The 133,112-nt window shown below is 44.0% G+C and overlaps 4 protein-coding genes and 1 long non-coding RNA gene across 9 annotated transcripts in view; 2 read left to right on the top strand and 3 right to left on the bottom strand.

The window, feature by feature from the left end:
- The first annotated feature begins 29,113 nt into the window (after positions 1-29,113).
- Positions 29,114-36,472, top strand: LOC119450361 (60S ribosomal protein L7). 2 transcript variants are annotated; one of them, XM_037713793.2, is made up of 6 exons: positions 29,114-29,139; positions 29,364-29,484; positions 29,571-29,737; positions 30,925-31,062; positions 35,078-35,187; positions 36,229-36,472. In XM_037713793.2, the coding sequence occupies exons 1-6, from the start codon at positions 29,129-29,131 to the stop codon at positions 36,435-36,437; spliced, it is 756 nt and encodes a 251-aa protein (XP_037569721.1). In that variant the 5' UTR covers positions 29,114-29,128; the 3' UTR covers positions 36,438-36,472. The 2 variants fall into 2 exon arrangements, with proteins under 2 accessions (XP_037569721.1, XP_037569720.1); XM_037713792.2 differs by lacking the exon at positions 29,114-29,139 and adding an exon at positions 29,187-29,215.
- A 9,133-nt stretch (positions 36,473-45,605) lies between these two features.
- LOC119450359 (transcription termination factor 3, mitochondrial) lies at positions 45,606-59,195 on the bottom strand. The gene is made up of 5 exons (XM_037713791.2): positions 58,911-59,195; positions 57,861-58,392; positions 52,790-53,023; positions 49,015-49,105; positions 45,606-46,242 (listed from the first exon to the last, which is right to left on the bottom strand). The coding sequence occupies exons 1-5, from the start codon at positions 59,036-59,038 to the stop codon at positions 45,965-45,967; spliced, it is 1,263 nt and encodes a 420-aa protein (XP_037569719.1). The 5' UTR covers positions 59,039-59,195; the 3' UTR covers positions 45,606-45,964.
- Positions 59,196-59,340: 145 nt separating this feature from the next.
- LOC119450358 (phosphatidylserine synthase) lies at positions 59,341-87,649 on the top strand. 3 transcript variants are annotated; one of them, XM_049665821.1, is made up of 14 exons: positions 59,341-59,822; positions 62,609-62,731; positions 65,256-65,347; positions 67,337-67,381; positions 68,402-68,523; positions 69,995-70,153; positions 71,886-72,037; positions 73,177-73,236; positions 75,947-76,028; positions 76,152-76,264; positions 77,471-77,536; positions 80,417-80,516; positions 83,138-83,197; positions 84,407-87,649. In XM_049665821.1, exons 1-14 carry the CDS (start codon positions 59,653-59,655, stop codon positions 84,575-84,577), a joined length of 1,515 nt encoding a protein of 504 aa, XP_049521778.1. In that variant the 5' UTR covers positions 59,341-59,652; the 3' UTR covers positions 84,578-87,649. The 3 variants fall into 3 exon arrangements, with proteins under 3 accessions (XP_049521778.1, XP_037569716.1, XP_037569717.1); XM_037713788.2 differs by having other exon boundaries at positions 62,582-62,731; XM_037713789.2 differs by lacking the exon at positions 62,609-62,731.
- Positions 87,650-90,154: 2,505 nt separating this feature from the next.
- On the bottom strand, positions 90,155-90,505 carry LOC119448745 (gastrula zinc finger protein XlCGF7.1). The gene has a single exon (XM_037711968.1). It carries the CDS (start codon positions 90,503-90,505, stop codon positions 90,155-90,157), a length of 351 nt encoding a protein of 116 aa, XP_037567896.1.
- A 34,322-nt stretch (positions 90,506-124,827) lies between these two features.
- LOC119450356 (uncharacterized) overlaps positions 124,828-133,112 on the bottom strand; it is a 15,657-nt gene continuing 7,372 nt past the window's right edge. For both annotated transcript variants that reach the window (XR_005191373.2, XR_007466415.1), the window contains one exon: positions 124,828-130,011. This is a non-coding gene — a long non-coding RNA (uncharacterized LOC119450356). The remainder of the gene's footprint in view (positions 130,012-133,112) is intronic.

The following is a 133,112-nucleotide window of genomic DNA, read 5'->3' as shown; positions in this document are numbered from 1 at the left end:
CGCAAAGCCGCATGCCACATTTTCGTTACATTTTAGTTCAGAGCCACTCCGCATGGTGTCGACACGGACGCTGTGGTAGTAAAGCCCCTATATTTATAAAAGTAGCGCCATCCACTTCCCTCCTCCTCCGTTCCACTATCGCGCTCGGCGCGACCAGCGCGATCGAGGCGCGATATCGACAGTGGCGCCGCCTGCGTCGGGCCTGCCGTGGCAGACGACAGCTAACGTGCTACCAGAGGAAATCCGAGGAAAACTTCGATCGCGCCCTGCGGAGACGTTTTTGAGGCGCGATTTTGCTTCGTCAGTCAGTAACTGGTCTTAATAATGCCGTTTTGGAAGTAGCAACGCGACGATGCGAGACGGCGCAAATATCAAGTGTGCAGCAAGCGTTTGCGCACGCCGGATGGTAAACAAAAAACATGTGGTTGATCCCTCTTATATAGGAATCGGTATAGAACACGAAAGTGAAACGTGTCTTCACAGAAGTAGTGTAATGTTTATTGCACATTGATATATAATGTCTATTGGTGTTTTGTGGCTAAAGCGCCCTTAGGCGTTGATGCACCCACGCTGACGCCTGGTGGCACGTCTCCTCCATCACGACTACCAACGTCGATGACCATGAGCAACCGTCGTGCATATGGAAGCTGCACTACGCTGCACACGCTAGCACAACGCGAAAGACGAAGCACGTAACTGACACACTAATACAACGCGCAAGACAAAGCACGTAACTGAATCGTCACCGAGTCAAATCAGCGCGTACAGCGCGTCGTAATTGCAGCCTCCGCGATCAACTTCAGAAACATTTTCAGAGCTAATTGCGGAGGCCACGCTCCGCTGTGCTGAGTACGGTGAACGCCACCTAGATGGCGTTGGTAGTGCTTCTTGATGCCAGCGTCCCTTCGAATGCTGGCATCGAGGCGTCGTAGTGCTGAGACCACCGAAGCGTTCACTGTCGGTGCGCGTAAAGGCCCGACCACATTCGGCGTTTTCCCGGCGTTTCCTGGCGTTTCGTCACCCGGCGCCGCTCAGCGTCGACGCTGAGGGAGGCGCCAAGCCGAAACGTTGTACTCAAGGCACACCAGAAATCTCGGCGCCGGCGCCGCCGCCGGAAGCGGCTCGATGAACGCCGACGTGGCGCCGACCAATCAGCGCGTGGCCGCGGCCGCGCTGCTGGCAACTTTTGCAAGCGACTTCCACAGCAACCATTTCGCTTGCGTGCCACCATGTGGCGCCAGTGTCTCGTCGGCGAGGTGGCGCCGTCTGAGAAAGCAGCCGCTCGTACCTTCGAGCGCGCTGCCGTGAATGTTTTTGTGTGTGTGTGCCGCAGAACTATAAACAGGGCTTAAAAACCTTAATCGGGAACCTTACTCATAGTTCACTTGAATGACATTGCACACTGCTTCTGGTTAAATCTGTCTGGTCACATTGTGCGACGCTGGACTGGCGCTGTTTGCGTGCGTCTCATGTGGCTGGGTGACCTCTCCGGCGCCGTTAATGCAACGACGCCGAGAGAGGTGACCTCTCCGGCGCCGTTAATGCAACGACGCCGAGAGACGCAACGGCAGGAAACGCCGGTGAAAACGCTGAATGTGGGCCGGGCTTTAGTGTCATAATGCAGTACTTCTCTTTTCTGCTCGTAGGCGGCGGCACCGCCCCGAGCAAGAGCGCGGGTACACGGAGGAGTGTTAGATATATAAGGCGCGTCTGTGTAGCTCTCTGCAAATGCGTTTGTGGCGCAATGGGTTAAACGCTCGGCGATCTATTGTCGCGGACCGAGAGGTCGTGGGTTCGATTTCCAAATTTTGCATGTTTGTGGAACTTTTTCTTCTGGTTTCTTTCTTTGTATTATGTTCTATGACGTATTTCCGTGACGGAAATACGTCAGTGAAGTCTTGGTGGACCCCGGCATGTAGCAGGCTACGTATCTGCGTAATAGGGCGTCCCAGCTAACCTTGGCCCCAAGCTGTTGTAAGAAATAAAGGAGATTAAAAAAATACGGTGCAAGATACGATCGTAAGATCTTGACTTCTGACGGCCGAACACCGCAAGTCTTTAATCGTATCTTGCACTGTGATTGTTTTGTAATCCTTCTTTTTTCTTTGAACAGTTTGGCTAACGTTAGCTGGTACACACGGTACGTACGTGAAGATAATGCGGCAGCGATAACACTGATCCGTAATTAACCTGGAGCCTAACAAATAACTTGAAAGCAAATAGCACCGCACGACGAACGCGGACAAGGAAAATGTCAAACGTTGCGTTAACGGGTAAAAAAGACGGCAGCGTGGATATAGGGATCGCAAGAGTGTACATGACATTCGTCTGAGATTAAGAGGATACAACTGGAGCCAGCGACTAATCATGTAATACGTAGGAGAATTAACCAGTGGTCTACGATCGAGTTAGGAAATTGGCAACCAAGAAGGGGGGCACATGCAGTCGACAGCGGCAGAGATGTTGGTGATGAGATTAGGAAAATCCGCGGGATTAGCTTGGGTTCAGTCCAAAAGCAGAACAGACCCGGGCAAATTGAGACTCTGGAATAGGCAGGCCTCTGTACACTGCAGCGGACTTAATTAGGCCGGCGATGAAGGGCACGTCACGCTCTCTATCTCTCTTCATTTTTTATTTTAATTTTTTTTATATATAACAATAGAACACGATCGAGGGCTCCGGGAAGGTCTCGATGACGCTGTTGTGTACAAGATCAAAAATCAATCTCGAATGTGTACAGGAAGCCACCGAGAAGTACGTCTGCCCGTTGTCATGGTTACGTATCGGTCTTTGAACAGTTATATACATTAGCGACCCCAGCAGAGCACCGCACAACCGTTGCACCAACAGGGTATACGATAATACTAATTAATTATGTGCTTACAGTATAAACAGCTATAGATCAATCGTGTGCAATTGATCGCGAACAAGGCTCCCGTTAGGGACACGTTTCGTCTTAAGTTTACTGCGCTTTAGGTAGGTGCTCCTCTTCGCGTCTTTTGGACAACGCGCAATTTCGCGCCAAGGCGGGTTGCCGTCCTAGTTTATATTTCTGAACAAATATACATACTTTTTCAAAGTCCTAAACTTATTTCGTTATTTTCGTGTTACAAGGACTGGGCCTGCTCAGTATGCCAAGAACAGAGGAGGCAATCGAAGCAGCGCTCGGGACGCCTGTGTGGTAAGCGTAAATACGAATGTCCAGTCACTACACGGAAAGCAACCGTGTAATTGAGACGACCGCCGCCTTGTCAAAAACGAGAACGCATAAACGTCAACATTGCAGGCAGGAGATTATACATACACCAACACTGGCTTCAGCAAACACACAACGGTAGGGAAGAGTATTGCTGACTGTAGTTCTGCAACAACGTTCACTTGGGGCAATCAAATGTTTTACATTCACGATTTACTTCGTTCTATTATAGCGTAATTTCCAGCGCCTATATAAATGGCGACCATTTTGATTACACATGTCACTAAATCCACACAGATAACAGTCGATCCACAAGGTCATCTGAAGCCAGAAGGACGCGATAGCACTAGATTTCCTCTTTGTAAGGTTATTTGTTCTTTTGGCCTCCTTTATGGCCTCCAAGTTCTTACAGGTTCTTCTTGCATGCGCAAAACCCGTCGAACCCGACGACAAATCCCGTGCGCTTATAACAGCTTCGGCACGAGAGTCTTATTATTGTCAGTCTCCCCCGCCATTGATATATCGATTATCACGCTCGCCTTCTTCCAAACCTTAGCAAACAGATAATTAATGCGCCAGTCGAGTTCGCCGGAACGTATTTAAGATATATGGACGGGGTGAAAAATATAGCCTCGGGGAGGTCGGACTTGGCGCCTGAACGAATCGTTTCAGCGTTCTCTCGATGCGAACGCGCGCGCAGCTGTTCGATATCGTATATATAGGTCGGCCCATACACTCCGACAACTTTTGATCCGACGAGGAAGCAAACAAAATGACGGCGAAAACAACAAACAATTCCGAAGTTAATTTCAGTCGGGGCGGGAATGAAATCGGATAATCGATGCTGAAGAAAGCTCGACGAAATTGAGCTCCCTATAGATCGAGGTGATCGGAGTGGTCGGCGGGCTACTGGAAAAGAAGTCGCCTCACAAAAAGATATTCTATATACGCACGTGCTCCGGCAAAATATATAGACTTATGAAAAGAATTCCGATCGCTGTTCGTGCGCTATCAGTATACGTGGTCACATATCACCTACAAACTTAAATCGATAAGCTTTGCGCCTTAACCGGTTTCTTAGAGTTCTATACATCGACTATAATTTTCGGACGATCGAACCAATTAGTCGCAAAGCCGTCCCGTAAATCGTGTCCCTATATAGATACATGTATATACAGGGATCAGAAAATTATGAAAATGTGCGAAGACGGAGAGGACGCCATTGGATACTGTCTATGCGCGCTTATATACCCGCGATCCTCATTCACAAAGGAAGGGGTCGTACATACTGAGGGAGGCGACCAAATTAAGCGCGACGCTCAGGATCGAATCCTCCAACAAGAAAGATCGGGCCTGTGGCGACGAACGAATCGTTAGAAGGGAGGAAGGGGAGAGGGGGCAGAGTTGTGGGGACGAGAAAGGAAGCTTCTGCGTGCGTGTCTTTTTTTTTTTTTTTTTCTCTCTTCTGGAGCGAATTTTGTCAAGACGAAAAGAAATCGAGCGAGGAGTCGCCTCTCGATTCGGGTCTCAAAAATTAGGACGGCGTGCGCACGAAACAGAAGAGAGGTCATTATTAAATCTTTGGGGACAATTTATCGCCTGCATCTCGCCGGTAAGGGAAACCGAGTCGAGTGTATTATTTCTTTCTTTCTTTCTTTCTTTCTTTCTTTCTTTCTTTCTTTCTTTCTTTCTTTCTTTCTTTCTTTCTTTCTTTCTTTCTTTCTTTCTTTCTTTCTCTTTCTTTCTTTGGGAAACAGCTAGAGTATCGTTAGACGAGAGCTGTAAATGGAACGGAGGAAATGGGGAGTAATGGGCGAGGGACTATAGAGGCGCCAGGAGAACAAATTAGGTTACGCCCAGTTAGCTTTGTAGGGCGACGCTCTCACAAGAGATAGCGGGAATAGCTATAGGTCAATATATACAACCGACTTTTGATACATTCAGTGAGAAGAGTGGTCTATGAAGCTTAATGTTCAAGCTAAACCAGTGAAGCTTTAAGCTTCAACCAGTGAAGCTTAAAGGTCAAGCTAAGACGAGTGCGGAAATGTGGTAAGAAGCAAATTTCCGAAGCCGCTATAAATTGCTCCAACGTCTCTTTGGTGAAAAATGAAGGCAAAGTGGAAGGACGCATGTGGTTGTCATTAAGACCCTGGTCTTGCTTTGCGCTTCCTTCTTTTAACAGGGATGACGGCGGTATACTTTATTGACCGAGAAATCAATGAAAAGCAGTGGGCGAGAAGAATCAGGTGGAACCGAGGGGCTCGACACTTAGTAACAATCGTACGACAATGAGTGATGCCAAGGAAAGCATAGATGAAATGACTGTTTCTCTTCTTTTTATTCCGTACTGTGGACTCAATGCCCGAGCAGGGTGGGCAATACGGATGAAAATAAAACAGCGATACACAACAAAGTAAACAGCAATGTACAATAATATTGTCTCGGAGCCTGATCATCTTCTCCAGTAAAACAATTCTATTCACTTACCCTCCTTGAAAAAAAAGAAAAGAAAAAAAAAATGTCACAGTTTCGCCCTAAGGGCGAAGCAATGAATGCGATAGCAACACAGCAATGTCATACGAAGTAAGGTGAGCGGCTTTGGTAGCAATATGAATTGTAGTAAACATGAGCTGATTAACTAAGCAGGTGTGCTGCGGCGTAAGTAGACCGACATGACGAGAGACTCGATGACCACGAGAAGGCGCGTGTGAAACGGTGCTGTTGATGAGAAGCGCTTCCCGTGGGCAGCGCGTGCGAAGGGACACACCTGTAGCGCTGCACTGCCGATCCGGGCAGCATTGCATGTGTAGCGTGCGTTGGAAAATGTGGCCCGACTATTACTAACTGAATGAACAAGCGTGGTGTGAGCGCGCACAAACAAACACGAATAGATCACACTGAATGACTGCAGGCAACGACTGTCAAAACGCTGGCAGCAAGCATACGCCGCAGCGGGCGAAGGTACGTGCGGTCTATCGCTTCAACGGAAACTGAGCGGCGAATGCACGGCGCATAAAGGTCAGAGCCGTGTGGAGATAAGAGACGGTGCGGACAAGCGACGAGCGCGGTTGTTGGCAGAGTAGAAGTGCGCCCCCCCCCCCCCACTCCCTCCGGCGCTGGCTTCCTGCTTCCTTGCTTGCGCGTGGGAGATGAGTGCGTTCGCTCTCCGTGATAGCGCGCGTCCCCGCACGCTTCCGCTCGGGCATACGGCGCGCGGCGAAGATTTTATCTATAGGGAACCTCACGGCGACGGCGACGGCAGAAATCTGGTTGAAGTGTCCATATAATTGCTATCGCAATAAAAACTTCATACGATCAGAGCTTGCTAAATAAATATGACAAAACGTAAATTGAAATGTCGAAATTATGAATGAGGGTTAATTTCGCGATAAGCTTCAGATTCTTAATAAAGGAAAAATGGAGGTGAAAGTGAAAAAAATTAGGCGCAGCTTCACACTAGTGGTACGAAGACTGGGCAAACAGCGAAGCTGCCGACCCCACCGAGCTTTATCTCGGTTCGGCCAAGCTTTTTGCGAGGCTATAATATGCTTCGAGACTCGGCCACGTTTTGCGCAAGATCACCCCGGAATCGTAGACAGCCCAAGGAGCAACGAACACTCGGTCATTAAAGTATCTGGACGCTTCTGGACGCTCAAACGCTCTTGCTCGGTTTCGCGGACTCGTAACTCCGGATCTTCTGCGAATCACCGACGTTTCGCCGCCGCTTCGGCGGCGCGATACTTGGGACCGGACCGAAGTCGTCTCACTCGCTCTCGAGTAGCGGCGCAGTGGCTTTCGCGCCGCGCTTTCTCTGCTTCGGGAGTGCGCTCTTCTTCGGCCGCCCCATCTTCGCGGCGATGTGCTCGGCGCGCTGACGGCGGGGCTTTGGTGTCGCCGCGGCGGCGACGCGGAGCTATATATCCCGTGGGTCGGCGCAGTGGACGTCGCGGCTTAGCTCGGTGTCTGCCACTCCGGACGGCGCGGTGACGTCATGACTCGGGAAAGCTAAGGCGAAGCGATGCATCGCGCGCGGTGACGTCACGGCTCACGCAGCTGTGGCGAGGCTGGGGCGAAGCGTTGCTAGGCGGCGCATGTTGACGTCCTCGCCAGGCGGAGGCGTACACTCGACGGACCATACTCGAGCTTAAACAGCTTCGCTAGTTCATAGGAGTATGTGCCATTGCGTTTAGACTCTTTCTGCACTACCTCCAGGATCGGCCCACAGTTTTTGTTCGCACTACGCGGCCTAACCAAGAGCTTAAACAGCTCCGCTTTAAAACAGCGTGCCGTCGGGGGGAACCGAACCTACAACCTCTGCATGACGCGATGCGATGCGCTGCTCTGTACGCCGACGGAGCTACAGCGACAGCTTGGGAGTGTTATCGAGCGCCACTCACAAACATGGCGGAGGATGTGGTACACACGTCCTTTGAACGCCGCCGGTAAGTTTCTCTCTTCTCTCTGTTGTTTGACTACACCAGAGTAACAAGAACTGGCAACAAGGTTGTGGCGCCGGCGCTCAAGAGCGATCGTCGTCCTCTAAAGCCGAGTTCGCGAAAGAGCTGTCGGCATACACTGTAAGGTATACACTGTAAGGTATACGAATCCGCGCCGCGTCGGTGTGTAAACAAACTCGAGGGGCTCGGGAAAAAGTCCGACTGCAGGGAAGCGTCAGATGTCGAGGAACCGAAGCCGCGCGACGCGGGTTTGGTCAGCGCTTTTGATGCACATCGCGGGCGCTCTGGCGAACGTTCGCCGCAAAGGACGCTGGCACCGACACAGCAGAATGGCATTATATTCTGTAATAATGCGATTAGCATTCCTTGCCAACATTGGGAACTTTGCGTATCTATCTATCTATCTATCTATCTATCTATCTATCTATCTATCTATCTATCTATCTATCTATCTATCTATCTATCTATCTATCTATCTATCTATCTATCTACTTACGACGACCCAGTGACCCGAGTTGTATTATAGATTGGGTTGGGCCACTGAATGAGGTCATGGTCGTATAATGCCGTCGTGGTCGTTCGATGATCGCCATTCCAGCTTCTTCATGCCATCGTCACCATTTCCGAAACGTCATTAAATAATGACGTCATGGCAAAGTGTGCCGATCCCGCGGAGACAGTTTGTCGCATATAGACGAAACAATGGAACTCTGACAGATGACAAACAAAGGCGTTTTCAGCAATACGCTGTGTCGGTATACAGTGCTCGAACACTAGTCGCATTATTGTCAACAGTCATCGCACGATGTGTTCTGCCGGAATGTTTCGCATAAGCTTGCAGTCGCTATCCTTCTTTACACTGTCACCGCTGACTCAGAGTGCCCGAGGTAATTCTAATCGCATTAAAACAGAAATGCCGCTGCTATATACAGTGCAACCAAGTGCATGCAGTTTGTTGCGAATAGCCTAACTACACGCGAAGGCCACGCGATGGGTGTGGTTCTGTCTATACAGACACATACGTACTAACGGTCGTGGAGCACGAACGAGGTCGAGGGTGCGGTTTTGCTCGGCTTCCGGGTTCCGACGGGTCAAGAATGCAAGAAAACGACCGTTGCGCGCGCGGTAAGCGACTACGGCGCAAGAATCACGGTGTGGCCGCACTTGGTCTGGCCCATATATAATATTCCGGCAGCATCTTTAACTGGGCCACTCGTTATCACCATTATCGGCTTAATTAGGCCCACTGCGAGTGGCGCTGTGTTCGCCCACGAATCTCCCGCTTACACCTGTCGATCCCACGTCAACCAAACCACAACTATACAAATTCGCCAACTCATCCAATTCCCGTCCACCCAGGACTGCGTTTCACGTCTATTGACCCTCGTACTGCTGCTATTCGACAGACCATGCACTTCCTAACTGTTCTGCCTATCACATAATCCGAAGCCGGCTCCACTTGCCTAAATCACAGGACATAATTAAAACCGATCAAATAAATTGTCTTATCATATATTTTTTTTTTCGTTGCAAGGAGCGACGGGCGCTTGGATGCTCCCTGTGTTACACGGGGAAGAACGACGATTCGAGAAGCGCAACGTTTTCTCACCGGCTACGCTCGAATCGTTATACGGCTCGCGAGCTCCGGCGCATGTAAGACAATCCAATAATTAAAACGAAAGACCGCGCCATTCTTTAAACTTGTTTTCTTTCTAATGCGGCGCACGCTTTTATTCTTCAATTTCACCCCTGCTAACATCATCATCATCGTCGTCGGCGGCGGCGGCGGCGGCGGCGGCGGCGGCGGCGGCGGCGGCGGCGGCAGCAGCAGCAGCAGCAGCAGCAGCAGCAGCAGCAGCAGCAGCAGCAGCAGCAGCAGCAGCAGCCTATATTTATGTCCACTGCAGGACGAAGGCCTCTCCCTGCGATCTCCAATTACCGCTGTCTTGCGCGCAATCCGATTCCAACTTGCGCCTGTAAATTTCCCAACTTCATCACCCCACCTAGTTTTCTGCCGTCCTCGACTGCGCTTCCCTTCTCTTGGTATCCATTCTGTAACTCTAGTGGTCCACCTGTTATTAAATGCGAAGCATTTCTTAGCGAAAGTTTGCCACTTTGACAGTATCTATCTAGCCGCCTACGTCTTGGTGCTCTCATGGTCGTTTCGTTAACTTGGTAGGTACCCAAATTGGCCTAGTATGACAAGAGTGTATGACGAACATAAATGATAAGTCATGACATTGTGATGAAGAAGACGTGCAACATGTTCTGCAGATGATGCACACCACCAACAGTAGCAGCATCGTGATCGCTCCGAAAAAGACGACGCCGAAGTTACCGCTAAGAGCGCTGCCCGACGTAATTAACTGTTTAGCCGCCCGTTCTGTGCCAGTATATCCGAAGGACCTACATCTACACCTGCACCAATAAACCTCATTTCAATTGGTGGTCATTTCAACATGAATATCATGACATGTGTGTCATGTAGGTCATGGAACAGCCGCCTACGCCGGTGCTCTCATTGTCGTTTCGTTAACTTGGTATTAACTAGAATGGGTTCGAACACGGGTACTAAGTGAAGGAAATACTAAAGGATGATGGGAGAAGTCATAGTCATGAGCATGACTCAGCAAAAGTGACAATGACTCATCTAAAATGATTAACATTGAAAAACCACTGGAACGGGTTCGGACGTGGGTACTAAGTGAATGAAACACTAAAGGATGATGGTGGAAGTCATAGTCAAGAGCATGACTGAGCAAAAATGACAATGACCCAGCGAAAAAAGATTAACACTCAAAGACCACTGAAATGGGTTCAGACGTGGGTACTAAGTGAAGGAAACACTAAAGAATTATGGGAATTAAGTCATATTCATGAGCATGACTCATCAAAAATGACGACTCAGCGAAAATGATTAACAAAAAAAAAACGCTGGAATGGGTTCGAACATACATGATAGGTCATGACATGCGTGTCATGTAGGTCATGAAACAGCCGCCTACGCCTCGGTGCTGCAATTGTCGTTTCGTTAACTTGGTAGGCTCCCCAAACACTGCTTCGCATAACATATAGATTCCCACAGGGGGTGGGATCTGCCGGATTTTTTCATCCTACGCATTACATGGCCTGCCGAGCTCCATTTTTAACTCTTCATGTCAATTAATGTGGCGGTAGCGTGGAGCACGAGGTAGAACCCCGGGCCTCTAATCTGAAGGTCGTAAGTTCGAATCCTCCTCCAGTCCACTGTATTTCCAGGCATGGAGTGCGTAGAAAAAAAGAAAAAAAAAAGAATTGCCAAGAGCTAGTGGTGCTATACTAGTCCATGTGCAACCAAATTAGGAAGGCCCCCTATGCTTCAACAAAGTCACTCCCTCATCATAACAGGAATCGGCCTCCCTGGTGCAGTATTCGGCCACTGCCTCCCTCGTGACCCCTGCTATACACATATGTAAAACGAAAGGCGGCATGTTCCTATAGGCCTACAAAAGCCAGACGTTGCGGACTCCTTAAGCTGACAATAAGTAGGCTTCACACAGTATCTCTCTTTCTCTGTTTCAAGCGAAAGACAAGATAAAACGAAGATATGAAGGCTGAGGGAAGTGATATCGTTCGCGTTTTCGAGGGAGCGCTAGAAAAAAAAAATCGAGTTCTGGGTCGAGTTCCGCGGAGGAACGGGATGTGGCTAAGCATTTGCAACACCGCTCGTCGCGGAAAAAATACGACGTACTTCATGCCACGCATGCAGCCGTCATTCTTTCGCCATTGGGGAAACAAGAACTCTCGAAAAACTGGAGACGTAAGAAAAGAAAGCACAGACACACACACACACACACACACACAAAAGAAAGGAGGAAAGGAACTGTGAAAACTGCGAAGAGTGCGACACGAATCAGGCTCCGCGTCGAAAGAACGACTGCGTGACCTTCAGAGCAGAGAGGAAAACAAGAAAGATGGAACCGGAAAGAAAGAAAAGAAGCAAAGACTGAAAGGGAGATGAGAGGAAAGAAATAAAACAAAGAAATAACGGAGAGTCCACGGCTGCAATTTAATAAAGCGGGCGGCGAACGAGCGCGAAAGCGCGGAAGAGGGAAGCGCGCTCGCATCGAGCCAACGGCGTCGGAAGCAATTTGGTGGGTCCCCCCGTCGCCACGTTAGCGCGCGGCCCGGCAGCGAGTTCGCTGCGCGCAACACGCGAGCTCGCTCGCTCCCCTGCCGGGGGATATACGCGATAGGCGGTCGCGCCGCCGTCGTCGTCCCCTGGTGTCCGAGCGAAGCGCGAGCGTCGTCGTCCCTCGGGCGCTCGTGGACCATCTGCAGCACGGTGCTGTCGCCGTCCGCGAGAAACTAATGAACCGAGCGACGCGCGGAGATAGAGCGGACAACGAGCGCGACGACGCAGGGAGGATAGGGACGAGTCCGTGAGAAACGTTGTCGTCACCTTGTAGATTATTTAGTTCCGGAGCACGCGGAAGCACCGCCATCTTTCGCACCCCCCCCCCTCTTATTTTGTTACAATAATATTTCGAACTCCTGTTAAGCTTAATTAACGATTTCGCACGCATTACTAAGCGTCATTAGGGCACGGAATAGGGTCGGGTTGGGAGAGGAGGTGTCCAATATAGGCGGAGTGCCCGCCGGGGCATGTTTGTCCTGCGGATGTTCTCCGTGGATGGACACTGCCAGTTGGCACCACCTCCAATAACTTTCCGGTCTGCGCATCACATGACGCACGTGACTCCATCTATAGGAATAGACGATACGCGAAATTCTGTGAGCGGGCTTTCCCACGCATCTAACTCACCCTAACCAGGGTGGCCATCCACCAGCATATCGATCCTGACAATAGAACGTTTTGAAAGCGCGAGGGACAGAGGGAGACAGGTATATATGCATGGTTGCCTATAGGCTGCCTCATGTGCGAAGCGCCTGACGCCACCTACGATTCCAGCCCGCCATCCACCATATTGGTTATGGCAAAAGAGATGCATGAAGCGCCTTGCGTATTTTGCATATCATCTGGAATTAGTCCGACAGCCTACACAATCTCCCGGGTCACCGGCGAAATATTTGGCAAGTTTATCTATCTTTTTCCTGTTTTTTAAAAGCGTAGTCTGCAAATAAGTGTCATGCCACATGACAGTTATTAACAGCGGGGCAAGAAAGGTATACCATTGTCAACTAAAGCCTCCTATATGTACTCTCCACGCGTTCTCAACGCCAGGTCATCCAACAAGACCGACGATGAATTCGTCACCAGAGTACACACAACTGTCGTCAAAATTTCTCGTCCGCGGGAAAGGACGCATCTCCGAGCGGCAGAGCTATATATAGCGAAGCAGTTGATCACCGAGCCAGTGAAGCGTGCGCCTCCAAAGTTAACAAGCGCCGATCGAGGACCACACGCGACACAGCTCACTGACACGCCTATGACTCGGTCGGTTAACTATAGAACATCGGAGAGAGATAGAGAAATTGGTCGGGCTATACATCCTGTCACGCGCGTATGAGATATGGGCGCACATCTCCCTCGTGCAGCGACGCATCTCCGGCATCCGCCGCCACCACGTATGTACGTGTCTCGTTTGTGTGTATACGACCTCCCCCCACACACACACATCAGCGCAGACCCGCCTATAGATATATACTAAAGGAGGGCCGGAATCGTGCAGGTGCCGTGCTTTGGGCGTGCGAAATGGCCTCTCGATATCCGCTGCCACACAGCGCCGCCGCGATCGTCGCCGCGTTCATTTGCGAACGTGCGGTATAGCCGGGGGCCCCAGTCGTTTCTCCTTGCCTTACATCCTCGAAGCACACGTATTGCTCGTTTATCTTCACCGCCTGACTGCACGCCGCCAACCTGCGATGTAGAAACGCGCGTGTCATGCACGTATACTAACACGAACGCGTTGGCATTCCATTTTCACCCATGGCGAGCACTGCAGCCTGTATAGCTCAAAAACGATATGACCAAGAAACACCGCGTCCCAGTTAGAGAAGCGGTGTACGCCCTTTCTTGCAGTTGGTCCACCGCGGTCGTGGGGTTTCGTATTTATACCTCACCCGCCGATGCACGAGAAGGCTTTAAACAACGAGCTTGGTGGCATGTGCCATCGGCCCATTTTAAAGTGGATCATCATCGTCGTCGTCGTCGTCGTCGTCCTCATCATCAGTTTACCACCATCCATGGCCTCACGCATATGGCAAGCTGCATGCCGCCCTTCATGACGGTGATGTCGCCAAATCATTTTTCTTACGCTCTGTGAAGCAGCCCCGCACTCTGAATTGAAGCCACGGTTGAAGGAGTCCGTGACGTACAGCTCGGCGAAAGAGGCGTTATCGTCGCATATACATCTGCGCACTCATGCCTTATGCGCTCATGAAATATTGTTGTATAAATATACGTTCCCTGAGAGAAACTTGAGGGAAATGTAGCTTCCCCGAACAGAAGTAAAGATTTGTTTCTGCCCGCTGAGCAAGCTTTATTATTCCGCGTCCTAGGCAGAAGTGAGGCAACAAATTTGCCACATGAGTTTGGACGGACGTGATTCCCTATATATATATATATATATATATACAATGCGATGCAAATACACAATTGTATATAGAACGGGACACCACTATAGATGCAATCAGATGCTGTCTATTAAATTATGGGGTTTTACGTGCCAAAACCACGATCTGATTATGAGGCACGCCGTAGTGGGGGACCCGAAAATTTGGACCACCTGGGGTTACTTTAACGTGCACCTAAATCTAAGTACACAGGTGTCTTCGTCAGATGCTGTCTCAGGCGCACGAAGGTTGCACAGATCGCGACCGGAACTGAAGAATAACGTATTTGCTGTATAGATTCTATGCCACCAAATGCGAAAACTCCCCCGAAACCGCCACCTGGATGTACAGTTATCAGGCTCGCTTTAGCACAAAGGTCGCGAGCCAGCCATCCGCAAAGCATCGTATCATATACAGATACTGCCATAAAGCAAGCGAATGAAGGCGAGAGATTTGATGCCGATACAGCTATATAATATAGGAACAAGAGGAGCACGTCATGCGCGGAGCTGCGCATGGAGCCCTGGCTGACACAAGCGTTCGCACCTAATCTACAGAGCTGGCGACCATCCAAGCGGATATTCCTCTCGGTGAGGCAGAACGTGCAGTGGATCGAGCGCGGGCGCCCGTTCCGATCAAGAACCCCGCACGCGTATACTTGACGATCGATGATCTCACGTGACACATCCGCGGCAGCCAATTATAACGATGCTATACTGAGAGCTTCGGATGATGCGAGAGAATCATCCAAAGTCTGGGACCGGCTTCGTTCGTCGCATATATAATGTATATATACACAAGTCGGTATACACGCGCTTCGTACTCCCGTAAAGAACATGCACACCTCTTCGAAGACGCCTACATATAGCCCAAACACGAGCGACTGCCTAATGTGAGCGTCTATAGCTTAGGTCACGTTAGACGAATTTAAGGCAGCAGCTTCACAGCGACACAGACGTTCTTATAAAACAGAAGTGTAAAAAAGAAAGCAACGTTGTGTGGCTGTTCAACCGCGGCGTCGTGGCAAAATTCGCGCGACAACTGCGAGTTTGTCCAGTTGGCCAGAGAGCTGAGCCGAGCCATGGCAAGAGTGAAAGGATAAGAGTAAAGTACACCGTACACGCACGTGTCAAAGTTCACCTAAAGGTTTCACGATGGAATTAACTCCATCGTTATGGCATTTATCTGTGTTCACGTGATTGTTTATGAGCGAGTCTTACTTCTTTTTTTTTTTTTTTTTTCACATTTCTGGCTACCTATACGCACTGCGTATCTATATGATGTGCGGGTTGACACTTCGAGGACAACAAAATAACTATATAGCAGAAGCTACAAGGACCGTGCCTCGCGTACGACAGAATAGAAAGTGATATGTATCGTAACGCGGATTAGACAGCAAACTCGAGTAGTCGCGAGTGTATTATATATAGATAAGAAGGGGGTGAACTGTAGTGTCGGACAGGTCACCTGATGCGCAGAGCAAATAACTAGCGGCCCATTACAGAGTTAGAAAAGGGTGCCAAGAAGGGCCACGCAGTCGAGGACGGCAGAGAATCAGGTGATGTAATGAGATTAATAAATTTACAAGCATAGGACGGAGTCGTGCAGCTGGCGCAAGACAAGAAGAGTTATAACTGAAGATCGCGGCGAGAAGCCCTCGTCCTGCGATGAACATAAGTATGATGGTAGTGACGTAGATAAAGGTCCGTGAAAAGTTAAAGCCAAAGGCGCATTAAACGTTCTGCTTTTTGTTTTTTCGTTTGGTAAATGCGCATAGTATATACATAAGCACGTATCGACTTATCGGGTCAGTACTGCATATCGCGCAGGATGAACAAGATTCCCGGTTTTTGTTCACCGTTCGCGATTCCTGTAGCGTTCACTTTCGGCATGTAAACTTCGCGTGCGTGTGTCAAGGTCGTCGAGCAGCGCGTGTATATGCACACCATGTAAACCCAAACTCTTTCGATTTCACATGGAAGTGTCGATCGGCGAATGCGACGCTCCGGTCAGGCCGATAATGTTTTTCAGTGGGCAAACAGGAACCACAAAGAGCTGTTCTAAAATTGCTCTCCCAAGTGCTCGTGCTTTAGACGTCACAACCGACATTCGCGCGAGGCCTTGCGAGAATACACTCACAGCACTTCTTGGATGCTCCTGCTATGCCAACTTACAAAACATCCCAACTTTTACACGATATTACGCGTTCGGCTATTTGACATGCATGCGACAGCAGATTCTTCATGCACGATCTTCACGCCCCACATATTCTGGCCATTATCGCGCCGGGTCTTCTCGGCCTCGCTATATTGTCAGCCTTATCTACATATCCCGGAATCGCCAATGATAAATTATGTATCTGCGATGCAACACACGTCAGTATATCGCAAGTGGGACAGGAAAAGCGCACCTTAACTTCAGGGGTGAAATCGTGTACTTGGGATCTTGCGATATATCTGATATGGCTTCCGATCAGATCCAGCATGGCGGACAGGCTGATTGCGACAACGATTGTGCGCTAAACATTTAATACAACAAATGCGATGCGGAGCACTGATCCGTCGTAAATCCGAAAACAACGACCCATTGTTGACGTAAAAGAATAATTAAAATATCAACTGTGGAAGCTGCAACTGTAATGTTAAACAGCGGGAAGCCGACACCGATCGCCAACGTCCTCGGGCATTACGTATATACGAGCTCCGTCTTTGTAAACAAAGTGGCGTGGCGACCCGCATACAGTGCATACAGGCAATTAAACGCCAGACGAATTCATCGCTACTACAACTACACCATATATATTCACCGCATTGCTAATTATTCTTCGCGAAGTAATACTCGCCCACAACTACTCATCTCGTATTACTAGAAAACTCGCGTCGTAAAGGTTATCTTAAGTTTAGTTAACGTGATTAACGCCGCTGCATCTTCATGAGGTCGCGCTCTGCAGCTCGTCGTAAAAGGACGCGAATCTCGTGACCGTGACGTCCCCAGCAAGGAGCTGACAAGCCATGCATTGAAACGGCAGCGGCGGAAAGACGGAAAGAAACGCTTAGTGCGCTCACGTTTCCCTCACCGCGTGCCCTGCAGTTGAAACATCGGCCCACTAACGTCATCACGTCACGGCTTCGAGCACCCACGGCCCTTTTGTATGCACAGAGGCTCTGGTGGCGGGTGGGCTTGTAGGTCAACAAACGTCTGAACCATTCAAACAAAGAATAGAAGGTCAAATAACACCACAAGGCAATCAGTGTGCTCTTGTTTTTCGTTTCCTTTCTTTCTTTCACCCGCCACGGTGGCTACGGCGTCCTGCTGTTGAGCACAAGGTCGCGGGTTCAATTACCAACCGCTCCATTCCATTACCGCATTCCGATGGTGATGGAATGCGAAAACATTCGTGTACCGTGCTCTGGGTCCACGTTACAGAGCCCCAAGTGATAAAAAATTACTCCAGGCCTCCATATATAGCGTCCCTCATAACACCACTATGCAGCTTCCATGGACCTTAAATCCCACATGTTTCTTCTTATGCGTTGGCTTAGGCCTTCATAGATAAGCTGCTATTCTTGGACTCTTCTCCGTAAATATTTTGTCTTACTTTTTTTTTTTCTCTTAATCGCATGTCGAATATGGCGCGTTTGGAATCAGCACCACCATAACGCAAGGCCAGCGAGCTCGGAGCTGCAACATAACAGAAGACGGTCGACTGACGTTTCAATTGCCAAGCATTGTGTTACGAACGTACGAATCCCATAAGCCAGGCTGGCTCGCTTCGTGGCCGCGTCCCCGCGTTCATTTGAGTGACGTCACGACGCAGGGTCAGAACACTTCGTACTATACGTGGGGATTGTTATACTTTAGTACACTTAGCAGTGCGTACGGAGAAGCACTCGTCTACGAACAACACCGTATACGCCTCCGCGTACGGATGCACGCACTATTTCAGTCGCGGAAGCATCCGTCAAAAGGCGCAGCGCGGGCCTTCCTAGTACTACTACTACTACCGCGCAGTCGCAAACGCGCGCCATCGACGACCCGTGCCTTTCCGCGTGGTTACACAGTGCACAATGCTCGTGCACGCACACATCACCGACATAAAGGCTTAGTCAACACATAGACCCGCCGGCAAACAAACGAAGCGCCGGAGGCGAGAAGACGGAGATAAAAGACTAGAGACAGACACTGGCTTCCGCAAAGCGCGATCCGCGCGCTCCCTTTGTGTTGGAGGCGCCACGGGAATACCCCTTCCTGGATGCAACCGCGATGAAACAGGAAGACACGCGGAGTGGACTCTGAACACAATTAACGAGCGCAGGTTTGCGCGAAAGCACCGAATATATAGTTATACAAACACGTTGTTTGTGTCGTACTGCCCTATATACGAGCTCGCCTAGCCCTCTCCGAGAAGGGACCGAATCTATAGACAAACGGACCGTACGTATACACAGCGACGTCCGATGCAGACAGAAATGTTATATAACCTCCTTGAATACAAAGTGACGGAACGCATACTGCAGTGTAGTGCGACAGTCGCATATAGTGCGACACAAAAGACCAGCAGAATAAGGTCTCAACAGGTCGCAGCCAGCGCATAAACGTGCCCCCTGCACCGCGTGTGCTCCTCTGCTATACGAAACTACACAAAACCGCGCCACGCATGCACACACACGTGACAGTCTCATACTCTTTGCAGCAATGAGTCAATTACCGTGACAAGCAGATAAAGAGGGGTAGCGTTGCCGTTTTCCAGGGGTAAAATGGGGGGGTGGGGGGGGGGGGGGCAAAAATAATTCGCGTGGCAGCCATACTAACCGTGCATTGAGGCACAAATCAATCAATATCTGTAATTTTATTTACGCATGGTCCATTCCTTTGCACAACAAGAATCTCAATGAAACATTGTGATTTGCAAAATTGCCATCTCCTTGAAGCTGCCAATGGACTCGAACGGCTCTCAGAGGCCACGAATGTACTTTATTTTCGGTCGGATCCGCTTATCCCGCCACTTTTGCACGGGCTTCGTCTTTAGTCTGGCGTTTGCGGAACGCTCATCGGGCCCACGTCATTTCCTCATAACTCCCGTACGAACTCTTGTCTTCAACTTGGGCCTTCAATTACTCCATCTTTGGCCCAATTACATTACGCAAATTAGAATTGACCTGCGTCCTTAAAAATGTGGAAATCATATCACCAGGTCTTCGACTCCCTCCACGCAACATCTTATCTATACCGATCTCTTCCCGTTCAACCACTCAAAGTTGGCGAAATAAGCATGACGTTGTATTGTTACGCACGTTGCTTATACAAACGCGGTTTCGCAGGCGCAAGTGCTTATCACACTATATATTTATCCCTAAATTCGCATCAACCGTGTTCACGTCATAAGGATCATATTGCGCACTAAACCCCGCGAGGCCGTTCGAAGTCCCAACTGATCGCAACACGGCTTGCACCATAGCCTGAAAACGGACGCATGCATTCTGCCGTACACAAAGGAATTGCCATGCTGCCACGTGGGACCAGGCGCGGGTGAATCGAAGAGTCGTTGCTCCCGGCGAGCAAGCCTACATATACGGCTCTAGCGCGCTCTTTTTTTGCGCACGATATCTCCGCTCGAATCGATCGATTCTTTGCCGCCGCTGTTCTGGCGCCAACAAACGTGAGGTTCCTCTCCTGTGCAAAGCCAATTCATCGCAGACAAGAAGGAAACCGAAGCGGTGGGCCACCGAACTCTCTTCTCTCCACGCGTCTTCTCTCAATCTTCCATCTCACGCCATATCCGCGCAAACACACTCACGGGAAGTCCGATTCGACGAAAAGTAAATTGCCGATTCGGGCAAAGTTCCCTTTGTGACATTCTGCTAGTCGGACCAATGGCACCTAACCACCTCGCGGATCCACCAACAACTCATTTGTCTAATACAACTCGTTTGTATAATGCATACCATCTCTATCGCCATTTCTTTAATTCGAACAAGCTTCTTTTAGGAGTTCTAGAATAGCGAAATTGTAGAATCGGATATTCCAGAAAAGCGACCTTCTGTATAATATCGAATATTTCTCATTTCTAAACAAAGTGAAGAATAAAGTTTGTGCGCAGTCCGTTGGAAAGAAGAAGGAGAAGCGAATTTGCGTTATCAGCAACTGAATGACTGGTCAACTGAGAAGCGTGTGAATGAGGAAACAACTGGAAGGTGGTGATTATGTGATATATATCGTGCACCGGCCTAGGTGAAAATGAAAACAATGAAACAAAGGAACAGTAAGCGTCACCGGATGCACATAGTACACAGAGCGTTCTGCTAAGCGAATGAGCTAAACGCAATATCCCCGTAAATCGTCTTAAAGGAATCTAAACCTGCTGATATTTACCAAATAATTAATTTACTTTGCTTAAATCGAGACGAACAAACTCCTATAGGCGGCCTAAGGCGAGATATGCTTGTTTAACAACCACGGGAACTATTCTGCAGAAGTGAATGTGATCTCCTCCCCGCATTGTAAAATAATTTAAACCCTTAAAAGTGAATAAGGGTGTAAATCGGTCTATATAACCCGCATTATTACACCCTTTTTCAGCGTAAAGCTGTGAGTTAAAAGACCGATTTACACCCTTATGCACGCTTAAGGGTGTAAATTATTTTACAGTGTGCGTTCACTCGGAAACTGGATCGTCTGTGCAACACTAACCGCGACCCACCTGCTGCATGCATCATGTATAGGAAGGAAATAAACTAGGAGGGAGCATTATTACATCACGAAGCCAGCGCGCCTCCGTGGAGCCATTCCCTTCGCTTTCTCCCTCGCAGTATCGGCCCAACACGTGACCTCTGAGACTCGGTGCACTGGACGGGGATGTTTGGTTCCTGCTAGTGTTTCAACCGATGCGCACTCGTTCGGCTGCCCTGCCGGGCCTCTGCCTGCAGAACGGGAGCACCATAACCTATCACGCGATCTGTGGTGACGGTCACGGGTTGAACCGACTCGTTTGCATGGCTTCAATCGTGTTGCTTCCCTTCCTCGATGTCCTTCCCCACACACACTGAGCCCGATCTCGTTCGTTGCTGATTGGCCGACGTAATCTGTAGCTTTCGCTGCACTATAGGCGGAGTCGTGCATTAGTGTATATGTGAATCGCACGCATACACTGCTTTAGAGCGGTGCTCGAGATTTTTGGAGGCAGTGCTGTAAGTTAGCGGACGCTACAGCGCCTGCCTAAGCATGGGTCCGAGTCCTGCACGTGCGCCGTGCTATTCACTCTTGTGGGAACGCAAAGCGACTTTCAAAAGCTCTATAATCACAGATTCTATGGCAGTTGTAGTAAGTAGAAGATTTTAAAGGCGAGAAAGAGAGAGAGAGAGATAAACAAACTACAACTTTGTGCAGTGACCCACCGCAGTGACTCAGCGACTATGGCGTTCTGCTGTTGAGGACAAGATCGCGGCGGCCTCATTCCGATGAGGGCTGAATGCAAAAGCGATCTTGTACGTAACTTTGGGCACCACGTCGTCAAAGAGCACCACTTTATCAAAATTAATTCGGAGCCCTCCACTACGGCGTGCATCCCCTGGTGTCGTTTCGGTACGTTAAAACCCGTGGTTAATTAAAAATAATAATAAATAAATAAATTAAAAAATTAACAATTTGCAGTGCTCCCAGTTCTCTTAAGATGACATCCGCAAAAGTGCGAACCATATACGCCTGTAACAGCGTTATAATGACCGTCTATACCGTGGCATGCAGTGAAGCAGGCGTGCAGACTCAACCATCTCGAGTCTACGCCAAAAACGGTGCTTGCGCAGCCGCCACCACTACCGGCACGGCAGCAGCAAGCGAACAAAAACCGCGTTCGTCTATTGTGTACGTCCGCGACTGTCTGCCCTGTCGCGCTCTAACAAAAGGGAAGCCGGCGCAGTCATGCACTGGCCGGCTACGTCAACGCCACAAGTGAGGCGAAGGGAACTGCTGCACACAAAGGGGGCGCAATGCAGCGGTGACAGCGCGGGATAATACGCAAACTCTCGCCACTCCGAGGTGCTCCATATAGCACGCGCATGTACGCATGCAAACGTATAAGTCAACGCCCGAGAAACAAGAACGCGTCGTGCGTGTACTACATGTACAGGTATATACTGCAACACACGACCAGCGCGCGATGCGCTGACAGAGAAAGGAAACTGTCGTCGGAACCCGCGCAAACCGGCTGCAGAATGAGGGAGTCGCGCAGTATATCAGTGGGTGAGCCCCGCATATATAGCATGCATATACGGCGGACAAAAACCGCACCGCTTTCGAAGCGTCTATACGCGTGGGGTCGTATATATATACGTAACCGCTTACACGGCGACCAGGAAATGACAGCGAGTGTATTACGAACAACAAGCAATGCCTTTATCAAGAATGCAAACACGGCGATCGCATGCAGATTCTTCGATCCGCGTCGTCCGCGTCGAGGAAACGTGAAGAACCACGCGATCAGCTGACGCGTGTGTCACACACACACACACACACACACACACACACACACACACACACACACACACACACACACACACACACACACACACACACACACACACACATATATATATATATATATATATATATATATATATATATATATATATATATATACGGTCACATGTCGAAGCCTACGCCGATCAAATCAGAAATCGGGACGCGTCCATGCCCCGCAAGCAGCAGCGCCCTTGTTGCGAACGGCGCGGTTTTTTGTCTTCCTCGATCGCGCGCCTCATTTAGAAACATCGACCTCAGGCGCGCCTCGCGGAGAACCAACCGTTCGCGAGTGTCCATGCGCCTGTCCAGTTGTAAACATTGCCGGTTGAGCTCAACGCCTGACCAGTATTGTTTGCAACACTGTGCGAGAGAGAGAGAGAAATGAGCAGAAACCATCGGAGGAGGATGATCAACGTCAAGCGATAGCTTCCAGGAATAGATTGGTTGGCTCTACACTGGCGTCGCGAGGGTGCTGTGACGTATGTGGAGGCGTCGGAGAGTGTACATCACCACGCGACGAGACGAGCGACACGCGCTGATGTACCTGCAACTATATAGGTAATGGACCTTCAGATATACGTGTGGCCAGCTGACGTTACGTCAAGAATTGCGCGTGCTGCAATTTTACTAATTCATTCATTATCTTGCGTTTACGTGCCAGCTAGTACGCCAGCATACAGCTAGTACGCCAGCGGGCCTCCTCCTCTGTCGTGCTCGACAGAGGAGGCCCTGTGAAGGACGTGTACGAAGCCAGTTCTGCGTTCTCTTTCGCCGCCCTAAGCGGGCATGCAGGTGGCCGGAAAAGCATACAGCGGGAGATGACACCGTGAGTGCGGCCGTATAACTGCTATCGCAATAAAGAAAGAACCGGCTAAGATTAGCTATAAGATGACGGCGTGCCCTATAGCATATAGTCCGAAGTTCATTGAACGTGACGCGCCACGACCGGAGGTTCTTCAGTGGCTGCGCACTTTCTGCTGCGGAGCACGAAGTCGCAGGTTCGACTACCCGCCGATAGAGCCAGAGAACTGTGCAATTTATATCCTCCGATTTCTTTCAGCATAACATGCACGATGAGCTATAGTCAAGGCGGCGCGACGTCTCAAAGCACGCGGCGATCGTCTCCATATAGTATGTATGTATATATGCTAAAATAGCATGCTATTTTAACGTTTACTTTACGCATCAGCTTAGCGTTAACGCCGCAATTGAGACAGTTATATTTACAGGACCCGCCACGAGAAGCAGAAACACGAATCAACACACGAATAACACAGAGGGAAGTGAGAGAGAGAACTTGACAGAGAGAGAGAGTCCATCTTATACACGCTATGAAAAGTTTGCACCCTTTCCCTTCGTTAATGCTGTGCGCCCGGTACTTTCAGTTATGACAGAATTCGGACCTTAGGGTTGTTCCTGGGCCCGTTAAATAAAATAATAATAATAATAATAATAATAATAATAATAATAATAATAATAATAATAATAATAATAATAATAATAATAATAATAATAATAATAATAAATTCTGAGGTCTTACGTGCCAGCACCACGATCTGATTTTGAAGGACACGGTATAGTGGGGGTGGGGTCTCCGGATTAAATTTGATCTCCTGGTGTTCCTTAACGTGCACCCAACTCACGGTACATAGGCGTTATCGCATTCCCCCCCCCCCCCCCCCCTCTTATCGAAATGCGACCGCCGTTGGTGGATTTGATCCGGAGCGCAACTCCACGGCCATTAAGCCCCCACGACACGTAAAATAACTATAACTTATCGGCTTATTCTTATTCGGATCACCGCAAAACGGCCTCGCCCAACGACTTTGCAAGCGTACGACATCATGATCGCCGCCGTCGCCTGCCCACCCACCCATGCGCTACGACTAAGTGGTTCGCTACGAGAAAAGGTTGGCGCTACCTTCTGCAGCCGTTGAGGGAGCACGGCTCAGCGCCAATGCGCTCCGCGCGCGCGGACAGAAGAGGGGAAATGACGGTATACATACCCCCCGTATAGCCCCGCTCCCATTAGCCAGCGCGCTCCTCAGCGCGCGAGCCGCAAGTCAGCCTTGACACGAGCGCCCTTTCTTCCTCCCCGAAGAAAATACTTAAAAAAAAAAAAAAAAAAAAAAAAAAAAAAAAACGTTACGCCGCGTACGACGACCCTTCGGCGCTGGTCTCCCCACTTCATTTGAGCCACTTCGGCGGGTGGGCGGGCAGGCAGGCCGCCGCTATACGGGTGTCGAAACACACCCAGGCTTCATTATTGTCGACTGGCGCGACGACGCGGCGCGCGCTGCTGTTGCTCTGCGAACACCCGTTATACACTACGGTGTCATTGTACTTCCTTCGGTCGAACGACATCTTCTCAACGATGGCTGGACCGTGCACTGCGTTGCCGTTGAGTTTCCTACAAATGGTTTGAAGATCAAACGCACGTGCTGGAATCTAGATGCGCAGCGAAGCGTCAGTGAAGCGGTTAGTTATTTAACACTGACACGTTATTTCCGACTCTTCGTAATCTGCGTCAAACGAAAGGTCCTGTGGACCTCGAAATCACAGAAAAAAAAAAAAAAAAAGAATACATGGCATGTTTCCGAGAGCCTCGAATAATTTATTACAATAGCTGTTCTACGAACCACGGCCCGATGGAGCAAGGGCCCATCGAGAGGGCTGGAGCGACGCGAGTGCCAGAACTATATACAGTCCACCGTACCAAAACGCCGCGGATCATGGAATGGAGGAAGCAGAGGAGCTTGGCTTGCCGAGCCTAGCGGAATCACGTGACGCTCCCTCCTAGTACTTTTACCTCCATGTTGCGGATGTCCTGCTCCCAAGTGACCACCTGTGTCATGACCGTCACGGCACATACGCATCTTATCGTAAACTAAACCGAAACTTCCCATATTTTCTTATTTCCTGGCATTTCGAGGTGCGGGACCTTCATATACAGAAAAATAATAATGGGAAGAATAAATCATACTGAAAAGTCGAAAATGTCGTGTCGGTACTCCTTTAGACGGTGTAGAACTAAATGCAATGCGTATAATTGTGTTTATTTGCATCCTATGCAACGTGCAGTCTAATTAGAGAAAAGAGGGTTAGAATACTTGACATTTCGAATGCAAATACAATATTTCGATTTCGTATCAAACTGTTCGTTCCGTGATTTCGATATTGGATTTCATCGGATATTCTACTGAGGCCGAATGCGCAGGGCTACTACTACCATTCAGCCATAGAAAAGGGCCGATGCCAACCTGAAAGTGTGACCATTCTGCTAATTTGCAAGTCGTGCAATTTAAGTAACCTGCGAATAACAATATAGCATGTTGAAAAAAACTAAAAAAGACGAATGTAAAAATCGGCCCTCTGGCTGCTTTCTTTCTTTTTTTTTTCCATGTTTCGAGAAGCAAGAAAATATTTTGTAATTATTTTTCGAATATCCATATTTAATTTAAAGAAAAAGCGAGAAAAAGGAGGCTCGGTCGGGTCGAACAGTCAAGACAGCAAACGCCACACGCTCTAGATGCAACAAGAAATGAAGAGTAAACAATTGAAGTAAAGATAATCGGTAGAAACACCTATTCATATGTGATAACGTTAATGAGACCAGCCGACGAAGATAAATATTCGCAAATAGCCACGCAATTCGAATTAAATTATAGCTACAGTATCGATTTCACAATAGCGCGAGGATTAGTCGCTTCAACATAACAGAGCGGTTAGTACTGCATATATTGCCGGCTGCAGTACTCTCGGGCCCCTCTTATCCACAGGCGACAAGCATATGGACGATGACTCGGATTTGAGGTTGAAACGCAAGACTGCTTGCAACAACAGCATGTGAGCGAAAACCATCGAGCATCTGAAAACTATGCGCGATGAGCAGACTCCGGGAAATGTTGTTGCGACTATAGCACTGTATAGTGTATATTGCACTCATGCGCTTGACCTGGTTCCTTATTCTATGGCTTAACTCGGTGGCGCCAAGACCACAATCAACGGGATCTTAAGTCATTGCATGTTTGCAGATGATGGGCACATGAACGGTGCGCAGCATAAGCTGGTTGCCACATTGCGCTGGCCATAATTTCCATGACACCAGCGGTCGTGTTTGACTGCGTGCTGAACAACGCGGTATCAAGCAAGGGAAATTCAACAGAGCAGCATCGGACCAACATGGGCAGGAAAATGACAAAACCGGATACAATTCAGAAAGAGAAAATGCGACGTTGTGCTACAGTTTGTGCGGAGTTAAAAAACAGGTGCTTCAGGCGAAAAAAGGGAGGAACAAATTAATGTGCGCCGTGAAGAGCTATACACAAATAAAGACGCGCGTGCGCATGGCGTAATTTAACAAGCGGAATCCTTATGTGTAACGCAACATGCATTAAATCGTACTTATAGTTGTATGAGGTGTGACGGTAAATGAGAAACTAGAAATATGTTCGGTTTGCGTTGATACCTGACCCTTATTCACAACGGGGAAGACTTTCGACTCGTTGCGACAGTTTTATGTAAGTATATATATATGTTTCTCTGACGACACTGTGGCACGTTTGCCACCACCATCACAGTTTTTGGTAACAAAAAATTAATATGAGCGACTGTTTTAGCTTCACAGAACAGGAAAGAACAAATGCACGCTTCATATATAGTATAATCAGCACATGTGTGCACTTATAAAGCCTGAGTCAAACAGTTTGACACAAAACTCTCGTTTTCCTATAGTTATAAAAAAAAATGCAGCACGCAGTTTTGAGTAGCAATTGTTACCGTTAAGAAAACGAGAAATAAAACACGGATGCGGAAAACGAAAGTTTTCATCGCAAAAAAGTGCATCTCAAAAAGCATGCTTGCTGGCCAAAGCGCGTGTACTTCGCCCGACAGAAAGCTTCGCCGCAACGCTCACCGATCAGCGGAGGAAGACATCATCCCCGATGAAACCGAAACACACCGGCCCTGGCTCAACGGAGCAGCGGCGGCGGGGCGTCATATTTATCGCGCCCAAGTCGCAGCACCAGCAAGGGCACGACACCACACAAGGGGCAAGATGGCTCGCGACACTTTGGAATGACACTTCGTTGTCTTTTTCCTCACTTTCGTTTTCGCCGCCTCAGTGCGCGATGCTCGGGTGTCCTGCCTCAGAACTCCACTGACCGCGATGCCCGTCAAACGACGCGACGCCGACGCAGAGATCAGACAGAAGCGAGGGAGAGCGCGCGAGGACGCTAAATTCAGTCATGCGATGGCAACTGGCGTCAACGTCCGGTCATAAAATTAAGCACCGACATCGCCTGGACCCCGCGCAGGACCCACCTATCTCATTAGGCTTACGGTAACGCCGACCCGCGCATAGGAACAGCGTCGATGGAGAAAGTGTGTATACAAGCGTAATCGTACTTACTGCCAGGACAGGCCAATGCCGTGCAGCCGGTCTCGGAACGATCTCTGACGTGTCGGTCCCGACGAAGACATGGTTGTCGCAACTCCGTCGCAGGTCCCCAGAGAATGTTTCTTTTCCGGATGCCTATCCGTCGAGTCGCTGACGACGATGCACGGAGATCAGTCGCTGCAGCGCCATAGTTTTGAGCGGAGGCGCCGCTGTTACCACCATAATATTTCGCCGGTGACTTGCGACGTCGGCGATCAAGCGTACCCACTCGGGCAGGTGCCTCGTCGCTGTATCGGCTGCTCCGATTCGGGGGCGAAGCCGTCAAGGTCGCGTCGTCGCTGCGCCGACGCACGCAGCATGGAAAGCGGCGGGCGAGGAGCTCTGGCGGCGCCGCGCCGAGGCCGAGCTCGACGACTCTCTCCGAGGCAAGGCGCTCGATGCACGCCAAAATACTACCGATGCGCCTCTTTCTTTCTTTCTTTTTTTTTTTTTTTTTTTTTACGTGAGTCGCGAACTCCAGGGACGAGCTCAGGTGTGCGCAACGCCGCGCAACGCACCGTTATTAAAAGTCCGCACTGCGCGAACGGGCGATGGAGAGTAACGGAAGAGAGGCGCCAGATAGCGGTCAGCACTGCTGCTGCGCTAAACCGAATGTTTACAATCGCACACCTCCAGCAACAGCCGCGCTGCTCTCAATCGCCACCTAAATCGCCATGTTTTGTGACAGTTATGACGTCATTGACACTGGGGCGCCATCTCTCCACATAAAAACGTACCACAGCTTTTATTATTACTATATTTGTTTTTGTGGCGGTTACGGCCTTAGACATAGCTTTCGAGACGTCCTACCAGGAACAATGAAAGCAACCCTGGCGCCGTGTTTTAAATCTCGGAAGCCATAGTTCTGGAGTTTTCGCTTAACTTTGCTTCTTTCAATGACCACTGGGGCGCTCGAGTTCCCATCGGCACCATTGATCCCCGGATGTGTTCTTTTCCAAGGTAGCCATGGCGCCGACGTAAGTACCACCGTTTCTACTTGGAAAATCTGTCTACATCGTGCTCAAATCTTGTTTTAATGATGTCATCCGCACAGTACGTGAACCCAAAGATTTGTTGAAACAATTTTTATGTTTATTTATTTCCTCAGTTGTACAAAATTCTTTTAAAAACTTCACTCTGAAACAGTGTCGTCGGCCATGCATTGAGCGATCTGTGCAACGCGTGTGTTTTGTCTGTGCAGCACGACCGCCAAACCTGAAAAACAGAAGCTTCCGGAGGTCCCGGAGACCCTTCTCAAGCGCCGCAAGCAGCGTGCCATCTCGAAAGTTAAACAGCTCGAAAATGCTATCAAGCAGAGGAAGGTAAGAGGCCGCGTCATGTATCTACTTATACCGCATCATGTGAGCTGTCGTGGCTTTGACATTCACTTGCGTGTTTTCTTCTACAGACTAAGCGTGCCAAGCGCCTCGAAATTTTCAAGCGGGCTGAGCAGTACGTGAAGGAGTACAGGAGACAGGAGCGCGACACCATTCGACTGAAGCGCGTGGCTAGGAACAAGGGCAACTTCTATGTTCCGGCGGAGCCTAAACTTGCTGTCGTCATCCGTATCAGGGGGTAAGGACACCAAAATGAAAACCTTCGTGCCCTCTATTTAAACTGTGTCGCCTGTTTACTAGGATCCCTGACGTTTTCTGTGACAGACTGAACAGTATATCGCGTGTGTTGCTTCAGTGGCACGAAATTAAGGTGACGATGGTTTGAGCGCACATTGCACAAATGCGTTTTTTTCTTTTAACCTAAGTACTAAATGTCGTGCTCGTCTTGGTCTCAAAGCAGAAAGCAGCAATCACTGTTGTCATCGTTTCTTGTCGCTGTTGGAGCGGCATGGAATTCGTACTTCCCTATGCACATTAAATGCAAATAGGGTAGTGTATCGTGAGAACATGCGGCTGAAAATGACTTCTGCATACGAGGCATAGGCATGTACGTTACGAGCGACATCAACTTCTCAGCTGTGAACTTGCATCGAAAGTAGTTAACGCCTATTACAAATTTCTGTAATGGAAGCATTGCTGCAGGTCGCTTGGTTGGATATTTCAGGCAGACAAATGATAGTGGTTTTATTGCTGTAGCTGAAGAGAAGGAATGGGGCCCATAAGCATTCATTGTGTGATAGCTTCACTTTAGACATGTGAACCCAAGCTTAACCTGCAGCTTAGGCAGCATGTGTTAATGTGGGAAGAAAGATCAGAGCTATGTCTCGGCGTTTGGCCAGAGCTGTGCCGAGACGGGCAGTCTCAAAATCTTGCGAAGGTGGAACTATCTCTAAGTAATCACCCGAGAATGTAACCCTTTCAGTGTCGTGTTTTTTAGGAGTTGATACACCCCAAGTGGTATATAAGACATGGTTTATTTTAAATAAGGTGTGCAGAAATGGAAAAAAAAATTACATGTATATATAATAGCAAATGCGCTCTTGTGTGGTCCTCACATTCCTATCTGACTAAAGGAATGTCAAAAGAAACATGGAGAGACAGAAATGTGGAAACGTACCAGTGTGTCAGCGACACCGAAAGGGATCAGCAATCTGCAGAGCTTGAAGAATGACTACTTGCATTGCTTGTGAAATGCCTGCACAAAATTAATTTGCCAGACTGCAGTCTAATGTCACCACTGTAGGAACACGTAAGCTGACTGGTGGATGAGACCTTAGGCCCCTATCTGTGATGTCAAGATGTGATTTATAGGGATTAGGTCTGTGAAGAGTTCACACCCATCAACTTTGGCCCATGTGTGTGCAGTGTCAACGGTGTGAGCCCCAAGCCTAGGAAAGTGCTGCAGCTGTTGCGCTTGCGTCAGATCAACAATGCCACCTTCGTCAAGCTCAACAAAGCCACCCTCAACATGCTGAGGATTGCTGAGCCTTACATCGCCTGGGGGTGAGTGTTTGCAGCTTGTTCAGTCCAGTCCTTTTCCATCGTTTCTGTAGGCTTCTGTTTGTTTGGACGTCTTCACAAAGGCGAGGTGCAACTTCTTAACCTGAAAAACAGTCATACTTTTCGAGCAATGCAGAGGGGAGAAATGCATGCGTCTGGTGTTTCTTAGAAATGGTTTCCAAAATTATGCTGAAGTCTCCTTGAAATTTGGAATGATCAGACATTTGCCTTCTCAGTGCTAAGATGACGCCGGAATGTGACAGCTTCTGTTGTGAAGTGCTTGTGACATTATACTTGTCAATGCTAGTGAGCAGGGGTTGTCAAATGTCTCTTGTTTTGTGGACTTGTTCAGTTGTGTTGTAGCTGCTTCAGTTGCAGACTGTTCCCTGCCATGCATTATGTTAATTTTGTGTAGTGCAAGCTTGTCTGGCTGTATAATCGTATTATTTTCACACTTGTAGACACATCTATCGGCTTGAGTTTCTAGGTGAGAGTACACCATGCTAAATGCTAGTGTTCGAATTGTATGTCTTGAAATGAGCATAGATATCGGCACGCCACTGCATCAGTCTCTAGTAAGTGCAGGTTGTGACTAATGCGTCTGTAGACAGTGTAATACCCCTGTCACACGGGCGCCCGCAAACTCCTTTTAACTCCATCGTCTTTACGTCAAGGAAGTTGCACTCAGTGTCAAGCCCAAACCGCATGAGAGCCATTTTGTGCGCGACGAGCAACAACTTCGAGCGACACAACGGACCGTCGCGCGAACAGATCGCTCGGTTCTAGAAAACTAGAATTCGTCACTCGTCGCCCAGAAATGCTATGAGCGACTAGCCAATAGTGCGAAGCCGGAACTGGATATACATCAGTCAAGTGCTACCGATTGTCGCACAGAACGAGCAAACGACTAGATTTTGATACGTGCAAGGATAATAACGTAGTGCAAGACCATTAGAAATATTTATGCTGCTCTTTACACTAAAAGACATCAACTTAAATTAATAAAGCAAGCATCACGCCAGTTTCGGCGAGTATTTGCTGCCCTCGTACCGGCAACACCGGGGAGACGTCGCTCAAAGTTGTCGCTCGCCTGTGGTACGACGACTTGTAGGCGACGAGAGACCGCGACAGCCATCTCCGTCGCTGTCGTGCGCAAGATCGTGTACATGCTGTTTATACTTCACACGGTCTCCCTTGAGCCAAGGAAGTTGAATGAAGATTTTGGCGAAGGGAGTTCGGCTGGACTGAGTACCTTCATTCCCAGATAGCTGCAGCTGCAAAGAAAACTGCACTACTAAAATTGTTGTAACTGGCTCACAAATTTTAGTTTTTTTTTCTCTCTCCCTCGGGTTATACGTCACGTAATGGCAGTCTTTAATTTGTTTTTAACATCAGTGCCTTTATCCTCTACACCCATGCTTCGCAATGCTGCATGGCAAGAGCGCAGTGTGGCCACCATTGCTTTCAACTTTGCTACGCTTGGAAAACAAATGCTTTGCTGTAACATAGAGCAAACTTTTTTCTCATTGTGATTTTATTAGATTACATACTGCGTTAAAGAAAACTACCTATACATTACTTCGGCAACTGTATGTGTAAGCGCAGCGGCATCGTTTCTGTCCCATGCGGCGCTCTTCAAAAGCTCGCACTGTGCTGTGTAGCGCGGCCGCAACTCCAATGCCGTACATCTCCTTTAGGGAGTTACATGCTCAATGGAGTTCGTGGGTGCCTGTGTGACAGGGGTATAACAGAACTTGGACATTTCTTTCTTCTTTTTTTTTTTTTTTTTTGGTGGGGGAGGGGAGGAGGGGGTTACATGTTAGCAGGTATGTAATAAAATGTTGAAACCTTATGCGTTAAGTTTCATTCACAGCATAGACGTGAGTTCTTGTGGTGTGCATGTTACTAGCATTAATATGTCCCACCCTCCCCGTAATGTTATGTCTTTTAAATGGTCAAGAAAATCTCAAGTTTGCTTGTAGTACTTCGTGTTTGTGAGGTTTGGGATCCCCCAACTGTGCTACACTTCTATTGTGCAATTGGTGCACTGTCCCTTAACCAGCCAGTAGCTAACAAAACTGGCTTGGTCAGAAAAATGTGCATAAATCAAATTGGCGCATGAGAACTCCCTCTGTTCCTTTCATGGACTTGGGGAAAGTCACGCATTGCCGGACATTTTTCTGCCTGCCTGTTCCAGCCTTATAAATTATCCGAGAAAGTAACGTTATAAATTGGGGGTACTACTGCATATTAAAGGGGTTGAGACACCAAATTTTGAGGCTATAAAAAGCTTGCTGTATGCAAGGACAATCAACGTGAAGTGTTGGACACAGCAAACGTCTAAAATATATTTTAATTCGCTTCCAAAGAGTGCCTAAATGCTCGTTCTCACGATTGAGGCCCATTGCCAGTGCGATGGACACCGATGTCACTGTTGGAAACGTAACGAAAGCTAGAGCGGTGTTCAACAGCACTGGACAAGTCTAGAGTGCCGTGAGCTGCATCGGCTACAAACCCAAGCTCGCTCGCCTAGTTTTTCTCAGCGCATTGGCGAACTAGCCAGGCACGTGTGTGCGAGAGCAGACGATGCAGCAGTGCATGCGTCACGGCTTTGTGGGCCCACATGACCAATCTTCCTAGACAGTGACATCACTGTCCAACTCTGTGCCCAGAAACCGAAAATCGTTCACATAAATAATGCAATATTAAATTATTTACCGAGAATATATGAATCTTTGAGTGTGTATCATGCTTCCTGGTGCAATAAGAAACATTTGAAACAGATAATGCCGAAGCCCCAAATTTGAAGTCTCAACCCCTTTAAAGCATTGTTTTGTGTTTTGACGTTTTAATTTGAGAAGGATATTAGATTCAGGTTGCAGTGTGCTTGTTTGTTGTAGTGTTTCAGCGTAGAGGAAAGGGACTAAAGATACCTGGAGGGAGTGTAACATGACAATATTGAAGCCGTAAAAGTTTTCTTAAAAGGAAGCTTTAGCTCGGGTGCTCCTGTCTAAATACTTGGAATGGAAAACGTTTTTCTTGGTAACCACTTCACCGAATTTGATGAGGTTTGCTGCATTTAAAAGAAAGATCTAGTGGCTGTAGGAAGCCATGATTTAAGCTGTGAATATTCATTTTACAATAATTTTTTGAATAGTGAAAAAAGAAAAAAAGCTTCAAGAAAACTGATTACAATTAATGGCACCTAACAGCACATCTTAAGTGGACAAAATTGATGCATTATACTATGCTCTGTAACATACCATCTAGCTTGTGAGTAGGACTGCTGCGAAATCCTTGTAAACATCGTAACAGTTTCATTTAGGCTGTAAATTTATATATCTTTGTCCACTGGAGTAAGTTTTCTGGAATTTTCGATATAACTTTTTCTCTCAAATGCAACAACCTTCATTTAAGTTGGTCCAGTGGTTGTCTCATAAAAGCATTTCTACGTTTTACATGTACTTGCATAAGGAAATCGGAGTTAGCCCTGTGCTGAAGCTTCCTCTTAAGTCACAAAAATACATGTAAATGACGGCTTATGGGGAAAAGGGCCCTCACCACGCAGTAGGCTAGTGGTGACCTTTGTCCACATAGTGCAGTGCACACACTCTTCCATGAGATTTCAGGCAATGTAAAGACGACGTTGCAGACATTGGTGTCCTCATGCGGTAGCAGTGCTTGTGAGTTGGGGCACTATGTGGTGCAAATATCTGACAAGTGAAAACAATTAGTGGTGCCTTTTCCAACCTCTCAGTGTGGTAACATCACTGAGTGATCAGAAACTAGATGGACTAAATTGTCGTAGAAGATGGTAACCTAGAATGCTTGTTTCTTCCAATGTCACCTATCAGGGTGGTGTTGCAGGTCTTTGTTCATTTAGCTGGTTATGCATATGTTGTGGTTAATGTTCATTGTATTGTGAAGGTCTTGGGACATTGGCACCATTCAAACTTTATTTCTTTATGGCCTGCCTCTGCTGTGGCATATGTGATATTCGTATGCATTCTACTCGCAGCTATCCCAACTTGAAGACAGTGCGGGAGATGATCTACAAAAGAGGGTTCGGACGCCTGGATGACCGCAGGGTGGCCTTGTCTGACAACTCTGTCATCGAGAAGCGCCTTGGTCAGTCATGATTTCTACTTTCAAGAACTCTCGTCACTGTTTTTTTTTTTTTTTTTTGCATCTTTACCATGTTTATTTTATATTTGTAATATATTTTTCCGAAGGGGGACCATGTTGTTTTTTAAGGTACATAATCAAATCATAATGCAGAGCATAAGCAGTTACCTGGCTTGCTGGGAGGCGGCGCAGTAAATATGAAAATTTTTGGCTCTTTGGTAATATTGTTTGTGTGTTACGGGGGGGGGATCTCCACAGCTGTGCTAATTGTCAATAGTTACCAATGGTTGTTGCATAGACGATATAAATGTGCCAAAGCAATGTCAAGCTGAATGCGTGATGGTGTCAAAGCAAACTGTTGCACTAAGTACCAAACTTTGTGGCTGCTCAGCCACACAGTGCAAAGCTTTCTACAAAAACTTAGGACATCCATGCTACTGAGGTTTTGTGACAAACCCCCAAGGAGGATCGTACACGGACATTGGAAAATTAGTCCAAATTATGGTGCAGTTTGACGTAGCTGTTTCATCGCTGTTTATGGCCACAGTGGCTTGATCACTTTCAGGTCACGACATGTGCCAAATTTAGGCTGCAGTGAGCATTTTCTTCACATGAACATAAGTTGAGAAAATGGCACTCTTCTGGAGTGCTGTCGTCAGAAATTGAAAGATTGGCTTCAGGAGGTGTGATTTTAATGCAGATTGCACAGCTGTCTGTTGACACAGCACCATACTTTTTCTGGCAAAAAGAAATGTGGAGCTAGGAAAGGCAGAACAAGCGTTGCACAATTAGTTATATCTGCTTTGAGTACAAGTTCATTCAGACAAGTTCCAGAAGCCTGCAACGTCGCTGTTAAAAGTGTATGTACCCAACAAGAGATGTGTGCTCTTGGCAAAATTTTTTTCAAATGTGTGCTCTTTGTCGTTCCAGTGTTGTCTGAGATTTTTAACAAATTTTAAGTTGGCAGGTATGTATGTTATGGGTAATGCTAAAGGAGAACCAAAAGAGGAAGCATGAACATTAACGCATTTGTCGTTCATGCAGGCAAGCTGGGCATCATCTGCATTGAGGACCTGATCCACGAGATCTACACAGTGGGGCCCAACTTCAAGAAGGCCAACAACTTCCTGTGGCACTTCAAGCTGAACACACCCCGTGGCGGATGGCGCAAGAAGACCAACCACTACAGCGAGGGTGGGGACTTTGGAAACAGGGAGGACCTTGTCAACCGGCTCCTCCGCAGGATGATTTAAGCCGTCTACTGCTTCGGGTAATAAAAGAAAAAAGAACTCTACAAGAATTTGTGCTAGCTTGTCTCATCACTCGTGAATGGGTGGATGCCAACAAAAATGGAGTTTTAATACTTCAGGGTCTTGTTCATCTAAGTTCCGCCGCCATTTTTGTGTTAAACATTTAACGTTGGATGCTATTGCAGATCTCTAATAGTTCCAGCATCAATATTATAGCTGTAATCGTGCTTGTTCTATTTTAGTGAAATTGTACATTGTAGATTGGTGAATGGTAGCAGCTTTCACGTTAGCGATCGCGTTCCCTGGCTTTTGCCCCCCGCTTAGCAGTTTTACTAGACAGTTTTAGCAGAGTGCCGCTTACGCTCCGCTCAGATACTGCAGAGAACTGCGTAGATTTCGCATTTGATAAGCGCGTGTTGCCGAGACCCGCTATCAACCCGGCTGCAAAACGACGAAGAGGCCAAGTAGACACGCTCCGCTCAGTCGGCGTTGTAGCGGAGCTAGGGATGCGGTCTTTATTGCGCTGGCGGTATGATCGTTGTGCGCAAGCGCAATAGCGTTCCCGCGAAGCGGTTGTGTGGTATTTGTTAGCATATGCCGGTCTGGGCGGAGCGTACAGCAAGCGCTCAGCTAAAACACTCTACTGTCTGGTTGTTTTTGTTTGAGACCTCGACATATGTATATAGGATTTTCGATGGTTTTGAACTTTGTTCCCCCAGCACAGAAGCCCGGTGCTCTTCAAAGCCAACAGCAACAAAATTTCACTTTGACTAATCACCTTTCTCTTCAATGCTCTCGTTTCAACAAAAGCCATGATCCTCACTCTTTACTGGGTGCTTTATTTCGTAATAAAGCACATTCCCATACACGGCTGCTGTTGGTCGGCTACACCGTAGTGTGCCGCAACGAGTCCACCGGCTAAGCGCACTGCAGCTACCCGAGGATAAAAGCATTTGGCTTACGTTTAGCGCATTGTAGGCACCAAAATCTGAAGTTGTGGTGTCTATGTTAACAGGGTTCGCACAGCCCCTTGAAATCCTTGATATTGACAGTATAAGTTCAAGGGCCCTTGAAGCTACTTGAATACCCGTGGGCTCCTTGTAATCCTTGAAAATCCCGTGGGATTTGTTCCGCTAGAGGAAATTAACGATGTACCTCCGCAAGTCATGCTGATATTTAAGGCCCTTTCGCTTACGAATGCCCATGAAAACAAGCTGTGTTGACTAAAGGGCAACATCAGGAAGTTTCGGTTTTAAATCTCGCAGCCCCTACGTCGTCTGGCAACAAATATGCATTGGAAATCCAATCCAATGCGAGACATATCGCTCGCTCGGCTTGCGTATAGTGCCTAGAATATACTCTAGTGTGCCGTCCACCGAGAGTCTCCAACGCGGGACGGTGGCGCGGGCCACCAGACGGCGATGCCTGTCGGCACCATGCTAAATCCTGCGGTGTTCGACTCGCGTTCGTTTGCGATGCGTTGATTGCTACGCGTCGATTGCAATGCTTAGTTCATTTCTCGCCTTGCTGCCGCTTTCGTTGCAGTCTTTTCTTATTGTGAGTGGGTTTTTTGCATCTATGTGTGCACTCGTCTGTCTAAAGAAACTTTGAACAGGTCGCGAAACCGCGATTTCCCAGAGGCGCGGAAAGAAACGGCTCATCTCATTACCCAGCGCGTCCGCAGACCCCGAACGTATTGCGGATTGGGACAAGAACATAAGAGGCAGATCGCCGGGCAAATGGGAGACTCGCGTCGTGTCTTGCCTGAAGTCTGCCCATGTCTCAGCATGGTCCGGCACAGTCTCGAAGTGCAGCGCACCAAGCGGCCGGCGGCGGCAGGCATCACACTCGGTGCTACCGCGACACCCGCTCTCGGCACACTAGTATGTCTTTTAGGTACTATAGTCGGGCCGTTTGTCGGCCTCGTGCGCGCCATTTCAGTGAAGTTTGCGTTGTGTGTTTACTTTGACAAGATGCCAGGCGGGAAGTGCAAGTTTCAGCCTGCGTGGCTGCAACATACGGACTATTGTCACTGGGTGAGACCGGAACCAAGCGATCCTTATCGAGCAATGTGCGCATTATGTCAGAAGACAGTCGACATTGCAACGATGGGGGAATCTGCCTTGAAGAGCCACCAGAAAGGCGACGAAGTTTCCGTCGAACAGCCAAAGAAAAAGAAGCGGAGATAACAGCTCTTGAAAGAGAAATTAATGCTCCTTTCCTAAGTCATGTGAGGAAATAAAATTACGCTAACACTCCTTGAATTCTGCCTTTTTGCATCCTTGAAATCCTTGAAATGTCCTTGAATTTCCAGCCAAATATTGTGTACGAACCCTGTGTTAACATCCAAAATGAAATTTGAACTGCGTGCCCCAGTGACATTCGTCATGGCGCTCTTTGGCCAAACTTGGCCCTTGCGCCAGAAAAACCTACAAATCATCATTTCGAAGGCGGAGCGTTGTGGCCCCGCCCCATTCTGCCATAGCCTTTACTGTGCAAGGCATTGAAAAAGGAATGGGAGCACAGTGGAGGCGGTGTTTCATTGCCAATAAGTCTGCTTCTGTTAAACGCATTGCTTTCGCGCCAAAGTGTTTCTGAAATAGCCTATTTTCACTTCAAACGTGTTTCTCCACTTCGATAAAAAGAGCGTTTAGTGCCCCTTTAAAAACGCATAGCGACTGCCCAAAAAACGCAAAACACGTGTGGCTAGCACACGTTGCGAAGCGTCATCTACACTGCGTGGCTCAGCCAGTGTCTGTCAAGTGGCGACTCCGCTCAATCTCGCGGCCAATATACTACTGAAGCAATCTTGGCAAAGCCAAGGAGTTGGCAATTAAATGGTCTACTTTGTTCACAGCCCTTAAACAGCACCTAAGCAGACGTGTGCACCTGGTGGTGGTCGCTATGACGCAAGTCCCAGCATGCCGCCTCCCTAGATTTTCAGTGTGCTGCCAGCGCTGCACTCTCCAAGCCATGCGTCACTTGCTTGTTCAGTTTTGCGCTGTTCGTTGTGGTCGGCCCATTCGGAAATGTGCAGTCTAAACCTTCCCAAAAATATGCACCCAGACCATTCTGAAGGAAGGAGGAAAGCCAGAGTTGAGGATTCCAAGGGCTCCATCCACAGCAGTGTACACTCATGCGGCCCTATACCATCAACACCAAGGTGTTGTGGCCACAATGGTCACCTCGAGACCTACCTCTCGTCAGTCTCGCGGTCAAGACCAACTACATTCAGGAAGCCTAAGCTACCACCAAGGCCTTGGCCATAACCTACATCAGATTCCCAAGTGGCATGTAGAGCTACGCGGCTGGTACAGTTGCTCCCACAGCACTGCGCCTCCCGAGCAAAACTCCTCCTCCTCGTACAGTCGCAATCTTGTAGACGCCTGCCCACTCAGCATCCGGGTGGAAGAATTTGCTGGCATATAGTATTTTGAGAGGTGTGCAGCATTCAGGACGAAGAGTTTGACTAATTTAGACAAAGACATGTATAAAGAATTTTCTCACGCTACTAGATGGCGAGCTGAGCACTGACCTCTTATGCAATGGTATATCCAGGGATTTGGGGTGTGCACAAGTCAAGGCTGTGCTGGCACTATTTTGACCAAAAGGTTCGGTCCCGTATAAGCTAGGGCTGCACCTCGTCAAAATTGTAAAAAAAAAAAAAAAAAAAGTGCAGCCCTTACACGAGTCTGTACGGTACATTTATTGGGGGTGCCTCAGTGAAGCAATATTATCTTGCACATTTGTGTACGAATATAAGCTTCTCAAATTGAATGAATATCAGATAACATGGTTTCTTTAACAAGTAATCAACAGTGCTTAAGAGCTGAATTTGCAAACCTTTTTATTCACACAGGTCCAACTGTACATGGGTCATCTGGCAGTTACTTTCAGCTGGATGACTACTCAGGTCGAAGCAGGTGGCAATCGCAATGAAAATCTAGCTGAGTAGCCAGTTGCATTTACATCTCCAGTCAGATCAAAGCAGCCACCCATTTTGTCAAACTGGCTACCATTTAAATACAACTGGTAAGATGGTTCCAAAGAGGTTATGTATGGTCCTATGGGTGACGAAAATGCAATTGGTTCAACACCACTCAGTGGTGAGTGGAAATTATCCAGTTGGGCCCACTGAATTGTTGCATCAGGGCTAGGTTTTTTTTTTTTTTTTAAGTAAATGCTTATAAAATCAGGCATGAATCAAAACATTGCAACTATAAGTAAATAAAATATTTGTTTTTTAAATGCAACACGTCTTGTGAAATTATAAAACGTGTATATATATATATATATATATTATATATATACTAATTGCACAATACTACTAGGTAGGAGGACCTTTCTCATTACCCAACCGAATTTGTCCAAATGACAGGAAATCATATTACGAAGACTTCGAATTAATGCAGTTCCTCACCCCGTTCGATTAAATCGACTCTTCCCTACACTACACTTCCCGGAGTGTAGGTTCTGTGGTAAATCGGGCATGCACTACCACATCCATTCAGGAGTGTGATTGTAACCCTGACCTACCTACTCCCCAACCATTCCTATGAGCTGCAGGAGACTTGTCCAATGGCGCAAACCTCATCGACCAGACCACCTTAGTCATCCGAGCAGCTTGTGCCAGGACCACCACTGGTCCTGGGCTAGAAAGCCACCCCGCAATTCGTTTGCATTATTTCGATCAATGCAGTGTCTCTCCTGTGGGTCTTCCCGCTGCTCTTCGATAAACCTTTTTGACGCAGACTTGAGCATTTACCACTGGATATGTTCCAAGGGGTATGTGCTCCAGGGCCCCCAGTTACGTGCCCTCTTTGATAACAACTTGAGTATTTGCCACTGGGTATGTGCCGCTCTTCAGTGAACCTCTTCGGCACCTGCCTGGGCCACTGTATGCACGGGCTTCGCAGAGCCGCCGCTAGATTGTGCAGCATGTCCAGAGGTAAGTGTAAATATGACAACCAGGAATCGTCAAAAAAGAAGTGAGAAACACACTCAGTAAATTGGATGCAAAGAATGAAAACGAAAAAGACCACTGCGATTTACAAGAATGGTAAGAAAGAAATTGGAAGTGAAAATCTGTACGAGAACACAAAGGGCAGTGCCTTTTGAGGCTTCATTCATTCATTCACAAAACTTTATTAGACTTGAGCTGATTGCTTAAGGACAAAAACATATTGGAGCAAATATTCGCAACAAGGTGAAGTATGCGTCTGCTGCAGCAAAACTCCGGAGACCACTTGGAACATCTTAATGAAATGTGAAGGTATTTACTTGGAGATCCAGAAGGGTCTCTTAGACCAGGCTGAGCGTACGGCAACGGCCACTGGAGTCCTGGACTAGGGACCCACCCTTCCCGCTCCCTTGCCTTTTTTTATTATTATTATTATTCAATAAAGTTTTTCATTCATTCATTCATTTACCAAGTGAGACCGGTAGGTAAGGTACACCTTCCAGAAGCACTTGGATTTAAAGTGGACGGAAGCATCAGCCTAGCAGTCGATATGCAAAAGACATTTAGATTATTGGTGGAAAGAAAGCAGGAAAGAGATTGATACGACCAGATCCGTTACAGGGATAGGTAGTGAACTGCAAAAGCTTGCGGGATCATAGTAAATAGTGAATATCCAAGCTGTTTGTGACTGTAGCCAGTAAAACCTTACAGCACTGTTATTCCCACATACTAGCAAAGGCTGGAAATGCAAATACCAGGTTGTGTTCCCAGGCTGCGGAGACGGCTCTTTTTCAGATCCAGCGGTCCATAAACTTTTGCGGTTGACTATACAAGGTATAGAAGTTCTGAGAAGAAAAAGATTAACGAGAGATGTATTCAAATATGCTAGAATGAAACACGTGTATAGTACTATACCTGATTAATTCAAGCAGGCTAGGTGACTATTTGTCGCCACTCCATTTCAAAGGGGATGCCAATAAATCAAATGTCGTGCTTTGGTGGCTAGCGAATATGATGTAATTAAGTCATCTCGTAATTAAGAATCTTCCGTAACACATTTACTTATACTTAAACATTTTCACAGATGTTGCTTTATATCTAAACTATCCGAAACAAGGCTTGTTATGTGACCCAAAATTTTGTTGCAGTTGGCTTTGCGAACCAAGAAGGTTATATACCTCCTTTGTTGAGAATGCGCAAAATTTTTGTCTCGCTTTGCTGGTTAGATAGCTGCCGACTACGTAAACATAACATGACACCTCAATTCGGCTAACATGCAACAAATCATGAATTATAACATCTTTTAATGTAGTCAATTAAAAGAAAATTCACAGTTTCGTCCCAAAGGCGAAGCAATGATAGCGATAGCAGAGTACAATCGAACCCGGATATATTGAACAGCTGTAAAATCCCCTTGAAATCCGCATGAAAATGCATAGGGCTGGGGCACGCGTATGTAGAATGGCCGTTCACCAGCACATTTGATATATCGAACGCCGCACCATGCCGAAGACCTCAAAGTCCACTTCTTCATGCACTTCGAGGTCCTTTGGCACCGGGACGTGGAGAACATAATGTGCAGTCAGTTGAACCGTGTGTGCAATCAAATGAGCCCCATCGAGCAGTTCAGCCCCATCGAGCTAGCGCCGCGTGCTACCTCGAACGTCAACATTCCTTCTTTCCAATTTTTGTGGCGTCGTCGTGTGGGATGACTGCCCATTTGCGAGTTCATTTTCCGCAAGCGATGGCCGCTGAAAGTGTTAAAAAAAAAAAAAGAATCGACTTGGACTTGGAAATGGAGTTGAAAGTGATCCAGCAATTTATTGCAGGTAAATAAAGTGTGCTTGGTTTTTTTTTTTCCCGAGTTGCATGCAGTAACTATTTAAGTTAACTTAGCGGCCCTCAGATGCACCAGTCGGTAAGCCGCCGTTTGCCTCAGGGACTATTATTTTATATCTAACTTTTTTGTAATCCCCTTCAGATTCAATATATCTGGGTTCGACTGTATTAGACTACACGAAGTAAGGCTCGTGCTTTTATCGGCTGCATAATTTGCAGTAAACATTCGCTTACTAACGAAAATGAGAAGCATAATGCCACGTGCACAGAGGCAAACATGAACAGATCTCAATTGATGACCACGAACACTCGATCGCTGTCACACGGTTGGCGTGACGAAGAGCACCGGCAACAGGGAGCGAGCGCTTAGTGCTGCGGCCTTTCGCTTCAAAGCGTCTCTGAAACTTGAGATTATGCAACCTCCAACACTAGGCATGCGGAAAAACAGCATATATGAAGCCACCAGCCATCTTGACTTACCCAGCCATAGGAGGCTATGACCCAGCCTTTGCATGTGCCGCAGATTACTTCCAAGAAAGGGCGCGTGGGCCGCGGATGGGCTGAACCGTGCGGAAAGCCATGCACGGCCACAGCCGGGTTAGAGGAGGAGGTGCGCACTCCCCCCCACACACACACACAGCGTGTGCTGAATCATGTGACCTTCAACATTTGGTGCACGGGAAGGCTTCGAGCAATCCTTGGCGCACTCTTGCACACTTTCCCTCGCACGCACAGCACCCTGGGCACAATCTCATCGCAATTGGACTTCATACGGAACATCACGGATGGTGAAAATTCCATATATATAGTTTCTATCGCAATAAATGTTCCGGCAGAGCCCCTCTGACGATGACCATAGTAGTTTTCTTAGCGAGATTTCTAAAAATTTTAATATTCACAGATTGGAAGGTATATTATGGGTAATGTTAAAGAGAACAAAAGAGTAAGCATGAAGGTTACTTATGTAACGCCTTCATCGTTTATGCAGACAAGCTGGGCATCATCGGCATTGAAGATCTGATCCATGAGATTTACACAATGTGGCCCAACTTCAAGAAGGCCAACAACTTGTTGAGGCATTTCAAGCTGAACACACCCAGCAGCAAATGGTGCAAGAAGGCCAACAATTATAGCAAGGGTGGGGATTTTGGAAACTGGGAGGACCTCGTCAACTGGCTCCTTCACCAGCTGATCCAAGACCTTCCATTGCTAAGAGTGTTGTGAGGTTTATTGACTGTAAGTGGCAAACCTAGTCGCATAAGGTGCAGTGCATCACAGCCCTAGTTAAGTGTGGGCTGCAGTACCGAGGCATCAGTCTTCTTCTCAGGAGCCAAGTGGCAGTAGTGATGCTTGGGCTATCTTTGTCATTACAAGAGTAAAAAAAGAAAAAGGAGTCCAAAGATTTGTCTGTTAGCATGTCTCATCACTTGTGAATGGGTAGATACCAGCAAAAAAAGAAGTGTAATGCTTACCGTATTCGATAACTGGCCTGCCAAATTAAGTAGCTTAGAATCTTGTTCATCAAAGTGTTGCTGTCATTTTCGCTTTAAAACTTTTAGCCTGGATGCCAATCGAAGGAAGGTCAGCCCTGGTGTACATTCTGCTTGCCAGAACAGAGATGATTTTTCAGTCTCCGTGCCCATGCTCTTTTAATGTCGTTCTTTTTTAGAGTATTATAAGCATATATATAGTATCACCCTGGAAGTGATAATATGGCCTTGAAGTGATCTTTATTATGCGGAGCGTAATATTAGTTTTTTTTTTTGGGGGGGGGGGGGGGCAACGAGACAGACGGTGAAATGGCAAGACAAACAGCAATCTAAACCTTTGGTCACCACAAAGAAAACTTCACCGAATATGGCCTCCCAACCGCAGACAGTTTTGTCTCACCGAAACGGTCTTCTCAAAAGTTTGGAAAACATTGCTCTAAAGTATCCTTCAAGGTATCCTAGAAGTCTCACAGAGAAGGTGTTTTCAGTGATAAAAATGTGCAACATTTGAGACTACAGCATTGTGTCAAAGCAGTTCCAAAAGATACAAATGTTAAATAAAATTTAGATGCATCTGGAGGCACATGAAGGTCTAGCAGCAGTGCGGCAGCTAGAGCAACTGCTGTGTTTAGCTGCACTTTCTCAGGCTCTCTTAACACATCAAGGAATATAGCTGAGCTATATTAGCAAGTTGCCTATGTACAATAGCAAAAAAAAAAAGCCACTTCTGCCATGAAAGGCAGCTTGGTCAGTGGGGGAAAAAAGCAAAAGAGGCGGTGCTGCTGCCTTGAAGTTCCCGCACCAGCTTACTGTGATGACGTGGATCAATATTGTATCGTAAAGATGGACTACACTGTATTCTAAAGGAGCCAAAGGCTGAAGTTGGGAAGTTTCAAGAACTTTTACTAAGCCACAGCTGCCGATATGCGAGTATACATAGTTTGAAATCCATGATGCCAATTGACGTACTGGCGCTGACAATATAGTGAGAAATTCGAAGTTATTTTTGCAGTATTTATTAAAATAAAAGATAATTTTTAGATTGGGATATTGGGACATAATAAATTGAGCAGACTACCTAATAAAAATCTTGGATATTTTCTTCCAGAACTAACTTTGTAGTCGAAAGGATTAAAAAAGAAATCGCATAATAAGACTCAATAATTTACATTCACTGTACTACTAGACGAGATGCCCGGTCCCTGTTTATTTTCCTTCTCTATTTTTTATCACCACACACATCACAGCGTCTTTAGAAACTCATTGTACTTGTCCACAGGTGTCTTGGCAACATTTGCACAGAACACAGCATCAGTACCGGAAACTAAGGCCTTCAGAGAAACGTAGTTGGGCTCCTTTGCATCGAACTGTGCTCGGCCTAGCTTGACGAGGAACTGGTGACGAGGCTTGTAGATGCATTCACGTGTACGCAAGATGGCCGGAAATTGCATCAGCTGGGCATGGCTCAGGCCCGCTTCTTTATGAAGGTAGGTGAAGGCACCAACAATTTTGTCACGACCTGGGGCAGTGCAGATAAATTTAAAAGGCATATTTAAATTTTCTTTGACAAGTGAGTAAAACAATTTTTTTTACCTAGGTAATGTGCAGATGCAATGGCTCAAAGGAAGACATATACATAGGTGCCATGCCTCAATGAAAAAAAGGCAACTGGCAGCTGTCCTTTAAAGGGGCCCTAGAACACTTTTCAAGTCACCATTTTTCGCTAGCGGGTAGTGTAAATTGACAGCTGGAGAGATAAATGCAATATGAATGCCAGCAATAGGGGTATGCAGTCTAAAGTTATTTAGCCAAGAAATTTCAAAATACAAGAAAAAAAAAATCCATGCCCTCAACTCAAATTTTGCGCGCTCTTCTGTCCCCATTTCTCTCACCCACTGACGTAACACCTCAATACCAATGGTAAGAGCCCGAAGCGCCTACATAACAGAAGTTCACACTCCATGGTTGCCTACATCTTTTATGTTCACATTGTGGTTACTCCAGTGTGTTGATGATGCTGGTTGAGCCTGAGACTGTGCAACATCTCTTTTCTTCCGTTGAGCTTTAGTTCAGCACATCACCACGAACAACAAAAAGGGTGCATCAACAACGATGCACCGAGATGAGAAACCTGCACCACAAGAACAACATGCAAAATGAAGCAGCGAGGCTCAACAAGGCTGCTCACGAGTGTAGAAAAGTGAGAAGAGAAGCTTTTGGGCTCAAAGGCCAGAGGTATGCCCAGAGGCAAAAGATTAGCCAGCGCCTCTACCTAGTTTTGTGGTTGTAACTTTTTTTTTACATCTTCTTCTTTCTGGGGTTTTACGTGCCAAAACCAGTTCTGATAATGAGGCACACCGTAGTGGAGGCCTCCGGATTAATTTTGACCACCTGTACAGCCATATCTGTTTGCGTCAATATAAATATTACTACAAACAAAAGTAAAATTAATTTACTACATTTTTGCTGCAATGCAGTGGTTATCTGCAACTTGGTTTTTAACCAATCACGAAGCAGCGAGATGTGACGTCGATGATGTTCAAGGTGAGCACCAGCGATGTAGTGAATTGTTTGTATGCTTAAAATATTAAATATTTTGATATTGTTGCTTTGACCTAAGCTAGAAGCATCTCCAACCATCAGTCTATGCAACCCGTAAGGCTTAAAAAGTGTCCAAGGGCCCCTTTAAGTCCTAGTATGCCAAACTGTACGTGTGTGCATTTTTGCTTAACATTACTCCAATGCATCTCATGCACGATTGTTTGTAGAAGTCTTTGGAACATGAAAGTTGTAAATACTTTCTTCATAACCTAGGTAAGCATACCAATAGGTTAACCTCTCCTGTTATCATAAATCTTTCACTATAGAACTGAAAGATGCGTTGCAGAGGACACAGACGCAAGTGTAAAAGGTGCAAGAGTTATCATAAGTTCCATTTTCCAAAAGCTGTGAGCAAGACTTGTGCACAAGGACAAGAGTGCCAGCCCTGGATTAGCCTGAATGGGTTTCAAAGCTTCCCTGTCAATCAATGGTGGCCCAAATGAGGCAGCATACAAGAAATAAAATGAACTCCTTCAGTCACTGTGTGAACAACTGTGCCCCTCAAAACAGTACATCAAGAGCAAAGGTACTGATGAAATTAATATTTAAAATGTGCTGCATGCATGTTCAAACATTTCCGATTGAACCTGTGCTGCAAGTCTGAATATCTTGTGTTTTTGTAAAACGACTTGGAAGGTAGACGGTTGGGTGTTAGCTCGCAGTTTCAGTATGTCATCGCGTGGTGGGTTCACTTCTTTCATTCTATTTTACAGTGGCTTACATCAGGCATATTTTTTATGTAGCTGAAAAGGTGCTATCCAAGTATTCTAGACTTGAAAAAGTTGATGCTCTCACATCTGATGTTACTTTAGAGGGTTCTCGCATGGAGTCTCCATTCTGTAAACTTAACAACACTCACTGAAGAATTGAAAATGCTTATTCCATTCAGCAGCTTGCACTTTTCATGATTCTGAAGATGCAAGAAATGCGGTGAAACTTAGTTTTTAATGGACAGAATTAATTGCTGCCCGAAGGAGTCCAATGTTGGATTCGTCATATTTTGCAGCAAAAGCCAATAAGAACATCAGTAGATTTCTGTCCATTCAATACAATGGGCAAAACTATACAGGTGGGCATCTATTATGAAACTTTTGAGCTCTCTACTCACGTAAATTATCAGTAATACTATATTATAACGAATACAAACATTCAGTTTTTGTTGAGCTCCTGCAGTAATAACACCAAATATGGTTCACCCACAATACTTACCCACATTTTTCTCAGAAATATATGAAGCAGGAAAGGCTGTACAGTGTGCTAAGTGCCAACCCAAAATTTTCCAGATTTTAGCCCCGCAGAGTTACAAGCGATAACCAAGCTTCCCTAGCTACACAAGATAGCTTATTTCTGCTTCATAGTCACAAGGAAAAGGAACTTAGCATAGCACTGCAATAAACTGGCACTACCGTGACTAACACGTTCAAAACAATTCTTGCTGACATCCATGTTCCATCCTGAAGCAGGCAGCAGTGAGGAGGTCACGTCACAATTACCATGGATGTGCTTTCACTATCAGTTACCTCTCCAAAATAGCAATTTCCATTAATGAGTCCGCAATATCTTGACGGTGCTATGAACTCAAAGCAACAGAAGAAAAGACCTTTACACGTATTATGCCACACAATAGGAAGATCCTAGAGCAAGGGCTAAACATTTTTTGCGTGCCACAGCAAATGAATGAACAACTCACTGGTTATGAGGAGCTTCGGGCAAACCATGATCATCTGCTTCATTTCATCCACGCTGAATCCCATCTCCTCCTTTATTGAAAAGGCATTGGTCTGCCAGACATAAGAAGAGAGATGAAAAAAAATAAGGCATGACAGCGATGAACACCAGCATTTTATCGTAGACGAAAGCTCAGCAGAAACCGTGCTCTACTGTTCCCCATGGGCACACATACGAGTGCACATATCATGACAGTATATATAAGTAAACCAGTGGTCCTAGAGATAGTGTGTTGCGCATAGGCCAGAAATGTGGGAACACAGACAACAGACTCTTTCTGTTCAGTGCCTCTTATGGTCTGCACTCGGATACTGCAAAGAACTGTGTTGATTCTGCATTTTTTATAGTGTTCCACTCAATCAGCTCGGCAGTGGAGCCGGAGATGCGTTTTGCTTTTGTCTGCCGACATAGACACCGTGCGCATGTCCACTAGCAGTGGCCATGGGCAACTTCTTAATTTACACGGGCCTAAGCAGAGGGGACAATGAACATTGAGCTATACCTCTCTAACAGACAATGCCAGCATGCATGTTCCCTTTTCGCATGCCTTCATTCGATCATAAACAACATGCAGCCCAGCTTGGAACTCTTTTTACAGATACTGTAAGGAGAAATGAGAAATGAAATGCTCTAGAAACAAAGCACCTTATGCAAGACAATCTGCTTTGCTAAACTGAAGAGTGCAGAATGTCGAGTTTAGAAGCATGGAATTGCATGGAGGGCAAACTCAGGATGCTGGAACACCTTGATGCAGTGATGGTCTGTGAGAAGTTCAAATAATTTGGAGAAAGCTCCAGTGTTGTGGGAGTGAATCAGAGCTGCTGAGGATTCATGTTTAAAACAAAGCCAAACAACCATTTAACCTAACTAAACTACCACATCATGGCAAGGCAGTTGTATATATATATATATATATATATATATATATATATATATATATATATATATATATATATATATATATATATATATACAAGTTGCTTATCTGCTAGCTTCCTACATTCCCTATGCAAGCCATGAGAAAAGAGCCTAAGGCAAAAATGCCCAAGTGTCAAACACAACAATGCCACCACCTTGAGCATCTGCTGTCCAAACACTACCCAGTTCTGTCAGAACAAGCTCCTTAATTTTTTTCTCATGTTTTCCCCATCTATTACAATAAATCAGAAATTTACAACATTTGATTTTTTTCTGAGCTCATGTATCAACTACAATTACCCTATTCAAGCACATGTGAAATGCAGAAGTGCTATCAATTGGAAACTGCTAAACCGACGAATTAAATTTGTTGAACATACGAGGGAAATATGAATTTCACCAATTGTTGGCAACAGAATTTTGATTGAGGGCCTCAAATACCTAGAATATTTGCAAGTTTGTCAAGTTGATTCATGGAACATTAATTGTTGTTCCTTTTGCGATGCTCACCCAGCTTTTGTTGCAAATGTGTGCCAGTTCTGATTTTTAAGTAGTTCCTTCTCGTCACAGATATTAAAAGCCATTTTCACTCTTACATCAGTGCACAACTAAGGGGAGATTTTTCACATATTTAGCCACACAGTGCTTGCTCTGTTTATTCCATTCTTATCACCAAGGTCACATGAACAATGTGGCAATTCTACCAATTTCTCATTTATGGGCTTCACAATTCGACATGCTTTTATTTGTATTTATTTTTAGATGATACAGTTAAACCTGCTTATAACAAACCTACATATAACGAATTCCTGGATATAATGAAGTTATTTTATTCCCCACCATTACTCCATAGAAGCACGTGTTTGAGACCTCTACGTAACGAAGTGGCAGCGGGAGACCCCCTCGAAATGACGAATTTTTCCCGCTGACAACCTAGAGATTTCGTCCCAAATTTTTTTCATTTTTGCACGAGCAGCAACCGGAAGCACCTTCTCCGTGGCGACGGAATGCGAAGAGGCTGCGTCGCGCTTGGCGCGCTCGAATTCACGGCGACTGCGAGACGAGAGCGAGCGCACGTGTGCGTGCGAGCGAGCGTGTGCGAGGCGGACCTGCATCCCTCGACACGGCGACCTTGCTGCCGCGGGTGTGTGCTTTGCCCCTCCCTTCATTCAAACCTGATCCCACCGCTTGCTGCAGCTGGCCTAGCCCGCCAAGCCAGCACTCTCCTTTTCCAGTTGATGTTGCCGAAGGAAAAAAAAAAAAAAAAAAAAACATTTTTTTTTTTCAACGCGCTGGCAGCGCCACTCTTTGGTTACTGTGCAAGTCTCTGTGCTTCACTCCACTAACTTAACACTAGGTGACACTATACGATGCTACGACGCCATTGTGTCGCTCGCTTTTCGTTTCCGACGCCTCGCGCTTTTGTGAAACGACACGCGTCCACGCATCCAGTACCTGGTGTGAGACTCCAAGGATGAGTGCTTCGATGAAGAAACATATTGACTCTTGAAGACAAAATGGCCATCTTGGACGCTGTTTCTGCTAGCTGTCTGCTAATTTTCTGTCGCAATCTATGCTTCGCCTTTCGGGCGAAACTGCGACTTTTTTGTTCATTGCAACTTTAGTGTATTGGGAGTAAATATTGAGCGATAGTTGTATTTCTGTATGAAAGCATGAGGTGCGCGGTACTGTAAAGGATTTTTTTCCCCTCTCTTTTGGTCACGGAAAACGGGTGCACATTACAATCGAGGATGCGTTAGAATCTAGTAAATACGGTAAGCGTTTCTTTTTCGAATTTTCATGACGAACCTGCATATACTAACAAAATTCTCTTTATAACGAAGTTTTTCGGGAATTTGTCAATTTCGTTATATCCAGGTTTAACTGTATTATGTATGCTCAAGGGCACATGTCCCCTCTGCTTTGCTAGCCTCATGAACCCATGATTACATTAACTGATGACATTAGAAGACATGCACCTACACAGTTGCAGCAGTTCTTCACAGACAATAGTAACTGGAAAGCTTTTGGAGAGGTCTTGCTCCTACAACTAGGCTCAACTAATCTAGCGATAATGATGAACTCTTTTTCATTCAAAGAGGCCCTGCGACACCTCTCGCCTACAGGGCTGGTTCTTGGCATTAGCTTTGCTATCCCCTTCATTTCACAGTTGCAAATGAACATGATCATGCCTGATGTAGCGCATGAGACTTTTGCAATACTCAAATATTCATGCACAACTGTGTGGCTTCTTCTGAATCCTGTCTTTTCTTTTTTTTTCATAAGTCTGATTGGGTTTGTGCTTTAGTCAGCCATTGAAACAAACCTGCCAATACTCCCTCCTTTATTCAGATGTTCCAGTGACTTCGTAATGGTGAAAGAACTGTAATTTAAAATGAATAAATATGTCAGTTAAATAAATAAATGTGTGTTTGTGTGTGTACATGTGTGCATACACATATAAAGAACTTGGAGGATTCTTTGCATCAACTGTGATTAAATCTACTAGCAATAGCAAGGTGCTGATGCCATACAAAGGCAAGGAAGAACACTTACTGCTTGCTACTTTGCCACAAGACACACAACCTCGTGAGGCTATGCTGATCCATTGGCTTAGTACTTCAGTATTACTTGCTATCACAAGTAAACAGACAAAGGTGTTGCAAAGTGTCTTAACCATCAACAACCGCAGATTTCATTTTTTTTTCTCACTTTGTGATTTAGAAACAGGGCAATATTTGGTGTTTAACTCAATTTGTAAGGCCAACTCCCATTTGCCATCTGTACACCCCAGAAAAAAAAAAAAAAGATATTCCTACCTCGATCCCAAATAACTTGCTAGTTGGCAGCTTGGGCAACCGTGTAACAATGTGGCGCACCTCGGCACCAGACAGGGATAGAACACGTTGCAGGAAGCCCAAGCGCCGGTCAATGTCCTTCACAGTGAAGGCGAGGAACCGCGGCGCATTGCTCAGAATGCGCGTCACAGCCTCTTGTGAGAAGCGCTTCGACAGCAGGTAATCGATTCGCACCTGGAGGTTCTCCAGAGGTTGCTAGGGGGTTGACAACAAGGAACAGGATTAAGAGAAAGGAGATTAGGGGGTATGAAAAATTCGGCACGTGTGCTTTTTCACATGTCTCGTTTAGCCCACACAAAATGGTGGACGTCGTTCTAGAAGTGGAACTAAAGCAGAAGCACAGGAGCTGGTGGTGCTTATTCTTCCCCTTACTATAATCCCCACAGTTTGCAAGCCTACCTTTGGCTCAATGGTGCCGTGAGCGGGAGGTTGACCACCTTGCATGCAGTGGCGTAGACAGAAATACTTTTAAAGGGGAGGGGGGGGGGGGGGAGCACGTCCCTGGTGCACCACCCCCTGGCTCCGCCACTGCTTCTGCAGGGCAACCTAATAGTGTAAAAACGCCTCCTTCCAGTTTTTTTTTTTTTTTTTTTTTTTTTGCATACAATGTAATTACTGCAGACAGTGACTGTGCCTTCTTGATCATTATAAGTTACACATGCAGAGATGATGCTAAAATTTTGTTTGTCTTATTCTTTAAACTACTGGGTTATGTTATTAACAACAATCTCTTGCAATTTAGAATCATCCAGTGCACAATAAACAATTTAATAGCTGTATTAGCAAAGGGGTTGTGGTTTCTCAAAGTGCATAGCTTGGTGTAATTAACAGCAGAGTGATGTCACTAAGTAGGCACAGGAGTTTATATAAGTCCTGCAAAACTGGCAGCTATAGAATGCATCAAGTGCAAGGATGTATGCACAAAAGTTGAAGAGCACTGGAACGTATACAGTTAAAATTTTCCACTACTGAAATTCACGTCGTGAGGCCTGCCATAGCTTTAGCAAATGCACTGTTCAGAGCTGATTATGTACTTATGGTGCCTGTCTTCTGGATACTCAAAATATTCATTTAAAGAAGCACGAATAATAATTCTTTGGCACAGTACTCAACAGCTAGGCAACAACTAGGTTCTGCTTTTTCTGAGCTTATTTCGGGGCAAAATTGGAAGGCGTTTTCCAGATTAAATTTTGTATGCAGGAAATGGACTTTATCAAAGCTTTCTCAATGAAACTTTGAATTTTTCTGTCTTGCTAGCCTTATTCGCCATTTAGCTCACCCCCACCCTTCAAAAACAGTCTATACAATATATATATATATATATATATATATATATATATATATAAAAGGGGGCAGGGGGCAATTTAATTGCAGGAATGCTTATTTAGTCATAATTTACAATAGCAGAAGGATTTATTGCCACTACAAATTTCTTTAATGCTTCAGTTTATTTAATAAGGGTTTTTGTATAGTGAAATTTCTAAATTGAATACGAATATTTGAGAAAAGCGACTGCCAAATACAGAATATTTTCTGATTTCTAAAGCAACATGAAATTTTAAGTTTGCACGTAGTCAGTTAGGTACAAAAGAATAGATATCAGGCTTATATACAATGGCGCATGCATGTAATACTATTCACACTTACATATCACAACAAGTGAGGAGCTTGTAACAGATAAACATCTGCATTTCAATTATCTGGTGCACCATGGCAATGATAGTAATGAAACAAGAAAACAGTATGCTATCAGGTCCATGTACGTGTCGCATTCACTGAAAGGATATAACTGGAATAATACACCGCCACACATTGTTTTAAAGGCATGCGAACATGGTGAGAGTGCCAAATAATAAATTGAAACAAATTCATATATTTTCTGCCTGACATTGAGCCATTCTTATTGAATGACTGGAAATTATTTGAAAATTATTGGAAATTAGAACCATTTGGAACAGTCCACACATCTGTCGTTCTGTCTCCCTCGAAACTCCAATAAGTGTTTTTGTCCCTTATACATTTGAAAGAAACGAATACTTTACAATTTTGAATAGTGAATTCTCAGATCAGATAACAGGGATTATTCTATTCATATTTGAAATTTCTAATATATGCGCACCTATATTTACCATGTTAGAATCGGTCCTTGCGGCGCAGGCTTCCATTTTGCAAAACATGACATCAACAAAGCACTTCCAACATTCACGATGGGTACAGGAAAAGCCAGTACATCCAGTGCAGTATGTGAAAGTGCAGTATGCTAGTCTGCACAGTATCCTACAGAAAACTAGAGGCTCAGCAATTTCTTCAACAGCATATGCCTGACATTCTGAAAACTCTCTTTCCAGCAAGGCACAGCAATGTCACAGTGGTAAAACGGCAGAAAGGAACGGTTCATACATGTCGAACACTGGTGGCAGTTCATGACTGTAGTCCTGGAGGTGGCGGTTGGCAACATTATTTATACCCACTGCCTTCATGTATGGGTTCACGATAAGAGCGTTGTACCACAATGACTCACTGGTGTAGTGCAAGTTATGAGAAATGTTTCACTGCGCAGCATGGCTCCACTTTCTTGCAACAGCTCCATAGTTTGGAAGCTGTTCATGACTTCACAGCGCTTCTCGTCATCTACAATGTCAAACATGCAGTTGACATTCACACAAAGGTAGTCATGGATGCGTTATTCCATTGACTTGGCATCTGCAGGCATGCATGGCAATTCATGCATGGTACATATCATGCAAAAGAGTAGACCAAACTTCTAGTTTCTTAAATATTCAGTGTGGTTCATTTGAATATTTATTTAAGAACCTCAGCTTTATGAACAGATTGTGTGTAAGAAAGCTAATGGGTCTATAATTCTTCAATTCTTTAAGGCAGACGTTAAAGAATTGAAGAACTATAGACTCATTAGCTTGCTTTCAGTATTGTATAAAATATTCACGAAGATAATTTCCAATGGTATCAGGGCAACACTCGACTTCAGCCAACCAAGAGAACATGCTGGCTTCAGGAAGGAATATTCTACGATGGATCATATCCATGTCATCAATCAGGTAATAGAGAAATCTACGGAGTACAATCAACCTCTCTATATGGCTTTCATAGATTATGAAAAAGCATTTGATTCAGTATAGATACCAGCAGTCACAGAGGCACTGCATAATCAAGGAGTACAGGAGGCATACGTGAACATCTTGGCAAATATCTACAAGGATTGCACAGCAACCTTGGTTATCCACAAGAAAAGTAGAAAGATACCTATCAAGAAAAGGGTCAGGCAAGGAGACACAATCTCTCCAATGATATTCACTGCATGCTTAGAAGAAGTATTCAAGCTCTTAGACTGGGGAAGGCTTATGAGTGAGGATCAATGGCGAATACCTCAGCAACAATGGGGATGAATTACAGCAAATGATTGAAGACCTTAACCGAGAAAGTGTAAGAGTGGGATTGAAGATTAATACACAGAAGACAAACATAATGTTCAATAGCCGGGCAAGGGAACATGAATTCAGGATCGCCAGTCTGCCTCTAGAGTCTGTAAAGGAGTATGTTTATCTAGGTCAATTACTCACAGGAGACCCTGATCATGAGAAAGAAATTTACAGAAGAATAAAATTGGGTTGGAGTGCATACGGCAGGCATTGCCAACTCCTGACTGGGAGCTTACCACTGTCGTTGAAAAGAAAAGCGTACAATCATTGCATTCTACCGGTGCTAACATATGGGGCAGAAACTTGGAGGTTAACAAAGAATCCCGAGAACAAGTTAAGGACCGCACAAAGAGCGATGGAACGAAAAATGTTAGGCCTAACGTTAAGAGACAGGAACATAGCGGTGTGGATCAGAGAAAAAATGGGGATAGCTGATATTCTAGTTGACATTAAGCGAGGAAAATGGAGCTGGGCAGGCCATGTAATGCGTAGGATGGATAACCGGTGGACCATTAGAGTTACAGAATGGATACCAAGAGAAGGGAAGCGCAGTCGAGGACGGCAGAAAACTAGGTGGGGCGATGAAGTTAGAAAATTTGCAGGTGCAGGTTGGAATCAGCTAGCGCAAGACAGGGGTAATAAATATACCCTGTCTATAGATATAATAAATAATAAATATAGACAGTGGACCAGTAGCGCACCCAGGATCTCTGCCAAGGGGGGGTTGACAGTTTGCCAATACCATCTAAATAGCACTAATTTCAATTTCTTCACGGGAAATTGTCAAAAAATGCGCTTTTTGTGAGTGTGCAGACGATTGTGCGTCTTACATCTTAGTTGCAGTACTCAAATGCGCAAAGAAAGAAAAGGGGTTAAACAAAAGAGGGGGGTTAAGTCGGCCTCAGGGGGGGGGGGGTTACAACCCCCGAAACCCCCCCCCCCCTTCGGTGCGCCACTGCAGTGGACATAAATATAGGCTGATGATGATGATGTGTATAAGGGGTTTGTTGTTCTAAAGAGCACCTTCAGCTTCTCATACTTCTTCTCTAAAGCTGTCATGGCAAGGTCGGCAATTGAGGGCCTTGATTTCAGCAAGCCCAAACCAGTACCTTTCTTGATTTTAGATTTTTCGGGCAAGTCTGAATTGCAATTTTTTTACCGGAAATTGTTTTTCGGATTTCATCGAATTAATCTAAAAAGGCAGAACCCTACTAATACCATATCTACTGCCTACAGTGCAAGAGAGAACATGAGATTTTGATTTCAGTACTCCTTTAAACACACGTTACCAGAGAATCCAACCAGAAAATGTTTGTTGGAGGCATTTGTAAATTTGAATGGCAAGGTTTCTCACCAATATTGTGCAACGCCTGGTCAGCTTTAAATCTGATGAAGTGACTGAAAAGCAGTTTAACTACACAGCAAGTCTGACGAGAGGTATGCCTTGTAAAATAGGCTTCCAGGAAATAATAACACAACTAGTAATGCTACAGCTGCCTTGAGAGGAAAAGCACTTATGCACTTGTCTACTTTGCCAACTCGGGCACACAATCTCCTAGAAAGCTGCAATGAAGGATTGGATACAATCTTACCCTGAACAGATATGGATTTTTAGTGAACCACCAACCAAGCCGCTCAGCTGGCACACCATGTGATGTGAGGAACCGAATCACTGGCTCCACATCCTTTTCAAAGTCAAGTTCGATTATCTCCTGCCCAAGGCCTTTCTTTTCCAACACTGACAAGTCAACACCAAGTTGCACAAACCGCTGCACTGTGGCGGACTTGTTGGCATATGCGGCCAGGTTGAAAGCCTTTGGAAGAGCAGGTCCCATCTCATCAAGAAACTCTGCATCAATGTTTGTTGACAGTGCATCCAACTTGGTTTCACGGGCAAGTTCATTTTGCAATGTGCTGAGGTCATCACTTTCCAGTCCAGCAATGTTGGGAACCTGAAAGACAGCAGCTCCTGGGCTCTCGTCTGTAGCAGCTTCGATTTGAGAAGGTGTTGAGTGCGCCGATGTTTCGTGCAATGAATAATAAAGCGACTTGAAGTATTCAGGGCCACCGATACTGTCAGGTGGTTCTTTCGATGCTGTGGCACCATCTTTTCTGGAGATGTGACTGAAATTGGAAAGAGGAACATTGTGTGTATGCTGCAACGGAACCTACTGAAACCTCAACAGACATTCCGAAAAAGATTTGTTATGAATGAAAAAAAAAAAAAAAAATCCATAATGCCACACTGAAATTACAGTTACTTGCGGTCAGTAACCTGCTACTTTTTCTACAAAGTTCTTGAGAGAGATTTACATTAGATCCAGCTGCGCCGATTGTGCAGGTCTTGCAAAACGTGACGCCGTACCGACCGTAACTTAGCAGTTATGACCCCCTCAATCTGCAACTCCGCACTGCCGAAACGAGAACGAGGATTACTAGTGGCTGTCATTCGGTCACAAGCTGCAAGATGCATGCTGAAGGACTCAAATTTTGAAGAAGTATTGGATAAAAGCGTGCAAAAGTGTGTGAATGTTTTTAACAACAGTGTGTGCAACTTGACGAAACAATCACGTAATGGTAACAATAATTTGAGCGGTTTGCTACACAAGTACATGTGAATGGCAACATAGAAATCTACATACGTGGAGCAAAATTTCGCAGCTCCTTCAGGGGTTTGAAAAGAGAAGAGATGCGCTCGTTTTACTACGACTCGGCGACCCCGCAGGCATCGCGAAGATGCGAGCCATGTCCGGAAGGCCGCAGACGCCATCAGTGCACTGCCTGATAACTAATATAAAAATATATATATCTATATGCTCAAACTCGCCAAGGGCGTTATGAAACGGTTATGGCGAAACAAGATCAATGCCAGTGCTCCCTTGCTCTGCTCAGCGACCGCCAAGAGGAAACCAAGGGAACCATGCTTACGCAGGGCGCCGCCATTTTTAAAAACACCAAGAACAAATTAGGTCGGTTATACATAGCGAGCATAGCGAGCGCGCCGTAGCAGAGGCTTTTGGCGCAGATTCACGGATTGCGCAAAGTTTTACGCCCACAACTGTCTGCACAATTTCGAAGAGCTCTAATGCCTTTTTTTAAGCTTGCACAGAAACAGGTTAACTTCTTGCATTTTTAAATCTCTGCGCTTCATTTTCGAACCGTCTGCGGAGTCCACCGAGAGGAGGATGCTGTACATCTCTCCTCTCCCTCCTCCAGTCTCAGGCATGGCGTGAGTCGATTCAGCGTTCACCAGTTCGTCTGATCACTTGCTGAAGGTTTTTCTTGCGTCATGGCGTGTCCAGCTGTAAACCTACGTAGTCACGGTTGAGCTGCGACTGGTTAGCCCAGCTTGGAGAAGTACTACTTCTGTGATGAACATTCACAATGGGCACATCGAAAGGTGCTGTCTCAAAGGCTAGTCAGAAGCCCGACTTCTTCGGCTCTATCAACGAGCGAACAGTGGACGATATTTCCTTGGATTTCTTCTACAAACCTCACACAATTACACTGCTAACAGTGTCTATCATTGTGCTGTTGTACTTCGCCTTCACACGGTGAGTTATTTCTTGCTGTTTTGCTCCCAGAGGAGTGCAGTTAGCGCGTTGCGTCTTTTTAATCGGCGAGCAACGTGATCGCGACTGTGCGCCTATTGCAGCAACTCCGAGCTTTTGCAGATGCTGCCAAAAAGGCATCGTTTCGCGTCTGGCTCTGTCGTTAGGCGGTGCTATTCAAGGCATCTGAGGGCAGCAACTTATGAAACGGCGCTAACCTGTATCTTCATTAAAATAATTGGAGAGCAAGAAGCTTGATATATGTTGCAGCACGAGAGCGAATAAACCGAAGAAAAAAAACGCACTGAGAGCAAAAAAACATTGTACTCTAAATTTTGTTTTTGTACGTTTAATAACGCTCATTTTACGGGGCGCGCTGCTTATCTAAAATATATTCCGTGTGCGCGCTAGTCGATCAGTTGCGCATAAAATATCAATTGATTATCAGCTACCTCCCTCCTACATGCCTTTGCCGTGCAATTAGTTCAGCGGCTGAGATCACAGTTTGCGTCGCAAGTAGAGCCCAATACCCATTCCTGTTAAAAAAAAAGAGCTAGCATATATATATATATATATATATATATATATATATATATATATATATATATATCCGGAATTAACGATAACATAAAAATGAGAAACCAGCTCGACCTTGGCGGCTATGGCGGCATTTGCATTCAAACGCTTCATTCGAGACTCCCGTAAGCAAACGGTAGTTCATGAAAAATGGTTCTGAATTTCTTCAAGAACAGAACAGTGTGCAGCAATGGGAACATAGGGGAATTGCAGAATTGCATAAGGTTTGCAGGATAATGCATTCTCGCAAAACAGCACATTTCACCCGTTAGGCAAGTTTTGTAACCAGCAAACAGTGCGGCATGCAGTAAGGTAATGAAGGGGACTCTGTGTGACTTAACGCCGTCCCACTAAGCTACTCTAATAATGTGTACCAGAGCTACAGAAAGTAATTGGGAAGCTTGCATGTTCTCACCTAAAGCAGGAATGTTGCTTGCCATTCAGACTTCTAGTTGGTTAATGTCATGAAAAAAATAATAATAATAACACTGTGTCTGCACCCAATTTCTTTTCCTGTCGGCGTGCGCTGTTTTAATGATTTTAATCACTTGTAGCTACTCGATCGTACTTAGGCATGTAAGCTACCTACACTCCATTCCTCGTATGCCATTGATCCATGCTGCAACCAATATTTTGTGCCAAAAGCATATCTTCGGCTGTCTGTTTAGCAGCGTTCAGTGTCGGTACGTACCAGAGTTGGTTCTATGGACTGCCTCTTGCAGAACAACTGCTTACCACTGATCTTGTCCTCTATCTCCAGTGATTATATCAACTATGTTCATTAGATGTGACTGTTCATTCATTCAGGTAAAACAAATTTTCATACACTTTACTTGCTCGTTGACACATTGCGCTCAAGCGTCACCTCTTGTGTGCTGCGCATTTGCACTGTGAAGCAGTCTGCTTCCCTCACATAGTGCAGAGGACATGACAAACTGCTCACTGTGCATGAAGCTCACCGAAATCCATACTGCAGCATGGCTAAAAGCTATACATACACCTTGACTCTGTGCATTTGTTGAGCATGCATCAGTCTGTGTTCCCTGAAGCAGGGGAATGCAGCAAGGAGGTCACTGTTGACTGGCATTTCTACAGCACCACATGGGCAATGCAGGAACTGTACTGGATTTGTGTTGTACAAACGTGACGGGCGCACACTGCGATGGTGCACCTTAAACAAGCACGACTAAGTTGCACTTCAGCATAAACTTATATGCAAAGGAAGTAACACATAAGAATTGTTTTTCTTGATGGGTATGTTGGCAGAGCCCACGAATGAAGAAACGAAGTGGCCTGTGCGCTGTTTTCTTACGTGTACAAAACATATAACTTGAACGAATAAGCTTTTACATGGAGTACATACTTGTTTTTCAGTGTGATAGAATGAGAAGCATGCCATTGGCTAGGGTTAAGTAGATAATGATGTGACTGGAAACGCACAGGACATGCTTCTTTCATTCATTGCAGCTACCGTATTTGCACGATTCTACCGCGCAACTGATTGTAACGTGCAGTTATATTGCCGCACAAATATCCAAAAAATATCTTGGTGCTGATTCTACTGCGCACATCAAGTAACGAAACCTGAGTCGTTGCGTACCGTGTTGAAATGATTTTATGGAACATACAAAGGCACACAAATAACACTCAGCTCAATCTTGGCGGCTAGGAGCTATCGGAGTCCGACGCACCTCCTTTTCGCTGTCTACCGACCACAAAAAGTCATCTCCAGTTCTATTTAATGCATTAGTAATGCTAGGCTTCTTGAAGGCTCGTGCAACCATAGTCTGCGGGAGGGCATTCCACACACCATGGAGCCACCTTGCAATGTCTCGGAGCGTTGATTTCTTCAGATGACCCGTTTGATGGCAGCGTGGCTAGCTACCCTGCATTGAACTTTTTTTTTTTAAAGTAAGAATCTCTTTGTTTTTGATATTGAGTAGAATTAGTTACGATTGTAATGCGCATGCAAATTTGAACTCGCCTTTTATTCAAAAAATGTGCGCGTTGGAATTGTGCAAATACGCTACTCATTGTCAAAATTCGGGGGAATTGTTTCATTGCATTTTTATACAACACACTAACACTGTATTCGTGCCCATTACATTATTTTTGAATTGAAAACTAAAGCCCTGATACTAGGCTTTCAGATGGCATGCTAATTAACGGCAATATTCAGAACTTAGTATTGTCTCCTGTGATTTACCATCCAGACTCTTGGTGGCACCATCAGTCCACTCACTGGGAGCTGAATTTGAAGCTATCTGCTTGGCGTCCAAAAACGGCTCTCCATCTCTGATGCCAGCCTCCTGTGTGCACTCAGGAGAGACCTCACTGTAGGACAGGCCTTTGCATTTTTTAGTGTCTGCAGTGCTGAGTTGTTGATTGGGACAGAGATCAGGGCCGAAAACTGATTTTACTCCGACAGCAATTAAGTGCTCGAAAATGGGCTTGCCTTGTCCGTCTGTTTCGTCTCTCCATTCCGTTAAGTTGACAACACTTAAGGACGATTTTTGCTGTTGTCAGGTCACCTCGTCAACCCCGGTTTCACCATTGCCACAAGGCGAAGAATAAGAACATCCACAACTGCCACCACTGAGATTCGAACCCGTGTTACTGGTTCATTTTGGAGTCTTGCACGCTAACCACTGGGCTGTAGTGCGGCAACGGTGCTGGGCATTTACTGCAAGATTTTGCACTCCATACAGGCTCTGAGAGTAGTGGAGCCTGTGCGTGTATTTTGGAGGCCAGAACAAGCACACTAGTGGACGAGAATGGCATGAGAAATTGTTCTTTACAAAATGGCCGTGTGTTGGCGTGCAATTTCTTGTTGTCATGCTCATGAAAACAAACAGCATCGGCGGCTCAAAGGAGACTTACGTGACGATGGTGATCAGCCTTAAACATGGCACATACCCACAAGAGAGGATGCATCAAGATTCAGGCAGTTGGTGGAAAATAATGCTGAAAGCACCGATGGGCATGAATGTCGACAAAACGTTGCAGCGATAATGCCACATAGTTTACACAGCAGCATGCAGGATTTACAACCACCAAGTGCCCGATGTAGCAGCACTGCAAATCTACGGGGAAAAAAATTGCTCAAATCTTGTAGATGGCACAGTGTCATACCACTTGTGACATCACTTGTAGTAGAAGTTCTGGCCTCAGAGTTTATTGATCCCCAGGCAGGGGGCCTTCAGAACTACTGTTGAAGCCTGAAAAGTAAGAAATCTCTAACACAACTACTTTCTCATCCCTGGCAGCTTACACGGTGATTTACACACACTCAATTTAAAAAAAAATGTGGTTAAGGAGATTTCAAGTTTGAAGTGCCATGGTGTCGATATGTCGGGCAGGTAGGTGCTTGGACATTGTCCTACTACATGATAGAAACAGATACTATGACTGTGTTCACAAGTTCTCGAAACTTACTACACTTACCGCAATGTCACCTCACCATAATAACACACAAAAGAAACTAAGATAAGCATGTGGCAACAAAGATTGTCTCAATCAAATATATTCATACAGTAAAATGTTGAACCGCCTTCAACAAAAAAATTAATTAGCATAAGCCTTTGGCCAAACAGCTGTGAACGAAAGGTTCCGTAAAGCCATTGATTTCAACTAAATAAACCTAGCCTACTTAGACATGGGAAATCTGGAAGTCCCCCTCTCTCTGTCTTTGCACGTATCTTGAATTTAAAACATGCATTTCTATGCTATAGGGAAAGGATGTTGCATACATGGCAAAGATGATAGTCGCAACTTATTTGTCTAGTTCAGACGTTTTTTTCTGTAATAAGACAAAATTTATAAATACCATATAATTGTCATGTCATTTAAACTTCCTCAAATTCTTACTTAAAATTAATACATTTTTATACAACTGCATCCTACCCTCCAGCCAACCACCGAATAACTGCTGGCTTCTTGTCCAGTCCCAGGTAGTGGGTGTGCATCATTAATTAGGGAAAAAGCAGGCAAGCAAAAGTATGATGGTGGTTTTCACACTGGGAGAATGCTGCTGTCGCAGTAAATGCGTATAGAGCTGAAGGCATTGCTGAAGTCTGTTGTCTTTTTTGTCCTTATCTTTGTCCTTATTTTTACCCAGGGCAGAATGCACCATTTATTTTATCTAAAGTATGCTCTGCTCATATGATTTGTGAGATGTACCAAGTGCTCATTTTTCCTTTTTTTTCGTCAAGCATTTGTTTGATCACACAAGCCTGTGCTGTTTCACATGCTGCATACAATTTTTTTGCTATTGCCTTTAAAACTACCTTATCGCTGCTATTCCTGCCAGTGGTATCAGTTTTTCTTACTTCAAACCTACTGGTCGAACCATTTTAATTTTTGTGGACATTGTTTCTCGTAAGGGCCAGCTCTGTGTCTGTATAGAGCATAGTGAACGAATAACAGCGCGAAAAGACAAGGACGAGAAAGTGACACACACATGCGCCTGACTTACTACTACTTTTGTTTTCGGAAGTGTACAAAATATATAACATACACATGACTACATATACAGTCATGTGTATGCTATAGAAGTAGGTGCAAGTCAGAGTATGTGCATGTCACCTTCTCATCCTTGTCTTTTCACACTGTTATTTGTCACTATGAATCAGAACCAACTAGCCCACCAGCAAACCTTAACAATGTGTACAGGAACTCTCCTCCTATTTGTACGCGGTAATACAGTTCTTGGCATACTAGCTTTTTTTTCCTCTCTTGGTGTTGTTGCAAGGATATTGTACGAAGTAATACAGTTCTTGGCATGCTAGCTTTTTTCCCCTCTTGGTGTTGTAGCAAGGAGATGTGAAATTTAACTGTTTATTTTGTCTTTGTTTTTTGCAGAGATGATGCAAATCTGGAGCAGAATATGTGGAGTGGTATCTGCTGCGTAGCATTTTTCTTCCTCATCATCAGTGTCCTCGCCTTCCCAAATGGTAAGGGTAACTGATAAACTTGGAGAGCCTTTGGAGCCACCTGAATGGGCATTGTTAATAATTTGTAAAGTTGTAAGTGGTACATTCGGACCCTTGTCCCTGAAACATAGCTCAGGCGTGGGTCACAGCATTTATTCCTCCTGTACGGATGTTCAGGGCTTTCCTGCAAGGTGCAAGCATAGAAATCAATGAAGAGGACAGATTCTTGTTGCTTCTGATCTGACGTGTTGTGATGCCATCTCTCTACACTTTGAGGAAGTTTCAAAGGAGCACAACTCCCTGGTGGCTCACCGGTGGGTCACGCCCCACCATATGGCATATGGCAAGTGACCCACGGTGGGTCACGACACACAGGACTCGAGACTTCGAAAAGTGCGGGTGCAGTGAATGTGTTAAGCCACATTGAAATACAATTCCGCAGAAGGTGATTGCATATATAGTTGATGAGTATTGCAGAATGCTATTGATTTTATTTGTGTTTATTTTTTTTTTCCATATTAAATTGTTTGCTGTCATAATAATCGATTTCACATGCTCTGTTATAAATGATGGGAAATGCACTCTGCCTCTGCTTGTCATGTAACGAGTCAGTTTGCAGCATTTTCAAATGTAATACATGCATTCTTCTTAAAAATGCATTCTCAGTCATTCATGCGTTATCTCACTGTTTGTCCTGAAGCTGTCTTCCTTTTGTGAAGGCTCATTGCAGTGTGTGTCCTTATACTTAATGAAGCCATGCTTGATAGCATGAGGGATAAAACAATTGGTATAGGTGCATGTGATATCTTCTGTGCACGCAAGTCGTGATTAGGATCATGCTTTCTTGAAGTATTATAGAAGGGAGCACTTCGTTTAACACTATTTTTCTTGGAATCTGGAGCGTCACATTTTATGTTAAGCTTCCAATGCTTGACACCTTATGCAAAAAATCATGGTGATTACGACAGGTGGCACACACTCTTTGTTAGCCCTTAAAGGCTAATTGTTTCAACTGAAACAGAGGTTGTCTGAGAATATGGCCTAAGGATAATGCATCTGCACTGATCATTGGCTGAGAGCATGAAGTGCGTGCATCAGGCATTGTGAAAACCAACAGATGCATTAACTAAACCTTCAGCTTTTCGCACACAATGTTTTGCTACCTTTATTAAAGCAATAGCTTTCTTTAGCTACTTCCCCTGGTTTTTGTGGTTTGCAGATGTTGATCTAACTTGTTAAAAGCAGGCTAGGCTGCTTTTTAAGTAATATGCTGTGTACAAGCCCAGTATAGTTGCAGCGACCTGTGTTGCTTGTGTAGTCCTAAACTCGTGATCTCTCGCAGAGTGGGGAGGATGACAGTAAATAGTGGAGGGGAAGTTCAGGTGTCGGGGAGAGTACAGAGTGAAGAAAGCGCATGCATAGAGGAGGAGGAGAGAGGAAAGAGCATGATTAATTAGTGCAGGTGATGATTTCGTGCACATAGGAGGAAGGAGGGCACCAGGCCGCATCCTTTCCACACGAAAAATGCAGCAGGGTAATAGAAAGCTATCGCTGACTTTGAAAATGATTTTTGATAGTATCTGCCGGAATTTGTTCCACTTAGGTTTTACTGCTCTTTTAGGGGCCCATAATTGCATGTCTGTTAGCACTGTTAACTGCTGTAACGGGGTGCTGTTCCCACTCTTATTATGAAAACCTCCATGAGCTTCAGGTTTGCTTGTTGAGAAAGATTTCAAGTTTGTAGATTGAAACTTTTTTGCTTTTTGCTTGGTACGTTCTGAGGCTAGGTCTGGAAGAATTTAAATTTATGTTGGTCTGTTTTACAGATGTTTATTGCACTTTTTGATACTTCAGCTGTGGGGCATAGAAATATTTTTTTCTGTCTGAGTAATTGTTTCTAGGATTCACTGCTTGGGAAGCTATACTTTATATGCTCATGCACTTTAAAGAAGTAAGTGCAATGCAAATTAAAAGACTAAATGTCCTTGCTTTTGTATTTGATTTTTACAGGTCCCTTCACTCGACCACACCCAGCTGTGTGGAGGATAGTCTTTGGTAAGCCACCTTGACTTAAAAAAAAAAAAAAAAGCCTCCATTCTTACTTTTCTGTGATAACCACCTCAATTTTGAAGGAAGACCTGCCAAGTTCACTTGCTCTTCAACACTGTTTGCAGTCTTTTTCCTTGTAGTTTGGTTAATCATGTGATGCATAGAACTAATAACCAATAATCTGTTACGAGTAGTAGCAGAATTGGTGCAATGGGAAGTGAAGTTGAATACTGCAGATGATTAAATGGAGTAATAATATTACAATCTGTTGACTGTGGATGGAGTTAGCTGGCCCAGGAGAGGGGTAAGTAAATACTTGTTAGGATAAGCCTTCTCCCTGTAGTAGGATTAATAAAGTGTGACGACGATGGCGAAGATGATGACTTCATATTTTACGCTTGATCGAGTGTCCATCCTAGCTAAATTATCAGATGTAGCTAGACAGTCACAGCACAGTCAGCAGTAATTTTTCATACTTTCCTTTTCTCTATTTCTTTAAAATGAACAACCAATTACTGCTACTACTACATGAAAGAGAAGGAATAAAAGACAGAGTGCCAATGGAGGGGGGTAGGTAATAAACATAATAGTTGTCATTGCAGGAAAAGGGAAAGTAGAAAATATTGAGATGGTAACTGCATTGTGCTGTTCAGTGCATCAAGCAAGGCCACAGATGCGAGTAGATGGCCACACTTAAAAAGAACAGTGAAGTTTTAATGCTGCTCCTAACTTGTACTTTCAATTTCTAAGGAAGAACATTATTTAAATTGTACCTTACTGCTTCCAGCATATGCCTTACATGGTGTCATATCATGTTGCATTTTTTATCTGATCTACCTCCTCCTTGCTGGATTTTGTGCTCTGTTGCAAACATCAGTGACTGTTTGGTGGGCGTGCATAACCTTGCAAATCTGAGCTGTCTTGCAAGGCTAGGCTGCTTTTTAATTAATAGTGCTGTGTACGAGCCCAGTAGAGTTGCAGCGACCTGTGTTGCTTGTGTAGTCCTAAACTCGTGATCTCTCACAGGCCTGAGTGTACTCTACCTTATGGGCCTACTGTTCCTGCTTTTCCAAAACTACACCACAATCAAGAATGTCATGTACTGGTTCTACCCAAAGCTTCAAAATTTCTCCATAGACTTGGAAAAGGTGAGACAGCACTGCCTTTGCAATTTTGATGTGCAAGCATGTTAGTGTTTGGTTATCACATTGTCAGGGAAAGTTGCATGGTGGTTGTCCAGTGCTTGATTGTTCTCGTCAAGCTTGGTTTGTTCATGGTATAAGTGCAATGCTGAAACATGAACACTTTCATTTGTTGGATAGCAGCAACCTGGTTGCAGTTCAAGCGTATTTCTTTCAACCTATTGTTTTGGTTACGGCAAATTGAGTTATATGTTTCATATTACGAACAACACTATTGCGGTACGAGTTATCCCAAAGGAGTACTAACAGAAGGTCATCATCATCTTCATCGGCCTATATTTTATGTACACTGTGGGAGGAAGGCCTCTCCCTGCGATCCCCAATTACCCCTGTCTTGCTCTAGCTGATTACATCTTGTGCCTGCAAATTTCTTCATAACCCCACCTAGTTTTCTGCCGTCCTCAACTGCACTTCCCTGCTCTTGGTACCCATTCTGTAACTCTAATGGTCCACCGGTTATCCATCCTAAGCATTACCTAACAGAAGGTAATGGGACTTTTAAAGTTCTTTTAACAGAAGCAAACAAGCATGACTATATTGTTTAATTAAACAAGACGACAGTGTGAGCAAAAAGGGCACGCAAGTTTACCGCATTCATACATTGTTTCAAGCCAATCTGCAACAAAAGACTGAAACACAGAAGTAAGAACACTAAAAAGAAGACTAGACAAAAAAGAAAGCAAAAAAAAAATGTACAAAGGACTATTTTAGCAGAACCACAATGCTTATGTTAATGGTGGAAGCAGTTACCTTGCTTGGCATTGGGCTACACAGAAGGTTACTATAGCTAATCGTAGTGACAAGTCCAACCAACAAGCTGTAGAACAATTTCAAACTTCAAGCAAAAAAAAGAAGCAAAGGGTTCTGCTCTGGTGGAACTTTATGATTTTTTAATTTCTTTTTGCTTGCACCTTGACTTACTGGGGCCCACATCATATTGTATGCAGAGGAGGCTGGCTGACAGTCCATTGTTTTAATGCGGTCAGCATTCTTTGGGAACTTCCCCAAGTTAGCGGTATGTAGATTTGTATCTAACCTCTTTCACCCTAACTTTGGTCACTGGGTATGTGCTGCTCTTCAACAAAAAGAAAATCCTTTTAAATTTCTATGATGCCAGGCAGAATTGAACCCGCGTCATATATATCCACACAATCTTGTCTGAATATATGTTCAAACACGCACCATGCGCAGCCTTTGTGGTGCCGTTGCTAGATAGCAGAGCGTGTCCACTGGAAAGCGCGAAAGAGAAGCCCGGCTGCATACACGCCTCATACATGACATGTTTCAGCGATGGCAAGTACAGTGTGTCGCTACATTGCTTAAATGCTAATTGCATTGACATTGACAGTCATCCTGAGATGGTTTCTTGCGGAATTTTTGACATCAGCCATTTTCTATGTTGTGCAATTGTGTCCAGGAGTATGGTGTGAACTGCTCAGACATCACCCTGGAGAAGTTGTGGGCCCATATGGATGTGTTTGCCTTTGGACACTTCTTTGGCTGGGCCATGAAGGCCATACTGGTGCGGCACTATGGCATATGCTGGGCAATAAGCGTCACTTGGGAGATCACGGAGGTAAGAGCTGTTGGCTGTTTTTAGCGTTGTCTTGCCTACATATTTTTGCTTGTGATATCGTATGTGAAAATACCTTCGTTATATTCGATATTCGTTTATAAGCATACAGCGCAGATATCGGTAGAAAAGGTAACCGGGATCAGATCTATGCAAAAGAAACACAACTGGGGTGCCTCTGATGGGCCAGCAAAGGGTCTGTGGATTTGATGACTCATTGGCATCTAGCCTTGCCGATACGGGGAACGGGAAAAACACTAAATTGTATACACAAGCGCTGCACCGCTGCAAATACGCAACTTTGCAATCAGTGTTATTGTGCGGGATTGGCACTTTGGCTTGGTAACTGTGGTCCAACCAAGGCTGAGCTGCTGTACTACGACTGCCAGTTTAGCCCGCACATCTGATCTGGTGCTCGATTGCTGACGAGGTCTACGAGTGCGAATGTATTGGCAGTGAGCTTCCCGTTACGGCTTGTCACTAGCCACTCTGCTGGCTGCACTTATAAGGCTGCTAGGCCGAACCAGCGCCACTTTGTTGGGATCCAGCAATCAAAGTAGTGGTTCCCTACCAGTCGATGTGGCAGCAACATTGTTTCTGTCTGCAATGTTTGCGGCATCACGCGTGTGGTTAATGCCCAAAATATTGTGCTGCATCCTAAATTCTTGTTATTGCCAGTTGTACATTGGTGTTAGGAGTAGGTTGCGGTGCCACACAAATCATGCAGGTCTGAAAAATCAGGCGTCTGAAAAATCGGTCGGTGACTGTATTTGAAAGCAGCACAACTGAGCGCTGTGTCTGTGCTCTGTCCTGTGGTTCTTTTGCTGTCTCCTGTATTTCACTGTTTAAAGCTGCTTCTTACGAGGTGTACCAACTAGCCCAAATGAACACACTGTTGAATGTTTGACATTCTTGCTACCAGAATATATATTTTTAGGTATGTGCAAACAAAGTTTGCTTCGCTATAACCGATACCATGTAGGATCCCGCATTTTTGATTTCGTTGTAGCAAGAGAATACCCCATGTAACCAATGTTTCTTGTGGCTGCTGGTAGAATGTCCTATCAGTGACATTTTAATCACAAAAAATTGTAATGATGCAAAGCCTTGTGAAGTCTTTAAAAGTAGGCCTTATGATGTAGGCATTGTTCTGATTTTAAGAGCAGCATCTTAAACTTGTCTAGAAAGTTGTGGCACATGCTTATTGTTTCTGAGCCACCGTCATGAACTTGTGGAACTTCAAGGACTATTATATAGTGATCATGACCGTGGTTGAATGCTGCCAGCAGACATTTAACAGTATGATCATCTGGGTAGCTCTGATTTACAGTAGTTCAACTAAACAGAAGTGCGCTGCGCATGTGTATGGAAATTAATTGAGGCCTTCCCAGACCATTCAGTGTATCAGAGAATTCAAAGGAAGAGTACTGCAGTTTTTTTTTTTTTTTTCCGACGTTATGGCTCTATCGGTTTGCCACCCAACTTCAGTGGGTGGCATCTGGTTTGGAGCACAAAAATGTCCATATTCTGAGATTCTGGTTCATGCTAAAGAACCCCAGACATCTGGGAACTTAGGACTGTGGGGGTCTTGTAGACCCAATGTGTAGCGTTTGGACAAAACCTCCAGGAACGTCTTCAACATTATTTGCATTTATGCTGGTTGCCTGTTGCCTTTTTTTATGGTCTCTTAATAAGAATGAGGGTGAGAAACCATTCCTTTTGTTTCTGCCAACAGATGGCTTTTGCACACCTGCTGCCGAACTTCAAGGAGTGCTGGTGGGATGCCATTGTGCTGGATGTGCTTTTGTGCAATGGTTTGGGCATCTGGTTTGGCATGCGCATCTGTGAGAAGCTTGAGATGCGCACCTACAAGTGGGAAAGCATTAAGTGAGTCGCTAAACGTGGTGCTTTCGTGCTGGTTGCTCTGCAGCTGGTATAAGCATGTCATGTCAGTTGTAAAAGGTTTGGGCTGCAACTCTGCTGTATTGAGGAATAGTGATGTATAAGGTGACCAGCCCGTAAAGCTTTTAGTTACTAAAGTTTAGAATGATACACTTATCGAAGTAAAGTTAGCTAGAAGCTTTGATTGACATGTAAGCTGCATTATATAAGTAAAAGCTAGTAGACATACTAGTATTCACTTTCACATCAGTATTTTTATTGGGCCATTTTCTACAAGTGACCTGCCAACATGTGAACTTGAAAATTCATATAAATTTCGTGGACAAGACCAGGGGAAAGAGGGGGAGGAAGAACGCATATTTTTTCAAACTTTGCCCTGAGCATGCCGTTTTGTGGAATACATTCGTACTTTATTAACAACTTGCCTTTAGATGCAGCACACAAGCAGCTGCAAAGTTCAAACTGCAGAAACTGACAAGTCACACATAGCTTTGTTTTTCAACAACTTTGCTGTTGCCGTTTTCACCCGCTTTAGCAACTGCAGTGGAGTCTCGTTGACACGATCTTCACTGGAACTGGAAAATAAAGCGTATCATCTTTAAATTGTATCATCCAACGTATTATCTAACCAAATCATATTATCCATATTGTCCCGAAAAACATATCCTGCAGAATTGTATCAACGAGATTCCACTGCATTCAGAAAAGTTTGCGCGAAGCATGTACCTCTCTGGTATATGGTGCATTGCACTACCACAAGAGGGTGGCGCAAATACCATTTCAATTTCTTTCCTGGTATGCGTTTCTTTGCAATCATGTGCCGGCCCACCTTGCAACACCTATAAACTTTTTGAAAATGGAATTGCTTTTTGTAATACTTGATGTACGTTTGTAAAATTGTAAAATGAGCCTGAATTCACGAAAAATTTGGGAGAGTTGACAGGTATGCATATTAGAACATTGGACAACTACTGGCCATGTAGCTGCCATTCGATACGCTCTGTCCATCACTCCATCATTCTCCTTTTTGCTACTGCATTTTTGCTGTTGTTTATTGAATGAGGTTATTGGAGCGATCAAATACAACTTGATGCTCAGTGTTACTTTTGTTTTTTTAATTGCAGGAACATTCAAACGACAACGGGAAAGATTCGGAGAGCGCTGCTGCAGTTTACACCTGCCAGGTTTGTAGCAACACTGTACACTTTAGATGTGTATTGCTCTTGTTTTCATGCGTGAAAGTGTGCGCACACACACAAGCAATTGATAGTAGAAAGAATGTGTTATTACTGTCAGTAATGCATGCTTCATTTATCAGATATCTAACTTTTCCTTGCTGCACTTTAGTGAAATATGTATGTTAATTGCTTCAAGAGCAACCCACTTATGTCACGTCCTCAATTTGTTATTTACTGATTTACAGTATTGTCTGTATTGTTAAGTAGAGATTGCATCATCAATTACGTGTCTACTCCTGCGTGATGCTCTCCGATCCACAGTGAATTGATACATACTGTATTGAATTGATTATAAGGCAAGAGAGCAGTTCGAGGATCAAAAAAAAAAAAAAAGTAAGCACACCAATATAAGGCAATACATATTAGCCGACGGAGTATTCAGATTCAACGGGGATTGTCTGAAAAACCGAATGACCAGTAGTTCGAAAAGCGGATTCACCAGGGGGAAAACATATCGAATTCTACAAGTGGCCAAGCTTGTGAATGCTGTGCTGAATGCACACATTTACGTGCAACCACGTCAGTCTGTATTTCAGCCATTTTCATGCCATTGCTATACACAGGAGAAAGGACGGTGAGCAGTACAGCGAATTTGCATATCCTGGCAACTTGAATAAAGTTTGATCGCTTTCCGCTACCAGAATGATTGCAGTTTTCCAATTTTTATTGCGTGGCACTTCTCGTGCTTCATCGTGGCCCAGGCCGGCACAGACAGCGAGGGCGGAGCTGGCTGTTAATTCTGAGTGACAAAAATTCATAGTCGGCCGCGGCCGAGCGAGAGCATATGATAGTTGACTTCTCCAGAAGTACGTAATTATTATACAAATTTGGAAGCAGATTTTCGCTTTCGTCAGCCTGTTTATTAAATAAACTGCGTCAATAAATATACACAGTAACAGTAGGACGAAGCGGACTGATCTAAACACCCTTCTTGATTTGTGTCAGCTTTCAACCATTAAAAGCCATTTATGAGAATCTTGTATATTATCTTGCATATATTTGACGACGTATGCAAGCCACTGGCAGCTTCGAAGCAGATGAGGAGAAGGCCTCATTTGAAAAGAGTGTTCGGGAAATATGTGACTTCGCTCTCCGCTTGCGAGCTCTCCACGCTGTGCATGACTCCAAATTTGGCTGAGATGTTCACAGCAGTGTATGCAGTGATGCTATCACTGCGCCAATTGCGCCGAACTGCGCTGAGAGGCAAACCCTGCTACATCCTGCTACATTTTAAGCAAAATATGAGAAATTTGCAACCACCCTGCGCCGAAAGGGTTGCTCGAGTTTTCGAAAATGGAACTATAGTTCTAAAGCGCCATTTCTCCGTACCATCAAAATCGGCATTGCATACATGGACCAGTGGCTGCATTAGCTTCACGGTGGATCGAGTCAAGCCTCTTCAATTAAGCCTGGATCATTATGTGAGCGATCGCACTGGCGCCGAGCCAGACCCTGCGCTCTCGCCCATATATGAATGCGAAATTATTCTACCGAGTGTGAAATTTGATTAGAAGTATCGCAGAACGGAAGTGTTCTTTTTTTTTTTTCTCTTTTATTCGAGACAATTTTCATACAAATTGGCTTGAAGAAAGAAATTTGCTTGAAGAATCAAGAAAGAAATCAAGAATCAAGAAGAAATTTGCTTGAAGAATCAAGCAAAATAAAGCTGTCTTCAAGTTGATCACACAAATTCTTAATATTAACATATATACCAAATCGTGAATAAAAACAAAAAACATATTTATTTGCCCGCTCTACTTGTACACAAAAGCTGCATTTGCCATCAGATAAACTACCTTTGCAAGCAACTATTTGTGTAAATAGCCTAGCTTTAGTTTTGTCAAAACTACCGATAGATTAACTTTAGAGGGCTTGTATAATCTGTGAGAACAGTGCAAAAAAAAATTAAAAATCGCCAATTCTGTTTGGGGAGGTAGAGAAGGAAGGTACACCTGTTGCATTAGGCTGTGCTGTATTATCAACATACCTTCTTTCGTCTTAAAAGTGCTCCGTCTTAAAGGTTACCCGCCGCGGTGGCTCAGTCAGCTAAGGTGTTGCGCTGCTGAGCACGAGATCGCGGGATCGAATCCCGGCCGCGGCGGCCGCATTTCAATGGAGGCGAAATGCAAAAATGCCCATGTGCTTGCGTTGTGCACGTTAAAGTACCCCAGGTGGTCAAAATTCATCCGGAGCCCTCCACTACGGCGTGCCTCATAATCAGAACTGGTTTTGGCACGTAAAACCCCAGTAATAAGAAGAAGACTGTCTTAAAGGTTACATTTATAGCAGTTGGACCACGCTGAAGGTTCTTCGAACGCTTCCGAAGTCTGTATGTAGCATGTCCAAGCGCTTCATTGCTTTTCTAAGCGACTGAGGTGGCCTTTTAAGCAACTTTTAGGACATCACCACTTCGTTGCAGTCCACAGTAAGAACTGTGATGAAGTAGGGGGGGGGACCATTTTTAGTGTTTGGATTGAGTTTATGGACCACTGACTACTTACTGCTTTCACGTGGCTTACCCGCTGTAAAAGCTCCATATAACATGGTTTGCAATCGCTTTCATAAACCTGCTCCGAAATTGCATGGGCTAGTAGCATCACTGGTAGTGTAGTATGCAGCATTGAGCACTGCCCCACATTCCTAAATAACTGTGCAGCTGGACACATGTGCGGTGGATGGACCCTACGTGCACCTACATGCGGTTCCTGGCTGTCACGGAGCTAGTCATTTTTTGGCAGGTGCGTCTTTGATTTTCATTCTGTGCTGCCCATGTTTCTCTATCTTTCTTTATTTGCACTTGTGTTAATGTTATTTAGTCAAGCTACAGTGATTAATGTATTTGATGGAATTCTTAACCACAGGTAACAGAGTTGAACACATTCTTCTTGAAGCACATATTCGAGGTACCCCCGGACCACCCGCTGAGTGTGGCAAGGTTAATGCTCATCGGCATCATTGTGGCACCAACGCTGAGGTCTGCATCATTCTTCTCCCTTGCACAAATTATCTTATTTACACAAGTTTATGGGTGCAATGGAATGCTCTAAATTGCAAATTTCTGACGGATATGGAAACTGCATTTTCTGCTCAAGGAGGGTTACAGAGAATTTGTTGTTTTGATCAAATGTAAAGGTACGTCTTTTTAGCGAGTGCGATTTGAATGGCAGTAAACTGCTAGTTGTGATAGTTATTTATGTACTTATTTCAGTGGTCACTGATGATCTTCAAATACAGAATGTGCATTGTTCCTCTTTTAGCTTACTACTGGGCTCACTTAGGCTTTATTCTGCACAAGTAATTGTTGCCGTAAATGGAAGGCATCAGTGCCTGTCAATTTGCAAGCATTTGGCATAGAAATTGTTGCACCGCAAAAGCAATTCACTGACCATACCTTGCAAAACAACTCTTGCAGTTATCTATTACCTACAGCTGCGTATGAAATGTTTGATGCTGCTATTTTATTTAATTTTTTTTTTTTACTTGAAAGATTGCAGGAATGTACAGATAAAGCTGGACTGAAGGGACCCTGGTGTCAACATTGTTGATGCTGGGACAGTTGTCCCCGAGCGTTACAGCTGTGTGTTGCCACTGGCTGGCCACACAAGCTTTGAATTCTGAATAATTATTGCATGTAACGCACTAGGTGGTCTTGATTGGTGTTAGATGGCATCATTACGTACAGGGAGCTGAAATAGCAACAACAGATAATTTTCTTGCAGCTATCTAAAAGCTTATGCAAGACCTGCTTCTTTTTTATATTTTGACAACAGAAAAAATTGGCATAGTGAAAAAAGTGAGGGTACATGCAGTAACCTGAATGATGGCAACATTGTTCGCGGCTATGATATTAGCAACATTGCCACATGAATTGTGCCTGAAGAATTTAGCAAGAATTCCACAGCATCCAGAATTTCATCTGCCATTATGCATTAGTTGTAGGGAGGGTTAAGCAGGTGCAGTAAATCAGGTTCTGGAAGACTGTTTGCGGTCATTTCACATCAATGTAAACGTGTTAATATCTAGGCTTCACCATTATTAGTGCACCGCATCATTTTCTTGTCACATATGTAACTTGTGCTGCATCAGGGACATTAAAATATAATGCTCTGCAAAAAATTACAGGCTGCATTTCAAGATACAGATCGATATTTTTGTGAAACTTTTGTGTTTTTGCTTGCAGGCAGTACTACAGCTACGTTACAGACACAAGGTGCCGACGGGTGGGCACACAATGCTGGGTATTTGGGTGAGTGGCTGTTGTACTTGCAGCGCTATTGTCAAGTATCGTCACCAGTGTGTGTACCATTAGTGCATTTTTGTGATATTTTTGCTAAAATTTGGGGCACCTACTTTGGTAGGAATCGTAATGTGTAAAACAGATTGCCAATGGAGTCTGTTATGACGACTTGAAGTGTTCAAACAGGTTTATTTTTCTTGCTCTGCCAACTGTCAGACCCTGCCATCCTGAGAGTAGTGCAAGAAATTGTCATCATGTGATTCCCTTTTATTTTTCTACAAAATTTGCTCACACACATAGACAGAGAACTAACAAACCAGGTGATTGAAATGCCACCCTTAAACCAAATTTTTTTTTTTTTTTTTCTGTCAGTGAGGGAGCTGCTGGGGTTGCTCTCAGTGCATGAAGCTTGTTGCTGCTTGCTTAGTGGAAGATACTGCCTCATACTTGAACAGCAGTGGTTTTGCACCCACTTAACCATTGGAAATCACAGTCGAAATAATCACATGGATACCAAGGAAAGCAAAATGTACTCCTGAAAAAGGCTTACGGAAAGCAGGGTGGGTGGTGTATGACAGGGATAGCTGGAAAACACTGGTTTGTGCCTTTGTCCTGCAGTGGCTGATAGTGATGACGACACATTTTTGTGTGTGTTAGTGATGGTACAAGCTTGCTTTTGCATGATTTGTGTTCCAATACTCGGCATAGATGGCTAAATACTAGATGGCTAAGTGGATAGTGGCCATTATAAGTCTCATTACAATTCTGACAAAACTGGCAAAGCAGACGGCTTTGCAAACATAGCATCGAAGTTAAGAACGATGCTGGCTATGTTGCCGTCCAGGCAAGTTGGCAGTTGAACAGAATGCTTGGAAACTCAATGTCAGGGTTGCCTGCACTGAAGAAAATGTCAAGCTTTTTTGTGCGCTTAATATAAGCTACGTTATGCTTTTCATAATTTCACACGCACCAAGTTAAAATAGAGCGATAATGTGTGCTTTTCTTAGCTTTTTTTGTCGATGCGAGGTGGGGTCAAGTCGCAGAGGCATCTTTCAAATTCGTTCCAATACTTATGCTCAAAGCAGTCTCTTCAACGGTCTTATTCTGCAATGCTGGCTAGATTTGGAACACACTCATGATCTTCTTGTTGACACAGCTGAAGGAATGCAGTTGACCCGTTAATTCAACCATGATGGAACCGTCGAAATTGATCAAATTATCCGGTAGGTTGAATGAAACAAGATGCAGAAAAATGTATTTTCCCGATTCTAACACGCCCCAGAAAGAAATGCACGCCCGCTTTCTATGTATCCAAAGTGGAAATCTAATAGAGAGATAACATTAAAGCTCCTAAACTTGAATGAAACAAGATGCAGAAAAATGTATTTTCTCGATTCTAACACGCCCCAGAAAGAAATGCACGCCCGCTTTCTATGTATCCAAAGTGGAAATATAATAGAGAGATAACATTAAAGCTCCTAAACAACGTAGCTATCTAACGCACACCCGACTTTTAGCAAGAAAAATAGGCAAGGGTCTAATATTTGTTGCACCATGGTGGCCGGCTTTCTAAAGTCAGCTTTGCTACAATACATTTGTGTTATGCAGTAAAGCATACAAGTGCCGGGAAGGCAGTTTTGGTTTCGTATCCGATTGCACCGCTCAGGCAATTTTCGCCCAATTTTGCTTAGGGGGGGGGAGGGGGGGGGGGAGTGTGTTGGCTAAATAATGTAATCAGACATTGTGATTGTGGTTGTTGCTTGCAAATTTTCCTAAGGGAGGCTGGAAATAAGTGTTTTCAAATGGAGATTTTTTATGTGTGTTCAGCGTGTTCACTGATCCCTAGGCTCCACCGAAACAGACAGTACCGTTACAGGGGTCGCTATTGGGGTCAACATAGTGGTCAGGCGTGTGCGTGCTGACTGGTGAAGTTTGAATTATCTGGCGAAAGTCAATTTTAGGATCAAAATAACGAAACTTTGGGTCCATAAAAATGCATGGGCACCGGCTGGGACCTTCGTTCAGGATCGAATTAACCAAAAAATCGAATTAACCGGGTTAACCATAGTCGAATTAATGGAAGTATACTGTACCTTATTTTCCCATTCCACCGCACTTTTTGCTTCACACAGAAATGTGTTCTATTTGAAAGTGCAATGATGGTTGTATCTGGCAGCTTGAAAAGCATTGTGTGTGGCACCCGTGAAGCACTGCACTCTGAAAAATGTTTACTCCATTTAGGGCTTATCTTTCCCGAAACAGTAATCATCATCAATCTTCCTACACTTGCTTTTTTACTGCTTTGTGTTTGCTACTTTCACGTCAAAAATGTCATGTTGATATGCAAGTGCCATTCATGACCCTAAAGTACCAGCAGTAAAAAGTACCTGGAGTGCAGCTTTAGTGAAAGGTTGTGCACGCAAGATAAGTGACAATTATTGGTTGGGAACAAGGTAACCCCTAAAAGGGTTTAAATTTTTCCTGGAGTGTAGGTTTGAATAAGCCTATGTATCAGGTGAGTACAATGGGGGGGGGGCTGTAGGCCATGGGGGTGCTGTAGGCTTAGGCCATATGGTGTTCAGTTGGAATGCCTTCATGTAAATCTAGGTAAACTGGTTGTAGTATTCGATTTCACGCCTATTAAAATGTTGCCATTGTGACTATGTATTCACTGTCTCATGTTCGCTTGTCCAGCTTATTGCCTGTTGTGCCATACCCGACATCATGGTGCTAGATAGTTGAGCTTACTTCTAAGTTACTGTACACATTTATTCTACTTCTTTTTATTGAGTGCATTTTGAAATTGGAAATGTATTTTACGCCTAGCGATTAAGTAGGAGATGCACAATGCTGTTGCTGATTTTTCTGGTAATCTGGCAATCTTTTCAGTGCCATCATGCTAACAGAGGCCATAATCTGCATAAAGTTTGGACTGGAGCTCTTTGCTCAAACACAGATAATGAACATCCTGCTCTGGGTTTTTCTTCAGGTGAGTTAATTGGTTGTTGCTACACTTGGAGCGCTTTGTATATATAGGGGTGGGACTCCTGCATCAATTGCGCCATTTTGATACAAACGCATATTCCTGCACCAAATGGAGCAAATTGACCAAAATTGTGCCACGCTGCTCTAGAACGGCTTCGGCATGTGCATTCTGGCAGCGGATTCCTTATCCTGAAAATGTCGCAGTTTCACCCGAAAGGCGAAGCAACGATTTCGATAGCAAATTAGTAGGCAGTTATACAAAGTAAAGATATTAGTTTTATCAGCCATATAAACTTGCAAACTTGCATTAGTAACAACTTGATGAGGGCTAGTTGGTTCATAGTTAGTAAGCGCTTGTCCTGTGGTCTTCATTCCTTTCTCGTCCTTGTTCATTACGCGCTGTTACTTGATACCTTCGCTCAAACTTGCAAACATTCGCTTACTAACTAAATTAACAAGCATGGTGTCAAGCGCGCACAGGCAAACAGAAACACAGCTCACTTGATGACCGCGGAAATTCGCTGTCAAAAGGCTGGAATGAGGAAGTGTGGCAGCAGCAGCGAGCGAATTGACCTTCTTGCTGCCTCTTGCTTCCAAGTTTGCTAAGTGGCGAAAACCGCACACGAAGCTATTAGCACTCGGCACATTTTGTCCCCATCGCAGATCGCTTTCAAGATAAGGCCCGCGCTGCCGCACCTTACACAGCAGTTGCCGGAGTAGAACGCCCCGTCCCCCCGGTGCTTTGCGAGCAATGGAAGACGGCTTCCTCCTGGCTTTCCTCCTTTGCGCACACAATATTGAGCCACCATCATCGGCTCACCCTCGCACATACAGCATACAGCGCGCTGCGATGTTATAGCCCTTGGACTTTATATGGAACATCACAGCGACAGCAGAAGTGCTCCTGAAGTGTCGACATAATTGCTATTGCAATAATAAATTATTGGAATAGTTTTATGTTATACCAGCCCAGGGTTGATTGCGGCTCTCCTGGTCTGCGGTGACATATGGTGACCCAGAAATTATGGTACCACGTCAATTGGACCGCATAATTTGAGAACATTTGCTGCTTTATCATGAGCCTCGGCGCGGGAATATATTTACATCATAGTGCCACCAATGTTTTCGGCTTTACAGGAAAGCATGCACCATGCCGCCGCTCGACCCACTCTTCCATATTCTAGCACACTAGAGCTACAAAGCGTGCTTCTACTACGCGCTTCGTGTTAGTTTATTCTGTGTTTCATCATGGTTTCGCTGCCATATTCTACCAAAATTCAGATTGGCTTGCTCCAAACTGCTTCAAAATGAAATTTTATCTGCTCCAAATTGCACCAAAATGAAATTTAGTCTGTTCCAAAATGTAATTGTGTCTGCTCCAAACTGCTCCAAAACGCAATTTTATTTGCTGCAAAAATTGCTCCAAAATGACTTTGGGCAGTTCCACCCCTATATATATATTATTATAGAATGTTGCTGTGAATGCATTTTGAAACATAAATCTGCCAAGGGGAAAATGTGCCATTAGTATTTTAGTTGTGTTTCAATTTAATAAGATGCAGATTACTCTTATGCCAGCACTTACAATTACTCTTTATCCATGACTCGCCCTGCAGCCATTTGCATGGTTTCTCTGATGGGGAACTTTTCCTTGGCCCAGCCTTCTTTCGAGCATTAGATATGATGTGCCATATGGTGTTTCAGCTTGTTTAACTTCAATACAATCTAATTGCAAATACTTTTGATGTGCTCTTGTATAAGTCTGTTTTTGCTACACATTAGTTGGTTGTGACAATTTCGTTGTGTTGTAGTGTTCAAGCGATTGATTCACTTATCACTTAGGCAGTGTTGTTTATACTATTGACATGGTATCAACAAAATGTGTTAAGTATACGAGTGCTTTTAAAGAGCCTTCATCTTTAAATGGCATATTTGTGCTACTTTGGTACTCCCATTAGATTTCAGGGGTGTAGCGTGGTGTTCTTATAGGGAAGTGTATGCTGCATGTTTCTTTAAACTCTGAGCTTATTCATGCCCCCCTCCCCCTTTTTCTTTTTCTGTCATTTGCCAAACTCGGTTTATTTGTATTCTTTTAAACCAACTGGCGTGCTGAAATGTGTAAAAATGGCTAGACTTATTGAACTGGTTCAAGAGCACATCATGTTCACTTCAGAACAAGGGCCCTGTAAGGATAGAGGGTTGCAATGCTTGATTTAGCCAGACAAGCTTTACACTCCTTTTCTCTTTAAATTGCTACCTTGAATAACAGTGCAAGAACAGTGCTAAAAAAAATGGGAAGAATAGAAACACGTGACTCACAATGTTAACATGTATTTCATTAAATGTATTTTCCTAGAGCTTCTTATCTTAAGAAACAAATTCAGACAGTTCATGAACTTCCGTGTGCAGAAAAGGGTTGGCTTTGTTAGCAGTGACAGTTTGTGCAGTGAAGTCTGCTTGCATGTCTGATTGCAAAGAACTCTGGCCGAAGTTATGTCTCAAATAAACCAAGTGTGATCTTTGCAGCCAAGAGCTTTGATCAGATAAATAAGCACAGTGGATTTAGAAACATAAATAATCACTGAAGGTTTTTGCAACTGTGCTATTTCTTTTGTTCCTTTGCAGTTTGTTATGAGCGTCGCTTGCGTCTATGGATGTGTTCTTTATGCAAATTATCACGGAAAGGTAAGCCAGAAGTGCTGATGCAGTTTTATGTAGCGCTGTGCTCATGGAAATAATTAACTTTCTTTTATTAAGTTTTGAACAGAAATGTGAATGCTTTATAATAGAGTAAAGCGTTGCCCAGAAATGGCTTAGCATAGGCAGATTGGATTACTCTATCTTGCCTCTGACATCTAGAAGAAAAATTTCACTGATGATTATGATACTCCCTAATGCGAAATTTGAGCGCAGCTCTAGACGTGTTTTCATTTCGCGATATATTGGCTGGCGCGGGCAGTCTGTCTCGTGTGGCGCGACTGCCTCGCTAATCGGGAGATTGCCAGAGGCAGCACGTCGCCGACACGTGGGCGTGATTCACAGCAGCCGCCGCAGACAAGACCTCCACTCATGCAGCGCTTTGGTGAACAGTTGATGCGTGCTACTCTGGCACCATCTCGTAGCCATCATCTCCGCAGAGTCCGTCTTGTGCGGCACTACACTTTTCTTCTCGTGCTTTCTTCCCACACTTTTGCCTCCGCTTTCCTCCTCACACTCGTTCATCTCCTGCTGTGCTCCGCATTCGCTCTCATCCTTCGCTGTGCTCGTTCACTCGCTTACGAGGTACAACGCCGACGCTCACCGCAGGAACGGGCACCTAAGAGCTGCTCTCTAAATCATGATGAATCGCCTCCGTTACAGCGTGGTGACTCGTGACAGGAAGCTATGCCTAAAAACATCCATGCTGAGGTGAAGTTCCTTGATTGCTTTTTTTGCAGAGCATGTGAATGCTGAGGTGTCAGAAGCAAAGGTTTGCGTACTACTGGAGCAGTGACCCGACCTGCGTCACCATACAAGCATACTTTGTTACACAATCATTCTGTAATCATTGTTTGTTGTCGCTTGGAGTAGTACCCAATCTGGATGGGCATTGCTGCAAACAACGGTGAACCTTGACTTTGCACTGTAATGGTGCAGCATTACTGTTCTCTCACTGTTTCACTGGCACCTAGGCATTTACTGCTTACAATACACGTCACATATTGAAGTTTTCCTGTGTTTTACCAATAGTCATTCTTTTTTCACTGGAACATGGAGCAGTTCAGCTGCAAGTGTTTGCACAAGTTAGCTTGCAAGGTTGATTTTCCAGTTGCTGCCACTGTTCTTTGTGAAAATGAAAGTGCTTCATAAATTGGCGTTAATAGTCTAATCTGTAATTTTGCTGCTTTTGTTTAGTATCACGATGGTGAGGAGGTCACAACAGCGGACACTTTGACGCAACCATGCGACAGCAGAGCTGCCGATGCAACCGCAGATGAGGCCGGTGATGCCGTGTTGAAACCACCCTTGTCAAATGAACGCACCGTGCAGCGACGCAAGCAAAAACATGTGAACGGATCCCTGTAAAGCCAGAGGCCATTGAATGGCCTTTGCCTTTCAAGGCGCTTGTCTTTTTATAACCAAAGAGAATGCATCCAACGCACATTGTTGAGACAGCTGATCAACAAAAGATGTGCTTGAACTGCTCAACTCAACCTTGGACACTGTGCTTGAGAACTTCGACAGTTCTCTCTTCCTTAGGCTTCTTTTTTTTTTTTTTTCTCCTGTTGTGTGACATGTGCATGCAGCAAGTGTGACAAGTGACTGTGTGGAAAAATGCTGTTAAGGTTGCAAGACCTGGAATACACTGGCATATAGGAGGCAGATATGGGTATGCCCATTGAGAAAAACCTAACCTTTTTCTAAATGGGCAAAGGGGGCAAATTACGTGAAAGAACTCTGATTGCACTTTAGGAAAGCGGGAACGTGTTGCGTGGAAATTCTATAACATACTCTCGTCACAAAGGGTTAAGCTTGATAAGCTTTGCCCATGGTAGAGTAGTATTTTTTGTTATTGTTACAGCTTTACAGTTGCTCCATGGAGGAGAGTGAACATTACCACTGTCCTTGCTCTCCCTGTACAGATTGTATTACTACACAGTCATCAGTCGCCATAATGTGATCGAAATTGACACAGTAGAAAATGTGTGTTGAAGTGTATTGTGTTGTCGCTAGAATCATTGCCGAGTAGCATAATCGTCAGAATGTGTTTTCTGTTCGTGGTGTTTGAAGAGCACATATCACATGCTCTGTGGAAGTGTTCCTTGGAGAAGTAAAGATGCAGAAATGGCAACATTCCATTGAGGATATCAGTTGCATTTGTGGTAGAAAGAAGAGAGCAGTCATGGAAGCAGCATAATCTAACTCATTTTAGAAACTGAATGCAGGTTCCCTGCTTAAATGTGATGTATTAGGTAAGCTGCTCACTCAGATGGTGAACTACTTTGTTAAAAATACCTTCTCTAGTTTATATACGCCCATGAAGAGGTGTTCTTTACAAAGCACCTATAGGCTTTCTTGCTAAACAAAGATAGTTATTTGATGTTGTGATTGACTTCAGATAACCTGAATGGGATTTTAGCTTATGCTGAAATTTCACTATATGGTGGAAAACCTTGTTGCTTAGTGTAATCACACCTATAATCACAAAATAAGTATACACCTATTTTTATTAAAATATAAGCAACAAACAAAAATTGAGTCTCCCTGTTGGCGTTCTGCTGCACTATAGTCAAACTTGGCTCCTGTACCGTGAAACCCTAACAAAAACTCTCCAGTTCTAGAAAGAGCAATTATAGGAAACTGCTGATGACTGCCTTGATTGGTCTGGATAACCGATGTCAGGTTAAGGCTTGATGTTCATTGAAGTACCATGAACTTGTCACTCGGGAGGTGCAAGGGGCGTCACCATAGGTGTCTCATTGAGAAACAGCAAAACTGTGATGTCGGGACATTTCTTGCACGAGCATGCCCAAGTTCCAAGAGACCTGTGCCGGAGCATGGAATTGATTTAATGAAATGTTAGCTGAAATGAGTAGTAGCATGCAGTTTATATACAGCAAAGCTTAACAACCAACCTCTGGGAAGTTACAGGTGCTTGGCAGTGACTTGGTCGACATCGACTAGATCAATCCGGCACTTTGCTAAAATTTTGAACAGATTTTTAATCTATACTGTTGCCTCATATTGCTGGATTGAAAAAGAAGAAAGAAAAGTTGTGCACACCAGTGTATGTAAACGCTTTGCAATGTTACACTACACACTAAGGTCCTAAACTTGACATGCGTGTAGACGAAGTGATGCATGCAACTGGTTTTAACATGCCCACAAAGAAAAGGTCGTTATATAGGTTGGGCATGTAGTTGTGCTGTTCTGATATTGTCTTGTGGATGTCATTTCGAGACTGCAGTCATGGCATTCTGTCAGTAATGGAGTAGCTTATCACTAGGTCTACCATTGTCTTGTACATGTTTGTGGTTGAAACACAAGTGTCTTCGTTGAAAGAAGAAAAAAAAACGAACAAACAATTCAGTGCCATTTTTCATCTCGTGTAGTGTACTGGTTGTAAGGTGAACATGAAATGTACACGAGTGTTCTTGTGCATGTATTTGCTTTAAAAAGAAAACTGTGCTTGCAATGGCTTGTAGGGTTCTTTCACAAAATGGAGCTTGATTGCCACGTTCACTTACTGTTCCCAGCCAGTTTCACACACAGCGTATTATTAGAATTAAAAATTTGTCAAGTCCCTGCTTTGTTTCTGATCTTGCTGGTCTTCCACTGTGGTCAGCACTTGGCTGATCTTCAAGCAGTTAGGCAAAGCAGTAGTCCCTATGTGATATGCCTCAGACAGCCTTCTGCACATGAAATTCTGTCTAAAGAAGCTGATTGCAAAACAACAAAGCATCACTGCATGGGCTGTGCTTCCTTCCTGTTCACGCTTCTGGTGCAAGACCTTTTGCATCAACAGGAGCTTCGAGCACAAGCTTGCCAGCTAATATCAATTGTCCATCTACATATATGGGCAGCCCACCTGCTGAGTATTCCTACTCCCATGGTATATTGTCATGTCCTATGAGTGGGTATGCCAATTCCAAGCACCTTGTATGTTCTTCAGCAAAGCATGTTGCTGTTTGGCATCAGCAACTAAATGTTATCTAATTTTGTGGACTTCACTTGTTTGAACATAAGGAAGCACTGTAGGTACCTTACACTTGTGATGGAGTCAAAGCTAGCAGCAATGCCCACTCGTATACTTCTGTTATGTGTTTGCAGTTGTTGCCACTCAGGTCGTGACCATGTCTTGCTGTTCGGCTTAAGCGCACACTGTCACTTGCGACATGCTCGTAGTCAGACCCCCGCCTTTAGTTCTGCAGAATAATTTATGCCTGGCTGGCAGTATTAGTGTCTTTCACATTTAAAGAACTGAACTGCAGTGTCGCTCACTGAAAAATATGTGGAGGTTAGAAAGAATTTGACTGCTGTTTATCCTTTTAACCCCAATTTCTTTCTTTCTTTTGTCATTTGGGTGTTTAAAAGAGAAAAATGATGCAGACACTTTATTCTCAAACAAGAACAAATAAAGGAAAGTTATTTATCTGCTGTGGAGTATGTTCTTGCCAGTGCCACTGCGAACTTAGTGCACATCATTGTTTCGATTTGTTGGCTAATGAGCTGTTTTCGTGTGTAGTATTTTAAACCAACCCTTGTTTCACTGAATTTGAAGCGGTTTCTCTTGAATAGTTTACGTGTTCATTGCAGGTGCAAGATGTTATATGTGCCACATGTTTTAATGTATTTTGCATCTGGGTTTCTGCAACAAGAACTGGAATATGGCAGTAAAGCTAAACTTGCGTAAAGACCATACCTCTACGTCCGGAACAATATTTAGGACAATATTGTAGATGAAGCTCTGAAGCTTGGTTACTGCCCAGCCTATGTGACAGCCCATGAACCAGTGAGTCATCTCCATCATGTACGAGATTCACATAAGCTATTCGTGGGGCTTTTGGTTGCCTTTAGGGACAGTGGCCTGTTGGAGGCATGCTCCTAAGCATCGTATCTCCACAACCCCCAGGGCTTTGCTCCTTGCACCTTTCTTGTGTGCGTACTCATGTTTGCACAGAATGGAAATATGCGAGAGCATGTTCCACTTTTCCTATAAGGTGCCTTTTGCTGCACGGCACAGAACAGTAGGTGTGAACGTGCAGCAAATGGAGACTGCACATCAGATTGCTTCAATGTGCCTGCCAGGGCCGGTATTTTGTAGCGATGCATTATGTTTTATTCTATACTAGTCTTATCATACATCGCTCATGACCGGCTGATCCCGTTGATAACATGAGCGGACCGTCGCTCTGACCACTGCGCGAAAAGGCGTTAGCATCGGAAAGGCATCGCTACAAAATACCGGCCCAGAGGCGGCGCGAGGTCGGTTTGCCATTTACATATTTCTCTGGCTTTATGCCGCGATGAATTCCACAAATTTTAGTACACTGATAAACCAAGAACTGTTTTCTTTCCGCTAGCTATGATATTGGCATGGCAGAAAAGAGCTGATCATTCTCAAAGCTGAAGACCTAATTACATATACCTACAAAGGGAACCGTTAGCGTTTGTAGCTTGAAGTGTACTGTCTGTTCTGCTCGGGTTATGCACCACGGTGTGGTATACACACAGCTGCTCAGCAGCAACGCTCAAGCTTGTGTGTACAAAACTCGTGCCAGCACGGGAAGGCAGAACGTTTCCCTGGCTACGCTGCAGAGCTGATTGAGCAGTGGGTGAAGGTGTGCTCACTTAGCTTTGTTGTTATTGCAGCTAAATGCACTGCCCGTCTTAATACCTTGTAGACGTCCATGCACGCTTTGTGCATGTGCTGTCGATACGGTAACAGCAAGATGGCAGTGATGGCATGAATGTGCCTCGAGTGTCCATATAGTATTGCTATCGCAATAAAAATAAATGGCCCCTTCTTGTACCACTTATATTGCATTACAGTTGCTCAGGCATTGTAGTGTGACCTATGAGCTGTAGTGAATGCAGCTCGTAGTATCGGTGCTAGGACTGTTTTATATCTGCGCGGGGTTGCACCAGCTGATCATGCGTGAACATAGTGTGGCAGTGGCGCGATATGGGAATATAATAAGAGGATTTGCATACACAGGTTGGTTATTGAATGGCTGCATCAAAATTCGAAGGAGCCATTCAATAATTGCCTGCCTATCAAATGATGGGGAGACGTGTTGCTCATTCGAGCGTGGTCCAAGGACGTTGAGCTTTATTGCTATGCCACTGGCTAGTCATTTTACATATAATATAGCTAACCACCTGCTTTGTTAGAAAAAATCTGAAAAGCATATAAATTTTCCAATGGCCATGTTCAAGAGAAATTCAGGGCCTAACATACACATGCTTAGAAGAACTTTCTGTGGGCCTAGTTGGTGCATATTGTATATCGCTTGTTGGCGCTATACAGTATGCACCCTTCGCTATATATATAGCGGAGGGTGAAAAGGCCTCCAGAGACTCGAGTGACACTGAATGTGTTTAGCTGCAAAAGTGACCCAGCCCACACAGTCACGATTTGTTCAATCTGCTTTGCAGTGGAGACGGGGCAGTGTTCTGCCTAGCGCTGTTGGCAGAGCGTTGTGAGCACACACATTGTTACTAGACCAGCTACCACCACACCATGGTGCATAAACTGGTCCAAGTGAAATGAAGAGCACATGTCAAATTGAAACTATCTAATCCTTTTGTTGGGCACTGACAAATGCCAATGGTTTTCCGTCGGGGCCTGCAACGTCGCTGGCAGTGCTCCTCATGACGAGAATGTTGTGAAACACGCAGTAGCTGCCAGGGTGCCGTTTCTCGTGTGCAGCAGCAGTTGCCTCGTGCTGTGTCACACCAACATGATGCGCATGCCTACATTGTTATAACACCTGTCCAAGAATCTAGAGCACTACGCTAAACCTTGCTATCGCAGCTTATGTTTCGGCCATCTGCCATTTTTCTCTTCATAGGCCAACGAGCCACCATTCCACAAATAGTTTATTAGAACTCGTTGATCGCTGCAGCAGTGACACCTGAATCGGGGTGTTCTCCCATTCTCTAGTGCGTCTTCAGGTGGTCCGTCAGGTACTTTTTGCGCATGAATGTGCGAAAACAGATCACACAGCGGTAACAGGCACCCGTGTGCTTACGCTCATGGCGCCGCTGGTTGCAGGGGTCACTGAACGTCCAGCCACAGTGACGGCATGCGAATGGCCGCTCTTTTGTGTGCACACGCACGTGGTTCTCCATGTGGTCCTTGCGCCTGGTCTGGTAGCCACACGAGTGGCAGCTGTAGAGCGATCCTGTAGCAATGTCCTGCTGTGGCTGCTGCTGCCGTTCCTTAGGGAAGCCTCCTGAAACGTAGACACATTCGCTCAATTCTCTTCCAGAAGCAGATTGTAGGTGCATATCTTCGGCGAGTAAATTTGTGTACAACACTACAAAAAGAAAATGATGCGGTAGAAGCCTTTTTAAATGTTCCACGTTCTATATGACCTATATTAATGATTATATATTAATCCTTTTCTTTATACCTCAAGGCATCGGCGTAGCTTATTCTCACTAGATTATCATCACCGAACTCCCGGGCGATCCTGGGGTTCATTGTACTAATTCCATGATGCACCTATATAGTGAGCGTAACGAACCTTTTGTGGGACACCGCATAGTGTTAGAACAACGATAAGATTATATTTAGAGCAGAAGTGCAATAAATTATGGTTGTGGGCCATGAGGGATAGTGGAGGGAAGAAATAATTTCACCTAGAGGTAGATTTGCCATAAGCACAGCGCATGGGCATTTGGTTCTCACTTTCTGTTCAGAACATGGCTGCGACGGCCAATAAATGAACACGAGTCCTTGTGCTTAGACGTCACAGTGACATTTTTTTAATAGGTGATATAGTCCCTATACTGAACAGCAGTTGAGACCGTGTGCATGTTTGCAACCTACTTAAAAAGTTGGCTTCCCCACAATAATTCCTTGTGTGGAGAAGGCCTCCTTGGTGTTTTTTTTTTTTTTTTTATGTTAATGGGGATGCTGAATGCTGATGATTGCAGTGGACTGTCTAGATCACTGTCGCTGCAAAGACATATGATCAAACCATTGTTTTAACAATGACCAGTTTGACATAATCGAAAGAAAGATTTGCACTCCTTTTCTCACCAGTACAGCTGTTGTCAAAATGCAAGAGTGCTTATAGTTACTTTATTTCTGCAGATGCTGGCCATAAAAGGTGAACTCCAGCTGGTGAACTCTAGTCCTGTCTACAAGAAAAAAGTCACTTCGTGTTAAGCTTGACAGCAACAGTACATGCACATGACAAGCCTGAACACTGGCACAGGTTTAACAGCCATCAATCGCTTATGTATTGTGCCGTAAGGAATATAAATATGCAATACCATGGTTTGCTAGCAAAATCTAATTGGATCACATTAGAATTGCCCTTTGACAATTTTCTCTCTCATGACCACTCAAATTAGTGCTCAAAACAATATTTTTTTTGCTGAGAAGTGATATCTTGCTAGCTCATAATGACTGCTGGGCTGTTGAGAAGCCGTGGACCCAAGCAAACAAATTTTAACATATTCACAATGACATTAAATGTGTTTACAGTATTCTTTGCTGCTCTGCTATTCCCTGTGTGAGCTCACTGTGATGCATATTATATGCACACTAATGCATATCTCCTGTGTGCTTCCTTACTGTTGCAGCATGAAATAGAAAGCAGTTTTGCTACAATTCTCTAAGAAATATTTTATAAGTAAAACACAGAAATGTTAGCATTGCTTACATTGTTAGCCTGTTAGCAATGCTTACAGCATGCTAACAGGTCTTTGCAAGGTGCATGTAACAACAGTAAGCCAGAACTGGGCACGATGCAAGCACTCAGAATTCTGCACATTTTCATGATGCCATGTATAGTTTATACATGGCATCATGAAAATGTGCAGAATTCTGAATGCTTGCACTGTTGCTTGCATCGAACCTTTCTTTAGACAGCAGAGTGCATAAAAGACAAACTGAAGGTCTAACAGACAGACAGACTGAAGGTAAAATCAGACAGACAGTCTGTCTAATCAGACAGACAGAAAAATCAATATCATGCTGTATTTCGATAGGGGCAAAGTGTAAAATTGCTTATGTACTTGGATTTTGGTGCACATTGAAAAACTCGAGGCTGTCAAAATTAACCAGAGCTCTACATTACAGCCTCTCTCTTAGCCCCAATGTTGTTTTGAGACATTAAACTTCACAAATGAATGCATCGATCAATCAGCCAACTAATGAATGTGCATAATGTTTAAAATATGGCCAATACATTTTCACTTTTGCGTACACATTCAAAAAAGGTATCCATATTCTTAAACACTTTAATCAGACACATACTTCGTGCAAATTCTGGATAATTCAAACCAATTTATTGTATAGCTGAGACTGAATTAGCCAAAGCTAAATGGGCATTTTCAGTGCACTTGATAACAGTGTAGTTTTTAGTAAAAATGCCACAGTGAAATGTTAGTTGTTTTATTCGTGACAACCTGCTTTTCCCGCCAGCAATTATTTCCTGGTAGAAATTAAGGGAACTAAAAAAAATGTGTATGCTTTGCTCTTAGCATTCATCTGCCCCAATGCAATGCCATACTCAACTATAATCCTTTACTTAGTCCATAGTAGCCATTTATTTTTGCAGGAAATATCAGCATCGTATTATCTTAGTTGAGACTTTTAAGTTTACATAGTACAATCAGAGCAAATGCTACTAATCATGGACAATGTTGCATACACAGCTGAAAACACAATGGAATGGCACAGGTCCATGCTTCACATGTCCACTATGTGTATGTAGTGCCTGCTGCATGAATAACAGTAACAAGTGTCAATCATTGTAAAAAAAAAAACTATTCAGAACATGAGAAAACATGAATACCGAAACAGTCCTAAACTTAAACATCAGCAATATGTGGGCTAACGAAACTGAACTAATATGCATACAATAGGCACAGCTGCTTGGTGGAAAAGTGCATGCATTAGATTAGCTTTCCAGACATATGTAACTTATCTGCACAGACACACGGAAGAACAGCAGCAACAGTTCACCAAAAATTCTTTATTATAGTTTGATACACATTCACTTCATGTTCGCATTGTGAGCTGTTTTTAAGCACATTAGGTATGTAGTAGTTGCATAAATTGCCACATATATGATAACAAACCAATTTCTCTTAATTATACACAATGCTAATAGGAACAGTGTGGGAGTAAAAGTAATAAAAAAATTAACTCACCAGGCCAGCCTTTAGAGATAAAAGTATTATGATGTCACACTGTATTTGCTTGCATATAATATGCTCAATATAATTCAATATTATCAACACTGCAGCCTTCACAATTGTAATGTGAGAAAAATAAAAGACAAAAAGAATGAAAACATCCACCCAGTACACACAACACAGCAAAGTGAAATCAGTCTAAGGCAGGAATTTAATCTGTCCCCATTTGACAGTGATGCTTTGCAGTCAATGGCAGCAGCGTAGCCATGACGAATGAAGCAGTTAAGCTTCATCAATATTCAAAAACTGTTCCAAAAGAACAAGATGCTCCAGTTCAAGTTTTGCCAACTTTGAGTTATAAATTCCTTATTCTGGGACTCATTTGTATCTCTTCTTTGGTTTCACTGTATCTGAAGGAAAATAGGAAAATTACTTCAAAGACAGAGGTAACCATGTTGATTACTCTATAAGCAACAAATATAGAATGAAATTGGGCAATGCCCATCGATATGCTGAGCACTACAGACATGTGAAAAGCAAAATGTTGCGCTCAGTACCAATATTTATGGCAAGTCAGTGATGGACCGTGTGCCAAGGTTTCCATGAGTTATACAAGCAGTATCTAAGCTTTGAACCAGCAACATATTTCATTTTTGCATTCCCCTTAGTTCACAAAAGCACTGTTTATTATTGCAATGCGGACCATTCCCTGGCATCCTTAACGGCTAAGTTATCCTCTAGACAGAGGTTCCAGAGTTTCTCATGGCACAACATTGACCAATGCTGCATGGTTGCAGTAATGCCCCAACTATATCGAAATATAAGAGCTTTTAGTGTCACTTAGCAGCATGGGGAGCCTCCTGCATTATTCTGTTACGTTCTACAGACTACCTCACCACAAAAACATACAAAAACATATTTTGTTAATTAGATCATGCTAATTATTGTAAATACCTAATGGTACCAAAACAACAAAACGCTTTCAAGTGGTAGCAAAAAAATGCTTATGCTTCGCAACATGGCATGTGAGGTGTACAGTTGCATTTGAATTATGAAAGTGAACTGAAGGTGCAGGTTGACTAAAAGAGGCATTTTTATCATTAACATAATTTCTCAGGCTGTGTTATAGTCTCTGCAATGCTCTCCTTCATTAAAAGGAAACCTTAGTGGAGAATCATGTGCCACTTGTGCACTGCACTAGTGTCATATGAAAAGTTTCACAGCAGAGGAGACTCAAATACTGATATACATAAATTGTTACACATAAATAGTTTCTTGCTTGTATTACAACAGTTGCCTGTTCTTGCATCAAAGCACCGTTACCATCATCTATATATTTCCTTCAATAAAAATGAAACAATGTGATGGGTAGGAAAAACCCAGGGTACTACGCCGACCAAAGTATAGATTTAGTAGACGTTTTGGCTCCTGCATGGGGGCCTTGTTGTGGTTTTTACTTGTGAACAAGGCCCCTGTGTGGGAGCTGAAACATCTATTAAAGCTATACTTTTGTCAGTGCAGTACCCTAGGTTTTTTTCTACCCATCACAATGTTTCATCCCGACTAGACATGTTTTCGTAAAACCTTAAACTTCAATAACAAAACAAACATGTAGTAAAGCTGCAAGCAGTGAGAATTCAATGTCAAATAAAATCTTCATCTTTGTAGCAAGAATTCATGCATTGAGCATCAACACACTAAAAGTCGTCTCAACTCAGCTTTGTTCTGTGGCAGGTGAAGGTTGACAGTCACGCTATGTACCAGTGAGCACTTGTTGAGGGTAGATACCTCTGTGGGTGACATAAGTATATGCATGCAAGAGCACAGAGGAATATTTTACTGCTTCAAATGTTTGACACCAGTGCAGCTAAAGCCCATTTAAGGTCCCTTTAACCAGGTTGTTTTACAATTAAGCACAGCAGTGCATCAAACAGACCATAAATTAATACACTAATAGCGAACTGCACTGGTGGGTCTAAAGCGACCATATGAATCTTTGTGTGGGTACTTGGACCACACTTGAATTTCGCTAATGCAAGTCTGCCATAAGAGCACACTGTGAGAGGCTGAGGGCAAGGGAAGGTTAAATGCAAATGTTAAGCCAAGCTAAAGTGGCAAGAACTAGAGCTACAAGATGTCTTAAGTGGCACTTCAGATGAGACAAGTGTTCTTGCAAAGAATAAAATTATGAAATGTGAGTCAGGATTGGAGCCTTTGATGTGAGAATATGAAACCAGTTTCCAATGGTGTCTTCAGTCCTATATACAGGGTGTTCATTTTTAAGTTTTACGGAATTTTTGAAATCGCCTGTGGCAGGTAGCATAATTCTTATCATTGAGCTGGGTTATTCGATGAGGCGGACATTAGTAGCACGAGAAATCTAAATACACATTCAACTAATTAACAAAGATTCACCAATTAACTTCTTAGTTAATGACTTTAAACACAAATTGCAATTTATGAATTGTAGCCGGTGAGCTTGTCAGGCGTATTCACTTCGAATGATTTTCCAGAATGACACCAGTTGGGAGATATGCGCAATCAAACTCGCCGTAAGAATGCACTGTTGTTCCACTTTACCAAAATGCTATTTTATACATTGAAGCACAAAAGTAACTGGAACGCCCATGTATTTTGTCTCACACTTTGGGAAATATCTCGAAACTGGTGTCATCCTGGAAATTCATTTCAAGTGGATGTGTCTCGCAAACTCACCGGCTACAATTCGTAAATTGCAATATGCATCGTAAAGTAAATAACTAAGAAGTTCATTAGTCATTGTTTGTTAATTAGTTGAATATGTGTTTCGATTTCTCGTGTTACTAATAACCCAGCTCAACGATAAGAATTATGCTACGTGCCACAGGCGATTTTTAAAAATTCCGTAAAGCTCAATTTTGAACACCCGGTATATAACAGGTAAATAGCAGCTCAATCAAAGGACTTGCAACACAAGAGATAATGCAGCTTGACTAATATTATCAAATATTCCTTCAAAAGAACTCGCTGATCCAACATGATTCTCCATCAGCACTACTCACCGGAACACAGTGCCTCTCTCTGTGGTCCACTGACTTAGCGTGTTAGCGCTCAATGGTGATCATCCATGAGGTTTAAGGTGCCAAAGACTGGGGCTGTAAGAAGCTTCAAGTGGGGGCCGGGCCTCCAGATTAAATTCGATCACTTGGGGCTCTTTAACGTGCTTCTCATTTTGAGTGCACAAGTATAGTTGCATTGTACTCCTACCAACCTGTGGCTGCAGCAACCAGGAATTGAACCCGTGACCTTGTGCTCAGCAGCAAAATGCTGTAGGCACTGAATCACTGTGGTGAATGCAAGTGCTCAGAATAGCGTGATCTCCTATGCTGCTGGTGCAGGGCAGGATTGCAGTGCTGTATTGATGTGTGGATGACATATCTCCACGAGCTCTTCTCGTGTGATCTTAGGCACTGTGCTGTCTCAGTGACTAGGCCACCGATTTACTCAGGAATGTAATCAGTTATTCGAGCCAGACACAATTCCTGCCTTTTGCAACCCTTTAAGCCATATTCAAGTGATAATCAAGTGACATTTTTTTTTAAATTCAGGAACAACCCATGCACATACACAAGTGCTTGTGTGTGGCTTGTGTGCATGTCATTATAAAAACATTGTGACATTCTTCAGGCTGTTTGAACGTTTCAACATGACAGAACGGCTTAAAATAATTGAAAACGCTCCACAAGGTGACTTGGCATTTTGGGTGACAACAGCATAGTTTTCTATTTGGTGCATAAAAACAGCTTTCATCAAGTACACTTAGATTCGTAGTCCATTCCATAATTTCTAAGCCTGGGCACAGCAGTACGACATAATTCACTGTGGGGCATCCTGGTGATGCCTTGTCACATGGTAGTTCAGGTGACCGCGCTGCACAAAGGACATGGAACAGATGCTGCAGCGAAATGGTCGCTCGCCCGTGTGAAGGCGCATATGCGACTTGAGGCTGCATTTTTGAGAGAAGCTCTGAGGGCAGTGGTGGCACAGGAACGGCCGCTCGCCTGTGTGGATGCGCCTGTGTGCTATGAGATTGGATGGTTTGTGGGTCGCATAATCACACTGGTGGCAGTGTTGGAGGAGCCCTTGCAGTGATGTTCGGTATTTGACAGTTGCTCGACGGCCAGGACGATTTTTCGCTGCATGAGAAGGCATAAGGCAGGTCACCAGTGAGCTACAAAAACCACAGAATAAATGTCACAGCTGAGAGCATTTAAAAAGACACAAGACCCTGCATTACACTAACATTATGCTCTAGCTTTACCTGTTACAAGAAGACCTGCATATATGACGAAGGCATGAATTAAGAGAGATTTGCCAAAATCTTGCATAGTAAGGGAAGGTAATCTTTGCTGCACAGCTTCTCTCTTGCTAAAATATTAGCATGCACATAATCAGTAGCCCTTACAGAGGCTTCTTCTATAACTAGTGATGAAGTTAGAAGGGCCCCGCAAGACATGGCCAGGGGAAAAGCTGCTGGAGAAGATGGAATAACAGTCGATTTAATCAAAGATAGAGGGGATATCCTTGAAAAACGTGTGGCCCTTTATACGCAATGTCTCACGACTTCAAGTGTTCCAGAAAGCTGGAAGAACGCCAACATTATACTAATCCATAAGAAGGGAGACGTTAAAGAATTGAAAGAATTGAAGAATTATATGCCCATTAGCTTGCTTTCAGTATTGTACAAAATATTCACCAAGATAATTTCCAATAGAATCAGGGCAACACTTGACTTCAGCCAACCAAGAGAACAGGCTGGCTTCAGGAAGGGATATTCTACGATGGATCATATCCATGTCATCAATCAGGTAATTTAGAAATCTGCGGAGTACAATCAACCTCATATATGGCTTTCATAGATTATGAAAAGGCATTTGATTCAGTGGAGATACCAGCAGTCATAGAGGCATTGCGTAATCAAGGAGTACAGGATGCATACGTGAATATCTTGGCAAATATCCACAAGGATTCCACAGATCTCCACAAGAAAAGTAGAAAGTTACCTATCAAGAAAGGGGTCAGGCAAGGAGACAAAATCTCTCCAATGCTATTCATTGCATGCTTATAAGAAGTATTCAAGCTCTTAGACTGGGAAGGCTTAGGAGTGAGGATCAATGGCGAATATCTCAGCAACCTTCGGTTTACAGATGACGAATGATGAATAGGATGATGTCCTATTCATCAATAATGGGGACGAATTACAACAAATGACTGAGGACCTTAAGCGAGAAAGAGTAAGAGTAGGGTTGAAGATTAATATGCAGAAGACAAAGATAATGTTCAATAGCCTGGCAAGGGAACAAGAATTCAGGATCGCCAGTCAGCCTTTAGAGTCTGCAAAGGAGTATGTTTATCTAGATCAATTACTCATAGGGGACCCTGATCATGAGAAAGAAATTTACAGAAGAATAAAATTGGGTTGGAGTGCATATGGCAGGCATTACCAAATCCTGACTGGGAGCTTACCACTGTCGTTGAAAAGTGTACAATCATTGCATTCTACCAGTGATAACATATGGGACAGAAACTTGGAGGTTAACAAAGAATCTCGAGAACAAGTTGAGGACTGCACAAAGAGCGATGGAACGAAAAATGTTAGGCCTAACGTTAAGAGACAGGACGAGTGCAGTGTGGATCAGAAAGCAAACGGGGATAGAGGATATTCTAGTTGACATTAAGTGGAAAAAATGGAGCTGGGCAGGCCATGTAATGCGTAGGATGTATAACCGGTGGACCATTAGAGTTACAGAATGGATACAAAGAGAAGGGAAGTGCAGTCGAGGACTGCAGAAAACTAGGTGGGGTGATGAAGTTAGGAAATTTGTAGGCGCAAGTTGGAATCAGCTAGCGCAAGACAGGGGCAATTTGAGATCGCAGGGAGAGGCTTTCATCCTGCAGGGGACATAAATATAGGCTGACGATGATGAATCAGTAGCTTAAGCTCCGTCATAAGATGCTGGCCAGTTCACCAGATGCCTGCATTATACTGTAGAATCTACATACAAGATTGCATAATCTGCATGACGCTGTGTGTGATATGCTGATAAGCTTACTAATAAACTAAAATTCAAAAACAATTTAGCAATAGCAGTAATGGTATCTCCAGAGAGACTAAGTTGAATAGTTAAATACAGTGCATAACAGTATGGGAGTCGGCTTACCATAGAGCAAACAATATGCACTTTATTTCTTGCTCTATGGTAAGCTGACTCCCATACTGTTATCCATGTTGTGCATGGCAGCTAAGACATCATCTAACAACGTAAATAAAGCAGTGTTATGTGTGACAGGCAAGACTATGGGCGGATATAATGCATTCCAGAGTGTAAACTAAATGACTCGCATGGGAATCGTCTTTGGCTGCTGCCAATACCATAAATTGGCTGGTGAATTTAGCTCAACGTAAGTTAGTGCTCCTTTATGCAGGCTTAGTCATGAACAAAACACAATCCATTGAGTAAGCAGCAATAGATTCTTAGGTTTATCGATGCACAAACAAGAAGGTGCACGTCTTTCCTTGCTCATGCTGATACATAATAGAATATTAAGCAATGCCGCTGTTATTGTAAACATCAGTCAACATACACAGCTCATAAAAATTATTAAAGGGTAACCTGGTGCCAGCCTATGCAAAACTACTGATATGGTGGCGCAAGGAGGATGCACATGGTGAAAAGCAGATATTAACGTTGCCAGTTCAAAATGTTCTTGCAGCATATTTTATTACACTTGCTGAAGAACCTTTGTCACAGCAAGCACGTTATGTGGCTACATTTCACTTAACGTAACACATATATGTCATACCTAAGCCTAATTATTCCAATCTATAACAAAATAAATTACAGCCCACTCCTAATATAAGCACTGTTCAACTGAACATTTTGTGTGCTAACAAAAAGAATCTCTCTCTCTCTCTCACACACACACACACTTTCCGGAATACAAGTTGTACCTTTGTATAAGTCGAACCCCCTACTTGTTGCAAGTTTCAAAGAAAGAATTGACATATAAGTCGCATCGGTGTACAAGACACATCGATGTACAAGACGCACCTCGGTCGGCATGATGAAACACGGTTAAGCAAGCTTGTACACTCATCGCAAAATGCTGTACTTGCCCCCATTTCAGGGCACTAAATTTCTACAAACAAAATTTTTATGACCTGCAAGTTCTAACAGAAAAAAACTTCAACAAACACTCCTCTAAGCGCCCAAAAACCAAGATTTATTGTACTTCACTCGAAGCGTCACCGTTATTGGCCTATGAAACTTTTAGACACGTAGGCACGTTGCTTGCATTGTTTCTGTGGCATGGTGCGTTTGGCGTTTGGGTAAATATTGCTCATATTGTTTGTGCAAGCGTGCTTGATTTTATGCATATATATAAGTTGCACTGTTGTATAAGATGCACCGTGGAAAATTGTGGGAAAGAAACGCAGCTTAGTTCGGAAAATACGGTGTGTGTGTGCGTGTGTACACACACATACACACACACACACAATCACATTCAGCTTGACGGGGAATCATCCCCCTTTACAGATGTGAAAATGGTCCAAGATAAGCAGAGTAATTTGGACAAATATGAGCAAAAACGTTGCAAGAAACTTTCTACAAACACAAGCGAACACACAATGTTACAGAACTGAAAAATTAACTATAAAGTAGTGTTGCGACATTGCAGAAGCGAACAGCAAATCATTAAGAAAAATATATTGCTTGCATATGGTAGCAAACAGTTACACAACAACACAGAATACAAAAGCAGTCCCACAAAGCAGCGTTGCTGCACTGCATGCAGCATCAGGGGCATGCAAATGAGAAAGACTTTATCCATGGTGTCACCATTAGCCATCAGCTAACAACAAACACACGGTCAAGTTGCACTTTAATATTTCCTGAGATTCTCCAGTGTTGAAAAAACGAATATTTTAATGAATTAATAAACAAGAACATGGCTAGTTCTAAGTAATCAATGATGTCATGAAGAGGGCTCCGGCTACTGAGTGAGTCATGTGAAACACACAAAATAGTGCTCATGTGCATGCGCACACACTGCAGTTTTGACAGACACTATCCTGAAATACTATGCTATACAATATACTACCCTCGACAGACCACAGCATTCACATGCTTGAAAGTGCCTTCGTACATTGAATGTTTCGGAGACCTGGCAACTTAGTATTTAAGATCATGCAGTTAATTATTTTTTTACACAAAAGTGTTCATAACTTGCGATAATATTCAAATAGACAAATAAATTTTAGAACAGCAAAGTGTCTCAGTGCAACAGTTGAGTCGAGATGAAGGCTAACAAATGAAAGCACAATGTTTGGCAAAAATTGGATGAACCGGGATAAACTGCTACAGAAAGGCTGGATGATGTTTTGGCAGGTACAACCAATTTTGTCAAAGGTGGCCTTGTCATCTTTGGCGTGTAAGTATTAGGGTTGCTGTAGCAGCAGCTATCAGCAAAATAAATAAATACATAAATAGTAAAAATAATGAACCTGAAATGAATGTGTGCTGGCATATCGCATGCCTAAGAATATTGGTGAGGGACTAAGATTAAGACTAAGAGACTAGGGCTAAGACTAAGACTAAGCGAAGAGAAAAAGGGGGGGGAAGAGGGAAAACGACAAAAGGTGAAAGGGTTACAATACAAAAGAGGGGGTAGGACGGTGGCTGATAGGGAAAGCTGCTATCCATGCATTAGCATGGAAAGACATGGAAATTATTACGTAGAGGGTAATGCGGAGGGGAAGAATGGGAACAGTGGGGGTAGGCCAGATGAACAGAGCTGTATGTATGCTGCACAAACAATGAGCTAATGTGCCAAGGATGACAACGCTACCTTTGACAACTATAGGTCGACCTATCAAAATATCGGCCCACCTGTCCGTGGCATACTACCCTGGTTCATCCAATTTTTATCAGGTTGAGCTATTTATTACACATGTCACTATCTGAGGCATACTGTGGTTTCTGCTGTACCTCAGTATGCAGAAGCATTGATTGTGGTGCAGTGCAAAGTCAGCACAACAAACCTCCACAGGATACTCCTTGACGCAATTACTGCAATGCCATCACGTGACAAATGAACATGTCCAATTGAACTGAAGTATCTTACAAAGTGCCTTAGGGTTTCAACAAATAACAGCATATGATACCAGAGTGCATACGGTGCATGACGATGTCTCACTGCCTTTGCACACCCTGTTTTCAGGTTTCTCATGCAGCTCCGCCTGAATATGCCAGGTCTGCTTACACAGCTGAGTTAATAACTGATTGTTCGTAATGTCATGAGTGGCAGCTCTTCATGTGTTTCTTCATGGTACTGTGCTGCACAAAGGATATGTAACAGATCCTGCAGCAGTACGGCTGCTGGCCTGTGTGGATGCACAGATGAGCTACGAGGTGGACCTTTTGTGAGAAGCTGTGAGGGCACAAGTGGCACTGAAACACCTGCTTTCCAGTCTGTATGCATCTATGTGCTACAAGATTCGATCTTTTGTAGGTCTTGTAATTGCGTCGGTGGCACTGTTTCACAAACCCTTGTGGTGATGGTCGGTATCTGACGATAGCATGGTAACTGTGATGTCCTGTTGCTGCATGCCAAAAAAAAAAAAAAAGAGGTGGGTCATTGGTGCATAGCTTGAATGACATAACTGCATTCATGAACGAACAGAATAACCTATGTAATGGCAACATAAATTTTCCTTCGGAATGCTATGCGACATGTTGGAACAAGAAGTACTTACAAAAGCTTGAATGCGACAGGATAATAAGTTGCCAAAAGCATGAAAAAAAAGAGAAGGCTATTGTGTTTGTAAATTTCCCCTCTTAAGTCACAATTACATACTAAAAGTGAACTGTGCATAGAGTCGGGGCAAATCAAGTTGCTCTCAGCTTGACTAAGTGCTGCAGTGAAACTTGATCACTGTTGTTCTTTGAATTGGCTTCTACAAATGAAACTATTTAATTTTTCATACTATAACTTACTTTACGACACCTTTAAAGGCCTTGTGATGCTTTTAATGGAATTGACCTAAAATAACCTTGTGGCTTGTATATTTATACTTCCTTAAGTTCCGAATGCCTTTTATCACGGCTACCGTGGACATAACAGCATGAAATGTCATTAATTCAATATGCTGGTGATAATTAATTACTCTGCAAGTCCTACCAAACCACCATTTCCAGCCGGTTCAAAAACATTATTTATATGAGTACTTGCAAGTTTGAATGGCATCCACACTATGAAACACACACATTAGCCAATCACCATTTATTTAATGAAGTGAGAAATAGCCACAAGATTTCGAATAAGTTGTTCTAAATGAATGGTAAGATGTGAGGAAATAGCAATATTGAACCTCTGAAGAGTAACACATGGTGTAAAAAGCTGCAAGTACTGAAAAGCTGCAAGGAACACTAAGCTAAGCTACGGTAATGGTAGTTAAAGTAGTAATCACATATGCACAGGCAGTTCATACTGACAGTCACTCAATCAACACATTGCACCACCAAAGTAACATAGCATCACCAAAACCAAAAGAAAATCATGCAAAGTAGGGTCCGAAGGTCAGCTGCTGAAGTTGCACCCGACATGAAAACATTTGTTATATCCAATATTTGTTACAAGCATTTGTGCTGAATTGGTAAACAAAAAACAAAAAAATTGTGATCAAGCGTATGCAAAAGAAATGCAAGTGCGATGTCTCCGATGGACTAGAAAAGGGTCTCCTGTTGATGCTAAGGCCTGTCGGTGGCTTGCAATGCTGATACATAGCACATGAACACAAAATTAAAAAAGTGCTTTCCCCATGATCAACACACAATTGTGTAATCGGTATGATCACTGACTACGCATTGGCTACAGCATGTTGGCTCACAGTCTGCAGGCCACCCAAGCTAAGCCACTGGCCAAAACAAGTACAACAAGAGTCCAAAATGAGCCATTTGAAGTTGTGCTGATGGGTAGTTGACATTTTTGCTACCTGAATAAATACTTTGAGCTGCAAGCAAACAAATATTCATTTTGCTGTAACTGGCATTGTCTGGCTCTACCATTTTCAGTTTCATTATAGCAGTAAAATACTCATTGAAATAAAGCATGAACAATCAAATACTACATTTACTTCATTATATCCAATAATTCGTTACATCCAGGTCCGTTATGTTGAGGCATGACTGAATAACAAAGAGCCTAAACGCATAGAGTACTCAAAACCTTTATTAATTAGTGCACACAATTTTACTAAAGCATAGTGCAACACAGCAACACAAGTACCCCAAAATGAACAGTGCTAAGGAGGTACTAAATAGGAGAAGCACATTAGATTTCTCATTCATGTTTGCTCTCTTGCGGCATGCCAAACCCATTGGCTTGGTCTTGCTGTCAGTGTACAGATGTTATATGTGCTTCAGAGCAGACATTATTGGTCCAGAGAGATCATGTGTGTCCAGGCAAGTAGAGATGCTCTGTTTAGGAACCTTAATTAGAGAGCCCTATACTTCGTTTCATACATAGCAGGAAACACTGAGGAAGTTACGGAAGTAGTGCGGTTGTAAAAGTCTCTCTCTGCACATTTTGCAGAGCACTTGCTTTCGATCTGCCATGCTTTTTATGTGGAATTACATTGTGTATTACAACTACAATTTGTAGGTGCAAGTTTACGTCAAATCACATACTTTGTGCATTTTTGGGCTTCCAGTATGCAACGCACTATGTTTTGGTTGCGAGCACAAGTGGCAGTATGCGCTGGCGTGTCAGTCTGCTTGTTTGCTGGTAAATAGGTTCCCATCTGTGATGCCTCACATATAAGTATGTCTTTGCAACATAAATGTATGAGAGTTACATTTATGTTGGATTACATGATGCATGCTAGATATTTTTTTCATCTGCAATGCACTGCTTCTTGATTGCCAATGTGAGAAGTCTCTTCACACCATTAAAAACTTTTGGGGGTTACATGTGCCAAAAACCACATTATGATTAAGAGACACACCTTAGTCGGGAACTTTAGATTAGCTTTGACCACCTGGGGTTCTTTAACAATATCTTAAATCTAAGTAGACGAGTGTTTCTGCATTTTGCCCTCATCAAAATGTGGCCTTTGCGGCCAGGATCAAACCCGCGACCTCAAGCTCTTTCGTAGCATTGCATGCTATGTATAAAAATGGAGTATAAGCACAGGGAAATGCCAGAGTCGAGAGCTCACTACTTAGACATGCAATATCTTACATGCCAGAGTGTCACAAAGCATACTCTGAACCCTCTGGTGCCCATTATCGTAACACGCAGAACCACCCTATGTGCAGCATGTGCATTGTGAAGCATGCTGCAGAGCAATCTTGCATGTGAGCTTCCTTTGGACTGACCCCTACAATGTTATTTCAACATAACAGAATGACAACATCAATTAGACTTGTGGGGATTGAGGTGCCTTCCTGCGCCTCGTCCCTCAGTTTGCCCGTTCTGCCTAGCTTGATCTCCGGGAACCGCTGTCCCAGTGGCAAAATGGCTGACACGGCTAGCGGATCAAATCTAATGGCTACTTTCAATGGTTCCTTTCAACTGTGTGTGGACTACCGTCAGTTGAATGAGGTCACGAGGAAGGATGCTTATCCTATGCCTAACGTGTACTCTATCATGTCTAATGTAGCCGATGTATGCTACTTCACCACCCTGGATGCTAGCTGTGGCTACCTGCAGGTTCAGATGGAGCCGGCTGATGCGGAGAAAACAGCATTTACCTCTCATAGAGGCCTTTACCAGTTTACCTGTATGCACTTTGGCTGCTCTAAAGCCGCAGCTACGTTCCAGAGATTGATCAACTGAATTCTCGGGGATGCTAAGTGGCAGTATGCGCTGGCATACCTTGATGACCTCGTCATCTTCTCTTGAACGTTTGAGGAGCATCTCCGCCACCTGGAGGCCGTCCTTGAGAGGTTGCATGCCGCCGGGTTGACTCTAAACCCGAAGAAAGCCCAAATAGCTGAGACTCGCATTTCCCTATTGGGCTTTACTATTGACAGGGGTCATGTTCTGGTGTGCGAAGAGAAGATCTGAGCTATCCCCAAATACCCAACGCCGATGAACATTCAGTGCTTTAGGCGCTTTGTGGGAAGGGTGAGCTACCACCGACAGTGCATCCCGAATCGCGCCACTCTCTAAGTGCCCTTGACAGCACTGTTGAAAAAGTCAGCACGATGGAGCTGGGATCCGGAGCAGGAGGGCGCTTTTCATGCACTATCCCAAGCTCTAGTGGCCACAGCGGAACTGAAGCTGCCCAACCTCAATAAGAAGTTCTTTGTCCAAGCTAACGCGAACTACGTGGGTCATGGGGCTGTGCTGCTTCAGGAGCAAGATGGCGTTCTTCAACCAATTGCTTTTGCCAGCCGGTTACTTAATGCCGCAGAGCACTACAGCGTGACTGAAAGGGAATGTATCACTATAGTTTTTGCTTTCCGGAAGTTTGAATGCTATGTTCATGGAGTGTCATTTTTGGTGGAGACGGACCACATGGTGCTCGCCTGGCTTTTGTGAGCCCTCAGGCAGCCTCATGTGCCATGCCCACCATGTTAGGTAGCAGTGGCCCAGTAGGATAGCAGCAGTTGAAAACACTCAAGACCTGTGCAAAATAGCTGCAGTTGTTTTTAGGTACCGTACCCTATCTGCACATGTTTGTTGCTAGCATTGTGTGGATAACCACTCCTCTTATGGTCCTGAAAGGAACATGGTTTGAAAAGGGTCAATCACAGGAACACTGCATTCCAATTGCTTAAACGTTGGTCAACCCACTGCTCTGTGCTGAGCCATATTTATGAAGACTGGCCTGCAAAGGTGTGTACAGAGGCCAGCTAAGTTGGCCTCAGAGATGTATGGCTGCAGAATGATCCGAATAATCAACGACATACCCTTACCTATCCCAACTGAAAGCTATCAGGCGCTGAATGTCACTACCACTGCAATTACATGGGCATTGTTTAGAGCAATGATGACATGCTTAGGCATTGCCTGTTTCCTCACCAGTTCACAGATGTAACATAATGAAGTGATTTCTTGGATGTTTGCAAAGCAACTCCTGAAAAACAAGTTCATGCCCTGGATCGCATGGCTCTAAAGGTATAAAGCATAAGATTGTGTAGTGCTTTGAATCATGTTGCTGACATCTGGTGGTAAAATCCAAGTGGCACTGACTCACCTCAAATCAAGGAAGATTGAATATTGTTTCCTTAGTGGGGATGTCGACGTTAAACAATGCATCAAAAGACTGCGATGTGGTGGCTATTATTGCTTCACTTGCAGATGCACAGAGTAGCAGTCAATTTGTCATGCATGATGCTATGCTACACTACTGACACTAGAAGAGTCACAGCCAAGACAAGCAACAGCTGCTAGTTATGCCTGCCTCATTGCAATCTGAAATTTTGCACGTCATCTATCACAGACTGGAAGGCAAACACATGTGCCAGTTAATGATGCTGAGAAAGCCGCCTCAGTGCCTTTGGTAGCCAAAAATAAAAGTGCCTGCTTGTATGTTGCTTGTAAAGTCACATGCAACTTCCAAGACACCAGGCGTAGCTGCTCACACTCATTTACCGACTAGTACTACCTTCCATAGTGTAGGAATCCACCATGTAGGCCCTCAACCAACAACAGATGCTGGCAATTACTACATCCTAATTGTCGTTGATAACCTATTAAATTCTTAATAATAGCAGCTCTGTCTTCTCTGGCCACCGATATGTGAATAGATTTCTGAAACACTGAACTGAGACATGGTTCTTTAAAGAATATCACACCGGATTAGATACCCACTTATCTCAGCTGTGAACTCTGCGCCTATCTCCACCAAGCAAGGTTTGAGCACCACTATGCATCAGCACAGAATCTGCAAACAAATGGTCTGATAGGGAGATCTAATAACAATTTAAACACAGTTAGTGCATACTACAGAAAAAGTATGCTGGTAGAAGACTGGGAACAAAGGGGATGAGCATTCCTAAGCTTCTGTTTATGCAGTCAACACTTTGCTATAGCTTTCAGCAGGGACATCGCTGTATGAACTACTTCATTAAAGAGCTACCCTGAATAAGTGCTCAGCTCTGATATCCCCATCAAAGTCAGATAATCTGTGGTGCAACAAACTATCGGCCAAAATGATAGAGAAGTGGCTTGCAAGAGCTCTTAACAAACAACAAGCACAAAAATCTGAGGACACCTAAGCACTTTTTATAAGTTGTGAATGCAAAAGCATTAATGTCCAATTGAACGCCGCTGAGCGGTCATTCGAGTTATGAACTCCTCGTGGGCAAGTGAGCACATTGAGACGCTTGGTGCATTTTGATTTCACCTTACCGAAGCGCAGTTAGAACGCCAGGTGAGAGCTTGTGTGAACAAGGAATGCGCGGATAACACAGGTTTGCGAGAAAGAGGGTGACTTGGCATCATGGCGACGCCCTCTCCCCTCACGCATAACCTGGCGTGCTACTCCGCTAGCAGGTGCGCCCTTTCGCCTGCTCTGCTTCGTCGAGGCACGCTCTTGTCGTTACGTCGCAACCAATAGGAACTCCGTCGAGTCACACTCGTGACGTGGCGTCACAGCCAATGGGAATTCAGGTACCATTTCGCTACTACAGATGCCGAATAATTTGACATGTGTCAAATTATTCTTCTCGCATAAACACTTTATTTTTCAGGATTGCAGTACATGCTGTGCCATCAGATTACGGCTGCGATGAACTGCTAAGCATGTGCAATTGAAGTCTATGGGTGGCTTCGAGTCCTGCTGTATGTTCTCGATTGCTGTGTTTAGCGTTTCGTAAGTGTACCAGCATAATGCTACAAGCCTCCAATATCAAAAGCGTTTGCCAAGAACATAAGATCAGGATACAAAGCTGTAAACCACATAACTACTGATGCGAAAGGAGTTTATTGTAGCCATGGCTAGGGTTCGACCTTCTTTCACTCAATCAAAGTGAGGTGTGTCATGCACATAGTGTGGGAGCTGGTGTTGATGGTAGTGCACAGCAGCGAGGTAGTAGCACTGGAGCATAGAAGTGGTGGAAGCAGTGTTATAATCTCTAGAATAAGCAAAGTGCAGAAGTAAAGGGGATCAATGACCTGGCAGTGGAGCTGGTTCAGAGTGTGGGAGTTTTTAACAGCCACATCAGGTGAGTTACCAATAACATACCAGACCACTAGATTTCCACCTACTCAACATGAATTTATCAGTAAACCTTTGTTATGAATACAAAAGGTTCATTATACCCATTTATAGGAAATTCTTACTTGGTTAAAATGACATTTTAAATGCAACGGTCTTTCTGAGAATTTCAAGGGGAATAAATAGTACTTTGTCATACTCGTTACCTTAATTTAAACCATTTAATTATAGCAAGGGTTAACTGAACGACATTTGTTTGCTTTATACGCTCTAATACAGATATAGTACACAGGAGTGCATGTGATGTCAGCTTTTAGTGCCGAATTGTGCACTGCTAAACATAGAAAAATTTGAACAATTTTTGTGGTAAGCTTGACATTAAAACAAAGCCTCAAAAAAGTTTTAAAATTTAGCTCTTGCTTAAATGCAACAAATTTTATTAAAACCAGTCCATCAGTTGGGTAGTGAAAGCGCTTATGCATTTCACATGTACTTGAACCAAGAAATCAGATTTGGTCCCTAAATAAAGCTCTTTTTTTTTTTTTTTCATGTATTCTAGGCGCATCAGAGCACCCTTCTGCTTCTGGCAGGCACACTAAAAGGGAAACTAAAAAGAAAAATGATTTCTTCTGTATCGGTAAATTATCCTTCCACAATATCAAAAACACCACTCTTACCACGATAAGACGCTTGGTAAGCCAGAAAGAGCGCAATAACAAAAGCCAGCTGGTGACACCTCCTAGAAGTTTCTGCACCAGCTCGCTGTGACGTCATGGATTTTGACAGCGTCTTCTAGGGCCTAGTTAATTCTTTAGCGGTAAAGATGGACTACATTGTGCTCCATAGGAGTCAAAGATTGAACATGGCGAGTTTCGGGAACCTTTTCTGAGCCAACGCGCGGCCTAAGTACGAAAGAAATACTTTGAAAACCATGATGTCACAGTGACAGACCGACATTGGGGATTTGGCACGAAATTCAAAAACTGAAACTTCGACCTTCACTTTCTCTTTTAATAATCAACCAAAATTAACAACCAGAGTTTTCAAAGAATGCTTTATCCATCTAAACTGATTTAGCATTTTGCTTTAGTGTCCCTTTAACAATCCAGTTCCAATGCAACAAGCCCACTTACAGAGCTGAGCGATCCACTTTACTGTGCAGTATCCTGATGACGCTTTCTCATATGGTTGTTCAGATGATTGCTCCGCGCAAAGGACATAGAACATATGCTGCAGTGGAATGGTCGCTCGCCTGTGTGGACGCGCAGGTGGGAATTGAGGTTGCCCTTCTGAGAGAAGCTCTGAGGGCAGAAGTGGCAGCGGAACGGCCTCTCGCCCGTGTGGGTGCGTATGTGTGCTACGAGCTCTGATCTGCTGGTTGCATAATCGCACAGGTGGCAGCGTAGGAGGAGCCCTTGCAGTGATTTCCGGTACTTGACAGTTGCTTGGAGGCCAGGGCAATTTGTTGCTGCATGAGAAGGCGTAAGGAAGGTGAACATTGTGCTACATAAACAACAAATGCTGCAGCTATGAACATAAGACAGAGCATACATAACATTAACATGGTGCTTTAGCTTCACTCCAACATCTCCAAGCAAGGATGGCCGACAAAAGCCCAAATTTAATAAAACATTGCACAGTAAGGGAATATAAACTGGCTCTACAGACCCTCCCTTAGTGATACAGTTCCTGTACATGCAGTGGCCAGTCCAAAGAGAAAGTAAGCTATATTAAGAAAAAAAAAAAAAAGCACTGCAAGTGCAAAATATTTTTCCATTTGTTGCCTATTACGTGTGAATATTAAAATAATGAAACCTTCAAATGAAACACACAAATATAAAAATATATGCATTTAAATGTTGGATCACATAGTGAATATCTCCTCAGTATGAGAAAACATTTAGGCATGTGCATACTAGCAAACAGATCATTTACATCCTGTGAAACACTATGACATTTGCAACTCAGGTTCTAGTAATGGACAAGTTATAAATTGCATGCAAGTGAGACGATGACATCTTGTGCTGCCATAAAGAAGAGTAGTGACAAAATGAGTGAACTATATCGATACAAAAAACTGCATTAGGAAAGCACTAAAGCAAAACTGAAAATGGCTGCCAATATTCAGAAATAAGCCAAGTAATGTCTTACAATACCAACACCACTTCAATACTTCAAACATAGCGAGATCAGTGGAAGCAAGGCACTTTTATACATAAATTGAGAGAAGTCCGCAGACAGTCTGAACACAGACAGCCTTCACTATGTAACCGGCAATTTATTGTGCAAAAATATTAGCTGCTGCATATGCTTGCCAGTAACCAGTGCCTCTTCACTGCAATAGCAGCAGAATCATATAAAATAAATGTTAAAAACGCGGTAAGGTATCTCCAGCTGACATGCCTAACAGCGAAGATTTTGACTGGCCAGTATGTGGCCTCCACTTGCATCTCTCTCTCCCTCTGTAGGTTTCAACAACATTTGCTATTCAAAATATTTGGCCATAAATAAAACCAGAAAATGACAGATGTATAATATTTCTATAGATTATTGAACACAATAATATTGGTCATTTGTTTGTTTTATATGGGGTTTTACAAGCCAAAACGACGATATGATTATGAGGCATGCCGTAGTGGGGGACTCTAGATTAATTTTAACCACCTGGGGTTCTTAAACGTGCACCTAAATCTAAGTACACAAGTGTTTTTACATTTCACCCCCATCAAAATGTGGCCGCCACGATCAGGAATCAAACCCGCGACCTTGCGCAATGCCATAGCGTCAAAGCGACTGCAACGGGTGGCCATTTGTGGTCGACCTCTTGAATATTTGCACAACCGTATGTACATGGCGGAAGAAACGGAGCTGGGCAGGCCATGTAATGCGTAGGATGGATAACCTGTGGACCATTAGGGTTACAGAATGGATACCAAGAGAAGGGAAGCGCAGTCGAGGACGGCAGAAGACCAGGTGCGATGATGAAGTTAGAAAATTTGCAGGCGCAAGTTGGAATACGCTAGCGCAAGACAGGGGTACTTGGAGATCACAGGGAGAGGCCTTCGTCCTACAGTGGACATAAATATAAGCTGATGATGATGCACATGGTTCAATTTGACACGTTAAAGTTCGATGCAGACAATGTAAAACATGTTCTATGCCAAATAAATAAAGAATAGCGAAAAATTATTATACAGCAAGAGATAAACACTGGCAGGCAATGTGAGATATAATGCATAAATCAAGCAAGATGCATCTGATGTAAATGGTAATGCATGATGGTTATGTGTATTTGTACATATGTAGATTGGAATTATGCACAGTACTGCAAAGAATGGAATTATGCACACTATTGCAAGGTTTATTTTTTTATAACATTGTGTTGTGTTCGTTTTAACCAGCCAGTTGGTCAGTGCTGTATGATGGTGCACAATGGCAATATGGGCAACATGATGCATAATTCGTACAATGTGCATGGTACTGTTATCATGATTTGTTAGGCTATAGTTCTGAGCGCACCACCCCCGCAACCGCTACCACCTCACAGTGTCACCTTTGAGGTTGAGAAAAGCATGTGTCTGTTACTACACACAAATGAGCAGGATGTGTAGGTCTTGGCGAGTTGGCATAGCATAGTCATCTTCTGCACTTTGTTGTGAAAACACAGTGCAGAAGATGACCGAGCATGAATAAAATGTTAGACAAATGAAGCACAGAGTTAAAATTAGATTCTGGGGTTTGACATGCCAAAACCACGATTTGATTATGAGGCACGCCATAGCGAGGGACTCCGGCATAATTTTGACCACCTGGGTCTCTTGTATTACCTAATGCAGGGTACACATGTTTTTGCATTTCACCCCCATCGAAATGCAGCCACGTGGCTGAGATTCGATCCTGCGCCCTCGGGCTTAGTAGCATAACACCAGAACCACTACATCACTATGGCGGGTAAGTGCTCAACTTTCAACTCTTATCTACATATCTGCTTGCGGATATATATACTACAGCACACACAAAATTTTATATGTTTGTGCCTAGTTGTCTTCTGCACTATATTGCCAAATGATACCCACAACTGACATAAATGGCAAGTATAATACAATGGCACTGGCACTTTGCATTTGCAACCCACTGTTTGTAATTGCTTTTAGTGGCTACTTTCCTTTACTTGGTGGCACATAGAAATGCAAGATAATAAGCGACAGGGATTGTAGCCCTCTCCTGGAAGCAGCTGAGCAGATGGTGGTAGCAAGCGCATGCACTTTGTGTGCATGGATGTATTCGTGCATGTTTTGGTGTCTAATCTGTCAAACTTATTAACTTGTTGATGCTCACACAACAGTATTAAAGAAAACTTGAAACATACACAATATATATAGACACAGTAGATAAATAGTTCATTACAAAAGTGTAAAGGCTACTCCTCTTGCTGACCAGTCGTATCAGCTCCGGCATGTTGTGGTTCTGCTAGCTGGCACTTGCTTGCAATGAAACACGGCATCCACTTTGTTGCAAATAATGCCCAGCAACTGCAGATCCACTGCACAAACACTGGCATGCACCAATGAAAAGGTTGTGGCTAGGTTGTGGCGGGACATTAAATTTAAAATTAAATTCTGGGGTTTTACTTACTGAAAGCATGATATGATTATGTGTCACCCCATATTGAGAAACCCTGGATTAATTTTGACCACCTGGAGTTCTTTAATATGCACGTAAGTCTAAGTACATGAGGGTTTTGGCATTTCAATCCCATCAAAATGCAGCCACCATGATTGAGATTGAACTCGCAACTATTGAGCTCAGAAGTGTAATGCCATAACACTAAGCTATCATGGCAGGTACATTTGGGTCAGACTTTACAGTATGACACTGTGTATAAGATTCTGATAAGTTCTGTGATGAAAAAGTAAACAGCCAAGAAACGTTATCCAGCAAAAAGTCACAGTTTCGCACGACAGGCGAAGCACTGGTTACGATAGCAATTAGCTATACAAAGTAAGGCTAGTCGTTTTATCAGCTGTATAAACTGCTGCAAACATTTCTTAGTAACTAAATTAACAAGAACATTGTCACACATACACAGGCAAACACGAACACATCTCACTCCATGACCGTGGACACTCGCTGTCAAAATGCTGGCGCGAGAGAGCAGGAGCAGCAGCGAGCAAATTGCCCTTTGTGCTGTCTCTCGCTTCAACACAAACTTAGCAGCAAAAACACAGCACACATAAAGTTATCAGCCCTCGGCGCACCTAGGCTCTGTACACACCACAGATGGCTTTGAAAATGGGACCCGTGCATCCATATGATTACTATCGCAATAAAACAGTGCGAGAGTCGGCTTTGTAAAATACATGTTGTTGCCAGCACATGTCCATGTTGCGATTTATATCTAAAACTGCTAGTGTAGCTCTTTTATGTATACTTACTGACGCCCAACACATGCAGTGAGTAAACTGCAATGCGAAATTTATTACTGCACACATACAGACTGTACATGTATTCAAACTTATGCTTTAGGCACTTTGCTACTACTACAAAGCAAAAGCATGTCGACGAAAAAGTCCATCACTAAAATCAAGATGCGCATTCTTGTTAGTCATTCACCAATTTGATACAGTACAAAACAGAGCAACCATTATTGGACACATCAGCAAACCTCACAGTTCAATAGACAGTTTCTGTGAGAAATCCGCACGTACTATTCCTAGCAAAACTACCAACAAGATGGTTTGAACTAATATGCACATGGTGATAACACAAAAAGTACATGGATATTAACGAAAGATTACATAAAAACAGTAGGAGATATCACCAAATTACATATCTGCAAAAGCAAAACAGGCATTTATACAATAACAGCATTTTTGACAAGCCAGAAAAAGACACAAAAAAGAGATGGGTGGCAACTCTGCCCTGAACTACCCGCACCAGTTCACATCAAAGATTTTTGACAGCATCTGCATGGGTGTAGTTTAATTATTTATTTATAAAGAATGATTGCATTGCTCACTAAAGTAATTGCATTGTACACTAAAGTAACCAAAGTCTCATCATAGAAGGTTTCAAGAGCTTTTTTGTGTCAGAGTGGCCAAAGTATGAAATAAAAAACTTTGAAATCTGTGTCATCCCAGTGACAGGCAGAGGTTTCCTCGTGAAATGCAAAGAAGGGATTTTTGGCCTTCACTTTCTGCAGCAATAATCAACCTTTTCCCATTAAACCTGTGATTGCTGACTATACGAGATGAAAGTGAATTACTGCTGCTTTCTGGTGTCCCTTTAACAATGTTTGCTTAAAATGTACTTACAGCCAATGTTACTAAACCTCTTGAATCTGATCCATACCAAAAAGCTCAGCCAGCACACTTTTGCAAAAATGAAATAACAGAAACTGCAGATGTATTAAAGTGATTTGCAGTGCATAGCAAAATACATGCCAGTACACACCTGTGCGAGGCTCTTGCAGGCCCTTGCGGAATTAGAGGTGCCCAAGAGTGATGCGACTGTTTCTGCCTCACCGCTGGGTGAGCATAAGTGAGCTTAATTATCAAGCCACTACCTCACTTGCTTCATACTCGACCGACAACAAAGTGGAAACAGTCATGCGACTCGTGAGAAAAAAAAAAAAAATTATGGGGGTTTACATGCCAAAACCACGATCTGATTATGAGGCACGCCGTAGTGGGGGACTCCGGAAATTTGGACCACCTGGAGTTCTTTAACGTGCGCGTAAATCTAAGTACACGGGCGATTTCGCTTTTCGCCTCCATCGAAATGGGGCCGCTGTGGCCGGGATTTGATCCCGCAACCTCGTGCTCAGCAGCCCAACACCATAGCCACTGAGCAACCACGGCGGGTGCAACTCGTGACGTCTGCTAGGACATGCCAATTGCACTCGCTGGTCTTTCAGCTTGGGTGTTAGGGGGCAAATTAGCTGGAATTCATTACTTTGAAGGCGTTAAGAGAAGTCAGTATTTATCAAGTCTGGAATTGGTCAAGTACTCTTAGGCGACAGCCTGCAAGTTGCACATTATGATCAATAATTCCACTCTTCTGGTTAGAAAATCGATCAGTATAATTGTTTAATTACTTGTCTAATTACTACCTTAGCATATTTTATGTCTGCAATTGTGGCCAAGGCAGCGCTAGGACAATCACTTAAGTATCTCATCTCCCCGATATTTAAGGAATTCCGAACACATTTCCTGAACTCTACGTACATTACTACTATATGGCAACGTACTAACGTACTAATACACCAGCATAACCACTTCTTAACCAGATAATTTTTCAAAGCACCATGGTATCTTATCCAAAATATTCACTTTGTATTAACACAGATGCTCACCTTGCAAATAGCACATTTACTGGTGCTTAACAACACTGGAATGTTTCCCATTTTGATATTCTCACAGACCTGATGACCATTTTTCAGCATTATGACAGCACAAATAGAGAGTCAAAGGACCAAAAATTATCTCCCAGAAAGAGAGAGGGGTTTTCTCACCAACCTATTTGCTGTTTGAGGTTTATATGACTTGAAAACACAGATGGACCTCGCTGATACGATCCCATTACGTATGATTTTCCGGTGCCAACATTCGTGATCGAGAAAAAAAAAAAAAGCCTAATACAGTTACACTTTTTTCCCGGTTCATATGATCACGAAAAACATAATCCTTCAGCACTAACGTTCAGTACATCGCCAAACTGCGATTGTACGATAGGTTTTCTGGCTGCAAGGCCCCATGTAAACAAGAAAAAGCACGAGGCGCGCACAATCGACAAGAGTAGCCGTCCAAAGCAGCAGCTTCCCCGCAATATTACTCACCCACCCGTCTCACATAAGAACACTGGCATGCACTCAATTTTCTGTTCCGGTACCAGCAAATCTCCCGGATTGTCACACCCCCCATTCATAGCTCTTGCTGCCAACCCTATTGCAATAAGCATCTTCACCTGTTTCACAACGCGTGGGGCGTAGTGCCAACCCAAATGCACCGCCATTCCCTGCTGCAGGCAGCAGTCAGAATCATGTTTCGCTCTGGCGACATTGTATTCCAGCGTCGCCTACCAGTTCGATTTCGTTTCGGTTTCCCGTCGCCGTCTTAAAACACTACGCAATAGGAAAACGACAACGTGCTTGTCGGGTCGCTCGGGCCCCACCAACTCGACGTGCATCGGCACCTTACACCGCAGTGATTCGCGCCTATTTACCATGTTAAATCTTCCCACCAAAATTACACGCTCGAAGAAGCTGGTCACCCAGGACAAATTCGAGGAGTGCAAGCGTAAGCTTGCCGAAGCCACAAAAATGACAATGCACATCTAGGGCCGCTTGGACCTCACTAGCTAGCCACGCATCAGCATCTCGTGCTGCAGTGATTCGCACAATGCGTCACATTATGTAGATGTCAATTTCAGTTGAGTCTGCCAAATTTTCTTGTGATTTTTATTCTGTCCTTTCTTGCATTTTTTTTTTTCCAGAACGTATGAATACTGTATATCATGACACGGCATACCCCAATACAGACATAGGCTTGGCAGTAGTCGAAGTTAGTGGTGCAAGAGGTTCTCCTGCTCAAAATGTGGTATTTGATAAGAGCATCATGCGTTTATCATACGTAAGCACTCCTGAATCTGCAATGATAAATTTGGCTAGAGCACCTTGATATAGGCAAGCTGACTTCACGAAAATAAAAGTAATGGTTGATTTGTGTGTGCCTAAGTACTTGGGCTTCCAAGTTTGTTGCATCTTTACAGAAGTATCACATGCACATGGGCACTGATGTGCAGTGCAACATCAGAAAAACAAACTTCCATGCAGCATATCTCCACACGACCATTATAATGTCCTAATAGGACAAGTTCCTCAAGTGTTCCGTGTATCCTCAAAGTATTTGAGTGTTCTGACAATTAACAGGACATGGCAACACTTGGCTTGTTGGTGCAACATGGCGCCTCACTCTTTCCATGCGCCCTTTCGTAGGCTTGCCAGGTACACTCACAGAGCTCATCAAAATACTTTACAGTGTGGCTGGTGGTGACAATTTAGACTTTAGGAAATACCTGGTCCAGCCCCTTCTTAAGCACACTAGGTCCACCTACAAGACTGGATGATCTGTTTTAATTAGCGGTGTGCAAATAGTTACTTTTGAGACCAAATCGAATATAATTCAAATAGTAACAGAAGCAAATTGAATACTTTTCAAATAATGAACAGCAGTTTTCACAAATATAATGACGGTGTTCACATTGTAGTAACCATTACATTGGCAAGTTTCTGTCATCACATTGCATGTTAACAAACATTGTTTATTAAAAGCACAAATGGTTCATTAGAAACAAATAACCGGTTTGTTCGCATGCACAGAACTTTTCAGAAAGTTTGAGTTAACCTTGTATAGCTGGTAAAGTCTGGCTCACTGAGCGACGTAGCCTCCCACTCCACTGCGTTAGTTTTCATGTTTTATGCCTATACTATGCCGTCAGGGATGAAATTTATTGTATTTTTGTTCCAATTTCATGTTTGATTGCACACAGTTGCACACAGTATTAGAAAGCCATTAGAAAAATATTTGTGTTTACGAATAATGACTATTTGATTTGAATACCGAATCGAATAAATAATAACAGCCGCGATTTTCCAGTCCTGTGGAACCAACCCATTCTCGTACAAGATTTGAAATATAATAGCGATATTGTGCAATAATGCCGTGACATTTCTTTAGAATATAGGATGGAATTCTATCAGGACCCATAGATTTAGAGCTGTCCAATTGCGCCGTCAGTAGTCCAAGTTATGTCGGGGAGGATAAAATCGCCGCTCAGAAAAACAGTCACAGCGCGTGGCACTATGCCCCACGCGTTGTGAAACAGATAGTTGAAGATGCTTATTGCAATAGGGTTGGCAGCGAGAGCTGTGAATGGGGTGTGTGACAACCCAGGAGATTTGCTGGTACCGGAACAGGAAATTGAGTGCACACCAGCCTTTTTATGTGAGACGGCGGGCGAGTAGAGAGCGTTGATAAAATGTCAGCTGAATTGGGGTTTCATTACTACCGGGTATGCGGTAGAAGGATCCAAACACTAGTTTATACCCCTTTGAGAGGTGCACTCGACACCATGCTGATTCCGCATCATTGTCAAAATGAAGTACTTCACTAGGCAAGTCGTTTGCTATTAAAATAAAAACACCTACGCAATGCCGGTGTCTATCTTTACGATAGTGAACCCCAACGGGAATACTTCGCTGTTCGCGATACTCTGATCCAACAAGGAATCAATGCCTAGTACAACGTGCGGCTGCACAGCTGCAACCCCAGAGGCAATATCATCCGTCTTATTTTTGACGCTTCTGCAGTTAAGAGCACAGAAAATTCTTTAGGTCCAACCAAGCCGTCGATGTGGGTTCGAGGTGGTTTATCATGTGCATGTCGTTTTCCGTCTTTCAAATGCGCAGACACTCTCGGTAGAACAGGTTGCCGCATATTTTAGTCCCATGTATATGTGTCGCCGTTTACAACTGCCTTATCACATTTTAGGTTTACACGGGACTTTTTGCTTTGCCGTTTTTCTCGTGTAATTCCAAAGACGCAGTTTTTCTCTGACAGCGTGACTTAAGTCTTCCGAAACGCTGAGACCCGTGTCTTTAAATTTGTGCGCATTTTGTAGCACACTCTCTCGTGCTTTCCAGCTCGCAAAGTTCGCTGCAATTGGCCGGTTGTCCTCCTCCCGGTATGTTCCCTCCTTCCGGTATGCTCCCACCTGATGTGCCCTTTCGATAAGTATGCTATCATGTTTTAGGTTGTCTTCACAGACACTTTTGACTAGATCAGATGTTTGCCATGTTTCCTTCGGCTCGTTGTTACAGATGTCAAAAAAGACCAGATTTAGTCTCTGGCTCCTGTTTTCAAGATCGTCCAATCTAGCCTCAAGCTTGCGCTCCGATTCCTCGACTTGTGAAATACGATATAACAAAACAATTTATAATTCGAAAGTTTCAAATATTCACACTCCTCTAGTTTTACTGTGTAGTATCACGGTGATACATTCTCATATGTCTGTTCAGGTGGCCTGGCTGTACAAAGGACAAGGAACAAATGCTGCAGGGAAAAGGTCGTTGGCTTGCATGGAGGAGCAGGTGCGACTTGAGGTTGCACTTGTGTGAGAAGGTTTGAGGGCAGAAGTGGCACTGAAACGGGCGCTCTCCAGTGTGGGTACGCTTGTGCACGAGCAAATGTGATGGCCTATCAGTCACGTAGCCACAGTGGTGGCAGCAGTAGAAGCGCTTCTGCAGTGATGGTCTGTGCTTTCTGGTTGCCGCAGAATGGCCGTGAAACCTCGTTACTGCACAAAATAAAATAACATAAATCAGAACAATCAGTTGTGCATACTTTGGACAACAAGAACTGCACTCATGAATGTAGAGAACTGGCAAGCATGAATATGGCTGCTCAGATATTTCATTCACTTTCAGACATTAGAACAAGCAGGACAAGCAAAGGTTTGAATGAAATAACATTTTAGCTTGCCAAAAATATGCATGACAAAGGCAAACGGAAGAAATGAACTTCTTTGCTAGAAATGGCACTGTGAGATGTGAGGCAACTCGAGCTCGAGAACAAACCTCGGCAAAAATTCATATTCTTTTTTGGTCTATGGCCCACATTCGAAACACCACTTCTGGAACTGATCAGTCCCACACCTTCAGTGTTTGTTGTTCACAAAACTGAGTCTGAGTCACAAAACTGAGTCAGGAAAGGATGCTGGAGACTGAGAAAAGAACTTGTGAGGCACACGTTCTATACAGCGCTGGAAAAAGTCAAGTTCGTTTCTTTCTGAAGAATGCACCATTGCAATGGCAATGCCTCTTCAATGCAGCACTGGGGGTTGCTTTCACCGATGCTCAATGTTGGGCTTGTTGGTACTGGAACATGAAAAAAATTACAGCACATGAGACCAGGACACAGGGGGAGGTACGGAAGCTATGAAAGATGCGAGACTGACTGGCACTTGGGAACAAGAGATGCAACATACAGTAGTGCAGTTACACAAAGAGGGCATTTATTGTTTCTTGAATACAACAATTACAGCTAGCTGATATACTAGAAATAGTTCCTTAGTGAGGCATGCTGAGGAATTCAGGATGTTAGACCAGCTGAGAATACAGAGGGAACGTTTGCCCGTGCTGAACTGAGAGGCCTAGGTCGCTCGCAGGTGTGATCCTGCAAACCAAAAGCATGCCAAAGCAATTTTGCCTATGCTGGTGCCGTGCTGCTAAGTTAAAGCGGAAGCCATCTGCAGGACAATCCTGGAGTGCACCAACAAGTGCACTTTTAGTCTGTACACTGAAGTCCCACAATCAAAAAGATGAAAGCAACTTTCTCTCATGCTTGAACTATCCGTGCCATCAGGTGACACTAGTATAGGAGCACTTGCGCCATCTGTTGTAATTATGTTACAACACTGAGTTCCACCATCGCGTGCATCATGCAGAAAAGCTGAATGTAAGGAGACACGCAAGAGTTGTGCAAGGAAGATGTACATCAGGGTATGCAATAGATTGCAAGACCGTAGAGGCTTGGTCTAGTTGGTACATACTCGATAGGGGAACAGCGCAAAAGAACACGACAAGCCCTTCTTGTCATGTTCTTTTGCGCTGTTCCCCTATCGAGTATGCAATAGAGCTTGTTATATAAAGGATGTCTTCTCCAACTGCTGTGTCATCTTAGCTGTGCCATGTTTCCCATATTACATACAGGTTGATTTCATCTTCAATGTATTACACAAGTTGATTGCACGCTGCCCTATGTTAGGCGAAACGAGGAACAGTAAAACAAGGTAAAATTATATGTTTGCAAGGATGCCTGCTCCAAGGGGGAAAATCCTACAACAAATGCATGATCCGTGTAGTGTTGCCTTCGGCGGGTAAAGTCCAGAGTCATACGATGACACATTAACAAGACAAGGTGCCCAAGTAGTCTCTATACTAGAGCAATCCTACACAAGATGCTTCATTGTAAGGCTGCACATCCAGCATGTGCTGATGGTACCCGAGTATTGTTGCGTGTCATGGCGACTTCCATGTGCTCACTATCTTACAAGTGCGTTTTCTGAAAGGGTTGCGGCTGCCCTCACTTTATGAATGAGGATTTGCACTCACGTGATAGTGCTTTGGGCAGTGGATGGTGGTTAGCTGGAACACTTGAATACACGACTCTTTTTGCCTCATTCTTTAAGCAAATTGTGCTTCTCCTCTGGGTCCTCTAAAGTGTGGGTGGGTGTGAAGGTGTGCCTGCACTGCAAGCGGGGTTTCACTGATGCACTCGCAGACACAAGTGACACCATTATCGATGCCAACCACATATCTGGGCACCAAGTTAACCAACACGTCCACTCTACTTTGCAAGCAGAATGCACAGCTGCTTTTTTTGCGTCTTTTTTGTTTTATCTTGTCATTCACGTTAAGACCCACGTTAAGGAGTCCGGCCCAACTTGTGAAGTGCTTCAAGTCTGGGTAGACTTTTACTTGCGTGTTAGATGATGGTGAGCCTTGCATGGCTTGCTGTGCGACATTACGAAGCCATGCCGATTGCGTGCAACTCAAGCTCACATGTCACAAGGTCCTCTTGGTCCTTTACTGATAGCCAGCCATGGGTTGCATTCTTGCCTGTATGGTGGGCGGCAATGGCTGCACAGTGGGTGGCAGGATCCCAGGCAGCATCAGTGAAGAGTGCACCGAGAGTACTGCTGCACCCACTGGCACAAGCGGAGCTCATTGAGGGGCATGGGCCTCCTTATTTGTCTTTCACATAAGTTTGTTTCCAAGGATACTTTCATCTTCCTATGGTGGAGTCTTCGGAGGTATACTCAGAAATTCATGGGACATGGGGAGTCTAACTGAAGAACCTAATGTCGGATGTCTTCCGCAGTTCCATTTTCTTTTTTCAATGCTGGCTCCCATTGTAGAAAAGACTGCAGAAGCACTGAAGTCATGTTCTTGTGTGCCGAAGAAGGCCCATTACGACACTGCTTAGATTCACATGATAAAAACTCCAGCTTCCTCTTTTTGTACCTACATGAGACTGAAGCATACAGCATTATACCAGGCATGAGATATGAAGGCTACCATGACAAGCGTGTGGTAAGTTTTAGTGCCTGCCCCCCAGGTTCATTGTGAGGTCCCCTTGACTGGACAGGGTGATACACTAGTGCTCAAGAACGTCTCAGGCGTCAATATTATCGTGAACAGAGCTTTAGTAGTTGAGAAATTAAGGTAAATGCAGGACATAATTAGAGACTCCCTCAGGATATTCAAGCACTAGCCCGATGATGAAGGAAGTCCTCATTATAATTCTGTCACTAGTACTCAACCACTCGTAGTAAAAAGATAATTGTATTGCATTAAAACACGAAAGAAAACGCTACTTTTCCAGTTCAATTTGATTTTAAGAAAGAAACTCATTCACATTACCCCTGACAATGATGCGGGCAGTCAAAAGGTTTCGTCTTGTCCACTCCGTGCTGCCCGCGCTTTCGAGTTTCTGTAGTTTCGTTATCGCATAGTGCTGTGCTGGTTTTGCTGGTTTTGCTGGCTCACGTAACTGATACAAACAGCAAGTAGCAGAGAATGCCACGTCCATGTGATGTCGCCGGATTCCCGAATGGTCCACACCACTTGACCAAGAGCAGCTCAAGTAGCGAATCCAACGCTTTTGGTTCGTTTTCTCCATGGTCGCGTGTCTGAATTTTGCGCAAGAAATCGTTCACCATCTGTCGAGCACCGTTTCACTCACCGGCGGCAGTAAAGGACAGTGATGGCGTATGCAACGTCGCCACTCTTCACTCAGGGGCAGCTGATTTGAATTGCGCTAGAGGTATGCGGATCCGCCAAACACAATTCTCGTAAACTAAGCCTTTTCTTGGCATGAAACAATCGCTGCGAGGTTTCTGGAATGGTACTTTAACAGTCCGCATCGACTTGGGTATTTGCCTTTAATGTCCCTTTAAGGACAATTATTTGGAATCACAAGTGTGCTCTACAGCAGATGGCGAAACGAGGAAGATGAAAGATGATCCGCCATAGGAAGATGAAAGTATCCTTGGAAACAAACTTGACTATTTTTATTTCTAAACACCTTTGCTGATTTCTGTTTAGAAAAGAAGGTTAATATTATTGAAAACAGTTTACCAATGTAACTGGAAGCACAGATACATCAAAAAGAGTAAACAGCACAGATTCACTAGACACAGTCATTTATTCAGTGGGTTGAAATAGACACATAGTGAATTCAATGCATAACAAAGGTTAAACAGCTATTTGCTGTGAAGGATAGCCAACATGAAAAAAAAGATAATAAAGAGATCTGAACAGAATGAAAGAATAAGCTCAAAGAGAAAAGCTAAATGTACTATGTATAATAAAAATTATAAAGAAAAGGTAACATTTCCACATGCACCCAAATTCAACACTGAAGCTAGCAGTTATAGAGACGTGCAGAAGTTCACAGATGTACAGCCACTTAACCCGAAGGCTCGAAAAAATATCTAGTGTGGCTAGAGACGGTCAATTCACCAAGTACAAACTGCACATATGTGAAGAGGGGGGAACAATATTATCAGCAATGAACCAACTGCGCCAGCATCGAGGTGGATGAACATGGGTGCAGTGCTATACGGTAGGAAGTACAGCTTATAAAAAAGCAGACACTGCTTCAATGACTGCAAAATGTAGCCTGCCACCCACTGCATCCACTCTGCCCAAAAGATCTGAAGAAAAAGGAAAACACTTTTCCTTACCCTTCAGAGCTTTCTAGACCCAGAAGCTCCACAGGTGCCACACAATGCAGCCATCACTCAACAATCCAACCTCTAGGACGATCTGTTGTTTGGCAAAAACTGTACATGCCATTCCTTTTGCTATTGTGCACAAGTTGACTCTATCAAGGTTAACAAGCTACCACACATCCTTTCAAGATTTATCACATAAAAAAAGAAATAAAAAGCCATCACAGTATGACAATATCTAAATATATTAAAGTGCTCTCAGATTGAAAAACAGTACATCAACAAAACAATCTCCTACAAGAAAAGTGACATGTAAGGTACTCAAGATGTAAGAAGTTTACATCTGCCTTAAATTGGTGCTAAAAATGGGCAGCTAACACAAGTATTTATATTGATTAGCAAACGAAAGTGTCGTGCTAAGCACCTGAATGGAAATCATGGTCACTTCTAATGAGATGCAGACACGAAGTGATCAGAGAATGAGGTGTGGAATAAATGTTGCTGTGGACAAGATGCTACGTGATGCTACGTGAGTCCGAGATCCATGTTTCTAATTTATGGTTTCATGTCTGTACAGCTTCCTTCATTCAGAGAAAAAATTGCCTGCACGTTACAATCGGATACGGAACCAAAAGTATATTTGCAGTGTTGGTCACAGCTTACCGTCAGATGCAGCATCATCACCATCACATAATGGTGAGAGAGCACGTTTTCATGAAGGTTGCTACGGGATCATTTTTGTACTTGACTATTAACAGGAGCAGTATTCTCAGACAATTATTTTTTTCCATACATACCGCATTTCACGGACTATAAGCCTGTTTTATTTTTTACAAAATTTTTGGCAATGCATCTTATGCAACTGTGCGACTAAGCATGCGCACGGAGTGACAAATGTCAGCGTTTATCCTTTTTTTTTTTTTTCGAGAGTACAAAAAGTCATGTACGGCAACATTTCGAAAGAAATCGAATCTTGCATTACCAGTGGAATGACTGTGGCGACAGATGTTAGCTCCTAGGGCTCACCGTGTAGGCAGTGCAGAGGCAACCCGCTTTGCCTCCCTAATTTTGTTTACGGAAATGTAGTTCCCTGAAGTGGGTAAGTATGAAATTTTGTGATGAGTGTGTAAGTGTGCATAATGAAGTTTCATCATGTCGACCAAGTTGATAGGTGCATTTCATACACCGGCACAACTTTCAGATAAATTTTTTTTCTTCAGAACCCGAGGAAAGTGGGTGGTGCGACTTATACAAATGTGCGACTTATAGTCCGAAAAATATGGCACTATTACTTTCAGGAGATTTCTCGCAACTCGGCACAGGATGCATCAGCATATACAGCTGCCAGTGTTCCTGGTGCTATTGTATGCTAAGCTTGCTATCGGCACACAGTATCAGGAACGTTGTCGGTTGCATACTTCGACAAGTACAATGCAAAGTCATGTACGTAAAATGTTGCAAAAGTGATAGCAGTATCTCTCAAAGTGATCACTCAAGAATACCACCCGTGTGTGCTTAGTATCTGTGACCAATAAAGCACAAATGCAGATGATGGCACACCACTTTCTTTAAGAAAGGTAATTTTACAAAAAGTTACCTTCTGTAAAGGTAAATTCTGCATCGTCTCTTTTTTTTTTTCTGAAAACGAATGAGGAGAGAATGTTACATTGAGGTGCACTTATATTTTCTTATGTTAAACCCGGAAAATTGGGTCCGCGTTAGATTTACGGCTTATTAGAATCAAGTAAGTACAGTAAACGCTCATGTTTTATTGCCACACAGCCGCAGCCAACACACAGCAAAAGAATTCTGTCGTTGCACAGTAACCTGTATTTTTATTCTAACAACTTCTAAAAAAATGTTTTTAATTTACTGCTGCCAATTTGTTCTCACTTTGCAACAAGAATGCATTTCTCAGTCCATAGTATTCAATAAAGTATTTGGCATCTTTGAGTGACAAGAATAGAGAGAACCTATGGGTTCCATGCTTTGTTAGTTACAATAACATGAAGCTGACAGACATGAAGCAAAGAAAAGCCTTGGGGAAGCATAGGGAAAGCAAGGGGAAGAAATTAAAGAGGTTCACTGGGGAAACTGGTTCAAGAGCGCTGAAACACAATGTATCACTGACACGAGCAAGTGCCCAAACACTGAATAATATCTGGGTATAATCAACACTATAGTACAATACTGCGAGTTAGGAACTTGGTATAGTTTAGAATAGCAATATGCAGACAGCCATTCTTCTGTACACACAAAGTTACAATAATTTTCAAACGTGCAATCATATATCTGTACAACAACATGTCCCTTTGAATGACTCAATATATTCATTTCTGCGAGCACAATCGAACCTGCATATACAGGATATAAATATTTTGATTAAGTTGTTTTTATCAAGCAGTGCCAAAAAAAGATACTAAAAAAAAAAAAAGAACAGGAACACTGCCTGTTTATGTTAACCTCCCACTACACGGCATATTCAATATACCGAATGCCATTACAAAGGCTCCACCTAATCATTGCTTGCCAACACAACTAGCTGTACCTTGATCATGGAATGTAAGGACACCCTTCACCCACTTCCTCAATTCTCCTTTCTCCAATTATTTTGCTTTCCCGCTGGCCATTGTCCAGCACTTGCTGGACACTGGAAGAATCAATCAGTGTTTAAAGTATTGTTTTAGAATTTACTGAATGCAGACAGTGTGACGACTTTGTTAAGACGCTGTCCAATTGATGGGATGGGTTTTTTTTTTTTTTTAGAAGTCGGTGATAAACGAGTGGAAGCATTCTGAGGCACCGGAAGTGAGCTTTTCCAGCCCCTCTCTCAATCTCTGGTGCAGCAAGGTACGGAGTGCGGTAACTAACGTGGTAAAATAAACAGGCCCATAACCTTACATTCAATGCCATAATCTTCAAGAGGGGAAGGAATACAATAATTATAGAGTTTGGCAAAGAACTTTTGCCAATAAGTATAAAGCTACTGTTTGTTGACCATAAACCAACACCTTGCGACATAAGTTATATCCCATCATTCGTCGAGCAAGTACACTGCGCTTCACTTTGCTGTTGTGGGAACGCACAAAAAATGCGTGCCAATTACTTCATTACATCTCTGTCTCTTGCCCCTCTCCGTAAACATGAATTGTCGGCTTAATTCAAGCAGATACCTTGACTGACTGCTTGAACTGAAGTGTAAATTGAGTAACGAGTTTTTGTAACACAACCACTATTAGGAGGTCACAGAAGGCAGCGTTATTTGGTATAAGTATTGTAAATAAACAGTTAAGCTCACCTTCTTGAGACTTCATGCCATATGACGATAGATAAAAAAAATTACTTGCACTGAATATTAGCAGTAATACATTTCACTTTCACATAGTGAACAGCATATAGCAAAGCTCACTGTATATGAATTCATAGAAGCTAGAAACAAATTGCATTGCTGCACAAAATTAACACTCGAGACACAAAAATGAAGAAGCAAAACCAAACAAATCGATGCCAAGTGGCATGCATAAAATCCCAAAGGATACCGGTATTCAGAAAAACCAGGACACAAAAATATATTAATAGTTATAATGATAAAGAAAGAACGGAGAACAAAAAGAAACAGCAACTGCAAGCCACTGACTTGTTCTTGCTCAGTGTGTTACGTCATGGCAGTGCGTTCCCAGAGATTCCCCCCCTAAGAAAAGTTTACTGTTTCTCTCGCTGCCGTTGCGGTGCTTCAGCAAAGTGCGCCACCTAAATCCAGTAATGATGGCGCATCAGGTACTTGTACTTTTCACCTGTGCATGTCTTTACGGTGCCTGGTATAAAGCATGTCCTCTCACAAAGCCGTGCAATTTAGAAACCTTGGATGCACCATTCAGTAAGCTTATGTTTGCCGAAACCTCAAAAATTACTGGAAATGTCTCAATTTTTATTAACGGCTTACTTTGCAATATTTTTGTATAAAGAACTTTTGACATGGCAAGCTCTTTTGTGCTGATACCTTTAAATATGCCAATGTTCAAATAAAGCGTAATATCATGGCTGACTATATTAATGTGTGACCCACTATACTAAGGCACTGGAAAATCAGTGTAACAACCTTATCCAGCTGGCCACAGCAATGCCTCAACAGCTTCTTTAGTTATGCTGCACCATCTTAAAAAACGACTTTCTTTTTTACATATTCCACTGCATGATTACATTTGAGCTCCCCAACATACTAGAGCACTATGCAGCATACTGCAAATGTAGCAGAACTTCATTTATCTCCCGCTAATGAACCACGTCCACCTACACAGTTGGTGTTCTGCTTCTCTATGGTAGCACAGTGATGTGTTCACAAGAAACTGTTCAGCCAAGAAGCCCACACAAAGGAGATACAGCAGACTGGGCAGAGGAATGGTCACTTGCCCATCTGGATGCACAAGTGCAACTTGAGGTCCCCCTTCTGCAAAAAGCTCCAAGAGCAAAAGCAACACCGAAAAGGCCTCCAGTCTGTGTGCGTATGCACTCGTGCGCTATGAGAGAAGGTAGTCGGAAGGTCATATAATAACACAGGTCACAAGGGTCGAGGCACCTCTGCAGTGACACTTGGTGCACTTGATAGTTACCAGCTGACTATGATGCCATCTTGTTGCTGTAGAAAAGAAAAAAGGGGGAAAATCAGACAAGATACTAATTTATCGCTTTATTTACAACATGAAATTACTATGTGCAAAATATAGAAAGAAAAGCTATATGCAAACTGAAATAATGAATTTCATTTCATTGTTCATTGTTTTAGAAGATCGTACTGCAAACTGATGTACATACTATCAACATCAAATGGAATGCGAACAGCGGAGAGCATAACTGAAGGCATAGTGCATGCCCATCCAGTTATCAAAATTGACAGGTGTGCACATGCGGTTTGATTGCACTGCGCGATGATGCTCCCCCTTTTTACAGCGAAGCTGTTATAGGCTAGGTTATAGGAGATTGCATCTGTAAAAAACTGGAAGTGTAGTGTACAACAATTTCAGACACGTCGCGCCACCTCGTGGAGTCGTATGAAAACACTGAGATGGCGACGTTTTCAAACTTAGGATTGTAAAAAAGTGTGCATTATACCGCGGTTTTCGCCAGATCTTGCGTTTGCTTCTTCATTACGTGACGTAGGTCACCCTGGCGACCATGTGAGTGCTCGTGCACGCACTGCAAGTGGCGTAGCCGTCTTTAATAAAACACTTTATTGGTACGGTGATCGCGACTGTGCACGTTCCCCCTGCAACGCCTACGAAAGGCAATGAAACGTTCATGATAGACATGCTCGGTTGGGTGATGCCCAACAACGATACGCTCATTCTCATCGTGGGGGCAATATTCGCTACAGCAGACCCACCATAGTCACAGCTTCGCTGGCAAAAGTGGAAGTAGTGGAAGGGCTCTGAATTTTTGTTTATGTTCTGGTTCTCTTTTATTTGGAATCGAGAAAATAAAAATAAAATAAAATAGAAGCTAAAATATCACAATATAGGCCGAGTATTATTGCTCAGTGCGACAAAACCGTATGTGCTGTCAAATGAAACGCAAACAGCAGTGCCTGTGGTACAGTTTGCGCAGTCATCCTTAGTGCATCGTCACCTTTTCTTACTTTCAAATAAAAGAGCACCAGAACATAAACTAAAATATCGCAGTGTAGGGAGACCATCATTGCGCAGTGCAGTCAAACCGGATGTGCGCGCCTGTCAGTGGTGTTAACTGGACGGCGTGCACTATACCTTCAGTTATGCACTCCACTGTTTGCGTTTGATTTGACGCCGATAGTACGTAGGGCTAAAGGTGTTCTGCAGCACCCAACAAAGGCCCAGTTTATCTTAGGAAATTCTGGGTCGCACACGTGCTGCACAGGATAGTGAAAGTCAGCAATGCAATTAGTGTTTAGGTAATAAAATAGGTCATGGACAATGTTATCATTATATCACAGCAATAAACAAGTACAAAACAAAATAGCAAGAAAAATACAGAATACAACAAATGCACAATTGAATATTACAGCAATGTAAAGAACTCTTCTTTAGGAAATGTAGCGAGGCCTTTACGACAGAAGAAATTAAAAAAAGCCTGTTCAAGCACACACAAAAAATACCAAGAAGCAACAGGGCCGGCATTAAGTCTTTCTCAATGCTAATAGCAGGCTTCAGATACTTAGGAAAAAAACTGCTGTTTCAATTCTTCATAACTATAAAAATCTATTTCCACATGACAGTTTAAGGTCCGGGGTCGAACCCACTTATAACAATATCGGTTTCAACATTGTCAGATATAACAATGAGCAGCTGATGCACCATCAACATTTCGTATGTGTTCTATGGTAAAATAAACTGCATACTACAATGTTTGCATGCTGCATTATCAGATATAACAATAGATCTGGCTACTGGGTGTGTGCCCCAAAAGAAAAAAAAATGCAAAATCCTTGGGGGGGGGGGGATGCACCTTGCATGGCATGTCTAAAACATGAAAGAAACGCCAGTCACTTTGCTACACTGCATCACTGGCTTTGTGATTCCCTCTCCCTTCCACTCCCCTCTTGACGACGTCAAAGGGGTGCCGTGCTCAAGAGATCGTGACTGTGACAAAGGGTACAAAGACGAGTGTGGCGAAGCAGTTCTTTTTTTTTTTCCCCTGAATTTTGCGTACCCTTCTGCATTCCAACACCACGAACGCGGTTTAGGTTTTGTATCCAATAGTAACATGGCAATTTTCGTAGCTATTTCCTCTGTAAAAAGGTGTGCATTAAATTATGGTAAACATGATAGTGTCCATATTACTTCCTGGAAAATTTTGCGTCATTTGCCAACAGCAAAACTCATGAAAATTAAGGTACTGCAAAAATAAAGTTTTTTTTCCAGTACAGTAGAACCTTGCCGACGATCCCGTTTTGTACTATTTCCCGGCCCCAACGTTTGTGATAAACAACATGTAAAATGACCCAATACAGTTATGGTTCTTTGTTACTCATTAGTACACTCCCGGAAAACACATTCTTTCGGCACCAACGTTCAGTACATCACCAAACTGCAATTGTGTGATGCGTTCTCCAGCTGCTAGATGCCATGTGAACACGAAAAGGCGCAAGACAGGAGCAATTGAGAGGAGTAGGTGCCCACCAAGGCAGTTTCCCCACAGTACTCGCCCGCCCATGTCACGTGAAAATGACGGCACACACTCGGTTTCCTTTTCTGGTACGAGCAATTCTCGGGGGTCCATCACCCGTGCATTCACAGCTATCCCTGCCAACCCTATTGCTATAAGCATCTTCACCTATATGTCCCACAGCGCGTGGCATAGTGCCGTTGGAAGCTTAGTGTACACTTTTAATAGGCGATAAAACCAAATGCGTCGCTGTCCCCTGCTGCAGGTGGCATGAGGCGAGTGTCATGTTTTACTCTGGCGATATCGTGGTTTGGCGTCGCCCACCAGCTCGATAACGTTTCAGTTTCCCATCGAGTCTTTAAACCCTACACAACAAAGTGAGTCTTGTGCTGCAATGATTTTCGCCAAGTGGGCATGTGAAAACTTCCCACAACAATGCCCTGCATGAAGCAGCTGCTGACCCAGGCCAAATTCAAGTAGCACAATCTTATGCTTGCTAAAAAAAAAAAACTAAAAAAAAAAAAAAACGACAACATGTGTATCAGGCCACTCAGGCCCCACAAGTTCGCACCACATGCTGCAACGATTCGCTCAACACTT

Source organism: Dermacentor silvarum, chromosome 4 (assembly GCF_013339745.2).
Source record: "Dermacentor silvarum isolate Dsil-2018 chromosome 4, BIME_Dsil_1.4, whole genome shotgun sequence".
Taxonomy (NCBI): Eukaryota; Metazoa; Arthropoda; class Arachnida; order Ixodida; family Ixodidae; genus Dermacentor; species Dermacentor silvarum.
This window is presented reverse-complemented; position numbering and strand designations above follow the sequence as displayed.

Bases quoted from the DNA above. Each gene is read 5' to 3' on its own strand.
- LOC119450361 (XM_037713792.2), top strand. The intron at 29,485-29,570 runs GTAAGAGGCCGC...TTTCTTCTACAG, and splicing joins ATGCTATCAAGCAGAGGAAG to ACTAAGCGTGCCAAGCGCCT. The intron at 29,738-30,924 runs GTAAGGACACCA...ATGTGTGTGCAG, and splicing joins GTCGTCATCCGTATCAGGGG to TGTCAACGGTGTGAGCCCCA.
- LOC119450359 (XM_037713791.2), bottom strand. From the start codon at position 59,038: ATGGCGTCTGCGGCCTTCCGGACATGGCTCGCATCTTCGCGATGCCTG. The intron at 53,024-57,860 runs GTAAGATTGTAT...TCAACCCCCTAG, and splicing joins AAAATCCATATCTGTTCAGG to CAACCTCTGGAGAACCTCCA. The intron at 49,106-52,789 runs GTAGGAATATCT...TATGTCTGGCAG, and splicing joins GCAAGTTATTTGGGATCGAG to ACCAATGCCTTTTCAATAAA.
- LOC119450358 (XM_037713788.2), top strand. From the start codon at position 59,653: ATGGGCACATCGAAAGGTGCTGTCTCAAAGGCTAGTCAGAAGCCCGAC. The intron at 62,732-65,255 runs GTAGGACAGGCC...TGTTTTTTGCAG, and splicing joins CACTCAGGAGAGACCTCACT to AGATGATGCAAATCTGGAGC. The intron at 68,524-69,994 runs GTGAGACAGCAC...AATTGTGTCCAG, and splicing joins TCTCCATAGACTTGGAAAAG to GAGTATGGTGTGAACTGCTC.
- LOC119448745 (XM_037711968.1), bottom strand. From the start codon at position 90,505: ATGCACCTACAATCTGCTTCTGGAAGAGAATTGAGCGAATGTGTCTAC.